General features: G+C 38.1%; 12 protein-coding genes across 21 annotated transcripts; 6 read left to right on the top strand and 6 right to left on the bottom strand.

The window, feature by feature from the left end:
- Positions 1 to 4,894: 4,894 nt before the first annotated feature.
- On the bottom strand, positions 4,895 to 19,140 carry LOC105355155 (T-cell differentiation antigen CD6). Of its 6 annotated transcripts, none has more exons than XM_023960085.1 (12): positions 18,972 to 19,138; positions 16,720 to 17,001; positions 12,017 to 12,331; positions 10,810 to 11,130; positions 9,642 to 9,707; positions 9,385 to 9,522; positions 8,265 to 8,381; positions 7,957 to 8,079; positions 7,721 to 7,780; positions 6,770 to 6,901; positions 6,442 to 6,513; positions 4,895 to 6,361 (listed from the first exon to the last, which is right to left on the bottom strand). In XM_023960085.1, exons 1-12 carry the CDS (start codon positions 19,021 to 19,023, stop codon positions 6,327 to 6,329), a joined length of 1,713 nt encoding a protein of 570 aa, XP_023815853.1. In that variant the 5' UTR covers positions 19,024 to 19,138; the 3' UTR covers positions 4,895 to 6,326. The 6 variants fall into 6 exon arrangements, with proteins under 6 accessions (XP_023815853.1, XP_023815854.1, XP_023815855.1 ...); XM_023960086.1 differs by having other exon boundaries at positions 6,770 to 6,895; XM_023960087.1 differs by lacking the exon at positions 6,442 to 6,513 and having other exon boundaries at positions 18,972 to 19,140.
- A 3,575-nt stretch (positions 19,141 to 22,715) lies between these two features.
- ints8 (integrator complex subunit 8) lies at positions 22,716 to 34,428 on the bottom strand. Of its 2 annotated transcripts, none has more exons than XM_020707191.2 (28): positions 34,342 to 34,428; positions 33,436 to 33,574; positions 32,862 to 33,036; positions 32,585 to 32,725; positions 32,252 to 32,323; positions 32,083 to 32,134; positions 31,794 to 31,973; positions 31,572 to 31,679; positions 31,339 to 31,491; positions 30,799 to 30,899; positions 28,444 to 28,585; positions 28,161 to 28,231; positions 27,903 to 28,078; positions 27,685 to 27,815; positions 27,487 to 27,597; positions 27,171 to 27,375; positions 26,624 to 26,745; positions 26,071 to 26,255; positions 25,931 to 25,964; positions 25,797 to 25,856; positions 24,934 to 24,995; positions 24,648 to 24,766; positions 24,431 to 24,534; positions 24,296 to 24,346; positions 24,132 to 24,205; positions 23,995 to 24,059; positions 23,859 to 23,902; positions 22,716 to 22,939 (listed from the first exon to the last, which is right to left on the bottom strand). In XM_020707191.2, the coding sequence occupies exons 1-28, from the start codon at positions 34,363 to 34,365 to the stop codon at positions 22,823 to 22,825; spliced, it is 3,018 nt and encodes a 1,005-aa protein (XP_020562850.1). In that variant the 5' UTR covers positions 34,366 to 34,428; the 3' UTR covers positions 22,716 to 22,822. The 2 variants fall into 2 exon arrangements, with proteins under 2 accessions (XP_020562850.1, XP_004074133.1); XM_004074085.4 differs by having other exon boundaries at positions 22,718 to 22,939; positions 34,248 to 34,401.
- A 773-nt stretch (positions 34,429 to 35,201) lies between these two features.
- On the bottom strand, positions 35,202 to 44,977 carry dpy19l4 (dpy-19 like 4). Of its 2 annotated transcripts, none has more exons than XM_023959995.1 (19): positions 44,352 to 44,977; positions 44,100 to 44,225; positions 43,167 to 43,288; positions 42,998 to 43,088; positions 42,785 to 42,906; positions 41,851 to 41,996; positions 41,579 to 41,702; positions 41,374 to 41,508; positions 40,489 to 40,620; positions 40,274 to 40,375; positions 39,825 to 39,895; positions 39,587 to 39,745; positions 38,889 to 39,008; positions 38,682 to 38,802; positions 38,544 to 38,600; positions 38,350 to 38,432; positions 38,143 to 38,275; positions 37,224 to 37,382; positions 35,202 to 37,074 (listed from the first exon to the last, which is right to left on the bottom strand). In XM_023959995.1, the coding sequence occupies exons 1-19, from the start codon at positions 44,443 to 44,445 to the stop codon at positions 36,910 to 36,912; spliced, it is 2,262 nt and encodes a 753-aa protein (XP_023815763.1). In that variant the 5' UTR covers positions 44,446 to 44,977; the 3' UTR covers positions 35,202 to 36,909. The 2 variants fall into 2 exon arrangements, with proteins under 2 accessions (XP_023815763.1, XP_023815762.1); XM_023959994.1 differs by having other exon boundaries at positions 39,825 to 39,898; positions 44,352 to 44,976.
- A 1,944-nt stretch (positions 44,978 to 46,921) lies between these two features.
- LOC101172344 (nucleolin 2) lies at positions 46,922 to 52,109 on the bottom strand. The gene is made up of 10 exons (XM_004074083.4): positions 51,831 to 52,109; positions 50,225 to 50,365; positions 49,759 to 49,881; positions 49,540 to 49,665; positions 49,312 to 49,467; positions 49,111 to 49,236; positions 48,876 to 49,013; positions 48,640 to 48,771; positions 47,430 to 47,573; positions 46,922 to 47,352 (listed from the first exon to the last, which is right to left on the bottom strand). The coding sequence occupies exons 1-10, from the start codon at positions 51,880 to 51,882 to the stop codon at positions 47,285 to 47,287; spliced, it is 1,206 nt and encodes a 401-aa protein (XP_004074131.1). The 5' UTR covers positions 51,883 to 52,109; the 3' UTR covers positions 46,922 to 47,284.
- A 1,167-nt stretch (positions 52,110 to 53,276) lies between these two features.
- kdm1b (lysine demethylase 1B) lies at positions 53,277 to 62,343 on the bottom strand. Its single transcript, XM_011481023.2, has 21 exons — positions 62,206 to 62,343; positions 61,822 to 61,949; positions 61,110 to 61,231; positions 60,942 to 61,031; positions 60,718 to 60,829; positions 60,524 to 60,637; positions 60,406 to 60,444; positions 59,745 to 59,937; positions 59,469 to 59,653; positions 59,195 to 59,365; positions 58,998 to 59,072; positions 58,787 to 58,921; positions 58,545 to 58,716; positions 58,214 to 58,341; positions 57,321 to 57,452; positions 57,122 to 57,196; positions 56,920 to 57,036; positions 56,683 to 56,808; positions 55,867 to 55,989; positions 55,378 to 55,530; positions 53,277 to 54,353 (listed from the first exon to the last, which is right to left on the bottom strand). The coding sequence occupies exons 1-21, from the start codon at positions 62,219 to 62,221 to the stop codon at positions 54,270 to 54,272; spliced, it is 2,490 nt and encodes an 829-aa protein (XP_011479325.1). The 5' UTR covers positions 62,222 to 62,343; the 3' UTR covers positions 53,277 to 54,269.
- A 110-nt stretch (positions 62,344 to 62,453) lies between these two features.
- On the top strand, positions 62,454 to 79,075 carry cfap69 (cilia and flagella associated protein 69). Of its 2 annotated transcripts, XM_020707186.2 has the most exons (25): positions 62,454 to 62,775; positions 63,303 to 63,362; positions 63,443 to 63,508; positions 63,827 to 63,936; positions 64,025 to 64,101; positions 64,946 to 65,116; positions 65,597 to 65,749; positions 65,917 to 66,094; positions 66,214 to 66,337; positions 66,714 to 66,762; positions 66,846 to 66,967; positions 67,151 to 67,382; positions 69,228 to 69,392; positions 69,486 to 69,601; positions 70,460 to 70,578; positions 70,874 to 70,955; positions 71,109 to 71,301; positions 71,443 to 71,580; positions 72,232 to 72,308; positions 73,163 to 73,360; positions 73,476 to 73,562; positions 73,660 to 73,743; positions 74,715 to 75,860; positions 76,257 to 76,312; positions 78,484 to 79,075. In XM_020707186.2, exons 1-23 carry the CDS (start codon positions 62,701 to 62,703, stop codon positions 74,820 to 74,822), a joined length of 2,784 nt encoding a protein of 927 aa, XP_020562845.1. In that variant the 5' UTR covers positions 62,454 to 62,700; the 3' UTR covers positions 74,823 to 75,860; positions 76,257 to 76,312; positions 78,484 to 79,075. The 2 variants fall into 2 exon arrangements, with proteins under 2 accessions (XP_020562845.1, XP_004074332.1); XM_004074284.4 differs by lacking the exon at positions 76,257 to 76,312.
- A 1,415-nt stretch (positions 79,076 to 80,490) lies between these two features.
- LOC101159279 (Na(+)/H(+) exchanger beta) lies at positions 80,491 to 94,688 on the top strand. Its single transcript, XM_023959978.1, has 12 exons — positions 80,491 to 81,052; positions 84,365 to 84,825; positions 86,136 to 86,386; positions 86,507 to 86,724; positions 87,113 to 87,309; positions 87,472 to 87,561; positions 88,366 to 88,436; positions 88,871 to 89,044; positions 91,263 to 91,377; positions 91,471 to 91,569; positions 91,751 to 91,823; positions 93,312 to 94,688. Exons 1-12 carry the CDS (start codon positions 80,767 to 80,769, stop codon positions 93,557 to 93,559), a joined length of 2,283 nt encoding a protein of 760 aa, XP_023815746.1. The 5' UTR covers positions 80,491 to 80,766; the 3' UTR covers positions 93,560 to 94,688.
- A 201-nt stretch (positions 94,689 to 94,889) lies between these two features.
- Positions 94,890 to 95,789, top strand: LOC101159029 (fatty acid-binding protein, liver-like). The gene is made up of 4 exons (XM_004074282.3): positions 94,890 to 95,039; positions 95,113 to 95,285; positions 95,451 to 95,540; positions 95,623 to 95,789. The coding sequence occupies exons 1-4, from the start codon at positions 94,973 to 94,975 to the stop codon at positions 95,671 to 95,673; spliced, it is 381 nt and encodes a 126-aa protein (XP_004074330.1). The 5' UTR covers positions 94,890 to 94,972; the 3' UTR covers positions 95,674 to 95,789.
- Positions 95,790 to 95,875: 86 nt separating this feature from the next.
- Positions 95,876 to 100,106, top strand: srsf10 (serine and arginine rich splicing factor 10). The gene is made up of 6 exons (XM_011481022.3): positions 95,876 to 96,028; positions 97,462 to 97,566; positions 98,394 to 98,497; positions 98,752 to 98,950; positions 99,033 to 99,086; positions 99,270 to 100,106. Exons 1-6 carry the CDS (start codon positions 95,964 to 95,966, stop codon positions 99,490 to 99,492), a joined length of 750 nt encoding a protein of 249 aa, XP_011479324.2. The 5' UTR covers positions 95,876 to 95,963; the 3' UTR covers positions 99,493 to 100,106.
- An 88-nt stretch (positions 100,107 to 100,194) lies between these two features.
- Positions 100,195 to 103,956, top strand: LOC105355105 (gap junction alpha-9 protein-like). Its single transcript, XM_011481021.3, has 2 exons — positions 100,195 to 101,219; positions 102,063 to 103,956. The coding sequence occupies exon 2, from the start codon at positions 102,081 to 102,083 to the stop codon at positions 103,587 to 103,589; it is 1,509 nt and encodes a 502-aa protein (XP_011479323.1). The 5' UTR covers positions 100,195 to 101,219; positions 102,063 to 102,080; the 3' UTR covers positions 103,590 to 103,956.
- A 106-nt stretch (positions 103,957 to 104,062) lies between these two features.
- On the bottom strand, positions 104,063 to 106,541 carry LOC101171593 (c-Myc-binding protein). 2 transcript variants are annotated; one of them, XM_004074081.3, is made up of 5 exons: positions 106,396 to 106,541; positions 106,075 to 106,147; positions 105,933 to 105,981; positions 104,356 to 104,485; positions 104,063 to 104,278 (listed from the first exon to the last, which is right to left on the bottom strand). In XM_004074081.3, the coding sequence occupies exons 1-5, from the start codon at positions 106,408 to 106,410 to the stop codon at positions 104,234 to 104,236; spliced, it is 312 nt and encodes a 103-aa protein (XP_004074129.1). In that variant the 5' UTR covers positions 106,411 to 106,541; the 3' UTR covers positions 104,063 to 104,233. The 2 variants fall into 2 exon arrangements, with proteins under 2 accessions (XP_004074129.1, XP_020562848.1); XM_020707189.2 differs by lacking the exon at positions 106,396 to 106,541 and adding an exon at positions 106,245 to 106,364.
- A 2,429-nt stretch (positions 106,542 to 108,970) lies between these two features.
- On the top strand, positions 108,971 to 119,715 carry LOC101158781 (sialin). The gene is made up of 12 exons (XM_011481018.3): positions 108,971 to 109,186; positions 110,968 to 111,012; positions 111,151 to 111,294; positions 111,879 to 112,117; positions 112,191 to 112,424; positions 112,563 to 112,737; positions 112,855 to 112,973; positions 113,346 to 113,507; positions 115,390 to 115,522; positions 117,326 to 117,473; positions 117,919 to 118,009; positions 118,218 to 119,715. The coding sequence occupies exons 3-12, from the start codon at positions 111,210 to 111,212 to the stop codon at positions 118,380 to 118,382; spliced, it is 1,551 nt and encodes a 516-aa protein (XP_011479320.1). The 5' UTR covers positions 108,971 to 109,186; positions 110,968 to 111,012; positions 111,151 to 111,209; the 3' UTR covers positions 118,383 to 119,715.
- The last annotated feature ends 2,507 nt before the right edge of the window (positions 119,716 to 122,222 follow it).

Below are 122,222 nucleotides of genomic sequence, written 5' to 3'. Positions count from 1 at the left end.
CTGCAGCGGGTCATATTTGTCGCAGATGTTCCTTGAACATTTTGCTCAACACACCATCTGCACCAGGCTCTTGCATAACATTTGGAGGATTGTTGTGTTGCATTGTTAGACTGAAAAACTTTGTGGGAGCTGGAAAGAAGTTTGTAGCTTACTTACTATTTAATTGTTATAATTAGCATGTTTTTAGCAGATGTGTACTCGTGAGTGCACACAGTGAGTGCACACACTCTGCCTTGATGCTCACGTGTGTGAACTTTCTGCGTGGAGTTTGCATGTTCTCCCTGTGCATGTGTGGGTTTTCTCCAGGCACTCCGGTTCCAAAAACAGTCTAAAAACATGCTTCATAGGTTGACTGATGACTCTAAATTGTCCCTAGGTGTAAATGTGAGTGTCTGGGCGATTCTGTGGTCCTGTGGCAACCTGTTCAGTGTGCACCCCGAATTCGCCCAACAGTAGCTAGGACAGGCTCCAGCAACCATGTCAAACTGAAAAGGATTCAGTGAGTTCAGAAGTTGTATAACTGTTGGTCATTTTTTGTGTTTTTTAAATATGAAATTTAAACCTTTGAATCATTTAACCCTTGTGCTATCCTAGGCAATTTAACATTGGGAGTTGGGTCATTTAGACCCACTAGACAGTGCGCTGAACCTTTTTTCTTCAATGATTTGTGAACCTCACTGGTTACCATGGATTACATGAAATCTTTCCACCTTTATCCACCTTTGTCATGGTAGGGAGAACACGTCAATGGAAGGGTGGGGTGATCTAAGATAGCACAAGGGTTAAGTACAAAAAACACAAACACGAAAAAAATGTGAAGATGGGAACCAACATCTGCTTATGCTGGGAGTCACACAGTCTTCATTTCTTCTTCCAAATTTTCCAGTTTCCTGAAATCATTACTGGGTTTTACTCTGATGTGGCTGCTTTTGACTTGATGTTCAATAAAACTGTTACCAAAACTCTTTCTCATTTGCATGAACTGTTCTGTCACTGATATTTTTAATTGTTTTTCTATTTGCTAGGTTTCATACCAACTCTGTTTTGTGCTGATTGTCTGTGTCACTGGAAACAGAAAACTGGGTCATAAGATTCTGCAGTGACCCGTGGCAACCCAGACAGGTCCACTGAGCTCAAGAAGTGACTTGAATTAGGGCCATTCAGATGAAGGCTAAGCAGAAACAATGAAAGCAACCTATGAGAGACAAGTAATCAACACAATTATTGGGCCATGACAGCACAGAGGCTTCAGTGATCCCATTTACAGGTGGACTGACGCACAACTCTGCTTTGAAAGTGATTAGTCAGAACAGGAAAATAAAGTAATGGCTTTAGTAGAAATTTTCATGCCGGCCAGTAACCATCTGGGATTCTGGGTAAACATATGACTTCACTTTAGTTCCCTACAACCTTTCACAGGCAATCAGACTGTTGCCAGAACAAAGGCCAGCTTAAGAACACAATTTGCAAGATCACAATGAGGTAAGACACTAATTGGCATGTTAGAGTTTGTGCTTTCATTATTGTTTTAATAGAACATCAAGATTCTACTGTGAAATTGTCTGCCGTTTTTTTAAAGCTGTTGATTTATGCAAAGCTGTTTTCCAGCAAGGGTGTCCTACAAGGTCCCACGAGGTATTCAGTGGGGCAAAAAGTACTTGAAAGTCATTCATTCTGCAAGTTGTCTCCCTTGAAAAGATGAGGTCTGCAATATTCCTGATAGATACACTTCAACTATGTGAGACACAATGTTAGAAATGAATTCAAAAAATCAGATTATTATTTTTGAATAATATTCAAGTATTTTTTTAATTGGTGCAGAAACTCAGTATTTGGTCAATAATTAAAGTCTACCTTAATTCTTTTGTGATGTAACCCAGTAAACAATGACAAAGATCAAATGTTTGCTGTAGATCTTCAACAGGTTTGCACACACTGTAGCTGCTATTTTGGTCCATTATTCCATGTAGATCTTCTCAAGAGCTGTGATGTTTTGGGGCTGTTGCTGGGCAACAGAAACTTTCAACTCCCTCCAAAGATTTTCCATTGGGTTAAAGTTTGTAGACTGGCTAGGGAACTCCAGAATCTTAACATGCTTTTATATAGCTAGTCCTTTGTTGCTGAGGTGATGTGTTTGAGATCATGGTCATGCTGGAAGATCCAGCCATGTCTGATTCTCCGTCCTCTCACTGATGGAAAGAGGGTTATTGCTCAGAATCTCACCATACATCACTTATTACATATCAGTCACCATTGCTGACAGGCAGCACCAAAGAAAGATGTCTCCACCCCCATGCTTCATTGTTGGTACAGAATCTTTGGGATGCAACTCTGCATTCTTCCCCCTCTAACACAGCGAGTGGCGTTGATTCCAAAGAGTTCCATGTTGGTTGCATCTGACCACGACATTCTCCCAGTCCACCTCTGAGCCATCCAGATAGTCTCCGGCAAACTTTACTGTTACTGTGGTACCAGCTCTATGTGGTTCTGGGGTGTTTCATCACTGTTTCAGATCATTTGTACCACAACATGTGAGATCTTGCATGGAGCCACATGTCAGAGATTTTGTGTTTCTTCCATTTTCTATTAACTGCTACAACAGTCGATCTCTTCTCATCAAGCTGCTTGCGTCTTGTAGATTGACTCATTCCAATCTTGTTCACAATCTCTGGTGTCCTTGGACAGCTCCTTGGTCTTGGCCATAGTGGACAGATGTCTTTTATACAGATGACGAGTTTTAAACAGGTCCCAATAATACAGGAAACGAGTGCCAGACAGAAAAACTTTTTAACAACTGAGCAACAGGTCTGTGAGGTGAGAATTCCTGCCAATTTGTTGGTTTGAAATACTTATTTTCTGTCCCAGGGTACAAATAAAAAGTATTGATGTTTTTTTATAGGTTAGATTTCACTTGTGACCAGATTCAACTGGCCCTCTGGAACTGCATCTAGGTGCATCTGGAATCTGAAGCCTGTTCCTGTGAATTGTCCGCAGTAGCAACGGTGGTACTTCAGCACCAAACCAAGTTCAAAAGTTTAAACTTGGCTCGAGTCTGTTGTCGGGCCACTTTAAGCAACTTACAGGCTTAAGGAGCCATAATCCTTTGTGTGTAACTGATTTAATGAACAAAGTAAAAACACAGGGCTGATCTTCTAACCCTGCTAATGCTGTGAGCTTCTTGAAATACCAGTGAGCTGCAGTTCCTTTCCTTGATGTTAATCGGCACTGTAAATCCACATATTTTCAGATTGTGACTTATCAATCTCCCAGCGCAGCATGAAACAAAAGCTAAGAGCTTCAGGAGGATCTGTAATGTCTCAGGCTGCATACTTTAGATGAAACCTCGGCTGACTGAGTTTGTGTGTGCGCCGTGTTTGCTCAATTCCCTGGCATGTGAAAGAGCTTGAGTTTCATAAGGAGATCTGGTTAATTCGCCTGTTTATCTCCATGCATCGTTCTGGACTAAATTAGTGCATAATGTATGATTAGTCTGTACACTTTGTGTCTTTTTAAGCTTTTTTGTCTTCTCTTCTGCCTTTGCTCAGCTTTATCCTGACTTATTTCCCCACAGAGCCAAAACACACATTCATTAACCTCCACTTCTCAGCCAAATACCTTGCAGTTAGAAAACACCCAGCTCACAGGTTATCAACCTAATGATTCCTCACTCCTACCTCTCACTTTAGCAGAGTCTGACCTTAATCATCTGGTTATTCAACATAGCTACACTTTATTAAAAGATTCACCGAGGTTTGAGGGAGTTCATTCTTAAAAAAAACAAGACATCTCTTTGATTCCACACATCATGCTGGATTACCATGGAGAACTGATGTTCTGCAGCTGCTGCACACAGAGTAAGCAGGAGGAGGAGCTCCAGCTCCATCTTCAGATGGGACCACAAACACAATCCAGAGTTCTGCTGTTTAAATATTCTCTTCATGAGCAAAGAGATTTTTTCAATACCTATTTCCAGTCATAAACTGTGAGCTGGTTGAGTTTTGTTTTTACGTGGTTTCAATAATTTAGTCCAACTGTTCTTTAACGTTTTTGTAGAAAATTTTGTTGGGTGAGAAAAAACATTGTCAGAAAACACAGCATGGACAAGGTGGAAGTTTTAATTAACATATATGAAGTTTTTGTTGTCTGTGTTTGGGTCAAAGAAGATGTACCGACTTTAAAGAGAGGTACAGAGCTCCTGTAGAAGCAAAGTGATTGGACCTTAGTGCCATGTTTTAGGATGTAATTGGACCTCTTCTTGCTGGACATAACACCTCATTAGGTAGATGTTCTGAAGGCAACCCGATAAGATGCCTGAAACATACCTTCTTCTAAAGCTAGTGGAACTAGCTAAGCACAGTTTCCACCAAAAGTCTTGTGTTTTGTCTGAAGACCTCTTTTAGCCTCCTCCTCTGATCTTCTGTCACAAGTGGACTAAACTCCAAAATCCCCAAAGATAGATCATTCCAGCCATTTTGAAGTGAGAATCTACATGTTCTGCTAGGAGACTTTATGAGTCACAACTGTTGTTGGGAATAGCAGTGACCTCCAGTTGAACTTTGTCAGTAGTCTGAGGAGGTGGTGGCTGGCTAAACCTGTGGTCACAAGGCTGTCTGCGCCTATCATGACTCTGTGTTCACATCACATCTGGTGCAGTCACACTGGGTTTCAATTGTCAACTGCAATTGTTTCTGTTTGGTCTGTGTACCTTTAGTATCTTTGAGTCTAGATCTTTTTGTGTTTTTTTATTTTTATGCATCACTCTTGGTTGTACGTTTTTTTAATTCATTCATTATTGTTTTTCAGCATTACTAGAATATTTGTCTTCCACCAACCACTAACCCTGACAGCCTTCTCACCTTGAGACGGGAAAAAAAACGACAGTAAACCACAAATATAACAGCAATGTTTAAGAAGTAAACACATTTTTAATTAAATTTAAAATTACAGTTTCTTTTCTCTAAATTCAATAGTTTGACTTTCTGTAAATTCACAGGAAAAGATGTGGTAAATACACATCTACAATACACATTGAAACACATGGTAACACTTAATTCTCAAACAAATTTCTTATAATTTCTAACCATATATGTAAAAACTGTTATAAAAACACTGTCACACATACATTTTAGTTATACATTTACCAAAGTATTAGCTACTTAATTTATTTTAAATATTTTTATAGGAAGCAAATGCAGAAATTTAAAGTGGATGGTTGAACTCTAGAACTCAAAGTAGTTCTAAATCAGGCAATAGAGCTTAAAGTCTTTATAATACATAACACTTTGATTTTTGGCACTAAAACAGTTTCTTCTGAAATTTCAGTGCTGTCGATGTTTACATGAGCCAATATGCATTATAAATAGGCTAATCAGATTTAAAATGCATTGCTGTGAAGTTTTTTTCAGTAGGACAGTTGTACATTTCCCAATAAGAAGCATTTACAAGATGTGGAACGTGCCTACAGGATTTGAAGGACACACATGAGGACAACACGAAAAGGCTAAACATAAACATGGCATAATCTACAATTAATTAGCTTAACTAATTCCGTCTTTTATTGAAGAACTTCATGTCTGGACAGAGAAGAAATGTAAATATCTGAATGTTTCAAGGCTCTCATAGCTCATCAAACAGTGTTTATCACTTCTAATCTGCACAACAATCTGGTTCTGCTCCTGACGAGAAGACGGAAATCCATGCGTGAGGAGAGTTGTACCAAGATATTCCTAAAACAGATAGCTGTCCTGCAGAGCGACTGAAGAAAAGATGAAAAAAAAAGCCAAAAACCAGAGAATCGAAAGCGTGGATGCTTCTATGAAATATAAAAACAAGAACCAGCAAGTGCTTGGGTGAGTCAATGCAGGTTATATTTTTAGAGCAGAAGAATGTGATGGCATGACAAGCCATCTTATTTGTTACACACAAAAGTAATCTGGTTCCTTTTGAACTGAAGCGCAAAAGATGCTCATAATCCCGTCACATTTAAACACTCAAATTCTCAGATTCTCTACAACTGTTTTCGTGAACAGTAATAATATTATAACAAAATATAGTGGAAGAAACATTTTCAGGAGTTTGGACCTCACAGGATCTTTTCTTTTCACTGTTGCAGCTTTCTATTGCTGCAAACCATAAAATGCAGTAGTTCAAATTACATTCAGCACATTAGTTTGTTTTTGCCTGGCTCAAGTTTAATCTTAACACAAAAAAGTTAGGTAAACTGAAGCGTTCCAAGTTTTCAGGAGTTTGATCGCACTGCAGTTTCTGTGAAGAGGAGCTGCCTCCTCGGTTTGCTCTTGAGTGTTGAGGGTCATCATTTTCAGGTTTTAGTCCGGGCTCACAGGGGAATAGTCGTCATCATCTGAAGATTAGAGAAAAAGCACCAACTAGTCATACAAGTCCTTATTTCATGGATATGAACTGTTATCCTGTTTGGTTCACCTAAATTCTGCAGGAATTGGGCTTGCTTGGGTGGAAGGGGGGGAATTGAGTATAACTTTGAGTTACCAGCATCTGTTTAATTGGAGAGAGCACATCTGCATTCAGTCTTGAAGAGCTTTAAAATCATTTCCAGAGAGGTAGACAGACTTTCTCATGCATCAAAACCTCTTTGCAGTGAAACTCCAAGTTTCAAGATTGCATTTTCCCAAGATAAAAACACATTGAAAATGTCTGCTTTCCTAAATGCTTGCTCTTATTTCGAAACAATAAGCTTTCATTAAAAAATGTATCAAACATACAGCAGAAAGAGTGAATAAAATGTACTGACCAGGGTGAATATTGCCTATGTTTTCGTAGCATTCGCCTGAAGAAGTGCTGGAGCAATCAAACGAATCCTCTGACATCTTAGACATTCGGGCGTATTGAGAAGCTGTTGGGTTTCCATTGAGTGGTCCTTTGTCTGAATGAAAAGAAAGTGAAATGAATAAAAAGAGAGAGAAAAAAGGGAATGACAAAAAAAATGCTCAAACATTTGATTTAAAAAAAGCTAAACCAGAATTGTGGGACGAAAACATAAGATCTTATAATATTTACATAAAGTGGCTCCAGTATGTCTGCAAGATAAACGACATTTTCTCCATAATTGGCAGTTTGAAAATTAGTTATCTAGTTAATCATTTCTAAATTAATATAAAATAATTTTTATAGACAAAAAGTTTTATATAAGGTTTAAATAGTTAAATCACCTGTTTTTCCTGTTTTTTTATTTATTTGTTTTGTTTTTTGTTAAAAGCTTATGTGGTTTGGTTGTAATTCCCTTTTCTTCCACATGGTGGTGTAGTGAACAACAAGAATCGAGAAGAAATATCTACTTTTTTTTCTTTCATGAAAAATGTGTGAAATTTGTGAAAATTAAGATGGACAGTTTTATACCTTATACTTTACTTTGTTTATTTAATTATTTAATACTTAATTGCTACTTTTCTGTTTATGTAAGAGGGTTTGCCTCATCAATCATCTTGAAATGTATTACTTTAGTTTAAAATATAAGGCAATTCTGTCTCAGTTGGATTATTCCTTAAAATATAAATATTGTTGGTAAATTTTTGTAGACTTTGTAATGGGTCTCAACATGTTTTTAGAAACAACAAAATGTGGACAAATAAAGTAAACAAGGACCTATTTTGTTTTGCTACTAATGGAAATAATTTATACTTTTGAACGACATTTCAAGATTTATCTTCACATCTTCAACTATCTCTCCATCTGTGCGACTCACCCTCTTCTTGCAGTTTGCAAAAGCCAGAAGGCTTCAATGCTCCTCTGTAGCACTGAGAGTCTGCATGTAGAAAAAACAACACAATGCAACAATTCAGTCACTAAACTTCCTGCAAACATTATTTGCAAACTGCTTTAATGTGCACAAAGCTGCAAGCACAGAAAAGAGAGCAGCTCCAACCACAAAATGCAGTTAACACAGGGAGCAAAGAGGAAATATAATAGAATGTGGCTCACTGCGGAAAGTCGACAAACTGACAGATGGGTCAATGCCTGGGTCATAGTTCTCATAGTCTGTTTCTACTGATGGGCTGTAAACACTACTAAACTGGGTCCCAATGTACCTGGGGCTGGAGGGGTCTTAACAAAACAGAAACACAAAAAAAAGGAAAATAAATGAAATAAAATAACATCATGGCCAGAACCTTTTTGTGGAAATATATCACAAATGTGAGTGTGCAAACAGTGCTTGTTATGCTAAGGGAAAAAGCAGAAATAATTGGCATTTAAAGCAGGAAACCGTCAAAAGACTTTCTGCCACCTACCATCCATTTGCTGAGGGTTGTTTGTGACTTTAACGAGGCTCACGGCCTCTTTGTGCCTGTTTTGAGGATGTTCAGTGGGAGATCGAGGGTTGGAGCGAATCTCCTTCAGGAGGAAAGCTGCACACACATGAAACATACGAAGAGAAGTCTCTCAAGTAGTCCAGTTAAATTCAATTCACATGCAGGTTTTCTTTCTATGAATGCAAATCCATCAGACTATTTAATTCAATGTGAATATTTTAATTTTTTAACATTTTATGCGAGAATCTAACTGATAATTTAAAAAATGTAAGTTTTTAAGACCTGACTTCAATTTATAGCTTTTTGTCTGAACCGTTTTATAAATTATAGCCTTAAAAGGATTTATAACATTTCTACAATGTCTTAGGCTGATTATAAAATAGTGCTTCATAAATAAACTGAATGTCGATTTATCATGTTATCAGTGACTGTGGTGTTGTTATTTACCAACAAATCAAACTAGTAATTTACATATTACAGTTACAAATATAATTAAATAATTCAAAAGTTAAATGTATATTCACACGCCCTTCTCTGCTATTATTTCACAACTGATCCTTCTAAATATTTTGCACATGTTTGCACGATGAATTTCTTAACAATTCAGAGCACAGAAACTTTCTGGAAAAGCAAGATAATAGTAGAAATGGACACTTTGCATTCTCAGCAGACTGTTGGAGCATCTTAGTTATCATAATCACTCACTGAATTGATTGTACAGTGACAATCATTTTAACAATTAAAAGAAACTCATGGTCAAGTTTTAGGCTGGATAGATTTGCTCTATTTTGTTGTATAAACATTGAACTGACCAATGTAATGCATCAACTATCCTTACAGTATAACAGGCTCAGTATTTAACCTTTAAAATCAATTATTGAAACTAAAATTAGAAAAAAATATTTACTGTGTGGGCAAAACGAATAAAAATGTCAACAGAAAAACTGAGATCATTAGCTTTTTAAGAATAAATACGTGAAACAATAATAATAAAGTGGCACATTGTTCCAACGTAAATATTAAAACCATTATAGAACAGAAAGCAGGCACTCGCTTCCTCTCTATGAGGTTTGAGCTCCTCAGAGGAGAGAGAACTCACCATGTCTTCGTTTGTAGAGGCAGCAGAGGACAGTATTTACGATGAGAAACACAAAGAGCAAAACGGACAGAGAGATGGTGCTGAGAAGCTCTATAGACTGTGATTCATAGCTTCCAGCTGTGGTGACGAAAGTAGTTTCTGATAAAGGAAGAAAATATGGAAGAGTTGTCATTCTTTCAAGATTTAGATCATTTCATGTATTTCATGTAAAGAAACTTTTCATAAACTGAAATCTTCTCAATGTTGCACAAAGTTACCTGTTGTTGTTCTGCTGGTCACCTCATTTTCGGAGAAAGTGATGGACACAGGAAGACCGAGGGAACCTGAACAACAAGATGGCATAATCAGATGCTGTAATAATCTGTATAAAGAGCTCTTGAACTTCTCCTGGTACTGTTGATTTCATGTGATTGTTTTTTTCACTGCGATTCGTGTAATTTATGTGCAGCTAAAAGTTCCTCAGAATGCCAATATTTTTTCTTGATTTAATGAGCACAAATTGTATGTCCGTAGGCATTGCTGATGTTAAATACACTCTGTAAATAGATCTCTTGTAAAAATAAAATTAAAAAATGACATAAAACAAAACAAGGACTTGTTGATGTCAATAAATTACAGAAATAAATGGATGCTTACAGGAACAAATAAAATTACTGACAATCTTAAACTGATAGCAGAAAATGTGAATGTTTATCAAAGATTGACAAGAAGAAACATTATTTTTATTATTTATTTGATTCACTGTGAGGAGCCAGTTGACTTATTCATGTCAATGTTGTATGAATTAGTCATTTTAAGCCAACATCAAATTTATAAAAGGTTACGGATTTACGGTAGTGGAAAAGCAACCGTGATGGACTAAAAAGAAGCAGGATTGAAAGGTGACTGTGAAAGGTCACTTGTTTCTGCTTCTGTCTTACTTTCATGGTTTTGTTTGTTCGCTGAATTTCTCCTTTATTCACGCTAGTACCTCACTTAGACTAAATTAGAGGAATCTAAAGAATTCAAGTGAAGTCTTGAAAGCGGTGGTTTTCTATGGAGCTGTAGCAGCTGCCTGCACTGTAGTTAACTGAATCAATAATAAAAGAAGCTTTCTCCAGGTCCCTTAATGTCCGCCTGTTTTGCAGGTTTTTCCATTAAGCCTGGTTTTGGGGTCATACTGTGGATATTTAGTCTTCTTTGCTGTTTAGTTTTGTTTTTGTTGTATTAAAACTGTTGATCTCCCTTCTAGTTTGTCTCCTTGATCTCCTTGCATCTACATTTCCTCAGGTTTCTTGCTGTACCACGTGTATATCTCTATGTTTATCTCCAATATGTCTGACAGTAAAACTAAACATTTATGCAAAGGCAATGTCTTTTTTCTTATTCTTTTCATGCATTTCACTTTTTGGTCATGCTCGTTAAAACCTCTTCAGAGACACTCACCATTACAGATGACACCTGAAGGTTGTGAGCCCATGCACAGAAAAGGATTGGTGTAGATTTCCTGGCACTGCCACAGACTTGTGGCAGTTTGCGGGCAGACATAGAAGTATTTTGGTGTGGCGTTGTTGTGGGTGAAAGAAGCAATTCGTGAAAATTTCTCTGGCTTTGCTCCACCACCGCACTGCAGCATGGAGCACACCATGGTGGCCAGGTGAATATTCCAGGCGTTGTCACACAGACTCCCCCAGCTGCCATTACGGTGGATCTCCACCTTACCGGCGCAGCGGTCCAGACCCCCCGTTAGTCTGATGGCCCTCATCTCTGCACGGACACAGAATAGAAATAAGAGGATGTGAAAGTATTAGAGAAATATAAACATGTTCTATTTTCCATAAAATGTTAAGTGACTTCTTGTGTTTACTTAACCTCTTAAGAAATGGCGTCCACATGCGTGGACATCACGTTTTCAGTTAAATTACCACAGTAGTTAATCCTGCTTAACTGGGACCCTGTGACTAGGAATTTAAAAAAAGCATATCAAGTGGTAGGGTCTTAATAAATTAAGCACATTTTTATAAATCTTAAATCCTCACAGATTGCCTGTGGACAGAAAATAACCTTCACTTTTGTACAAAAACAGTTCTCTTTAAGTTTATGGGTAAATGAACGTGGCGTTGTGTTGGACACACAAGCATATCTGCTTAATTGAAGTTTTTCACAACTGTAGCTGTCACATGGACAAAGTATGCAAGAAACGCTCTAAATCTGGAAAACAATCTCAGATTTTTTGGACCGAATAAGATTATCACAAATGCATGCATTGTTACAGGTTTGTGTTTTCTCAAAATGTAGTCTTCTGTGTTTGATGTTTTCCCTATGAACCAAATTAAAGGAGTCAAATGAGTTGGAATATTAACAAGCATCACAGATTTGATGGACCACATTCTTCAACATGCCATCTTCTCCACCCCAAAGAGGATCTTTTACTAATCTTTGATGTGATCCATGGAAATATAGTACAATCTTTTTGAACAAATTTATCAATTTTTAATCTGCTTTAATGCGGAAAAACTCTTTTACAGAAACACAAAAGCATCCCAAATTTGCATTTTATTCTATAGTAACAATAAACTATTTTTGGACAGTTTTTCCCAATTCATGACTTCAAGACTTAAAGCCCCACAAAGGTTTTGAATGGGAGACTTGCCTGAGCATGTGACTCCAGCATCTTCTTTATGACCGCAGTCATTCTCATTTCCAGCAGATGGACAAGCCCACAGGTTCTCCTCTCTGCCAGTACAGTTCAGCTCGTCCAGGTGGATGGGTCCTCTGCCGGGAGCAAACTGCCCACCCTGACCCGTAACATTGAGCGCGTAGCCGCAGCCATGCTGGGCGCACACTACATCGGCATCCCTCAGGTCCCACTGGTCGTCACACACCGTGCCCCACATATCATTTTGCCACACCTCCACCCGTCCGGCGCAGCGGTCGGAGCCTCCAGCCAGACGCACAGGCTGGTGACCTGAAATCAGAACCTCTGTGTTTTTAATGGCTGGAAACGATCACTGTTAGAAACAAACAATGAACATGACCCCAAATCCAATGTTCCCTAATCTACATAAAGTTTTAAAAAATCTGATGAAAATTGTTTTTCTTTTTATGTTTTTAACATGAACTTGTGCAATTTTTTGATGATTGAGGACATATTTATAGAAAATTCATCTGAAAATTGTATTTTATAGAATTTTTTTTATTCAAATCACTGTGAATCAGGAAAAGATGAAAAATTAAGTGGACCACAAGGTCCCCTCTCCGCTCAATTCTGATGCATCCACTTGAAGACGAATAGATCCATGAAGGTCTTTGTTTGGAGTGGGCTTATTCCGTGCCAAGAGTCCCGCCCAAAACTCAGAGGTGATTATTTAATCAAACCCTGCCGCTCTGCAGAAACCATGTCCTAGAAAAAGACACAGGATTTTGGCTAAAAATAAACGCATTATCATAATTAAAAGACCATTGAGAAGTTTTTGTCTTTGTAATGTCTCTTTTTATTGTTTTCTTCCTGCTTTTCTATGAGGGTTGTAGGGTTTTACTGTCACTTTGCTTAAAGCTGTTCATTCTCAGACCACTGTCACATTTTTATCCACTCTCTTGTAAATTCTGGTTCCACTAAACCTCAGTTTGAATTTTCATCTTTAGTTTCCATGTGATTCTGGTGTCTGTGGTTGTTCTGATTTTAACAACTGTATTTAAAATGCACAAGGGCGGTAAACCTATCTTCTTCTCAAGTTTAACACTGTAGCCCACCATGAGCTCAGTAACGAACAAGTGGTGAGGCTATCAAAAGAAATGATCCTAGGTGTCACTGCAGGCCTCAATGGCTTTTATTCTGTTGCGTTAGCCCTGCCCAGCTGATTACCTGGATCAGGTGTGTTTTGCCAATCGCTGCACAGTACAATGTCAAGTTAGTTGGAAAGCTTGTTGCCTTGGAGTTTGACACATGGGATTTTAATTCATAATCCTGTGTGTCAGTGACGCAAAATGTAATAACACTGAAAGGATGCTTGGTCTTTAGATGTCCCCAGACCTAAGATCACTAGTGCTGGAGATTTTCACATCCAAATTATTATGACACTTGCTTCAAAAATAGAAGCAGTTTGCTTTCATGTATTTTAGTCGGTTTTACTTCCTGCAAAACAAATCAAAAGAGTTTTAGAGCTAAAGCCAGAAAAGGATCTGAGATTTTCTTAGGCTTTGTGTTCTCCAGCATCCATCCCAGTTTTTAGTTTGTAAACTTTCCATCTGCTTTCCGTTTCTGGGCGACTCTCAGTGTTTTGTGGGCAGTTTAAGTTTCAGTTTTCCAGATTAAATGATCTTGCTAATTTGACTATCTATTCTTTTAGTTTATTATAAAAGAATACCTTTACTTTTCTTTTTTTTTTACTTGACAACCTGACAACTCGCACACCTGCAAGTCTTAGAGCACCAACATACCATTATGACATTAAGAAAAATAGGAATTGATAGAAAATTTCACATTTACATGATAACAAATAAAGTTGAAAAAATTGACAGTAAAAAGTGCAAAAGAATTCCACACTTGATGTGTATTTTAGTTTCAACAACCACCAACTTTTCTGCTACGTTTACATTGCAAGAAAAAGTGAAAATATCTGCCAAAACTTGGAACAGAACATTTCTAATTTTTTCTCAAATAACTTTTATGGATGTTCCTTAATAGTTTAAATATCAGATGTTTTCCTTCAGCGGAATGCTCACAATTATCACATTTTTTTCAATTGCATTCCATGCAGCAAGAAGACACAACCTCATACATATCAGGAACACACTAATACAAGTAGCAATCCTGTTTATTTCTGCTATTATCATGTGCTGTAAGTGTAAGTCTGATTTTTATTTTACACTTTGGCACTACAGATTATTCGGTCTCAGGTCAGTCACGTGAACTAAAGAAGCAAATACATGATATAATGAAAGTGATCTCTTCTCATATTTAATGTTCCTTTTTTTACTTTCCCCCTTTTGCAAAATAACAAGTTCTGCTTGTTTGAAGACTCAGAGTTTTTTTGGTCATCTTAACATATTTTGAGTAATAAACTACTAAAGTTAAGAAGATTAGTGTTGTAAGGCATGGATGACAGCAAGTGCAAAGAAATTTGAAAAGCGGAACTATGTATAATGTGAACGGGGCAGAACATCTAATAAAGTAATACAGTATGTACAGATTCTAAAGATGTGAAGAATTTAATAAAATTCATAAATACATGCGTAGTCGCCATTGTTTGGGCAATGTCACAAGATCAGAGGGAGAATTTGATTTAGTTCACCTGCAAGATTTTTTTTTTGTTAAGGCTTCTATGTTGTATGTAGGGGTGGGCAAGTACTAATATTTTTTGTTGATCGCTTTATTCAACAAGTTTACCTGAAAATATGTTGGAAACCCTGAAATATTGGGTTTTTTTTTTGTTACTTTATGCTCACTAATAAACCGAAGATCTTTGTTGGCCAAGGAGCATTTCATGTAATTTTGCATCTCCAGCATCTGGTGAAGCCTTAAAGTTGCTACAAGATGTGACTACATTTAAAATCAAAGATTATCGAAAAGTTCGGAAACAGCTTTAATTAAAGAGACTGTTTTATAATTCTGTGATGTGCATTTAAAGTCACACAACATGAAATCAGATTCTGAAATCTGTCATTTTCTTAATGTCACATTTAGACTTCATATTTTTAAAAACATATAAGTTATTATGACTGCTAGTTGATAAAAGGAATCTGGATCTTTATCTAAATCGGGGATCTGCAACCTTTAACACTTAAAAAGCCTTCAGGTCGAATTCTCACCGACCACACCATAAGAGCCACAAAGTCTTTTATCAGCCTTTAGAAAAATAATACACTGATTTTTATTTATGTCATTGTTACTATTATAATAAATCTAAATGAACTGTTGCTTTTTTTGGCATAAATTAAACATATAGAGAAAAAAACCCTTTTTTCAAAATAGGAAATAGTTTATAACTTTTTACCTTGGTTCATTTTACTTTCTTTCAAATTAAAGAACACTATTTAGCACCTAGGATCATCTTAATGCAGCAAATGTTGAAGTGGGTATTGTAATGTCACAAGAGATTTAAAAAAAAAAAGAAAAAGCTTATTTTACTGTTTTTGAAGCATCTCAACCATAACTTTATTAATCTAACAAACTAAAACTAAAAAAATAAATCTGAACAAATTAATTCACCCCTACTGTAATTTTGGAGTCGCACTTAAAATCCTTACTTTTTTCAAAAATCCAAAATCGTCCTGAAGTATGAATTCTTACTGACCTTTAATTGATTTCTGCGGAACACGGTGCAAAAGAATCTGTCAAAAATTTTTAGTACAACTACGAAGCCAAACTGCTTAAAGGAGCATTACTAATGCCTTGGCCTTGTGGAGGTATCCATACTGTGCTTCAACTGTTTGTTAATGAGTTAAATGAAGTTTGACTTATCTGATCGTTTAGTTTTATTTGATTCATCTTACAATGACTTACTTTTTAAAATTAAAAACATTCATTTTTCTTTAACCAGAAAGCCAGAATGGAGGGGTTAAAAAGCCACATGTGGCTCTGGAGCCTCAGATTGCCGGCCCCTGATCCAAGTAATACTGAAAGAAGAACTCCTGTATGTTCTCATTTTTTTTATTTTTGGTCAACAAAGAGTTTACAGAACGCAGCGGTTTCTCTTATTCTATGGTCATAATAAAATGAAGAGAGCAATAAAACTAACACATGAGTTTGATTTGATCATTTTGATTTACATTTCATCTGAGGCAGATGAATGTGTCTGATCTGATGTGACAGAACTGTTTCAGAAAAGGCTAGAAAAAAATATCTGACTTTACGCTGATAGGAACAAAACTGTAAATCCTAAATATTGAGAACTACAAAGTTTTCCTTTCATCTTGTTAGAAGTCTGCTGCCATTTCAGCTGTGAAACTGTTTGATACGCAAGACAATTGTTCAAACTTTGTTTTCTAACCTAATTATGTAACCACACAGGCATTTATTTTAAAACATAATTTATAGAGCAGCTGTGGTGAAATTTAAAAACAAACATCATTAGCCTGAAAATACTTAATGATGGGGGGGGGGGGGTCTTCAGTTCAGCAATGGGTTCTGATTCTGTCACCTCAAACATTTAAGTGCAAAAACAGGCAAAAAAAATGGCTTTCCTGCTGTAATTTTTTATCATTGAGGCCTGAAAATAGTCTTAACAGAACCATCAATATTGATATAGAAAAGTCACAAAGTACTTCTAAAAATCAACGCAGTCATTCAGTAGCAGATTCAACAGCAGAATGCTTTCTTGTTGTAAAATAAAAGTGTAACTATGAAATTCTTACCACATATCACTTTGTTGATTACAGAGCAATTGCTTCCAGTCGTCTCTGAGCAGTTGTGGAGATGCAGGTTTTTGTAAGTACATTGTTGAAGGCAGGTGATATTGTGAAGTGAGGTGGTTTTGTCCACATGGTAAACACCACCACAGTCCAGATCCTGGCAAATCTCTTTGATCAGTGTTTCTGCAAAGTCTGAGTTGAGCCCCACTGTTTCCAAGCTCCTGTTTTCACCCATCTTCAGAGTCCAGCTGCATTTGGCACCAATTTGATCAACATACGGGTCGCCTTTAGAACAGAAATACACATTTAAAAAACTAGGAATCTCATAAAATTCATAGACTTTTATGTCTAAGGTTGTCAGTTACTATTTTTTACTCAAATCAATTGGTTGAACCCAAAAGAACGTGGGATGGACAAAGGCTGGACAGGTCCACAGTCTGTAGTAGGGCCACAATCACACACCCATGCAGACTCACATTCACACCTAGGGACAGTAACCAAGTTCTAAAACATTTCTTTGGACAGTGGGAGGAAGCTGGAGTCGCTGGAGAAAACCCATGCATGCATGGGTTGCAAAGTCCCTCCATTGGGTCCCCACTGGGGGCCTTCATGCTATGAGGTGAGAGCACTAAACACTGCACCACCAAGCATTTTATAAGTATTTCTTTAATCATTATGAATCAGGAGCAGATGAAAAAAATGGTGCTGGAAAAGCATGTAGAGATATAGGTGCTACGGTCAGCAGGTTACAAGCTCCATGCTCTGCTCCATTGCAATGCATCCACTTTCAGACAAATACATCCATCTTTGCCATTTTTGTTCCACCGCTAATGTTAGGTTGGGGTTGTGAGGAGCTGTAAGCTAGCAGTAGAATGTGTGAAAAAAAAAAAAAAAAATGGGATGATGGGAAATATGGAAAGGCTTGCTCCAAGGCCAATGGTCTAATGAAGTACTGGCACTCTGTATAAAGTATGTCCTAGAAAATGACGGGGGTTTTTTTGGCTTAAAACAGCCTAATCATAATTAAAATAATACATGGAACGCTTTGAAAATACATCAAAAGATGATCAAAGTGGGACTTCAGGTTATTGCATTATCACAAAAAAGTTTGCGCCACAAACAAAAAATTTTCCCATTATCAAATATGTTCCACAACCTTAGCTTAACAATTTTTTATTTATAATAGAAATGTTTTTTTAGATTCAAGTTTCAACCTGTATTTTCATCTCTCACTCTCAAGCAAAATACCCAAATTAGTGTGTTTTTTTGTTTTTGCTCAAACCTTGTGTGCATAAAGGCTGCATGCTGTTGAGACTAAAGTTGAGTTTTGTGTCAGAGATGAGAAGTTTTGCTCTGCAAGCAAGATGTTTTGCTGCATTCTTGCATGCTGGTGGTGGGTGGTGGGGTAGTGTGTTTTTTTTTTTGCTCGCTTTTTTGGTTTTTGAGTTTGATTTGCACCTGCAAAATCTACTGACAAGCATTTCGAAAACAGGGTTACTCCCCCCACATCCTGTGATGAAAAGAGTCAAAATGACTGCTCAGACTCCTTCAAGTTTTGGGAAAAGTGTGTATTTGAGAGGGGGCAATTAAAATTATTATGTGTGATTTACACACTTAATTTAAATACAAACCCAAAAGAAAAAGTAGTGATTTTTTTCTTTAGATGAGGGATTCTGCAGGTAGTCCTTACCAACTGCTAAACCGCTCTACATTTATTTTATTTGTCACCTCATGGCTTTATTTGACTGAATGAACTTTGAATTATTGAAGTAAAATAAAAAGGTTTGAACTTTAACGGTCGGATCATGAGGCCCCAGCACTTACACTGGGGTACATCTGTGTCACAAGTTGAGTAAAATTTAAAATAGACCAGCAGATAAATTTTAATTGGTCAAAGGCTCGTGAGATGTCTGTCATTATGTCCTTCTGTCCCTTAAAGAGCTTAATAAAATGCTTTTGCATGTGAAACTATATATAAAGGTCAAATATGACAAAAATATATTGTACAAAAAAAAAAAGACATTTATTGTTAATTCTAAGTCATTTCATTTAGTTTTTTTCTTCTTCAAGTTTTTTCCAAATAGATTAATCCCCAAATTATGCACAAATAAACAATCACATCACCATTATTTGCATTAGAGCAATTAGAATAATGTTTTAAAGAGGCACAGGTAAAACTGTTTAAATGACAATAGAAATACATGAAGCGTATATTTGATCAGATTTTGTAATTGTGCATTAAATGAGATGTTTACCTTGACAAAGATAGCTCAAGTGGATGATGAAAACAGCTTTCAATAGAGTCATTTTGTTGGCATAATAAAGAAAATGTTATCCGGCGTGTCCGCTCAAAGTTAATACTCCAACCTGCTACGGCATCTAAACTTCCTGAGAAAAAGCCAGGTTCCCTTTTTTCTTTCAACGTAGCATCACGCTTTAAAAAAAAAAAAAGACTTGCACGAGCAGCAGGAAGTTAATGCAGACAGGCTCTATTGTTCCAACGCCTCATTTGACTTTCAAAATTCAGAGACGAGCAAACAGAGCCAAACAGTGATGATAACTTTGCTGCTCTTGGAACTAAAAAGCCTTGAAATTTTTTATTACGAGTTGTTAAATATAAATGTTTTACACTTTTACTTCTAAGCATCTGATTTTCTGATTCCTTAAATTTGCTAAGAAACCATAAAAGGTGACAAAAAGAGCAGATAGCCATTGTTGCTATTTCCAACCTAAAAAATGTCTATGATGCTGAGATGCAATAAACTCCCAAGACTTTAGAGAGGGATAGGATTTTTTTGCTTTCTTTGTTTTATCGACACATAAAAAAATGCTTAGTTTATCATCAGGGTAGCAGACCCTGTTCTGCTTTTAACCAGTATGATGTGTCCACACTTTGTCTAAGTGAGGAGAATAGATTGAATCATGATGCTTTAAACTACACATTTGGTAAATGGTGTATACTTGTATAGTGCTTTTCTACCTACAAGGACAAAGTGCTTTTACAGTCACAGACCCATTCACCCAGACACACTGGTGGCTGCTCCGCTGCCAAACACAGGCGCCCGCCTACCACCAGAGGCAAGGTGGGGTTCGGTGTCTTGCCCAAGGACACTTTGACTCATGGGCGTGCAAGGTGGGAATTGAACCTGCAACCTTATGATCATGGGTCGACCGCCCTACCGCTGCACCACGGCCGCCCAATTTGTAGTATTTCTGTGGGAAATGTGAAGCATCGTCGTCTCTTCCGGCACTTATCATACCTGCTTAGTTTATAGAGATGTATTTTTCTGGCTCCAAATAGTCAGTAGGCATTGAGCTGCAGTCACAGCCACAGCTGGGAGACATTTAGGTGGTTTGAGCTCCTAAATCCAACAATCCAATTCCTCCCAACAAGCAGGGAGGAATTGGGTCCCACTTTTAAAGTCTGGACAGAGCATGTATGAAGCAGAATGAACTCAAAACAGTAATAGACTGTGTCAAAGGATGACAAGCACCTGGGCCTTCCCCTCAAACCAGGGGCCCATTGTTGTGACGTACATCCAACAACATCACCTCATGTTGCAGCATGACAATGCACAGCCCCATGTTGCAAGGATCTGTACACAATTCTTGGAAGCTGAAAACATCCCAGTTCTTGCATGGCCAGCATACTCACCGGACATGTCAACCATTGAGCATGTTTGGGATGCTCTGGATCGGCGTATACGACAGCGTTTTCCAGTTCCTGCCAATATCCAGCAACTTCGCACAGCCATTGAAGAAGAGTGGACCAACATTCCACAGGCCACAATAGACAACCTGAACAACTCTATGCGAAGGAGATGTGTCGCACTTAATGAGGCAAATGGTGGTCACACCAGATACTGACTGTTTGTCTGAGTCCCCTGACCCCCTCAATAAAACAAAACTGAAGATTTCAGAGCGGCCTTTTTTTGTGGCCAGTCTAAGGCACACCTGTGCAATAATCATGCTGTCTAATCAGCATCTTGATATGGCACACCTGTGAGGTGGGATGGATTGTCTTGGCAAAGGAGAAGTGCTCACTTATTCATTATGTGGAGAGAAAGATACAAGACGCGATTACGGAGGTGGAAAAATGGTCTTATGACTGGGGATTCAAATTTTCAGTGACTAAAACAAAATGCATGGTTTTTACTAGAAACGTGGAACTGTTTTGAACTTAAGGTTATATGGAGAAGCAATTGAGCAAGTACATAGTTTTAGGTACCTGGGTGTTATATTGGATACAAAATTGAAATGGAGAGAGAACATTGATAGTATAGTAGGGAGGTGTAAGAAAGTCATAAATATAATGAGATGCTTGAAAGGTACTGGGTGGGGAGCTAGTGCGCAGGCTTTAAAACAAATATATATTACAATGATTAGGTCAGTCACAGATTATGGAATTATTGTTTACCATACAGCGTGCAAAACATTGTTACATAAAATAGAAGTCATCCAAAATCAGGCTTTGAGAATATGCACTGGGGCTATGAGGTCAACTCCTGCTGTGTCATTACAAGTTGAAATGGGGGATCTACCATTGAAACTAAGAATTAAACAGCTGATGCTTAACTATTGGGTGAAAATACAGGGTTGTGTAGGTGTAGAGAACATGGTTAGGAGAGCTATTGATCCTTGTTGGGAAAGTGATAATGGGACAAACGAAAGTGCTGCTTGGAAATTAGCTAGGTTAGCGAGAAAAGCAAATATTCATGGCAAAACCCTAGTTAAGACGTTTTTGTACCCCACCACTCCTTTCTGGGTTTTTCCAACTGCACAAGTGGATTTGTATCTACATGGAACAATGGAGGATAGAAAAGGGAAGGGAAACTGGGATGAGATAACAGCAGACAGATTAGACACAGTCCATGCTTCATTTATACCCATATGTACAGATGGATCTAAAGACCCAAGACAATGAGAACTGGTTTTTCTTTCTGTATCCCTACATTGGACAAATATATGGGAGTTAAGACATCAAAGGATCTTTCAGTCATGTTGGCAATATCATGTAGTTTACACAGAACAGAACAGAATTGGGGATGGTATAATTTGTTCAGATTCATTGTCAGCTTTGATATCTCTGAAGTCATACTATTCTGAGAGCAGATCAGATATATTATATGAAATTTATGAGAGTTTGATCAGGTATGGTATGTGGGTACCAGCACATAGGGGGGCGGAGGGAAATGAAATGGCCGACTTCCTGGCAAAAAGGGCATTGAAACGGGGAATAGAGATAGAAATTCCATTAGGTAGAACAGAATTTAGGGCAATTATTAGGAGGCGTATTATGGAAGAATGGCAGACACAATGGGTAAGGGAGAGGAAAGGTCGACATTTATTTAGTATTCAGGACAAAGTAGGGAGAGGTATGATCGTCAGAGTAAACACCAGAGATCGCTGCATAATATTACGGTTGAGGATGGGACACACTGGTTTAAATAATACATTGCATCTGATAGGGAAACATCCAACTGGTTTGTGTGAGTGTGGGAGAGGGGAAGAGTCAGTGGAGCATGTTCTATGTCAGTGTGAACTGTATAGAGAGGAAAGACGACAACTGGAAAGTAGGGTACGGATGATAGAGGGTGAACAGCTGACTTTAAAGAAGCTTTTGGGAGGGGAGGAGAATTTAAATGGTGCAATTATAGGTTTTTTGAAAAGAACTAGGTTATTGAGGAGAATTTAGGTTTTTTTTTGTTTGTTTGTTTTTCTATTAGTTAAATTTGGTTAGGTAATCCTCACTCTGACCCACACTCCAACACAGTAGGTGGCGGAAATGCACCTTCACGTTAGTGCCTCCCGCCAATAAATTCACAAGAAGAAGAATAAGTGCTCACTATCACAGATTTTGACAGATTTGTGAACAATATTTCAGAGAACTGGTTATTTTGTGTATGTGGAAAATGTTTCACATCTTTAAGTTCATACCATAAAAAATGGGAGCAATAACAAAAGTGTTGCGTTTGAAATAAAACAGGCCTTTTTAACCGTTAGTGTTAACACAAAACATTTATTGATAATACAAACAGCTTTTTTACTTCTAGAAAATAAAGAACATATTCGTCCCTTCCTGCAGTAAAATGGCAGCTCTTCTGCATCAGCAGTAGAGTTTGAGCATTGCCTGCAGGAATCTCTTTTTCCTCTTCTGTGCAGCCAGCTGCAGCACTTCCTCTGGGTTGCTGGTGTTGAGCTCCGTCTGCCCAATCGCTTTGATCTGAGAAGGTGGAAACATCGAGTTTAGAGCGGGGAGGCTGTCTACGATATGAAGATTGTGAGAGCTTGTGTACAGTAACCTTGTCCATCATCTTTTTTAAGCTACAGAGGCAAAATATCAACATATATACACGAGAAACATTCAAAAAGTTGATTTACAGGGTGTCATCATGTGAACTGCGGTTCAAAATTGCAAAAGTCTAAATTGGCCTTTCAGTATTTTACTAGTTTTTGTGAGTTTCTGTCTCTGATCCAAATTTGAAGATGTAAAATTGAGTAACAAGCTTAAAATGTGTTCAGATTTCAGAATTCCCTGATTTACTGTGACATAAACTGACAGAAAGGGAACTTCTTCTTTGCCTTTTAACTGATAATGTTATAAAAAAATGAAGTAAAATATTTCGAAAAATAATCATTTTAGGCATTTGTTATTAACCCTCCAAATGCAAAATAATAAAGAATTGGACTCAAGTATCATTCTGAGGTCAAAGCGAAACTGCCCCAAATGTCATGAATGTGTCACATATGGCTTTAAAAATTCATTAACAGACAAAGAGAAAGAGCACAGAGGAGCTTTAGGATTTCTTCCTCTTAAGTTTACCAGGCATTTATTCTTGCAGTCACAACATTTCAATATCTTTATTTTTCAGCCAATCTGATTTTATTTGCTGTAATGGGCTTCATTACCATCATGGAAATGCAAAAGAAAAAATGTTCTGAACCTCCTATTTTTGACTATATTTAATTTTCTAGAATCTACTCTCAGTTGGGCTCATTTATGTGAGTAACTAGTGTAGAGAAATGTTGTTTTTAATCTTTATGATCCATAATATTAAATGAAATAATAACAGACAAATATAAATATTTAAGTATTTTGATTTGTCATTTCTTGAAACTTTTCTTCTTCTAAACTGACTTACGGCTATTTGTCTCTTCTCCGTTTCGCCCCGTTTGTGGTGAATATCTGAGCACACGGTCAAGAATCACTCCAGATTAAGTCCTTCCAGCAAAAGAGTTAGAATCCAGAGAATAAAATGTGAGATTATGACAGGATACGAGTGAGGTACTCCAGAATTGTCACATCCCAGATGTAGTCGTAGAATGAGTCCATGGCATCGTGGCTGTGCAAATGTAACAAAGCTGAATTAGAGGGTTGGTTCTGGTGGTAACATGTAGTTTCTTCTGGATCTCACCTGTTCTGCTCCTGGAGAGCTTTAAAAGCTGTCATGTAATCAACTTCTCTCAGAAACTGGCACAAAACTGCAACCTGAAGAAAAAAGAACAACAACTCGAGTGACATTGATGTTAGACTCTGGATCTCGGAAGCCTCCACATGTGCAGTTCATTTCAAACTGACCTGTGTGTGGCAGTTCATCATTGAACAGCACTTGATCATCCTCTTCAGAACCTGCAAACAGCAAACATTTTTGACTGAGGCGCTTCGCTTCATTTTCCGTTTGGCCAAAGGGCGAAAGGAACAGGTGGGATTTACCTGGTCTGTGTAGGCATCAGGAGGGACAGGTTTGGTGAAGAAGTCTGAACACACGGCTCCAGCCTGGAGGTAAAAGTTGAGTGCAGCAGAGTACTGACTGGTCACTGCAAAAAAAAAAGAAGTTTGACAACAACTTAAAGCCCCACAAAACGCTGCTACAGAGGGTTGAAAAATAACATTTGTTAAAGCTGTTCTAATAACAAGTTAAGTCATTTACCAAAGTAGATGTCAGCCTGCGTGATGAGCCATGACTGGTTATTGGGATTCAGTATTAAAGCATAGGACACCAGCTCCTTGACGGTTACAGCCACAGCCTCCACATCTACAGCCTGAATGCTGCAAACATGAACATGAACCCAATTCAGTTCACAAACTATAGTAATCTGCTCATTGAGGCAGCTTGAATGGCCACACTAGTGCTGGAGAAGAGTAATGGCGGCATTGATGTCTCTTCTCAAATGGAGGGCGTATTGGTAACATGTAAACTTAAAAAGCTTCCTTACTTAGGCAGAGTGGACGGCCAGATGGAGAGGTGTTCTGCTGTCACTTCATTCACAATGTCATCCTGAGGACATCAGAACATATACTGTCAGGTTTTTTTTTAGCTTAACAAAAACCAAAGAGAAAATACCTGCAATTTACCAGAGTTAATATGAATATGAATTAAATTTGATTTTTAAAAGTGACGAGTCAAATGACTCCATTTCTTTCCAACATAAACATCTGAGCATTTGTGGGGCTAAAATGGTCAGTGGTTGAAAGAGCATCACAGTTTAGGCCCTCACAGTCATAACCTTTGTTGATTTTTGTTTTGATTGAAATAAATCAATTCCAAAAATCCAAGAATCCAAGCTGGATTCAGGATATTTAGCAAAAGACTTTCCGCTTGTTCTTCAAAGCAAAATCCTGCTGAAATATGACTCCACATTGATATAAGGCTTTTGCATCTTTGTTGCCTTTGTTTTTTTTAATGAAATCTGGAATTTAACTTTATTTGCTAAAATACTGAATAATGAATTTGTAATGTTAAATGGTTACCATGGGATCAGTAATGTCTCAGAAAAGATCCTGTGGAAAAAAATCTGTTTGTCTTCCAATAAAATCAATTATATTACAAAATATTATAAATTATATTACAAATAAATTACATTTATTAAAACTGAGGTTAAACCTGTTTAAATGTATCATAAAATATTACTTTTAAAATGATCAATTTTATTATTTAAGGCTAAAATCTACCTATTTGGTGCTTTTGTCTTCTAACCCAACCCATCATATTATTTTCTTTTATTTGAATTTTTTGGCATCTTTTTTAAACTTTTCGCCACTCTTTTTTTCTTGATTCAATGAAAAAAAAAAAACATACCCGCACTATACTGTGGAGTCTGACAAAAAGGGAGATGAGTGTCGTCAGCACCAGTGGCTCCTGGGAAAACAAAAAGATAGTTTGTCACATCAGCAGAATCAGAACTTTCCTCACTGACAGTGGTGGTTACTTACTCGAAGCTTCTTGATAAATGTGATGAATTTGCTCCTAAATAGATCAGAACATGAAACGACAGGTAATGCTTGGTTTAGCAGACAACCTCACGGCAAAACCTGTGAACTTCCCAGGTGTTGGGACACCTTCAGGGACACACCTGTGCATGATGCCCAGAGAGGACTCCCTCTGCTTGATGAGGCCCACTCTGCCGTCGCTGTTCCTCTTGTGCTGAACGGAGACACTGCAGATCTGAACCACCACATCCCACAGCTCCTTGGCTGTACGCCGGCTCTCTTTGGGACCTGGAAGCTCCTTACACGTGGACGCCAGGAGCTGGCCAACCTGTGAGCGGAGGACAGGACAAAGGTACTAACAGGCCAGAGCTCTAGTTTACACCTGCAGAAATGTGAAGCGGAGTGAGTACTAAGTTAGGTTGTAGTGAATAAAAACAAACTTCTCTTATTGACAGCTAAAAGCAATTTTTAAATAGCATCCAGTATTAACAACATTTATTGCTTTCAAAACAAGACCCAGCATTAGATTTCATTTCTTATTTGTTTAGTTTGTTGCTAAGAACTAAGACCGATAAAACGAATAGTTTCTTAATTTTTTAAGCTTTCAATATAACAGGGACAATATAACAGTCCAACAGGGAAAGAAGTGATGCATTCACCACTGATGCAATTAGTGATGAAAGACAGAAAGATTACCTTTATATAGGGGTTGTTCATGACCAAAGATGGAGGAACCTGGAGCGTCAGGTAGTCGGTCTCCCTCCAGTTGAGCATGAAAGCCACACACTCCTCCCCCACCACCTGACGCAGGGGCAGATCTGCAAAAAACATAAACCACGGTTGGTCTTAAGTTAGATGGCAACTCCACATAAGCTTTATTAAAGTATTTAAGATGAGAGGTGAACATATTCTGTGCTCCAAACTGAATATTAAGCCTTCATCCATGATGCAGGCTAAATTATCAATGATGTGATAAATCCAAAAGAAGGTCCTCAACATGTTTGATTTCTTATTCCAACCATAAGGATTCAGATCTTTAGGATTTAAAATGCAAAACAAAACCTCATTAACTGGTTTTGTGTCCGGACTATGTGTCCGACCACTGAACTCACTCAAATCAACAGCCATCAACCAAAAGAGTCAATATTTTGCACAGATTTCTTACAATGGGACTTCAGAGCTAGCCATCTAATATGACGCATAAATTGAATCGTATTTACAGAATTTAATGCCAACAGCATACCATGAATCCTCATCTCCAGGTATCCTCGGACCCTGCTGACCAGGTCAGGGGGAGGGCGATCCTTGCTGCCCTCAGCAGCCAAACTCTCGTGAGCTCGGACTTCCAGCAGCAGGATCTCGTTGAGCATCACCTGCCTGAGCTTTGGAGAAAACTCTGTGACGAGCTCCAGGCAGGCAGAGAACAGCTGCCGGGCGTGGACAAAGTCCTGGGATGATAAAAACAAATAACCCAGTGATTCACAGCAATTTTCTTGAGAAAAGATTCTCACTTTGTATGTTTCTGTATTCCTGATACATTTTCTGAACCATCGACAAACCTTAATTGAACTACAGTGGAGACCTTTAGCCATGAGGATGTACACCAGGTCTCTGGTCAGGTTGTCCTTAATGCCAAGAATCACACTAATGTAGTCTGGAGGAACCTCCCACTGCACACAAAAGCACCAGACAGAGTGAGTAACTGAATGTCTTGTATTGCCGTGTGAGAAGAAGACGAGATGACAGCGCAATTGAACCTTGCTATTGACTCTCCAGAAGGGTCTTTCGGCCATGCCGTGGAGTTCAATGAGGATCTGCCTGATCCTGCGAGGATCCAGTGAAAGGATCAGTTGCTGCTCCAGCTGGCCGATGTTGACACTGGCTGAAGCTTTAAGGGGTGGAATCCAATAATTCTGTTACTCAGAACAAAACCTTTTGTGTGTGGGTTTTTTTCTTAAAACATTAAGCTCTATACCTGGAATGTCATAAAACGAAGGCAAGGGTTTGGCACTGAGGCTGATGGTGGCTGACCTCTTCCTCATCCGCTCCACCAGGACCTTCCTCTCCTCCTCCTTCAGCAGGTCCAGGAACAGCTGATGAGAGGACACCACAAACACCAGAGACAGGTCCTCAAGGCCTTCACACAAAGTCCTGCAGCACAGAACAGACAAGCACAACATGTTAACCCCAAGGGGGAGACGTGTTAGACTTCAGCAAGCCTGGTGTTACTGACTTCAGGAAGCCAGCCATGTTTCTTCTGGACATCTCTGACAGACAGTCTCTTTTCAGAGAGCGAGTGCACACCTGCAAGACAAAAGCAATTAGAATTAAAAAAACAAAAGCCGGGCCTCTTTGACCTGCAGGCCATGCTCTAAATCTCTGCAAAACTGCTTGAACTAAAGTCAAATCTGAATGTAGTGCAGGTTTTAAACACCTGAATCTTTTTCTATGGCACCTTTTAATCTGTAGTCCTTATTGAATGAAAAAAAAAACAATAAAGATTTGAGCTTCAATACCTCCAAAATGAAATCCAACATTTTTCTACTGGGTTTGAGGAGAAGCTGCTGGAAGCGCACACTGAGGACTTCTCCTTCCAGGGCGTCTCGGACGGCATTGCAGATGCAAAGCTTGTGACAGAACTCCCCCAGGCCAGACTCTCTGCACATAAACATTAGAAAGGTGAAGCTTTTGACAGCCTGTAAAATGTGAAAATACTCACAGTGGATCAAAGCAGATTGAAGTATTTGAGGATGTAGTTATGCCGATATACAAATAAATATACCAGGGGTGTCAAACTCATTTCCACCGAGGGCCACATCAGTATAGCAGCTGTCCTCAAAGGGCCGGATATAACTTATACATGTAACTAAATGTAATGAAACACACATGTAACTACTCCTTAATGTTAAACAACTAATTTATTTATTTATTATAACTTTTGAAAGTGACAATTACAGTTGCATAGAAAACATATGTTTGCTTGTTACTCTATCATAAATCCTTTTAAATTTGATTCTGTCAGGTTAGGTTATATGGACAGTGTTTAAGTCCTAATGCAGGGGTCGGGAACCTTTTTGGCCAAGAGAGCCATAAAAACGCCACATATTTTTAATTGTAATTTTGAAAGAGCCATACAATAACGTGGTGTCTCTTTCCCACACTGAGGCACGGAGACTTAACCTCTTTTAAGGTTCTTTATTCTGGTTACTGCAGACCGCAACAAACGCCGTAAAATTAATTCAGCAACTCCTGAATCTCTCCCGCTGACACGAGAGCGCTTCTCCCAACTTTACATTCCCTCACTGCCGCGTCAGCCCTCCCATTTCCCTTATTCGGCCCATAGCTGAACCCCATTGGTCCAAACTACGTAACAACAGGCTGAGCGACAGAACTGAGAGCCAATCAGATCTCTGCTTGATGCGTTTAATGAACTCCAGAACTTATAACGCGCCCCAACAGCCACCCAGTCCAACTCAGACCGCCACAATATGTTTAAAACCAAATATTCAAGTGAATGTGTGCATTTGATGTAATTTCAACATTTTTAAAGTACAATAAGTCTGTGGATTCTTTTTAATAACATTGTTATGCTGTTGCTAATAAATGATGAGTATTTCTCGTGGTGGTTTTGCTGATGGTCTAGTCTGGTTGATACGTGGTGAGTTTCTGCTTCATGCAGGCGTTGAGACTTTAAACGTGATCGTAGGTCTGAATGTTCTGTAGATGTGAGACAGACTGATCACATGCAGACATGGAGCAAAACACACACTCACACGCTGCAGTGTGTGACGGGCAGCGGGTTTTACGTTTTTACAATCCCTGCGCGATTCACCTGCTGCCGGTCCCCGCAACCCCCCACCCCCACCCTCTGCTTTCTTCCTCACACATCCCGTCCCCGCATCTGCGCGCTCTTTCTCAGAGACGGGAGCGCGCAGTTTTAGGCACGGCAATTCACAGGTTTCCAGCTGGTACAAACTCTGAGAAAAATTAGATAATAGTAAACTGAAATGCGGTGCAGATTTTTCTCCTCAAGCACCGATACTACTGCGCGCCTCTGGCATCGCATCGCGCACGAGAAAGAGTGGTCTAATGAAAAAAAAAAAGTATAATAATTAAAGATTTGTCTGCGAGCCACATGTGACCATCAAAAGAGCCATATATGGCTCGCGAGCCATAGGTTCCCGACCCCTGTCCTAATGTATAATTGCCCAATCTGATATTTCAAGGCAGATTCCCCCTATATATATATAAATACACACCAATTTTTATTTTTTATTTTAAGAAATCAAAAACTTTTATGCTCTCGGGGGCCAAATAAAATGACATGGAGGGCCACATTTGGCCCCCGGGCCTTGAGTTTGACATATGTGAAATATACTGTAACCTATAAGCCAAAAGAAAATACTCTGAAAACTATAATTAGCGAAGTCTTCTGGAAGAACTAAACCACAGCTGGCCAAAACCCTGGTCCTCAAGAACCATAACCCTCTGCCTGTTAAGAAAATATATTTTCCCTTTTTTAATATTTTCTATTTATTTGTTCAAAGTCTTTGAATTTGTTTAATGTGGTTGTATTTAGTCTTTTAGTTCATAGAATTGTTAAGACACTATATTCTTTGTTTTTGTTGAAACGCGCATGCACAGACATTTGGCTGCACTCACTCAAAGCAGCTTCAAAACAATCCCAGCTCTGACCTCACCTCCCTGGAAACCGAAGGCAGCAGACAGAGAGGCTGAACTCTTGTATGTGTGAGTGTGTCCAAAACGGATATAACTGATGGTGATTTTTAAATGCACCTTCAGTTCGTTCAGAGTGAAGATGCTTGAGGACCAGGGTTGGCCGACCCTGGAAACTTCGGTTGTGTTCTCACCCTTGCTGGACTTTGTACATAAACTCTCTGAGAACCGAGCGTCTGAAGTGGTTTGGCAGACTGTGGGATGTGTTGTCTTTGATGAAGGCTTCAATGACAGCCTACAAAATAAAATAAAAAATAAAAGGTTGAAACCTGGTAGATTAAAGGCATGCATTAAAAAAAAAACAATTTGTCAGATTTTCATGGAACTCTGTTGACTCAATCACAGGTGTGATGTATGCTACAAGCCAACATTTTTAACTTTTTGCAACAGTACAGATTTTTAGCATATTTGTCAAATCTGATGCATGTCATAAATTCATGTTTTTGATTTCAAACTAGGAAATTCCATATTTCTGTTCCAGTGATTATTATAAGCCCCTCCATAATTTTATTTGAAGTTAATCAGCTAACTGTAAAAACGTTACCCATTTTTGAAGCTGAAGTGCAGATAAAAACAACAACAAAAAATTATTTAGATACTTTGAACTAAATGAGCGAAAACTGACTAGACGTGCCCAGTTGGGAATGACGGGGAACTGCATCGTCTTCTCTGACCTGATGGTTGTGCGCTCGGATCAGACTGTTAATTTGATCGTAGGGCGTTGTGTGGGGATCAGACGGGTCGCAGTCTCCAGTCAAAGCTCTACAAGCATTCCAGTAACCTGCCAGGCGCTTCTCATCCAGGTGGACATGGACAGTCACACTTAACTGGAAAACATTAAAAAAAATGATGGCTGGAGGCACACAAGCGGCCAAGTAAAAAAGGCTGAATGGGGCTATGCTTATACCTTCTTTAAAATCTCCTTTGTTTGTCTGAAATGCTCACGAGCTTTCTCATAGGCTGACTGGTCTGTGCACCCTTGATGGAAGAAAATACCTCCTAAATCATAATGGACCTGAGGCAAAAAGAAAAGATGATGGGGAAAAACATGCCACAAAACAGAATGAAACGCTGTTAAGGACAGTCTAAGATCCTGAAAATCACGGAAGACATTTGCTTGCCCCTTTACCTGGCAGTGCAGCTCATCTGCGCTGATACAAAGCCCTGCAGTGGAGGACTCGGTTTCTCCGTTAGCAGCAGCGTCTGCAGCCAGCAGCTCCAGAGTCCTCAGCGTGTGAACATAAAAGTCTCTTTTGAGACGCAGCGCCCCTTCCAGAACGCTGATGGAGTCAGCTGCCTGCTCCTTGAGCTGAAAGTAAAACATCAGATTCATCACAATCATCCATTATGAAACCTATATAAGACAATTAATAGGCATTTCAATGGGAGTACAAGTTGTAGTATACGTGCCCACCTACCACAGTAAGGATGTTATCAGTCATTTCTTTCTCCTGCTGAACGATGCTTAACCTGGATCAGAGCAAAAGAGCACAAGAATTTACCTTGTGGTCATAGGATTCAAGTAAACCTGCAGGATTGTTTGTCATCCAAACAATTTGACTTAAGTGAAAAAAAACTGAGGATTACATGTTCATCTGGTGAGGTCCTGGTTTTGTCAGCTTCTCTGGAAAGCTGCTCAGCACAATAGTTCTGACGGCCCTGTAATGAACACAGGAAAAAGGTTTTGTTACAATTTGTTTAACAAGGCATGACTGCTGATTTGATATTTAAATATCTTTTGTTGCCTTTCAATGGTCAGCTTCTATGTAAAATGTTTGAAGATTATATCTTATCCTGTTCATTTGTATTCGGAGCTTATCATAGAATTGTATAGTCTTTTGCAACCCCTCTGCACATTTTAGGCCTTGTGAGTTCATCCCTGCTGATGTTATCAATTCTAAGTAGTTTGCTTGCTCTTACCAGCGGTTGTAGATGATAACAGCCATGGCAGTGGTGGGGGGCAGGGTGGAGAGGTCCAGGTCCACATGTTTCACCCCTGGCGGCACTTTGCTCACACACAGCAGCTCGTTCAGCAACATGTTCAACACCGGAATGGTCAACCTGATGGGAAGCAGGTATTGCAAAAACGCGTATCAATGAGTACAAACAGAAAATAAAGCTCCTTTGTCTCATGCAGTTCTTCTAAATTAATATGTAAGATAATTTTGTCCCTGAAAGAGTGATGTAAACAACTCACCCTTTCTCAAGGACATCCAGATCCCATTTCATGTGTGCAGCTACTTTGAGTGCCAGCAGCTTTAGGGTGCGGTTCCTGCGGTTGTCTGCTGGAGCCTGCACCAAATTCTGCTCATTTACCGACTGCTTGGATGCCTGCTCCAAGAATTGAACGATGAGCTGCATTGGCGCTGGGTCTGTTGACGAGGAAACGCAACATCTCAAGAACCAACATCCAAACAGCCATTTGAATTTAGCTGCAAACTTTATTAACAGAATAGTAAATGAAAACGAAAAATTACAAAAAATAATTTCGTTGATCTAACTGTATATCCTTTATCATCCTTTAAATTGGTGTGGGGGAACACTGAGTCTCAAGGTCTGGTGCATCTGCATGCCCTGCTTATGATTGGGTCAGATGTTCAGTCAATTAGAACATGCTAAAGCAGTGAATTTCGGAAAACAAGCAAGACTTGTTTCCTTTCATTAATACTTCTCTAGGGCTTTTTGTTTGTTTGTTTGTTTAGGAAAAGTTAGAAAATTACAAGTGCAGGATTCAAAAGTAATCTTAGAACACATCACTGCAGGATGCTGACCAGCATTGGGTTTCTGTAGATGTTTTTCCAGCAAGCTGTTGTCCAGGAGGAACTCAAACCAGGAGATCTGAAGAGGCGTGCTGGGCCGGCCGATGATCACAGCAGCCACCCGGTCTGCTGCTTCTGCACTCATCCTTCCCTAAAGTAGAAAAAAAGATAGAGGGAAAACCATTCCAGGTATACAAATCCCCATGCATTAACCACAGACCTCCCATGTCTCAACTATAACAAGGGCACTTGCTTTAGTTTTAGTCCTCCCTATAAAACTATAAAACAGAAATTCATGTAAGACCCCTCTTGGGGTTAAATTACACAATTTTATTTCAAATTATATGTGTGCATGTATTATAATCACATGTATAACATATTCGTTTAGGTCTAGTACAAAAAGTGAATATGGATTATTATACACACACAAATGAATGACTAATTTAACCAATTTACATTTTTACGGCGCCACACCCAAGAAAAACGCTGATTGAATTTTAAGTGCAATCGTCTAAAAACATCAAGATATTGAATGATGAATCAACGTTAGTGCTTTTAAGCCAATGAATTGAATTTATTGTTGCAGTGGTCAAAAACCATTTGACTTTTCGGTTGTGGCATTTCAAGCGGGTGGCGACTTCCACGATGTCGCAAACATGCTGCAAAATAGCGAACCCTCAGAGATTTAGTTTGTCTTCGTGAATAATCAAATCACAAATGCATCCTCCTTAGTTTCTCTCTTGACTTGTCTTAATTCTGCCCAGTCTTGTTACATTTTTGCAAAAAATCAAACGGGTGCAAGGCGCATAGGCAGACCATCTTACCTTAAAAGGAAAAACTTAAAAAGCCGATTTAAAAAAATATACCCGAATTCCCTTTAAAATCTTAAATAAAGCAGTAACACTCTTAAATTCTCACATAATTCACTAGGCGCTTCGCCATCGCTCCTGTCTAGTTCCGGTTCCGGTCCGTCGCCTAGGAGACACGTACTGCGTAGCATTTGCGCATACTGTCCTGGCTTTTAACGTTCCGTGTCTCTTCAAAAAGAATTTTTAAAAACAATGTGATAAATTAATGCGTGTTTTTTTCTCATTTATTGTATTCGGGCATTTGCAATATTTTTAATCATATTTTAAATGAATCCGATTTTGATGGTTTTAGTGTAAACGGGCACATGCAGACTATAAGAAGTGTTTACCCATCATTTCAAAGTCATTTTAAATCCAATTTTAATCATGGCTAAACATGTCAGAGCATAGTTATTTATTATTGCACTTTAATGGACAAGCTTTAGGTTTAAATAAGAAATAAAAACTTTAATTTATTCATGTAAATTTCCATTTTTTTAATTGAAGCAGATATTTAACAATCATGGCATGTCTGTAAAATAATAAAACAAATAATTTATAATAATGATTTTATATATATATATATATATATATATATATATATATATATATATATATATATATATATATATATATATATATATTTTTTTTTTTTTTTTTTTTTTAATTCAAATAATTTAATCAAGTAAATGACAAATAGGTTTGCATGTTTTCTTGATAGTATATTTGGCTAACAACCAGCATAGTTTAAAAAAAAAAAAAAAAAAAAAGAGTGCTGTTTCTATATACATTTAGAAGCCTTTCACTATTTAAGCCAAGACATTTGTGAAGAATTTGTGTAATGGAAAATGAGAAACAAAATGATCACAGTACTGGAAAAATGATTTTAACAAAAAAATTAAGATTCTGGCACAAACTTCAAGAACCTCATTGTGTTTTATATTTAAGCTTTTTATGCATTTCTATGTGAGAAAAGAAGAAAAAAAAAAAGGCAACACATTGTCTCAGAGGAAGAGCTGTAAATTCACATGACAACACCAGATGCTGTGCCATCAAATAGTGAAGACAAAAGAAATGCACACAGGAAACCATCTTTACAAGAAAAAGAAATGCATAAAGTCACATGACCAGCAACCATTAAACATAAGGCATCCACAAACAAAGAGCAGCAGCAGCAACAGTAGATGGACAAAGGCTGCAGAAACCATTACTGTTAGAGTTGGGATCCACTTGCTGACAAAAAAATAAAAAATCAACTGTTCTTAACATTGCTTTAGCATTGAAGAACTCTACTTATGAATACCCTTTTTTGGCAACTCATTTAAAAAGGACAGTCCAGACGTTTTTCAGAGGAAGGAAAAACATTTGAAAGAATGCATTACATGCACTGCATGAGCAACACATCTGGTATCAAGACAGAAGACAAAAATGAGTAAAACTTTCATCACCCTTAAAAGTATATTTACGAAAGACAAGTCTTTATTTTTTTTTCTACATGTACGGTACTTGTAAAATTTGGTTCTCTAAAGTGAATACTTTTATTGCACCCAAACTAAACCTGAGAAATTAAAATGTAAATAATCTTAGCGATGGTGTGATAAAATATGCCAAAAGGCAACACATCAAAACCAGCCATTGCGGTAAAACTAACAAAAAGGCACACAAGAAGCTGATGGGGGTGGCTTTAAATTTTATAAACAGCTGATTTGACTAAATAACAGATTAAAATGAAATATTGGAACCAATCTGGGAATACCTTTGAAAATTAGGAGCATGCACAATAGAAGCATGGGAACTAGCAGACCTTTAGGTCCACTTCAGGCCTCCATTGGCTTTTTTTTTTTTAAGGCCTCACAGAAAAAAGTTATAGTTTCAGAGATGTGTTCTCTTTTTGTTGTAGCTTCATATCAACTGAGCATAAAAATCCAAATATATCCCACAAAACAGCTCCTAAGAACTTCTTGGCGTTTGGATGCAGCTTTTTTTCTAAACTAATATATTCAAATCAATTTATTAAAATTAATATTAGCATACATCAAGTCACATTTTCTCCCAGTAGATGTTACACTTATTGTGAGGCTTAGCACTATAAGCAGTAATAACTGGAGAAGAAGCTAAACAGCAGTTTCTTTTGTTTTGGCTAATCATTTGTCTTTATCGCCCAACACCCTTTTAGTTCAGTGTAGGCAGTGGGATGCATCAAAGCTCTAGTCAGAAGGAATAGCAGATTCTGTCCTTCCAGCAAAGGACATGGGTGAGTCAAATGTGCATTTTACCCTAGCCCGGTTGCTATGAGGTGTCAGGAAATTTGCCACCAAATGAAAGCTCAGCGGAGGCCTTTGGATTATTAAAAAAACAAAACAAACATTCTCTTGACCAAAACTGTTGTTTAACAAAGCAGCTACAAATATCTACCGAGTTTTTGACCTTAAAAGGAAGAGTACCCATAAACACAGGTACCCCTCTGCATAAAATGTGTTTATCAAACTACAGTACTACGATTTTGGTTTTCAAACCTTCCGTTTATGAACGTTAATGAAAGATTGCTGCACCCTGCTGGTTGGAAAGAGCAGCTTCAGGACGTGCGTCAGCCATCAGACGGCAGGGCTTGTACACAGAAGAGCTGAAGGAGCTGCTGTTAGTACTGGAACGAGATGACATAGTTCACTTTGTAGACATGGTACGAATGGTTCCAGAAAACCCGAGTGAAGTAGTTTGTGTAGGGCGAGTAGTTCATCTTGATCTCGTGGCAGAATCGTCCGTGCTTAGAAACAGAATACATCTCCTCTTGGTCAAAGATGACCTGAACAGGATCAAAACATTCATACTGTGAGGAAAACTTTGGTAGAAACTGTCTGCAAGTCTGCTTGGCATTTTTTCTTAACAGTTTTTAATATTTGGTCAAACTAAAACTGCACACATACAGCATTTATGTATCATGTTGTAACCTACATGTCCATTAGCGATATCCAGCAGGTCCTTGACTCTGCAGCCCTTGTTGCGCGTGAACTCTGCACAGATGGACTCCTCAATGATCACATAGTTTGTTTTCTGAGCAGTCAGAAGTTTATACACATCCTCGGCAGATCTCATTGCGTACACCTGGAAACTCTGTTAACAATAGAAATCAAAACCATAATACACAACTGATCCATTTGCTGCACCGTTTTTGTATAAATAAAGCCGATTAAGTCAAAATTGTGGCAACACTAATTCAATGGGATAGGCTTTAAATGTTTACATATGTTTAGTCTAAATTGACTAAACACTTAAATTATTTAAGAGTAGAATTTAAAACAGTGTGACTGAAAGCTTTTGAGAGGTTGTGCACAAAAATATTACAAAAATGGGATTGATCTTTATCAACAAACCAACAATCAAAAAATTAATTAAACTTATTTAAATGTTCAAAAGCTCTTTCTAAAGGATTTTGTTAAAAACTGTTCTCTGAAATGTGATTACTTTTCTCTCTTTAAAGGTCAAAGGAAAGAAAATATGATGAGTTTGTTTAGACGTGTGTTTTCGCTCATCATGGTTGATCAAGTGATGATTTTGGGGTGGGTGGGGTGCCTTAAGAATTGCCGAGTGTCCTTTTTTTTCCTTAATCTGTCAAAACCAGATTGAAAACGATAAAATCTGAACGAGGTGACCTAAAATCATCACTACCAAAAGTGAAATAACCAACTTCTAAACTGTATCTTTAGACTGTCTTTTTAGTAATCTGGAAATACAATTTCAGATTTTCAAGTATAAATAAAGCTAAAGTTTTTCAATTAGTTCAAAAATGTGTTTAAGAGTCAAACATACAAGTCAGATGAAATTCTGTGCATTTTTACTATTGTTTTTAGAAAGAACGTTGCCTCCCACTCACATCTTCAGTCCTCTTCAGCAGGTTGAAGTCTGTGTAAAGAGGTAAACTAGTTACAGCTGACCCAGAACACAACTTTATTGTTCCTAAAAGCTGAGGGCTGCCAGCAAACACAGCTGCTGCTGGAGTGTGCAACCTAAAAGACATGAAGAAAATAAGTTTGATAATAAGACTAAGACAAAACAGTCGAGATGCACACTGACAGCTGACCTGATCCAGGTCATCAGCTCCAGCATGTCTGGGTCGTGGATCTCATGCAGCTCCCCCAAATCAGCTAAGACATGAGGGTAATACTGCAATATAGGAAGGATGTTTCTCCCATTTAGATCTGAATACGTCTCCCTGCTGGAAGAGCAACAGCGAATGCATGTGTGTGCACGCTCTGCTGTAACAGAGAGCCTCACCTCTCTCCACAAACTGAAGCCAATGATGGTGGGAACAGCTGTGCTCAGAATCAAAGCCTAGAGAGCAGCAAAGAAATGCAGACATATGAAAAATGCCTATTCTACGCTGAACTAAAGCAGTGGCAGAAACACACGGACCAGAACTACAGGATGCATGGACTTCAGCTTGAGCCATTTAAACACGGTCATGAAGAGGTGCGGAGAGCAGACTCCAAATGCTGTAAACATACAGACATATGGCGTCCATAAATATTTCATCCTGCAATGCAAAAGAAGATGGGAAGTATGAGAACATGCAAGTGAACCCTCAGCAAAGACTTCAGTTGATACTGTTCATGAAATTACCCATCAAACAGCAGAGCCAGACTTCCAAAAAACAGGGAGTGAAAGACGTGATAGATGACTGCGGGCTGCTCTCCAATCCTTCCATCTTCGAGGCTGTGCCTGGTCTTCATCGGCTCACCACTAAGAAGAAGAGCACTTTATTATTCTTTGTGATTTCTTAATTAATTATTATTAGAAAAACTTTCACTTGATGAAAAGGGATTTTATACAAGTCTTCAGGGGTGTGTTTATCTTGCTTTAACTTATTAACAAATATACTTTTCAGTTTTAAAAGTAACGTTTTATTTATTTATTTTTTCAAATGAATACTCTTAAAGACAAGTTTTTGTTGTTTTTTTTAGTCTCTTGTAGGGAAGAGGCCTCAAGTTTCTATAACCATTTTCGGCCTCTACGTACAAAATGTGTGGCCGCTGAACGCACATTGAAAACTATAACCAGGGCAGACTTTGACCAATCAGGGACTCTGATTTGGTAGTGATGCACGGATGGCATTCCTTTGAATTAGAACCATCAAGTGATTAAATTCCAAGCTGGACTTATATGACACCAAGTCTTTCATATATCAGAATAGAGGTGTTAAAGACCCCACCTGGAGCAAAATTCAAGAGATTAGCACCGCTTCCACATTTCACACCCAGCCTCTGGGCCATATGCGCACATCACCTGCCCGGTGTGTCCATAGCTTTAAGCCTTCTCACCTGAGTCTTCTATAAATGGTCTGCAGGGTGGAGAGGAGGCAGACGGCGAGCACCAGGAGATAAAAGGGAAGAACTGAAGCCTGAGTCAGTCGAAGAAACAAATCCTGACTGGGCGCTTGAAGGCTCTTTTGGCACAGAAGGTAGTTGGTGACAAAGTCACTAACACAAAAAATAGAGAACAAGTTTCAGTTAAAACAGAGGATTCAGCATCTATTGTACAGGGAAACATCCCACTCACGTCGTCCTGTTGAGCCCAAACTTGACTTCAAGGAACTTCAGAATGAAATCATTATCACTTACAGGTATGAGCTTCTGAAAAGAAAAGACATTCTTAATCCTTAACTGTATTGGTTAGATTTGTGGTACACAGATTACCGTGTCTTTGTCAAACAAGTGAGCGGTTATTGTTGACATTTCACCATGTCTGAAATTTACTGGCATAAAAAGAAAAAAATGTACACAGTTCCTATTTTATGTTGATTTTTTCCTAATGTAGAGAAAATCAGTCATCCTGCCGAGACCCTACCAATATCAACAGTATCGTCAACGTTTGATGAGTTTGCTCAAATCAGATAAGCAATGCTGATATGTTCTATACTCTGACATTATTACCAAAGTGCCATTTTGAAAGGCAAATATTTCTATGATTATTAACACTTTCTTAACCACCTATTCATGGAAGTCTACCTTGACTAAATAAATATAAGTGATGCTGGTGGAGAAGACCAGGTGGAAATGCAAGAAAAGCTTCATCACTCTTGCCACCAGAGGACCAATCTTCATCTTTTGCTGGAACAGAGAATGCAAATGTCAGTGGTGTTGCAGTGATAAAAGATATAATTGGAATGGCAAAGTTTGATTCTTTTGAAAGAAATCAGACTTAAAGGGCAGAAAATAACTACCTGGAAGTGCCTCGCGAGCAATGAACCAATCTGAAGGCTGAGCAGCGGCGAGCTGATCAAGCTAGTGTTTTCAAACTGGAACAAGTAGGCCAGGAACAGCGAGCTGAGGTACACTTTATGAATGTCGTCCATCTGTCCAAACCAAAAGGTAAAGGTAAGGTTAATGCACTTATATTTTAACAACGATTAGTTTTCCAATGTAATTTCAGACAATTTAGAGAAAAAAAATGCTTACTTATGTAAAACATAAAGCGAGCTAAAAGAAAGCTGCCGAGCCTGCAGATCCTCCTGAAATGTGAAATACCTCACATATATATATATATATTCAGAAACATTGATCTGAACAGGTGTGTACAGAGGACGCCAACGTCCGGAACGCTCCTAAAAGAGCATCACAATGCTTGCAGTGACATTTGTGTTGTTCTCAGAGGGATCCTCCACATCGGTGACTACAATGGGATCTCCCAGGTCTGGCTCTTATGTTTTTAAAAAATGATTATGTTTTTATGTAAAGCCCTTTGGGTAGTTGTAAAAGTGATATATAAATAAATTTTGATTTGATTTGATTTAATTAGCACAAAAACTAGAAGATTTATGGAAAAAAAACCTCACACTACTATTTATTCTCTAGACTTTTGAGGTGCAATAGCATTGGATTGGTCAACATTACAGGACATCACTCAATTTACTACTTCCCATGAATTTCATCTGGATACTGCCAGTGGAGGCTTTGAGATGGATTTATATTATGATGGTTTTACATGGAGATATCTGGCTTAACAGATTTAAAGACATACAGAGTTTTGCTTACGCTGTTTTAATACTATAGTAACATGAAATAATTAAGAAAACAAACTACCATCTTCGTGTGACATCATGGGTTACCTTTCTTGTTGGCATCACATCAAAAGAGTCCAGCAGAAACAGACAGAGCCCCTGAACAAAGAGGATGTAGTGACCAGGCTCCCATATCAACAGGAGGGTGAATGTGGTGGCACTCATGGTAAGATAGCAGAACATCTACAGAAGAACGGTTCAATTAGTTTTCTCAAAGACTTAGCAGAGAAGATCAAGAGAATCAGACACCGACCTCTGTGGCAGAGCGGATGTTGTTGCTCAGAAATCCCGTCAAAGCCACAACCTGAAGGGAGAAGCAAGGCAGGGCCCAGTTCTCGCGCAGAGGAACAGCATGGTCCACCTGGGTGGTGTCTGGTCTGATAAAGATAAAGAACCAACAGGACTCACACAGAAACCGTCACCCAATTAATTCTGTCATTATCTGATTTCAAAAAGGTTTAAAATTTTTAAATAAATGATGAAACAATAGAAAAAGCTGTGTCTAAGTGTGAGATTTCTCCTCACCTATTGATCACGTACCAGGACACAGCCAACATGCCAGCCACCCAGGTGCCACTCAGCACCCAGCTGCACACAAAAAGGGCGGTGACGTACAGAGCCTGGAGGCAAAACACCACTCCTATGTAGAAGTAGATAGGTTCCACAAAATCCTGTTGGACCAGAGTAGCTGAATAAGAATCAGTCGTTCCTTTAAACAGATTTATGTGCTTACCAGATCTGACCTGACGGCCAGCTGGAGCCAAAAACGTAGGGTTTAAAATCATCCTAATACTTCAATAAACAGTTTTCCTACATAAGACAGATTATTTAACACCAGTTCTCTTGCTTAGTACTTAGAAAGGTAAATGGCAGAAGCTAAATTATTTTGTAATTGAATCCTAATTTTAGAGTAAAAAAAACATGGTAAACAATGCAAGCTAAAAACATTTGAATAAGTGCTAAATAGGACTTACAATAAAAGTATGTGATGTTATTCATAATTAAAATTTGATGTCTAAAAAATGCTCAAGACTTTTATAAAACCTAAAATATTTGTAAAAGAGAAGCACAACAGTTTTTAGTGCATAAAAATATATATTAATAAATAAGATGCTGCCAGGAAAACCACTTAAACTAGCATTTTTCCCTTAAGTTTGAATACAATGAAAATAATAATTACCTTAAATAGCAGTTAAGCGTCTGCTGAACTGATGAATTTGAACAAACTTTTTAACTGAAAGTATGCTGATTTTAGTAGCCCTTAAAGGGCTAGTTTTAATTTATTTAAAATAAAGTTTTTTTTCTATTTGTTTTAATGAGCATAATGCAACTTACAATTTCTAAAACAATAAAGGTCAGCAAAACCAAAAGTTCTTTACTTTAGAGCACTCTAAAAGCTTACAAGAAAATAATTTAGGGTATCTGTAGATATGTGCCCTAGGGAAAAGGAGCCCCCTACCTGACTGTTAGTATATCTGTAAATGAAGCTTGTGATGACCTCTGGATAAAGCGAAAGACGCTCCACAGCATTGATTGTCTGCCCCGAAATGGTCCTGTTATCCATCATCAGTTCATAAAAACCTGAAAACAGCAAAAATTCTCCATGACTGAACTGATAAAGAGTCATCTCTTTCAAAAAAAAAAAAAAAGCTTTGAGTGAGTATAGATGGACCTCTTTCAAAGGATGGTGCAGACAGCATGTGCTTGTAGAAGTAATAATAAAGCCCACTGCCTCCCTGGAAAGAAATTTCCCGCTCCAGCTCCTGATGCAAACACAAAGTCATATTTAGGAGAGTAATATGTGGCGTGAGGGTGGATGACCGATGCAAATAGTTACCCACCTGTTTAGCTGAAAACCAGAACTTCCTGTCATGACAGGCAGATAGATATGCAGCGTAAAGTATTCCACAGGCAACAGCTGCCAGGCATCCAAAGACAACCCGAACCAGACACTGCACAAAATCTGCAGAGGGGGAAAACAAACTTTGTTTTTACAACTTGTCGTCAATAGAAGAAAAGTCCATTTGACCCTCTTTTTAAAGTTTTCCTACAAAAAAAAAAAAAAACAAATATACTCAAGTAGAAATAAAAGTGCTGTAAAAACAATGTTCCGTAATGTTAAACTGGAAATACTTTGCAAATGTTATCATTTACAGTGCATAATCCCAACAAAAAACTAGAAGAAATTAAAGGCATATCAGTGTATGAAGGACAACAATTTTGCATGTGGTTTTTAAACTCTTAAACATTGCAATCTTGACATTACTAAATAACTAGGTGCAGGAATGCTTTTAAGAAACAATTGTCAGTACGCTCAACCTATAACTCCATCTGGCAAATATGAAATAAAATTTCACTTACGGGAACTTAAACTGAATGTATGCTGTGGTAAAATAAATCTGAATTATGTTCTGAAGTGTGTATTTCTGATGGTAATCATTTAAGCAAGAGTGGGGAAACCATAGCAAAAATAAATGGGGTTTTTGGCTCATATGATTTAATAATTTTAATATATAGTTTAGCCCTCATTCTACTATATTAAAACATCCCAAATTTCCAGGTTTTCTCTCGTAAATATCAAATTTTATTGTACAAAAAGTAATTAACAGTAAGTTTAAAAAATAAACTACTTTTATAAATGGTATTACAGTCATGTCATTTTATAATGTGCTGTTAAATGTACATCTTCTCTCCAAAATTATTGTTGCTTTTTCTTATTTTGGGGTGTTTTAGTCTTTTATTTTGGTAATCAAATAAAACACTTGAACACTTACATGCCGAGGAGCTTTGTCGGGATCTTCTTCTTGAGTTTTCCTGCTCATGTTGAGCATCTTTCTCTTCACCTTCATTTGCTTCCATGCTGGACTTTTTCACCTCCTTCTCCTTCTTCTCATCCAAATCTGCAAGTGTCACACCGGCAACACAATGATCTTAACTTAACTCAAAGCTGGACCACAGAAGTTAACAGTTCAACACCGGAAGATAACAAACATCTGTTAGCAAACAGCTAAACTAGCACAGCTTACCTTTAGTTGGCATCTCTGGCTCCTTTTCTGGTTCTTTTTCCACTTCATCATCCCCTTTCAAAGTTTCTGATTTCCGGCATATTAACTCGGACATGACGAGGTGACAGTTAATCAATAAGGAACAGTGATACGACGAAGAAGCAGCATGCTAGCTAACACAATCAACTCGCTGCCCTTTCGTTTTTTTTAACCCCAGTTTGTTTTGAACTATGGCGTTAAATGCGCCCCAATAATAAGACTGGTTCCCCCGTCAAGGCTTACAAACAAACTACAACACAGTCTGCGTTTTTTGGTGAAAGCTGACTGAAGTTATGCCTGCTTTTTAGCTCTGTATCCTGTCTCCAGAGTGATGCTGCGTTCCAGTTACCGCGGAATTCTCGGATATCTTCTCGGAGAACTTAGGTACACTGTACTTAACGCAAAGTAACCCTGTATAAGTATTTCAAATAAAACAGATTAGTTAACATATTGAGTTTAGGATGAAATATTGAAAACAATGGTAAAATAATTAGTTCAAACGTACCCGAAGCATTTCCCGCTTTCCACATTGATAGGATTGTCAAAATTCTGAGTGTTTTTAAATGCCTCACAGATTTTAAATATTGCTGCACGGTGTGGTCATAAAGAAGGTTTGAAATATCGGTTTAAAAACTGTAAACCATGTTATCTATCTATCTATCCATGAGGTAATTTACCATAATTGTTGTTTTTTTTCTTTTACCTGCAGTAAATTAACCTCTACTCAATTTATTCTGCAAACACCTGTTAGTCTAAATATGATTCTTAGGTGGTGCAGACATAAAATATCTGAGAAGCCAAATGACAGAGGATCTTTATGGTCTTATATTTGTGGTATTTATGCAGTAACTTACCTGGAGAAAGAATCGCAGCTATCAGGCTGCTTTTCTTCAACTTTTTTTTTAATTCCTTAAAAGAAAAAACCTACAACGTTACAGAGCATTAATAAATATGCCACAGGCACCTTTTATTTGTTTGGTTTGGGCGAATCTTTATTCAAGAAAGCTTTTCGAGTTTAATAACTGAACTCTATTTCCATATTTGACTTTTATATAAAAGCACTTTAATTGTATGTCTAAAACTTTTAGAATAATAACATTTTTGTTTTCTTTTTTAGCCTATGCTGAGTAGTTTTATCTAGTTTTTTTCTTTTTGTAAATCTTCAGCTTTCAGTTTTTCTCACTTTTATTTATTTTGCTATGTTTGATCAACATGTTAGTTTTTATAGAAGTTCTTGCCCATCATTGTTCATCATCTCTTCTGCACTAGACCAAATAAAAATATCATTATGTTTTGGGTTGTGTCTCACATGGTTTAAAAAAGCAGAAATATGACTTTTGGAGGGCGAAAAGCCTATTATTAAATCTGTTGTTTTATCCCATTTTTAAATCCAAAATTATCTACCCCTTAACCATAAAATGTTTAGAAAAAGCTCTTTTGAAAACTACTGGGACACATGAACACTGAACCAGCATAAGTTACAGTTACAAATTAAATGTTTATTGATAATTTAACTTCTCTGTTGGTTTTATTAAATATAAATGGTGGAACTTGACACCATAGACCACAACATCCTCTTTCTCAGACTGGAGAACTCTGATGAGTGCAAAAATGCTGCACTGAGTTGGCAAAAATTGTGTTTCTTTTTAATAAACCAGTTAGCCATGGTGTCCCACTTGGTTATGTACTTGGACCACTTTTATTCTCTTTGAAAATAATATCATTTTGTGATTTTCAAGCTCAAACTACATCCTTTTCTAATTACAGCAGCTAGAGTCTTAACTTGTACTCCCAGTACATATGTCCTCTTTTTCCCTCTGTACACAGGGTACAAGTCCAGTTCAGAATATGTATCTAAGTAATCATCATTTCCTGTTTAGCAAGCCATGGGACTAATGCCCCCCGTTCAAGTCCCGGCTGGGGAACCTGAAACCTCTGCAAAAAGACAGAGCAGCAAGTCTCTAAAATGTCTCATTCGGTTTTAAGTGGCAATGGGGGACTTTTCTTTGCACGTTATCCCCGTGCATGCGTGGGTTTTCTCCGGGGACTCTGGCTTCCCCCCACCATCCAAAAACATGCTTTATAGGTTAATTGGTTACTCTAAATTGCCCCTATAGGTGTGAATGTGAGTGTGCATGGGTGTGTGATTGTGGCCCGCAACAGACTGGCGACCTGTCCAGGATATCTCCTGTCTTCGTCCACAAATGGCCAGGATAGGCTCCGGCAGCCCCGAAAGGGACTAAATGGTTGAGAGGATGAATGGAGAGAAAAAACAACTAGATTTTATGAGAGCAGATGGAGATGTAGCTATCCAGAGCTTATGTGGTAAATTACTGTCTCAATACTTGGTAGGGGTCTTGGTGAGACTCAGAGGTGATAGTACTTATTGTGGGTTTATTGATCATGTGAGGGATGTGAAAAGGACATTAAACTCCTGGGCAGAGATGCCAAAACAGGATTCAAGTGTTGTCACATCATAAACGACCCCCTAAGCAAACAGCTTTTGTGGCAGGTTGGATATCCAGCTGAGACACAAGAAGTCTGGTCAAATCTGAATGTCACAGTAAAACTTTAATGTCAGCACAGAACATGTTCAGACTTGCATGCAAACAATAAAGCAAAACATTTCATTTACAAGTTTTTTTTATGTCATTTTCTTAAAAAACTGAAAACAGTAAACCAGAAGACAAAGCTAAAAAAGGTGTGTGGACATATTTATTGGGGGGGGGGAATCAAAGACTGTTAAAAAGCTTTGAGGAACTCTGCAACATTTGGTCCCATATCTAAGAACAAGAATGTAATGACTTTGTACTGTTTCATGCATATAAAACACACTTTTTTTAAAACTTAAATTAAAAACCAACAGGGTCCAGGTTGTGTTTTATGAAGCTTTTTCAGATGCCAGCTTCATGTGGTTATTCTGCTGATGATTCATCTGAACCTAAGCTTTCCTGCGGCGATTTGTCAGCCTTCTGCCTTTGCGCTGTAAAGGACAACAACATAGTCAGTCCCATTGAAACTGTGCTGCAGAGCCAATAGAGACAAGTATGAAAGAGAAACCTGTTTGAGTTCTTTTCCGACTTGCTGTTGGCCTGGTGTCTTCAGCATCACATCTCTTCAGTAGAACCCGTACGGATTTGGTCACTTGTGGATGCTTAGGAACTTGTGACAAAGATTCATCATCTGAAATCCTGCCTGAAACGTCTAAAAACATGGGGGGGGGGGGGGGTATTTATGCCACATTTTTGGACATAAAGTCTGCATACATGTACAGAAAGAATTGAAAAATACTCTAAAAAGTATTATTCATAATTTCTAAACAAATAAAAACAGAAAAGCGTAGCAATTTTTAAAAGAAAGTGATTAATGTAGCATTCACTACATTCTGTGATGATCTGTAATCAGTTATTGACTTGAAGACATTTCCTAAACTTAGATCGGTTTATTAAAGTTCAGTCAAATCCTATTAAGTTTTACATCATTCTATTGGATTAAACTCAAATTCAGTTTGTACTGATCATCTCGTTTTCACTCAGGTCTCTGTAACTCCATTTAACATGACATTAAATCCAATTTATTTCAACTCTCTAAAAAAATGTAAAATGTGTTTTTTTTATTACTAAATTTAATTTTATTCTTACTATATTTTTCATAAAGTTCCATTCCACAATTTTGATAAAGGTTTGGTCTCTAAGTGCAACAAGAAGAGCCACAGAAAACTAAATATTGATAAAATCAAATGTATTTTAATTTGTGACAAGACCAAACTTTACTACACTACACTGTAGAAAAGTCATTCTAAATGTAGCATATAACTGCACTAAAAGCCCTCTTATTGTAAACACAAAGGTTGCTTTTGTTGTAGGGATGAAAGAAGAGGATGTCCTTAGAAACCCAGGTGAAACATGGTGGTGGCAGTGTAGTGGGCAGTCTTATCCTCCTTAGATTCTGCCCAATAAGGTTGATAATTTAAAAAATGTTAAAACATTTTCCAGCAGTCTTTTTTTTTCTATTGTATTCCTATTTACCACTGCCCCACAGCATGGAGTCAATGAAAACAATACCAGAATAAAAGGAATATTTTCATTTAACTTCAGTAGGAATGTTTTTATTTTGTGCTTAAGTCTGTTATTATTTCATCTAAGCATTTAGATCTGGTCAAAGGAAGTTCTGAACAATACATGAGAGAAATTTAAGGCTTAATTATTTAAAGAAATAAAAGTCTAAAGAGATTATCCACTAAATCAGTGTCACAACAGAAAAACATTACCTGTCGCAGCCACATTTCTCTGCTTTCTAGGAGTTTTGCCTTCTTTCTTTACAGGCTTTTTGCTGTTTCTCCCTGTGCTCTTCTTCACAATGTTAATTAGAGGCTCATCATCCGAGGTTTCATCTCTGACCTCTGCAAACAAAAAGACAGAGCAGCAAGTCTCTAAAATGTCTCATTCGGTTTAAAGTGGCAAACTCGTGAAATGTTTGATCTGGTTCAAATCACAAGGAACCTACCTGGCTTCTTTTTTGCTGGCCTGCCTGGAGATGCAGAACTCTTCTTTGCGTTTCTTTTCACAGTATTTCTCTTTTTGGCAACAAGTTTTGCCAGGGAAACATCATCCTCATCTGAGCTGTTTTCTGCAGATGAAGGATCTTAAAAGAATCGAGAAGTTACTACTTGACCTGTTCTAAAATTGATATTTTATTTCGTAAAGTTGAACAGAAAACAATCCACCTTCCAGTAACTAACCTTTTTGTTTTGTTGTCGTTTTCTTTTTGGGCGACGACTTCTGCTGTTTCGGTGCCGCTTTCTTCTTTACACTTACGACTTGCTCTTCATCTGAGCTATGGTCTGTGGATGTCTCCACATAATTAACTGAAACCAAAAAATTGAAGAAGTTAGCATTTTTAGAGAAAGCTTTTTCTAAGTAAAAAGGGACCGTTGCCTTACTGCTTTTCTTTCCTGTGTTCCTCTTTGATTTAATAAGTGGGGTTGTTTTATCAGATGCCTTTGAAGATTTCTTCCTCTTAGGCTGTGACCTCCGTTTTTTGGCAGTTTCACTCAAAGGCTCATCATCGTCAGAGCACTCATCATTTGACTGTGACACTGCACAAAAATAAAAAATAAATAACAGCTAGCACGCCTTTGGACATATCTATGTAGAAAAAACAAACTCACCTTTCCGCTTTCTGCCAGCAGATTTCCTCGGCGTCACTGAGCTGGTCTTCTTTTTAGGCCTTCTGGTGCGCCCTTTCGCCTTTTTTATCAAAGGCTCACTATCTGAGTCATCCTCTGCGTTGGAATCTGAAGCAGTCACATTAACGAAAAACATTTTTAGTTACTAAAGGCACAAATAAGAAAGCACAGCGGCACTGTGATCGATTTAGGTCCAGCAACCTGCATTCTTGTTGGTTGTGCCATAAGATTTAGGGGGGGTATTTTCCTTTTTGTCTTCCGCTGCTGGTGAAAAATCCTTTTTCTTATTTATCAGCGGCTCATCGTCCGAGGAGTTGTCTGAAGCTATGAAAAAAGATGAAAACATACAAATTTGAACATAATTTGACTGTTTTTTGGTTAAGAACATAATTGTTTGATTTTTTAGATGAATTAACACAACCCTAAGTCTAAAATAACATTGCTTTTCATCATTATGTAATTATGTTTGTATTTATAAAAAAAACAGAGAAGAGCTTTATTCCTTCTAAAATAAACAAATCCAATCTAAAGGTTGGCTATTTTGTGTTACCCAACACTTCTTCTCACTATGATCTGCATATGTTGTGTATTTGTGTTTTAACATACGTAGGAACCAGAAACGGCATAATAACATTACAATAAAGACATGATTTATTTTTGTTTTCACCTTCTTTTCTTTTGGATTTTGTGCTGGATCTGGGGGTCGTCTGGTGGCTATCCTGTGCCTCTTTTTCTTTACCATTTCTTTTCTTCAGAAGCTTCGCCAGGGGGATGAGCTCCTCGTCGTCTGAGCCAGAACTGTCTGGCCCTGATTGGCCACAAACAAAGCAAATTACTGGCAAGTAATTTTTGTCCATTTCACAATATTGTTTTAGTGTGTAGAGACTAAATCCTACTAACACTGTGTTTGTTATTCATTATATAGCTTAAAAGTCATTTATTTCACTTAAGATTAGGTAATGTAGTGACCTGTTTAGCACTTGTGCTCAGGGATGGAAGGTAAGTTTTGCTATCACAGTCCTGGTTCTGTCTTAATTTCTCTCATTCTTTCTTTCTTTCTTTCTTTCTTTCTTTCTTTCTTTCTTTCTTTCTTTCTTTCCACTATCACTATAATGCCTCGGGAGGGGTGTCCTCCACACCACCAACTAAGGACAAAGTGATTAAAGTCCCACTTCAATCATCTTTTTATCTATTGTAAAAGTGTCCTCAGTGGCCTTTTAATGTTGATTATGACGTTTTTAGCCGAAAAAACAAACAAAAAACTGTGTTGTTTTCTAGGATATGGTTTCTGCAGAGTAGCAGTAGTTTTTCAGAAAATCGCCTCTGAAAAAGTAAGCTCAACCCCATTTCCCATTATCCCTTTGTTTGCACCATCTCCCACTAACTTACAGGCTCTCACACCCCCCAACACAACATTAGCAGTGCAACAAAAATGGCAAGCTATCCAGCTGTACAGTTTTGAGCCAGACGACAGCTCAGACGAGGGAAAACAAAATATGTGCATGGAACGATTCGTCTACAAGCGGGTGCATCGGAATGGAGCAGGGAGCCTGTTACTCGCCGTTGTAGGTTCTATGTCATACCTACAAGGTTTTACTGATGAAATTTTTCCGTCTGCTCCTGATTCACAATGATTTGAATAAAGAAATACTCAGAAATGCAATTCTATGTTTGATATTCTTCATATATGTGCTCCATCATGAGAAAATGTCACAAGAACATGTTAAAAACACAAAATACGCAATTTTCATCAGTGGGTCAAAATCATAGTGGGGACCGTGGTGTGAGTAAATAACCTCCACATACACCTTTATTTATCCGTCCATTAGAAGAAAAAACACTGAAAATAGAAACTTTATTTATAAATTGATTCTGGCCTGGTATCAGTCCAAAACACTGACTAATTACTCTTACTAGTTTATCGACAGTATGAGTTAGTGTGGGTTGACTAATATAATAAAATTGGGTTTCTACATTTTTCTATTTTATTCCATTTTAAATTTATTGCAATTAAACTATAAGGGTCGTAAAGTTCCTTCAAACACTTTGAAAGGAACTCATCAAAGTCATCAAAATCCTCAAAGGAATTGATGATTTTGAAGATTTTCTTTATTGAAGCTAGAGCTGCGGCGGTGCATTGTCGTTACCACGTTTAAACTAAAGCTAACGTTGCTGCTGTGTTAGCTTATGGCTTATTCTGTTGCTTGTTCGTTTCCAAGATGTAACCCAGATTTTGTTACGTTTTGCTTTTGGAGTAAATTCCCGGGAGTTACCTGAAGACTGGTGCGCCAAGTTAGCGTGTAGATCGGCGGTACCGCAGTCCATTCTGTCGGGCAGTGTCAGATATCTGTGCTCCAGAACCAGATTGTGATTAGCTTTGTCTGCTTCCGGTTAGCAAGTTAGCTTGCCAGTATGTTTTATCGTGAAACAAAATAGTGCTTTTCGGCTAATTTCAACTTTAGCTAACGATTAAAGCGACCAAGAGCCAATATTATGGTTTCCATAAAAACAGTTAAACTGGCTAGTTTAAGTGAACTGGCTTTTTAAGTCTAGTTTGATTTAATCCGGGGTTTTTTTCTTTGAGACTTTATTGACAAACAACATAATACAACAACATAGTGAATGTCTCGGGGGAACTGAAATGTGTACACATTGCAGAAGAAACGAAAATAAAATAAAATGATATTGATATACACATACATGAACAATATATGAGAAAAAGAAACATAAATTCAAAAACCTTTGAGGTTTAATACATTTGACATATTTCAAAAATCAAATTAGTTCGAACTGCCTTTTGTTTGATAATGTTACAGTACTGATTGATTTAATTTAAAAAATGCTGGAATTTAGGTTTGGAGTTAGACCATTTGGTTTTATAAATATGGAATTTTGCTAATAATACATAAAAAAACAACTGTGTAATAAAGATACAATCATTGATATTATGGTAGATACACTGTCATTAGGGTATCCCAGAATAATTTCTTTGTCCAATAATTTTATATTTATTATATTATTTCCAATATAATTTCCCACTTCCTCCAAAAACATATTTGTATGTATACAGTCCACAAACCGATAATAAATGGTTTCTTCTTGAGTCCCACAGAATGTACAAGATAGCTCCATGTCAACAACAAAAATCTACTCTACTTTCTACTTATACAATGCAGACTTAAGACTTTCTGAACAATATTTCACAGCTTTCACTTTAAATAAAAAATAGTACATTTTAAATAATAATTGGTATTTTACCCAGCACATCCATTCTTAAAAGATAAATTCAAATGACCAAAGGGAAAGGGAAATTTGTCACGTGATCAATGAAAAGGGCAGAATATTTGTTTTTAAACTTTGGAACTGGTTACAATCCAGGTTCTTGAAGGCATATTTTTGGTTATCTAAAGTATTTCAGTGTTGTGTTTTTTTAAAAACCAGACACATTACTGATGAAATTATACCTTTGTAAACGAGGATTCTTGCTATTCATGCTGCCTGCTTGGTTTGATTTTTGGTTAAAAGGTTGTTTGAAAATTGACACTTGAGAATTGCTGAAGTCGATCGCCTCTGTTCCCACAACTCATTCTGAGCAGTGAGGTCTGATGGCTCCAACTTTTGAACTACTGTAAAATTACTCTATTTAACGTATATTATAGTTCATAACTGGTTCAAAATGTCTAGCCCGAACCCAATAGATCAACAAACTCAAATGCAGGTTACCAAATTCTGATTTAATGATGTAAAGAAAACAAATGGATAGTGGCAGTTAACAGCTCAGTTTATTGCACACATACACGCACACTTCTGATAAATACACCGTGTCACACTAACAGAACAGAGCCATGTAAATGCACTGACAAAGACAAAAACACAAACATTAAGCCTCAATCAAAGGTAATCACAGAAAGTGAAAAATTGGTTATGCGTTTGCTCAACTGCATAACTCCTATAAGTTTAATAAATTATAAGCAAACATTTCCCTTCTCTAAATGGCTGTTTGGTTTGTTTGTCTTTCCAGCTGTCACTTCTTCCCAACTATATTTTTTTTCCATACTTTTCTGCTATCAAGTTTTTTTCTGGTACTTAATTATTATTTTTTCTTGTTCTAAATGCAAAGTGCTACTTCAGATGTACCCCATCTACTCCTATTGTATCAGCATTCACTACTAACCCAACACATTTACCCCAAAAGGTACACTTGTAAAATATGTAATCCTTGGTCAATGACTGACAAAAAAAAAAGGCTTTTAATCTTTAGGATCACATGTTCTAATTAAATCTATGCATATGCAGACAATTCACAACTATGATTAGGAGCTTACAAACTATTCATGAATCCTAAAAAGTGGAACAGTTGAAGTTTCATCACACATTTAGGTATTACAAATATAATTTAATTGACAAAAAGAGTCCTGATTTTTGAGTAAAGATGACCAGACTGAGCTGCATGTGTAAAGTTTACCTGATAAACTTTGTTCCAAATAGAATAACACTTCGAGTTCTCATGTTCAGTAAGTAGAGCCAGGTCTGGAAAAAACCCGCTGGACTCAGCCACTGGAAAAAGTCTATCCGCATTTTCCTGATCAGCTGCTGCAGTAACTGCAGGTGGAACGGTTTGGGTAAGGTAGTGCCAGCTGGTTTGCAGTGTGTTGGTCTGTGTGACCCGTAAGTCCGCGCTGGTGTTTGCGAGAGGCGTGGGGGCCGTCAGCTTACACAGCAGTCATCTTGCTGGCCTCTCTGACCCCACTGAGGTAAGCCCCCGTCACAGTCTGAGGGAAGTGTCGGTTGGTCGCCTGGTAAATATATATATATTTTTAAATGTGTAACATTTTTCAGACTGTCCAGTTTTATGTGTATAAAAAAATTTACAATTATAAATGGTAACTTGCAGAACTGGTGACTGACAAACACTTTTTGCAACAACAAAAAAACGACAGCACAATGTAAAAAAGTTGTTGTCACCTTCTCTTCATCAGCATATTTAGTCCTATATTTGGACTAAATAACATGTCCAAAACCTGTTTAAAGACCCACTCTCAGAGGTGAATTTCTGATAAACTACTGCCGCTCTGCAGACACTATGTCCTAGAAAACGGTACAGGTTTTTGGATTTTGGATAAAAACGGCATAATCATAATTAAAAAGACCACTGGAAATGCTTTTAAAATAGAATAAAACACGATTGGAGTAAGACTTTAAACCACGTCATTCCTCACTTTTTCCATTTTATCTATTAAATAAACAAAACCAAGCTGATTTTCAGCTATCTTTTTTATTTATTTTTTAAAGTCTGAGCTTTTCTTTTCACCTGTGCAAAAACAGGCTTTACATTCTTTTTTGTCACAGTTGATTTACATTTGGTTCATTCTGTTATTACGTTTCATGTTTAAAGGAGGAAGGCCATGGTTAACTGACTGAAGGAGCAGTTTATCTGGAAAGTTAAAAGATGATTCCGTTTCTTTAGTTTCGGAGAGATGATGGTTCAACCAAATCATCTGCATTTGGAAGTGTGTTTTTAGTACAAACGTGGGAAAAATAAGCACCATGTTGGTACTTTGAAAAATGTTTTTTTTGTTTGGGCACAAGAGTCAATAACTAAACATGGGAGACAATGAAACAATACTAAATTAAGCTCCACAAAACTGTAGAAACAAAAACTGAATTTCAGACAATAAAATTAAAAGTTTTGATCTCTTGTCCAACAGGGAATTAGGAGATGCGATGTCTGGAAGATCCCTGCTCAAAACCGATAAATACAGAAAGCTTAACTTCTGTAGAACATGAGGTCAAACTAGGTGCAGAGAAAAGCAGCCTCACCTCTCCAGCAAAGAAGACTTTTCCCTGCACATCTTCAGCCAGGATGTCATAGGCCTCTCCGCTGCCCCCTGTCTTCACAAAGCTGTAAGACATCTGGGACCACACGTCTTTGCTCCAATGTGTGACAAAATAATTGACAGGTTCTGGAACCTCCTGGACAAGGTTTCAAAAACACAAGTCAAATGTAAGATAAACAATTCTATATAAAGTAATGTTATTTTTGTTTCTGCAGGATAGTTCTGTGCAGAGGGTGGTAACAAGTAAATGTGATTAATATTACTCTCATTTTTATGCAAGTAATTATCTGAGGTGTTACTATAACACAAGTGTCTGCATCACTGAAACTCATCCTAAACATCCCATATCCTGTGCAATGTGTGCTGTGAAAATATGCTAAATATGACAGTAAACGGATAGAAATTTCCTCTAATTGAATGATGAATAAGAAGTCAATGTAAATCAGAGGGAGAGTTTTGTTCACATGCTTACCTGCTCTTTGAAAAGCTCTCGCAAAACCTTCATGCACTCATTGACCACGTCCTTCTCCTCCATGTCCCGAACGGCGGCGACAGCATCACCAGAAATGACGGACATCAGCACAGCGTTCTTTCCCTGTTTGCAAACAATAGAAACCTCTCTTTAATTACAGCATTTCTCTGGAGGCTTTTTTACCGCCTTATGCGTACGTCTCAGTGGCAATTTATGGAGTTTTTGTATTTTCAGGAAGTTTGCATGAAAAGTTTTTTTTTAAAGAGAATTAAAAGGATTAATTTTATTCTAGAAGTCCTTAGACAAAATCTGTTAATAAAAAATAAGTAGCTTCTTAAACACAAGTATCTTCCAACAAAATTATGAATGGAAAAAATGTCACACGATCCTTTCAAAACTGTGCACCTAATTTAGTTTCAGATCAAGTATATAAAAAAAAAATATGCCAGTAAAACAATATTTCCATCCAAATAAACTTGTTTTTAATATTATTCAACCTTAGGGTGCATTAAGTACCTCTAACTGAAGGAATATCCTTATCTTTATTAAAAAGAAAAGTAAAACTGAGCAAAAATGTATACATTCACAATCAAAAATTACAACATAAGTTCATTAGATCAGACAGCACGGTGAAATAAAATGTTTTCTTCATCATCTAGAAAGAAAAAGTTCAAACATATTCAAAAAAAGAATAGGTTTACTATTTTTATTTGAAATGTGTTTTTTGCATCCTTTTCCAGTCAAAGCTTTATAGTTAGAGAATAATGGCAGCAATAATCATTTTTTCAACGATTCAGGTAAAAAAAATGAACCAACCTGAGGATCCAGATCATAGAAGACACTGAACATGCCTCTCTTTTCAGGAACTGGCGGGATGTTCCCAAAGTAATCTGCCCCTTGAATCTTTTTGTCCCAAAATCGACACGGGAACTGAAGAGCAATCTAAAGGAAAGGTTTTCCAACACTTGAATAATTTCAGGGACAAAATAAGCTTTTGTTTTTCCCTTCCACTCAAACAAAACCATCCCTGAAGCGATAAGACAGCCCAAATACCTTCTCTATAATACCAGCTCCTAAACTGTGGATTGCTTTGAGTTTTCTCTCAGGAAGAGGGGGATTGAAATGAATGAGGTTCTTCTGAAGTAAAATCAACGGGACCGTAACAAGAACCTTTAAAGAAAAGAAACACAGAACCAACTCAGCGGGGGGAAAAAAAAATTGTCAAATCCCGTTTTGTTTGTTTTGTTTTTTTTACCTTCTGCGCTGTCCACTGGGAACCATTAGAGGATATAACCTTAACAGTTTCACCTGAGTAATCAATAGCCTGAACCTGGTTTAACACAGACAAAATACAAATAAGATCAATTCGTTGAAACTATGAGATTTAGGCCTTACAATTTAGCTATCATCAAAACAAAATTTAGATCTAGATTGCGTGATATGGAGCGACAAACCGGACAGTTTGTGCAGATGTCCAGGGCCTCGGCCAGCTTGTGCAGTAAAACATAGTAGCCCTTAGTGAGTAAAGTGTGGTCTCCTGAGAACTGAGCAAAAAATTCATTGTGGTCCCAGGATCGTGCAGACACCTACAAACACAAAAACACGGAAAAATCCTTTCAAACAACCAATTTACCATATCAGACAGAACATTCTGTAACTTACATTTCTATTTTGCAACTGGCAACATTTTATTCAAAAAGTAAAAAATGTCAGATATGAAAATGACAAGATTTAAAGAAAAAAAATCAAACCAGAGCTTGGTGCTTGGAGCCATGCCCCGTTAGATTTTAAAAGAGAGCTGAAGTGTTAAAGTAGATGAGAAGTAATAAATGGTTTTTGGCTAAAAGGTTTTTTAATTGCAAAGAGTTTTAAATGTTTTAACATTTTTTATGTTATTTTTAGTAGTTTTAGTTATATTTAACCTCTTGTCCATTTTGTTATTAATCAGATTTCTATTTATCCTATTATTAGAAAGTTACTTCATTTATTTATACTGCAAATTATTTGATATTTGCATTAAAACTATAAATGCAAAACTATAAAACTATAAAAACTATATTTTTTGTATTTTTGGTTAGATAAAAAAATTAAGTCAAGTTTGCAATACTGTCATATATTCTAAAAAAAAAAAAAAAAAAGTTATTTTAGCTCATTGAAAATAAAAAGGTCCTATGTCAAGTATATTCAGTTTATTTAAATAGAAAATAGACTAACATTTTTCCGTTTTTTGCAGGACACCACCTCTATTTTAACATCTGTGTGGTTTTGACGTCGCACATGATCAGATTTTAGGCTTTAACTGTGACAAACAGAATTTGAGAAAAATAAATGATATCGTTTCTCACACCTTGTCTAACGTGCTTCCACAAGCAAACTCCAGATTACTGAGATGAAACTGTAACACTTTCTCCTCCAGTTCACTGAACTGCATCCCAGACTCCTGGAGAAAGTTTTTCTTTACCTCCTGAACCTTTTCTGTGGGAATAAAACAAATGTATGACAGAACAGCCTGTCTGTGAGGATTCCTATATATCTGGTTTACGATCTTTAGAAAAGCTGAAACTGATTTAGAAGATGTTTCACAACTCGTTTGATTAGCTGCTCCTCTGAGTGTTTCTCATGTGCTTCTTCAATGTAATCATAGCAAATTATTAAATAATAAGTTTGAGTTATAGCACCTCCAAGTGGTGTGTCCTGGCTCTGTGACTTGTCTTTCCTCCATTCTGATACCACATCCAGGATGGCGTTGAAGTGGAAGTCCATGCGCTTGTCGATGGTGGGGTCAGTAGCCTGACCGCCCTTTTGAAACAGTTCACATCGTTCCCCGAGTTTATGCATCTTGATGTCCATCTGCAGATAAGAGCACACTTAATACCTCTGATCGGTTTGGAAAATGACAACTGAGCACATCGGCGTTTACCTGCTCACACATGAGTGCAATGGGGTTGTTGACACATCCATTGACAATCTGAGCGCCTCGACCCACCATGACGCCTAAAGAGGTATCATCCCATACCCGGCCACCAATCCTGTCCCTTGCTTCAAGCACCACCACCTACAAACCAACGCATTTTAGTGGGACTGACAGAAAAAAGAGGTGGCAATGTGCCAAGAACATTGAACAATTTTACTGCAGTGCCGAAGTTTTGAAGCTGCCGCGCAGCAGCCAGTCCTGCGGCCCCAGCACCGATAATAATAACGTTCTTCTGTAAACAGAAAAAAACAAAAAAACAAGAGTAAGTAGAGCTAAAATTATAAATTACCACGTTTAAGTTTTAGGTAGAAACAGGGAGCTGTGTTACTTGCAAATGCCGGAGGACAGACTCACCGAGCGATATCCTTCAGGAAGCAGAGGCCGTTCCACTCTCAGCACACCAGTGTTGATGAGGCCCTTTCTCGTCATGAAATGAAGCACACGGTCCAACTCCTGCACGCAGCGCACGCGCACCAAACCCCGAACGATGATGTGCTGAGAGCATTTCTCAGAAGTTAGGACTTTCTTTAGAGAAACACAACAGAAAAGTTTTAATTTTTCAAGAGGAAAACAGGATTTTTCTCACAGCTGTTATTTAATTAAACAGTCACATGGGTCTGCCGTTTACCTTGCAGTTCCTGTGCCAGGAGGCCAAAATAAGATTACGCAGAGCTAGATACATCGTGGGATCCCTGGAAAATTCTGGAAACTCGTACAGCTCATCCAGCTCCATCATGTCCGGACGCACACACAACGCCTTCCCACACTCATTAGGCTGGTAGAATGGCTGAAAGTACTGAGAGAGGCCTGAAACTGAGAGAGAAAAAACAGAACTACTGTTTCACATTACATTGTGCAAACATCTTGCACAAAGCACCCTGTTCTGCTGCCTTCACAAACTCACTCTGTGGGTGCACAGCTCTGTGGGCGTCCGCCTTCAGCTCGGAGGACGACGCGGAACTGGAAGAGCCCGGCGGACTCATTCCCACACAGTCAGGATAGTAGGCAGCAAGGAAGGGGCTGGCAGGGCTTTCTTTAAGCAACGGCGGCAAAATCAGCATGGAATGCCACCAGCTGTCGCTGACCTCGGCCACTCTCTGTGGGAATGAGATCACTGTTGCCAGATCTTGAAGGAGAAACAAGCAACCAGATTGACAGAAACAAGCGTTTGTGTTTTTAAAAGTAAAAAGAAGCTCGAAACAGGTGAGCTTACAGGCTAAGAGGATATGACTCCGAATGAGGAATTTCTGATCATGTAAGATTTTTGTTTCAAGGCTCAAAGGCAAACAGAGCAGGTGGTGGAAAAACATTTTTGTCACAACTAAAAGTAGATATATACTACATAAAACTAATTTAAATTACATTTTGTGTCATCCACTGCTTTTCCATTAGAATAGCATCTGCTTAAAGTCCACCAGTAGATAAAAAAAAAACAACTGGGGTGCAATTATTAATGATCGGAAAACTGTTGAAATGTTTGTCAAAAATCATTTGTATAAATTTTACTGTTAATTTCGGTTGCAAAACAACCGAAATTAAATAATAAACAGTACACATATTCTCACCAAGTCCTCTGGCTGGGAGCACTGGTCTGGTCCCTCACTCTGTTAGAAGAGATTTGTCAAAAATCAATGTAAAATTGAAAAGTCTGATCAAATGTCTGTCTTTTTTCTTCCGGGTTACTTTAATGTTGTTGTACTTCATTCCACAGCGGTACGTTTCTGCTAGTGCTGGAGTAAGTTGGGCCTCCTTAGTCAGTTGGCGCCATTTCCTGCAGTCTGGCTTAGTGCACTGAACCTGTGTGGACAAAATGTAAATTATTTAGTGGAAGCTAAAGTTTGATCCTCATTAGATCAATGAAAGAGCTCTGCACAAACCCAGAATGGCAGCTGTTGATCTGCCATGAAGGCTTTTAGACTGGGCTCACTCTTCCCGTTACTAGTCCACACCTTCTTCCATTCGGCAAAGGTCTCATAGCCATCTTTATGGCTGCCATAGAGGGGATGGATTATTACATTAATAAAATATGGCAGGAAATTCAGAATCCAGAAAAGCCACATATAACCACAGACTTATCTGCTCAATACTTGTAATAACTTACCTTCTGTAGTAGTGATCAAAACACTCGTTACAGAAATGCTCGCCGCACGACAGATGATACCAGCGCGATGTGTATCCATTTTTTGCACACCTTGCAGAGAAGTGCCGTCACTGTGACTGACAATCATAAGTAAACAAACAAAAGAAAATCCTCAACCTGTTTCCATACCTTTCTGATGCACTTGCAAAACAAACGGGGTACACAGCAGAGCATCCAGCCTTCTCGCATTTTCTGTACTTCTTCTCAGACTGATCATCTTCTTCCTCGGTGTCTGTGGCTTTTCTTTTACTCTAGAAATCAAAGAGAACATTCTCAGCCAATAGATATTAATTGCAAAAAATAAAAATTAATTTCTTATTGGGTATGACAGCTATGATGTGGTTTTGATGTTTCAGTTGTTACACCTTATTTGAACTATTTAGAGTTCTCAATATTCTTTAATTAAATGATAAAGCCCCTAAACCCTTTACGCAAATGTATAATCATTGCAGTTTCAACACGCAAAAGCTGCATGCAACAAAAAGAGAGCATGGCTGCATTTTAAAGTGTTATAGTATGTTAAAGTGTAACATTGTATGTTACACTTTTTTATAGATAGATTTTTTTAAACATTAATACAAATAAGGGGGGGTTCTGTCTAGAATGAGACAAATCAATTTTTATGGCCATAAGAAATTAAGGCAACATATTTAAGACTATTGGCTTGCAAGTAACAGGATCTGGTCCAAAAATAATTTTTAAAAATGTCATTTGGGGGGAGCAAAGGGGTATTTTAATCTATTAGGTTTTGTTGTTGTTGTTGTTTTTGTTTAACGTGTAATCTGAGTTTAGATACAGGGTTTGATAAAGGGTTGGTTTAAAAGGCAGGAAACCAGCTCACCTGACCAGATGGAGGGTTGTTGGTCCGTTTCTGTCTCCTTGAGGAGCGCAGGGTCTGACCCTCCCACGGAGACTCCCCGGAGCTCCTCTTCCTCGCTCTCCTAGCCCCAGAGGCGTTCCCGGGGCAGTCTACAGTTTCAATGACATGCAGCTTGTGTTACAGAAGGCACTTCAACACTGCTTGGTTCGAAATAGGCCGCGGATTTTATGGATAAAACGTCTGCATAATCAATACCATGCAATAGAATCAATCACTAATTTGGTTTGTAAATCAGCACAGGTGGTGGTGATGTACAAATCCAGCTCTTCACCACCACCAAACAAACAACAACAACAAGTTCGTCTGTCAGTTAGCATTTAGCATGTAGCGGTGTGCGAAATTCACCTGCATCCGATAGCATGGCCACCAACAGTATTTCTGTGTAGCTGTTTCAACAGCAGGTATTTTCCCCTTATTTTTTAAAGAAGTGGTTCAATCTCACCCCCTTTATTGTTGCGGGAGAAATCAATGCCCCGCTGTTGTAGGTACACGACTTCCTGTTCAAAACCGGAAGTGGGCGTTTCTGCTTAGTTTTGAGCCCCGCCGCTCCCCGTCCGGTGTGCAAAGTAACCATAACAACGGCGTTAGAAACTAACAGGCTCACGTAGTGGAGCCTGAGCAACGCACGAAGATGCTGTTTTAGTTTTACTGAGGTTTCTTCACCATAACAATCCCAGGTTCCGCCCAGAGTTCCAGTCCTTGTTTTTTTAATTGCGTTAGTAAAGAAAAAGACTTTTGATATATTTTGTAACTACAGGAAGCGTAATTTTCGTTGAAGCAAACCTAAATGAATTTCTTCAAGCAAGGCACCGAAGAATCAACATTTCTGTGCAATTAAAAATGGAATTATTAAAACCTGCTGACGGAAGAAAGAGGGATGTGCCTGTTATCAGTCATGGAGGATCACAAACGGAGGTATACCAACTATTACTTCTGGTTCTTCCTCACAAAAAAGCAATGTCACAGATTTGTTTGTCATCAGTGTGCATTTTTGAATCAGATGTAAACAAATATTTGTACTTCTCTTATTTTGGGAAAACCAGTAGCTGATTACAAATGTTTTTAACAGGATCATAAAAAGCATGCAAACTCAACCCAACATATTAAGACAACTAAAAGGCTCATGGTGACAAGCCATAGTACATTTTAAAAATAAAGTACACAACAAATTAATTTTTGAGTTAAAAATATGAAGCATGTATTTTATTATTTATTTTATTGAGAGTCAATGTAGAGATGATACAGAAAAAAATTACAAAAGTAACAAATGGAACATCTGTTTTCAGCATTTAGAAACCATCAAATGGTCAAAGAAATTGAAGATTTCATTTGTTTTTCATATTAACTGAATCGAAAAGTGTTTTGGGATCTAATACAGGAAAACATTTTCTCAAAACAGAAGAAAAGTAGTGGAATAAAGGTAATTTGTGGTTTCTTAACAGGTTAGTGCAAGAAGCTCTGAACTCCATAAAGTGATTAGTCTACTTGAAGATCCCTTGACTGTAGGTTTAACTCACACATGGTTTATCTTTTTTATTTATGTATTTTTTAATAATGATCTGATCATTCTGTTTATCTGAAGGCCAACTTGAAGGAGAGGCACCTTTTCGTCCTGAAGAAACTGCTGAACAAAAACAACAACGGCTTTGTATCCTTTCTGACATAATGTAGTCCTCCTCTCCAGGAAGTCCCCTCTTCTGTAAATCAGTCTCAGGTGTCTGTAGCTGATTGACTACATTTGACCTCATTAAGGTCTTCTGATGCTGTGATTAAAATAGATCTGGTGTTCAGAACGTTTTCCCTGGAGCTCCAATTAGCCACACCGTCTCTCAGCATTTTCTGTGTTCAGAAATAACCTCAATCATCATAATGAGGTCTTAATTTCCACTCCATCGTGAGGCTTGTTCTACCTATGCATGTGAAAATGCATTCATGAGATGGTTAAAACTTCTTAAAATAACCTTAGCTTCTGAGAGAGCTGACTGGCATAGCCAGAGTCCTTCAAATCTGCACTCAGAAAGTGAATGAGCACCCTGAGTATTTACTCATTCTGTGTGAAGCTCTAAAACTTTGTCGGTAAGGAAACTGCAAAGACAGGCAAGGAAACAAAATGTGTTCTAAGAAGTCAAATTAATTAAAGGAACATCATTCTATCTAATTTTAGGCTTCCCTTCCTAAAGGAGAGAGCATCTGATGAGCTGGACTATGCTCAGGATGTTACAGACTTCCTCTCCCACTTGGGTAAATGCTCACTTTTGGTGTCTTTAAAGTTTTTTTTAGCAAAACAGTAGTTTATGACATTCACATGAAATTTAACTGTCAAGTGCAAAGTTATTAGTATTAGTTGAATTAGTATTATTCAAGCTAACCACCACATTTTTTCTCACATATTTTTTTTTAAGACTCAAATGTTTAAGCAAAAACAAACCGTGAGTTTTTGACTGACTCAATACATGGTTTCATGTAAGTAGCTAGGGATGTGCTGTAAGGTCTACTAGTGAAAATCAAAGAACCCTTTTTTTAACAAATATTACACAATAAAAAAAACAACAATGATTGAAAAGATGTTTTTTAAGAGTTGTCGTGCAGAAATGTCGCTAAAATTCTCATAAAAATCTATGTTAAAATTTTTCTACGCCCGATAAATGTCCACATTTGTGGCTGGAGCTAGACTTGCAACTGGCTCTCACTAATATCTGCAGTACAAACAATACACTATTCTCAGCTGCATTTGATTAGTTTTTATTCAAAAGTTTGCATCTGTTACTATAAACGTAAAGTAAATTCTGTTATTTTTAACTTTTTTCAAATTTTTATTTTACTGATACGCCATTTAATAGTTTTTTTGAATGTTTCTTTTAGTGTTTTATGTAAAGCACTGCATAATCTGTACACCAAATGTGCAAAACAATTCAACTTGCCTTGCGCATGGGGTTTTTATTTTGCAAACATGAATTTGGAGACTTGCAGCTGATTTAGATATGTTGCATAAAGATAAAGATACATAAATGTCTAGTTTCAAACTTGATTTTTAATCCTCTGCTGTAATCAGGAGGGACATTTGTACATGTTTCTCTGTTTTCAGGCTACCTGATGAGGGTCTGTGATGCTGAAGTCAGGCTAAACGTCATTGAATCTGTGAAGTCCTTCTACAGCTGCGTGCCTTTCAATCATCAGCTGGACAGCATGGACAACCCAACTAAGCCAAAGTCGCAGACTCGCCTTTCAAAAAGCTGCTTTTCAAAATATTCCCTCAGTAAGAGCTTTGAAATGTTTGTTTTGTTCCATAATTTTCTAGAATCTGAAGGTGTAGCCTGCGAAACAACTCCATCCAAAACATTAAACTTATTAAAAATATTTTTTAAAGCATGACCATGGGCAAAATAAGTCAAAAATCTGCATGGGTCTTTTCCAAAAACAAAGATCTAAAGAAACATCAAGAGGCCAGAATAATCATTATTTTTCTGTAGAGCAGAATTACAGTCACATATAATTTTTTACAACTGTGGAGAGGATTCCCAATTTGATAAAAAAAAATTCACTGAGCCCAAATGAGAATGTAATTTTTATCTAAGTGGTGTATTTTGTTTAGTTTTTTGTTCCTTTAAAAAAAAATCACATTTCACTTCATGAGCCAAACTTGTTTTTCAGATAGGTTTTTAAAACTTGTTTCCATTTGTTTTAAATGTTTCTCATAATAAACTGTTTGACAACAGCTTTTACCATCTTCCTTCAGGATTCCAACAAACGTCTCCAGGCTACAGGCTGAAGCTACTGGAGCTCAGTGACCTTCCCAGAACATTGCTCCTCTCCATGGCTGCTCTGGAGAACCAGCCAGCCCTCAAGCCACAGCTCCTGAGGACGCTTCAGACCCTCTCCAACTCATCTGGTCAGCTGCCTATTTCAATTAATGACACCTAGAGTGTGGTAATCCTGCCCTTTCAAAGTACATTCTCTGTGTTGCACAGTCAAATTTGCATTGATTTCATTGTCAGGTGTTTGCTGTTTTTTGGGGTTTTTTTTGTATCAATCTTGTCTCCTGGATCACTTTCACAGATGCTAACTGTGCTTCCATACTGCATGCACGAGGAGCAGAGACAATCTGTCTGCACATGAATGAACCTGATCCGTCCGGCCAAGTTCTTCCGCTCTCCTCAGAAATACTCTGTAACCTGCTGGGGAGAGGCAACAAAGAGGAAGTCAGCACACAGCTCAGCAGCTTGGATTGTGTCCTGTAGGTTATCTTATGCTGATCAATGTGTTTTCTCATGTGAAAAATATGAAAACTGTGCTCTCATTCAGCTTTGTTAAAACTTAAGTCTAAAGGCATCTCCATGTTTGTTTAAATCTCAGATCTCTGAAAGAGGCCTTCTCGTACATCCTACAGAGTGCTTCTCAACAGTCTGACCTCCAACTCAGAAATGACCTGCTTATGATCATAACAGTCGTTGCTGAAAACCCAAACTCTGCTCTCATGGTGAGCCTCGGACATTTCTGTAAATTGATTGTTTTCATTGAGTTCAGTGTTTCCCATGACCTGGTCCCCGGGTAAGCGGAGGAAGATGGATGGATGGATTGGTTGTTTTCATTTGATTTAATATTAATGTGAACAGGGTTTCTGCACATTAATGAACGTTTCTGTAAATGTGCCAGTTTTAGCGGCAAAGCACATTTTCAACCGTAGTCCCCAGGCAAGTTTTAGATTTACCAACAACAAACACCAAAAACACATTCAAAAGAATGACTAATATTACAAAGTACACTAAGACTTTTGAGAAACAGTACTCTTTAGTGAGCATGTTTGTTGTGTCAAATGTTCAAACACAACTTTGTCAAATGTCTGTTATTTTCAGGAGAGTCTACTTGCCCAACAACTTGTGCATTTCATCACACTTCCAGAGGGTGAGGCCAGTTTTTACGTTTGAGTTTTTGTTTTCAGAACATTATTCTAATTTGTTTAGAACAAATTTACTCTGACATTTTAGAGAAAAGTCCAAGCTGTGGGGCCCACAATTTGGGCCTGACCTACAAAAACGAAAATTTCAAAATGAAGAAGATGCTATTGAATCTTCTGATTCCCTTGTCCAAAGATCTTACTGCACTGCAGGTCAGTCTGTTGCTCAAATAATAATTTTATTCAAATTTTATTGGTTTGAATGTGTTTATTATTATTCTCCTTTAAAATTAATATTTTAACAATAGGTTTGATTGCATGTAGGAGCAATGCAACCACATTATTTGTGGTTGCATTATTTGGTCAGAACTTTGAGTTTGGCTTTCCTTATCACAGCTTTATGAAGACGAACGAGTCATGCTAAGCCTGCTAATGCTTGTAAGGCCACCCGGTGTTTTGTCAGAGCACCAGCCTGGTTCATGTCACTGGTCCAGCATCCGGCAGGAAGAACTCCAGCTGCAGGCACTGGTCACCCTCACTGCCATCGCTCCACTCATGCTGAACGACTACATGTCATATCAGGGGAACAATTACCTTCTGCTCCTGCTGGACTGGTGTGTCGAATCAGGTCAGTGAGCAAAAACACAAGAAACCAGCAAATAAACACGTAGCTGAAAATGCATGTCTGATTATGTCATTGCCTGCTTTACTGGATACTTTTCTGCTGTTTTTCCTTTTTGCATTTTCTCTTCCTCCAAGACAAAACAGGGCACAATGGCAGAAGTGATTATTGTAGTTACCATGGAGATAAACAATAAACCCACAACCTTCATTTGATGTTTCCAGTCAATAATTTCATTTTCTTTCATTTGGTGAAAGAAAATGTTGGAGGAAGGTTGTCAAAAATGTAGTTTTATTGAAAATAAATACAACAATGACATGGGGTTTAGCTTGTCAACTGCATGCTTTATTTCTGCTCAGTTTTATAATCCCCCCAAATAAATTTGCTTTATTTTTAAATCAGTCCATTATCATCAATTGTTTTTAAGAGCTATCTCATTGCTGCAGCAAACCTGAAGATTTATAAGCACTCATGCAGAACTCATATCCAGATTCAGTCTTGGCCCAGATCAAGTCTCACTCATCAGTGAGTCTGAGGCTGATGATGCTTCTGAGTCAACACATCACTGAATTCTGCTACAGCAATTTAAGAGCCTGCAGTTCTCCAATGTGCATGGTCTGCTTTGTTCTTATCTTTCATATGATCTGATAATGACAGTAACTAAAGGCAAGTGTGTTTAAGCATGGTAGGATTGGAAAAAATGCAGGACAGTGTTCCCCGAGAATCAGGGTTGGGAAACACTTTGCACAGCTGAGTTTCTCATGTTTCATGACCCCAGCGGCAGGAATGTGAAACTCCTGCAGAGCAATATCTTGGAGGAGGATCCCTCCTTCATGTGGGCACCCCTGAGGTTTCTTCGTTTTTTCCGGAATCCGGTTTTTTAGGAGTTTTTCCTTACCGCGAAGGGGGGTCTAAGGGCAGGGATGCCAGTATGAGCTTAGTCAGTTTGTTAGTTCATTTTAGTATTTTCCTATTGAACTCTTTGTATTCATGATCCTGTTGAGTTCATGTTTTACTTCGAAGCCCATCGAGACGACTGTTGTTGTGATTTTGGGCTATACAAATAAAATTGAATTGAATTGAATAGAATTGAATAGAATTGAATTGAATTGAATTGAATTGAATTGAATTGAATTGAATTGAATTGAATTGAATTGAATTGAATGTTGGGAAAGACATCCTTGTCTGCACATCCCTCTAGACAGCCAAACCAACCTCATCATTAATCTTTCCCTGCTCGAAATCTTAGCATCCATCTTAACACCCATCTACACTGAAGAAAACAAGCCCAAACTGTCAATGTGATGTGCGGTCAGACAAGAAGACAGCTGGTGAAAGTCAACCAAAGTAAACCAGAAGCTGGACAAAATACTGATGTTATGGAAACCCTTCTCCTTAGTATCATTGCCCATCAGGGCAGTTTGTGCATGAGGCTGACTTTGAAGGACCAGGAACGCTGTAAACAGAAAACGTAAAGGGGTTCAATGATATCTCAGGTAATTTAGTGTGTGCAGCAGGACGCCGGAGATCTTCTACCAGGCTGCACTTGCAGAGTGCAGTCTTGTAGTCTGAGAGGGGACTGGCTGCAATAAAAGGGACGTTGATCAAATTATGGGGTTTGAAGCAGCATATGGTTTTGGAGCTCCTAGAAGGCAAGTCAGCGAAGAACACAGAACTTGTAGTGCACAGTTCTGTCCCCATTTGTACAATAACTTACTTTATTGTTCTCAGTTTAGCTCAAAATTTATTTAAAAATAATTTTAAGGCAAACCTAAAGCTAAAGTACCTTCTTGAGCAATGCTTAATTGCATGCAGATGAGGATGTTTCTTGTGTTTCATTCTTCATTTCAGGTGCATCCTATTTCCAGAGTCAGAGCTTTCATGCCAGAGAGGGCAAAAGAAACAAGAAAACTCTGATGCTCCATTGCATCCGAGTTCTCCAATCTGTAACATTTCAGGGAGTGGAGTTTGTGAACCAGGACCTTTGTGATCAAGGAGCCATCCACCAGCTGCTGGGTATTTCTAGTTTAAACAAACACGAAAAAAATACTCAGTTATAATGAGGCTGTGTTAAAAACACCTGCTTTTTTGTCTTTTTGTTTTTTTTAGAGATTCTAATGCAGATGGAAGCAAGGACTTATGAGGACGATGAGGTCGCTGTGGAGATTATGTCGGATATTCAGCTTTTGCTTTCAACACTGTGTGAGACGGACTTGCACAGAAAGGTATGTCGGAAGCTACAGAGGGAACATTTTTCAGAGTGAAGCATCAAACGGAAAGACAAAAGCTGAGCGGCAGTCAGTAACTGCATGATATGAATGAATCCATTATTGTAATTTCCTTTGCTACATGTCAAATTTACCACATTACCATTCAACTGAACAGTTTTAATTTTTTTCTATTACTAACAACCCTTGCTAGAAAAATGCAAAAGCGACAAGATTCAAAGAACGTTTAAAGATCCCCTCCAAATAAAATTGTGTTTCTGGTGTATTTATCATGTTGTTGTGGCATTTTCTCACGATGGAGGACATAATATTAAGAGTTTTTTGAGTAGTATCTTTATTAAATTGCTCTGAATTAGGAGCAGACAATAAAATGCCATTGGAAAAAGCATGTAGTTGTTAAATAAAATCTACAATCAGCTCCTTGCTCCATTCTGATGAATCCACTTGCAGACAAACAGATCCATGTACGTCTTCATTTGCCTCGTACGAACTGGCATTTGGCTCTAAACGACTGGATGGTGCTGATATTTTTCACCATTTTTGTTGCACCACTAATGTCAAGTTGGGGGTGTGAGGGGCTGTAAGCTAGCGGGAGAAAGTGTAAACAGAGAATTCGGCAACAGTGAGGGAAACGATCACCCTCAGTGGCAATTTTTTAATGAACTACTGCTGCTCAGCAGAAACTATGTAACTACACAGGTTTCTGGATTTTGGCTAAAAACAGCATAATCCTAATTAAAAGACCACTGGAAACTCTTTAAAAATAGATCAAAAGTTGATCAGAGTGAATCTTTCAAATGAATTTACATGGAGGTCTCTACATATCAACTGTGATTCTGTGATGTTGGGTTCCAGGAGCTGTTTGGGTTACAGGGAGCTGAGATGGCAATTCAGTTCCTGAGGAAAGGCTCCAGCAAGTTTTACAGCGGCTTGGGCCACAACAAGCTCCTCCTCTCTACAGTCGACTGCGTGTGGTCAGTTCAAAGAAATATAAAGATTTATGTTGGTTTTTTTTAAAAATGCATTCTCCACATTCAACACGTCCAACAAAACTTACATCAGACCTCATTTGCAAGAATGATCAAGAAGGGGCTTTTATGTTCAAAGAATTTTGGAAAAAAAGATTTTAACAAAAAAATGCTTATTTTTGGTATTTTCATGCTGTCATTTTACAAGTAAACTACTAGATTGTTCATGTGGATGAGTAACAATAAAATAGAGTCCATAAATCTTAATAAGTTTCTAATTTTTACATTTATATCCAATTAGGTCAGGCATTGTTGGCTGCTACCAGATAGAAGATTACTTTCTGGAAAAAGAAGGCGTTTTTCTTCTGCTTGATTTACTCAGTGTAAGTAGCTGTGCACAGTGGCCATGGATCTTTAACTAAATCTCCATCTTGCAGTTATTTTATCACAAACTCATTGCTTTTTGTCGCTCCTGTGGCGCAGTGTCAGCTTATATGACAGGAAATCTAAATGAAACTCTTTGCTGTCTATGTCAGACGAGCCCCAGGTGTGTGCATGGCGTTGTGCTTTCCACCGTCCTGGATCTGTGTGATAATCCAAACACTCTGCCTCATCTCCTGAGCTGGAGGGACGGGACGGGTCAGACGGCTCCTCGGCTCCTGCTGCAGCTGTGGAGGGAGGAGGAAGAGGACCTGGGTGTCAGCCGAAACCGTCATGGAGGGATAGTTGGTCAGATTCAAGTTTGAACTACAAAAATACCTTTATTTTCTTTCTTTTTTTTTTTACACACTGTTTAAATGTATTTAATTGGCACTCCAGCTGTTAAGCATAATCTAAAGCATGTTTTATTTGCATGGTTTTGTGTTTAAGATCCTCAGAGGCCCCTCCTGAACTGCTTCCAGCTGAATGAGAGCGGTTTGACCTTTTCCTCCAACAAGGCCAGTTTAGCAGTGATGGAAGTCTCAGAGAACCTTCGGGCAAAAATATATTTTATCTTCTATTATCTGGGTAAAGTAATCAATCATGCTCCACCAAATGATACGTGCGTTTTCCTGACAAAGTAGAGAAATTGAAGTATGATTTAACAAAATGCCGTTTACATGCAAATAGCGAAAATTTCAATTTAAACTACTTGTTTGTTAAAAGTTGCATCATTGTATGAAACCCCTTTTGAGATCATGTTCTGGTTTTTCCATGTTTTTTGGCACATAAAAGGTTTCAGCACAAAATATATTCACCTCCTTCCTAATTTCTCAATGATTATTATTTTTGGCTTATTTTTCATGACACAGTTTTTAGGGTTATAAAAATGGATGGTAAAAGTTGTAAAAAAAGGCTTAATAAATCTTTTGCTTCTTGAGTGTTAACACCTTCAGTGAACTTTAACTTCATGTCTGACTTTATATTCAATTAAATTGCTAAATATTCTTCAGTGTTCCTATGTTGTCGTGACGTGTGACATGAAGCGGTTATGAAAAATGAATGTGCTTTTTCTGAGTTTGATAGACTAAACAACACTTTATTTTCAGCAGAGTTCATATGATTCTATATAATTTCTGTTTAAATACACTTGAAAACAAATGTATTCAAACTTCATACAAAAAAAAAATGGAGGAACTGTATGCATTGGATTTTCTTGACGGTTGATGTGTGCTTTAGGTTTTCAGGAGCTCCCTGGTTTGTCGACAGAGGACTACGTGACTCTGAGTATTGTCAAGCGATATCTCGATTTCAAGGTAAAACGGTTTCAAGATTGAGAAAAGAGCCAAACTCTGAAAGGAAAGTTAAATGGAATGCTACATCGACATTTTACTTTCTGTTCTACGCAGTCAAGAACTGAGAGAAAACACAGAAACAAGAGAAGAAATTTAGAAAATTCTTGTGTGTCCTATGTCTCATTGCTCCTAAGCAAGACTTAAGTTTAGTTTCCTATGATGGTGCAGTTAGATAATTGGGCTTGACAAACAGAAGAACCCTTCAACAACAAAATTTATTGTACAGTATTGTACTTCACAGCAACTCTCTCCACCATCCAACATGGGCTTCAGAGTATAAGGGAATTTAAGCAGAAGGGAACTTTTTGCCTTCACCATTACATGAACTTTACAGTTTTCGCACCTGAAGGGCCAAATATATGACAGAATCTTCTTGATCGGGACATACAGTTCCCATGAAGTGATTTAGAGACCAATTCCTGTTTTTAGTTTTGCTAAACCATGCAGAACCCTTTCACTTAACTTATTTAGGTAACACCTATTCCTGTTATGACAAAAATGTCGGCAAATTGTTTTTTGTATTATTTGCTCACAGTTCAGCAGAAGAAAAACCAGCAAATCAGAATTATTTGTTAGTTAAATACTTCAAACTTAAGGACACTTATAATTATGACTTAAAAGGCTTTTAAAATTAAAATGACTCCTTTGTTTTTGGTGTTTTTAGTTAAACTTGTGTTTTTAGTCATTGATTATAAAAGAATCTCTGAAAGAGTTTAGAATATTAGAGGTCGTTAAAGGTCAAACTTTCAAATGTTCCTTTTCTGTATTTGATGATAACAGTCAAAAGTGAGGCCGTGTTTGTCGTGTTGCTGCAGGTTGGCGAGGTCTGGGAGGAAATTAGCAGAGAAGTGAGACGCGAAAATGTTTGGCTGTTCAGCTATGATGAGGAGGCCCTGACTAACATCTGTAAGGCTTCAGAGGACACAGCAAGGAGGGTGGTGGAAGAACAAAACCACATACTAGAACAGCGGCAGAAGGAAGACATCAGAAGGGAGACACATTTTTATACAGAGGTCCTAAGATAACATCTGAAATAATGAGACTTTAAATTACACAATCAAAAATAATCAGTTATCTCTCAGTCTGAATTAGATTAACGCAAATGTCACTTTCTTTTTTCAACTGCAGATTAAGTCTCACCGGAAGCAAGAGGCACTCATGGCAAAATCTTGGGACAGTTACGTTTCAAGGACCTCAAGTTACAAAGTCTTGAAGGTGTCAAAGCTGAGATTCAACGTTAATTCATGGCTAAAGGTTGTCACCTACATGTTAGAACAGCCATAACTTTCATCCCTTTCTTCTTTACAAACAGGAAGTGAAAGCTCACAGGGAGAGTTACAGTGAATCAACCAGACCCAAGGTGAAGGATGAGGAGGCTGTCAATCGTCCTGCAAAGGTCTCCCTCCATCGTATCATGTTGTCGCCTCAGAGATGTTTCTGTAAAAATCAGCTTCACTTGATCTCGATATGAAGAAAATAATAAGTGACAAGTGTCACAAAACGTTCCAGACCCAGTGCTGGAAAAAATTGTAGACACATGGAGTGTAGGAAGAGAACTGTGGCTCCAACTTTGTCCCACATAACTCCTCATAAAATTGTGCCGCCAAACAAAATCGCCACATCTTTGTTTTCCTCCAAGAAAATAAACTGCATCCACTACTACTTCTGCACCTTAAGAAACAAGAAACACCTGTTTTTTGGGGGTGTTTTTTTTACAAAAACAATAGCCCAATCCTTGAGTGTCTTGATATATGCTGAAAAGTCTTTATTTTCATTCCTGAAAGCAGCTTAGTAAAGATTAATTTTATTAAGATGAGTGCTAAAACACTCTTTTGCGCAACTGTGCCACCCCTGTATTCTGCTCTGAAATTTTTACTAGATCAGATGTTGCAGCGGGGGTGTAAATCTCCAGGCCCCGAAGGCTGGCCCCCTGCTGGTTATCCAGGAATCCTGCCTAATCTGCTGCTGATTACCTGGGTCAGGTGTGTTAAGCCAAAAAAAGGAGTTTCAGTGGTGGGTTGGTTGGAAAACATGTTGGACATCGGCCCTCGAGACCTGGATTCTCACACCCCAGTCAGAGGAAACAAGAAAAGTTGAAACTAGGTTATTTCTGGTGGAGTGGCAGAGAGAAACGACAGCAGGGTTACTCTGAAAAATACAGAAAATTCAGACTTTTAAATTTAAACTGTTTGTTCTAAATAAATTATATTTTAGAAATATTTCAGTAGCTATGAGAGCTCTTCTTCAAGCATGTTTGGTCTGTTTCAAAAACATTTTAATTTATTCTTATAATAACGCTTCTTTGCTGAAGTCTTACTAAAACGAGGTTAACTAATCAGCAATCACATGTGTTTCGCTGTATTTCAGCATTTCATTGGGCACATCTTGGCTGTGGAGAGCACTGGAGCTAAGGGGCCTGCAGGAGTTAGGGTGAAACTGGGCAGAACTGCAATCAAGGCAAAAACTGCGACATGAAACCATGACGACTTCAGCAGAGAGTGAAGAGCTGCTGGCTCCACACGTTACATTTGTACATGCACTGTGCATTCAGAACAGACCAAAGGGCATCAGCAGGCCTCCTAATAAAGTGTTGCAGTTTGATGCATTCAGGTGAATTTCTGCGTAAATAATCAACTTTTGTTGCCTTAATTGTGACCCAGGAGCTGTGCACACACATACAAAAACAAATGCCCAGTGACTTACAACTTTACTTATGAGAGACGTGACACATAATTTTTATTTTAGCCACCAGTTAAAGCTGTCTGAGCTTAAACAGTTTTGTATCTTGTGTGAATCCAGTCATATGTGCTCCATTTCTGACGGGGTGAAGCAGTCAGAAAGGGGCAAAGGTGTTTAAATTTAAATCTGAAAAGAGACACTTAAAAGTGATCAGAATATTTAAAGTAAGAATCAATCTAATCCCACAATTTAATCTGAACACATTACAGTTTAAACTAAAATGAAGCATTTGCATCCTTTTTCATGTTTCTGATCGATCTACCAGTTTTAACTTTTATGCCAAAGTGGTGAATTTTTCATTCTGCTGCATGAATGTGTTCAGGGAATCATGAGCTGAAGGACCTTGATAGCAGCAGAGTCATTACGTAACTATATTTCAATAAAATATTGAAGCTTCCTTTGAGGGTTATGTATTTAGTCCCTGTCTGTCTTTACATTAACAATAGAAAAAGCTCTGACATCAGAGTTTTGGGGGTTACATAAGTCACTGCAGTACATTAACCCGCATGTTCCTTCAAGCATGAACCACACTGCAGAGGGCTGCAACTCTGCCTGGCTGGACTGCCAAACCCCTCCTGATGAGTAGGGTCTTTTCATGAAGCTTTTAGAGTGTGGGTGTAGGACGGGGATGTTCCTTCAGCACAAAAGAGCACGGACACACTGGAGCCTCTTCAGTGCAGCAGTCAGCTGTGGGGCTTCACAGGTCCACTCGCGGAGTCTGGAGGCTGGATTTGGAGCTTCTTCTGTATCTTCTGCAAGGACCTGACGGAAACTGTGAGATTGATCTCTCTAAGACTGATAGAGATACAGCAACACATACGGGTTTCCTCCACATTAATACTAGTTAGGAATATTCAAACTTAGCTAAAATGTAGTTCTACCATTCCTTCAAGATGCACTTTGGTCTGTCAAAGCTATTTCTCACTTCTTAAAGATGAAATCTGAAATAAATATTTATACATCACTGCTAAGATTTAGGTAAAGTTTAAATATTCGAGGAGACTTATTTGAAAGAAAGAACATTTGCCAGATTGCCTTAATTTTATGTGTGTTTTCACAAACCAGCATTTAAATCATGCTGATTTAGAATTGTGAAGTTATTTGAAAGTACACTTAACATGCAGATGTTTTTGGACTGATGGCTGTTTTAATTTCTTGCTGGACACTCAGGGAGAATGATTCTGAGATTTGGAAGGCTGACACCAGGATACTTCTGTCTCCTTCAGGTGAGATACTAAAAGTCACCTTAATGACTTTTAATTTCTTAATTACATTAACATTCATTCTACTGGAATTTCACAACTGCTAGAATTACCATGGCTGTCGTTTTGATAGCTCTGACATTTTTTTGTAATTGGGATTACATTGAAAATTTCTAAGAATAAAAACACATCAGGACACGAAATGAAAACTAAAACTGTATTGTCTAATTAGTTCAATGACATAGTCAGGCCTTTTCCAATTCATGTTAACCTCTGTAACTGTCTTTTGTTTTTACTTGTCATTTTTGGTCTTTCTTAGATTTAGAAATAAGATAAAACTTGACTTAAGCTTCAGAAAACGTATACAAAAAGGCAACAGAGCTGGAAAAAGATTAGGAAAATGTAGCAAATAATAAAATATGATTTCCCCCAAATCAAGGAGTCAGTTTGATTGCTGTGGTCATACGAGGTGGGAACGCTCAGATGTCCTTTGTATTTTGAAATTTTTATGATTAAACAATGTTAGAAAAAAATGAACACACATTTAAGAAAACCATTGGTATAGTTGTTTTTTTTATTATGTTATGATTTTGGAGAATATAAAAGCAGTCAAAATGACTGCCTTTAAAGTTTTAAAAACGTAATTACTGTAATTCTTTAATCACAGTTACTCGACCTGAGCTGATGTTATCAAGAACAAAGTAAACAGTTTAGATCAGAACTTTGGACTAAATGATATGTGATAAATATTATTATTAGAGCAACTGTGAGGATTGAGTGTTTTCATTTGGTTTTGGGTCATGTTCTTTTAGCTGGTTTCCCTATGTCAGTCGCACCAGGTTTGGGTTGCCAATTATCTGCTGCTGTCTAGATTTGTGTCAATGATCCACGGTCTATTTAAATCAGTTTTTCCACCTGTTCTTTGTGATTTTGTCACATTATTGTTTCTCCATATTTTTGTCCTCTTCAACTTTATTTATCAAATGTTTAAGTTTTTTACCACTCAGCCCAGGTTCCCTTTGGGTCCTTTTTAACACAAACATGGCCAATGCAGCTCAGTACTTCTGCTGGTTTCCCTTCAGTATATCTGAAGAAAAAGACGGCTGATTTGTCACACTTTTAGTTAAACGTGTCATTTTAGTTGGTTTGTATGATCAGCTTCTGAAAAAATGAATGATAATTTTCACTCACTGTTGGTTTGTTTTCTTCCACTTCATGCGTATTTTCTAACATTTTTTTCCGTCTATCCATTTTGTAAAAATGCATTAATCTTGTAAAAAGCTAAAGCTATTTAAAAAATGAACTAGAAGGAGCTGCATTTCCAGAAGAAAATGCAGGGTTGAATGCAATATTGCTGAATGAAAATGAAACTTGAAGGGTAATAATTGGCAAAAAAAAAAAATGAATAAAGAAATGATCAATTTTGACCAAAAATAAAGTGAACGCAGTACAATAACAAAAAGATACTTTTGTGAAAAATGCGAGCGCCAGGTCTCAAACCAGTGAGCTTCAGTGCCAAGGATTCCCCATGTATTTCATTTGCAGCAAAAGTTCTGGAATACCTTGAAAAGTTCAAGGATTTGAAGAACCAAAAGTCATAGCTGGAAAAAAGATGAAGGAGCTGAACATTTTAATAGTTTAATGGTTAAAATAGCAGAAAAATTATAGAAGGAGTTAAGCGGCAAGAAATGGCGGAAGATACTGTAATAAAGAAAAAAATAAAGAGAAACAGGACAACATGCTTTATAGCATTCAACCAATTAAAGCAATTAGTCAACAGTAGTATTGCAGTTGTTTGACTTACCGGTATACTCTTGTTGGCTTTTAGAGGCAGACACTCAAATTCAAAATACTTTACAATTCACAGAAGGCAACAGAATCAATGTGATCTGTCACATCCCAGGAAGAGTTTATTAAATCCATTAGCATCCCTACATCATCACATCTTCATCACAAGTAGGAGTCTTGTTAAATCTGAGACTCTGTGAAACTGTTTTTTTCCACTTTCCAATGTTTTTCATTATTCAATTCGTAGAGATACATGTCTGTCTGTTTGTTGGTGCACCTATTCATTATCATCTTATTTTTAATTTAGAAGATTATAATCAGATGTTTCAGCTTTATTGCATCTACATGTGAATTTTGAATCATAATGACTTTAACATGCTGCTCTCACCTGCGTGTCTGCTTTGCAGAGGCAGATGTCAGGTGAGGTCCGTCTGCGGCCGCAGAGCAGCTTCGTGGAGCATGTTGCCATGACAATGGCTGCGGTGGGGACTGGCATGTCTCTGTACAGCGCCAGGCAGATGGCGGTCAAACGCCTGGGAGATCACTGAGGGCTCTGTGGATGCCGTTTGAGACTCTGTGAATGTCAGAGAGGGTTTGTGATGGAGCAGGCTGAAAGGAGGGACACGTTTGTGCTGGAAGGAAAATGTAGGTCTATCAAAAGCAACGGATGGGATTTGATCAGAGTCACTCAAATGTGAGTTTGTGCAGGTGCTTTTTAACACAAATGTTAGTAAACACTGTTTGATAAACATTAAAATAAACTTAAAAAATTGTAAATGTAGAGAGGAGAAGGTGGTAGCTAATAGTTGTTATCACTTGCTTTTTTGTTGACCATCTCAGGTCCAGTTTTCCTTCATAAAGTTTTGACTGCTTACCAAACATATAACCAATAATTACCTGAATCACAACCACAATTACCATTTTAATTCTGAACATTTTTATTAAGTGTTAATTCTGAATAGTCGCTGTGATTTTTTTTTAATAAATGGCTTGAGAATTTCTGTGTTGTGGTTTTTTAGCCATTTTCTGTGGATGGGCAACAACTGATTTCCAGTAAATCATAAAATGAATAAGAGAAATGAATAAGTAGAGCAGAGGGGGACAACTGAAGATGGTCTCACTGTTCTGGAGGGTAAAAGGAGCTGGAGGAGATCAGAAATATTGGAAGGGAGTAAGTTGTGTAGTTTCAAAATTGGGGGGAAAATATTTAAGGGAATTCTCAAATTGAATAATTGAATGGGAGCCAGTGATGCTGCTGTCAAACAATGATGACATGAAATTAAATTTTGCTACCTTAAATTAAAAAAAAACATTGTAGGCCTATAGATCCTTCATCTTCCACTTATTTGGAAGACAATAAAACAATTACAATGATTTTCTATGATTTCCTAGACATGTACACTAGAGCAAGTAAACAAAACCCAATTGAGAACTATAGTAAGTAAACAATGGATGGAATTCCTACACCCAAACTCCAGAATTGTATATTCTTGAAGGCCAAATGTAGGATCTTTTGAATAGAAAAGCAAATGTTTTGACATAGTAAATAGGCCTTTTCTCAGTCATATAGAGATCTTCATTTGATGTTTCAATGTCATCCTTTTGCCACAGTAAATCACATAAACATTGCTAATCTCAAAGGAAAATTTCTGATAGACAATTTAAGATAAATTACATGATCAAACAGGTTATCAAATATGTTTTTAATCAAATTAATAATTAAATCAGATTTGTATATTTTACTTTATAATTGGTACTAAAATTTCAGCTTTTATGGTGGTACATTTTGATTGAACAATTGGAACATGACAAAACATGGCTTAATATACATTAATTGAACAAAATCTTTAAGTAACTAGGGAACAAAATGACAAAATAAAGGTGACAACTAATTAATTAAGACCAAATTGAGTTAAGAGAGGGCGAAATTCTTGCATGGGACATATGTGGGAATGTATATTTGTATATTAAAATTTTGTGGTTAGTTTGACCCTTAAACATATACTATTTGTGTTGTTTTCCTTTCTTGAATTTTTGCTTGAGTTTATTTCATTTTCCTTTTCATTCTTAAACAGTTTGAAAAAATTATATTAAAGATAGAATTCTACTAGATATAGCCTTAAAAAAGCATTGGAATAATAAATTTGTATTGTTTGAGTATTTTGTTACCATGACCTGTTGTTCTGCATTTGTTCATTCTGGCTGCAGTTACATTTTCTTTTCTATTAAAATACAGTATGTTCAGCCATGTTGTGTCATATTCTATCATTCAAATAAAATAAAATAAAATAAAACAAAATAGATTCTTTGGTCTTCCTTTTTTTTTTACTTGTCATGTCCATTCTTTGGTCTTCCTACCAGCAGAGGTCGCTGTAACGCACTCTGCGATTGGCAGATGCAGCTGAAGTTGATGAGGTGACGCCACCAGCCGGCTGGGGGCAGGCTTCAAACTGCCTCTGCGCGCGAGCCAAGAGCTCGGAGGTTGTCTCTGTAAAGCAACGTTTCTTTGAGGATGAGCCTGTATGACAACAGAGACCGCCGTTTGTTCTTCTACATCTGTGCGTAAATTTGACATGCTTGAGGAGTTTAGTCATAAAAACCCGCGCGTGCCTGGAGCGCCGTGCGCTCCCTGTCCGCATCCTCCATCAGCTCCTCAGCTGCTGAAGTGAAGCGGTCCAGCCCATCTGAAAATGGCTGGTCTCGGTTCGGAATGTAGTCGGCGCCTGGCCGGCTGTGTGAGCCTGTTGTTGCTGGTTTTCGTGGCGGTGATAGTATCTGCGAGCCCCGATGCTGCGACAGGAGCCAACGAGACGCTGAGGCATCCATCCGGACACAGCCTGGATGATTCCCATGATCACCCGAGGAACTCCTCTGAGCACCGGAAAGCTTTCCCCGTCCTCGCCTTCAACTACGAGCACGTCAGTAAGCCCTTCGTGATCTCTCTGTGGATCCTTCTGGCGCTGCTCATGAAACTGGGTGAGTCAGATTCCCCACGCAGCATCTGGAAGCCCCAAAACATCTGCCAGATGTTGCATTATTTGATCTGTACTGATCACCTAGTCAATGGAATGTAAACAAACACAAATAAATAACAAATAAAATCTCCTGGATCCCTTTCTAAAGATATAAGTTTGGTTTTATCAAACCAAATCGAGTTAAAAAAACGTATTTTAAAGAGAAGAAGAAATAAACTTTATGTAGAGACAAATAAATATTTTTTTAAGAAGTTCCACTCCATTGTGTTGCTCAAAGTTGATTGAAAAGATTTTGCTTACTTTATTTGATATTTAAAGGTGGTTTGAGGATTTTTAAAGGGCAAAAACAGTTATTTAACTCACAGATTTATTTTAATTAAAACGATTTTTTAACTCAAAGTTTTAGAGAGCACAGTTTTTAAGAACACAGAGTTATGTAAATAAACAAAAGAACCTGAAAATCAACAGTTTGGCTTGATTTTGGGCGTAGTATGAAGGTTTGTTTAGTCAACATTGAGTCACGACCTTTGGCGCGAGGGCATAAAGAACTGGAGCCAGGCCAGCTTAAAGTGGCTTTTGACAGAGTTAATGTTCTTTATCGCAGAGCAAAAATGATTTTTCTTTGAAAGTAAAGGTACTAAAAAAAATCAATAAGAATTGCTTTCCAATTGGCATTTGTATTTTTTAAAGTCCCATTTCAATCATCTTTTAATCTAGCTCGCCATTGTAGGTTCTGTGTTCCACTGACAAGCTTTTTCCGACAGCATTTTTTTTCAGCTGCTCCTGATTCACAACCATTTCAATAGATAATTACTTTAAGCTTAATTGTCTTTATACATGTCATTAGAAAAAGGCATCAAGAGCATGCAAAAAACACAAAAAATACAATTTTCATTAGAGGGGGGACAGAAACTGTGTACTCTGTGTTCACAATTCCTCCTCATCTGAACACTTTACACTTAATCTTGGAAAAATCCGTTTTGTTTAACGCCAAAAAAAAACCTTATTCATGATAAAATGCTTCAAGTTCTCCTGAAGATGTTCAGTGTGCATCAACTGAGTTTCCCTGGGGAGGATAAAGTTATGAGCTCAACTAAACATGGATGCTTATTTTAGGAAATAAAGAGTGATGTCATAGATAAAGTGGACATTAAGCGGCTGGATGGCTCAATTGGCTGCGTGTAGGACTGATGCTCGGTTTGTTTCCCAGAGGACATGATGAGCTTCATCCAGTGTGGATCTTTGAGCAAGACCCTTCGTATCCATGTAGCCACAAGAGGGGCTAAGTCTGGCCCCCCCTGTGCCTGTCTCCATCCCAAATAAGAGACCGGGTTGTGTCAGAAAGGGCAGGCAGCACAAAAATCTGCCAAAGCACCTGTGCAAATCGGCTGGTTCGCTGCAGGGATGTGCCAAAAGGTGAACAACAACATAGATAAAGAGGTCACGTCAGAGCTTAAAGGAACTGACCCAAAACAACTATTGAGTCAATAATAATTTGTGACTAGAATGTTTGAATGAGTTGTTTGAATTAGATGAAAATCTAAGTTCAGGAGAACGTCAATCCAAACTCAGCAGACATGTCTTTAGGTCAGCTTTGGTCCTCAAGATCTACCACCTCGAGTTATCTAAGCACTGAATTGTACAAAGGCAACATTTGAAGATGATAATAGCATTGTGTCAACTTTGACTTCTACTTGTAACACTCTACAGTTGTTTCACAGCATGAAACCATTTATTTCATATTTTTATTCTTCAGTTTTTGAAGAATACAACACAGAATAGTCTTCCAGATTACAGCACTTCCAGATTACCACATGGTGCCGGTTTGTTTCCAGTCTCTGTGTTTCTTAGCAGCTCGGTGGTCAAAGCTTCATGCTGACTCTGAAAGTGGGCTCATCTCCAGTCATCCTATTCCCTTCCTGTACCTCCCTGCAGAGACTACGAACACAGTCCTGTTGGCTTACTTGAGCCATCATCCTAAAACACACAAACGTTTCTGACCGAGGCAACACCAAAGCTAAGACGGACAAAGTCAGTTAGCCTATCATGGATGTTCTTTTTCTCTGCTAAAAATGGAAGCTAAGTAAAATCTGAAGTAATTGGAACTCATTGAAGACCTCTGTTAGGATTTAGTTAACCAAATCTTGGCTGTGGTTGTGTTCTTTAAAAGTTCTGCCTCTGCTGGGCTGTGAGGTTTTCAGTGGCTTCAAAACGGACAGAGGAGCTCTGTTGCCTCTTATCTGTCAGGCCAGCTGTCGTCTGCGAGGGCCAGTCCCACTTCCGCCTCCCCTCGATAACAAGGATCTCAGTGTGCAGTCAGTGGGAGAGCTCGCCTCGTCACAGTGAGCCGAACATCAGCCGCGTGATTGACGGACTAAATGTTTGTTCAGCTGAGCTAAGTCACGTGACGGACGATCGCAGATTCATTATTCTAGTCATTACAGTAACAATAATCACAACATTTATTGCTTTTTTAATTTATATTTAACAGTAGTTTTAGTGGTCTTAAAAAGGCGTTTATTTAATAATTATCCAGTCAAGAAATCCACATATGAGATGTTTAAACTGGTAAAATCATCAGTGATGGGACACATTAAATCTGCATTTCCAGCTGATGGTGGATGTTTTGAACTAACAAATATGAGAATTAAAGAAATCAAAAACACGGAACAAACCACTATAAACAAATAGGTAAAGGGTTGGAATTAGAATCAAAGACATCTTTCTAAAAGAAAAAAACAAAATCCAAACACTTATATGCATGTTTTTTTAATGTTTTTTTATTCATTTTAACATTTAAAAAAACAAAAGTTGATTTCTGTGGATTTTTTTTTTCTTGTGCTTAAACTTTGTTTCTTGAAAATGCGTGTGTATGTGTGTATGTGTGTGTGTGTGTGTGTATATATATATATGATATATTTCTTTTCTTTTTTTACTTTAGGAATTTAGTTTAGTACTTCTCGGCTAGCATACTATTTTTACGTCTCTCCTTGACACCCAGGGATTTCTTCTTCATAATCGTATTTGCTGCAATATATTGAATTGATGCATTTTTATGTGTTTTAAAGAAGTAGTATTTCTGAAATTAATTCACTTTTTACATCACTTTTGGGTGTTTTGTGAATATAATGTAGGTTTTTTAAACACATTTTTTTCTGTTTCTTTTTTACAAAAAAAAGGGCTTAATTTAACTTTTGTTAAAGACTAATTTAGAAAAGTTCGAGCAAATATTTAATACTTTGTGACTGAATCCCTTTGTTGTTCAAGAACATGTTTTGATCATTAAAGGTCTTTTTGATTCCTGTCTTTGTAGGATTTCATATCATCCCCAGAGTGTCGCACATCGTCCCGGAGAGCTGTCTGCTGATCTTTGTGGGTCTGCTGGTGGGTGGCGTCATCAAAGCCATGGATCAAACGCCTCCAGTCTTAGACACAAAACTCTTCTTCCTCTACCTGCTGCCTCCCATCATCCTGGACGCCGGCTACTTCCTGCCCATCCGACCCTTCACAGAGAACATGGGCACCATCCTGGTGTTTGCGGTGGTGGGCACGCTGTGGAACGCCTTCTTTATTGGTGGGATGATGTTTGCGGTCTGTCAGATTGAGGCGGCCCGGGTGGGCCACGTGGACCTGCTGTCCTGCCTGCTGTTCGGCTCCATCATCTCAGCGGTGGATCCCGTGGCCGTCCTGGCCGTATTTGAGGAGATCCACATCAACGAGCTGCTGCATATCCTGGTTTTTGGGGAGTCGCTCCTCAATGATGCCGTCACTGTGGTGAGTCCTCCTCTAATTTTATTTGATAATTCAAGATTTATATATCAAGCGGAATCACGCTTTCATTTTTTGAAGTCTCATTTAAAAGTCGCTACTTGTTTCATGCAGAATGAAATTTAAATGCAGATTTTTCAAGTTCGCATGATCTTTGCAAAACATTTTTTTTTTTTTTGCAAAAATCCAGAATACAAAATGTATAATTAAAAAAAAGATTGGTTGGAAAATATTTAAATCAAAATCAAAGCACAAAAGCAGGATGTTTAAAACACTCTCACATGCTTCTCTAAAGATATAACACCCTTTCATACAGTGTAAAAGCTCTGGTTTTTCTGTTTTAGGTAGCAACTTCTCAAAAAATTATTTAGGTAAGCTATACAATAATAATTTAACATGTTCCTCATATTTTAATGCAACAGTTTATTTACAAGGAACCAGAAATTGCATAAATACATAGAGAAGGTCATATAGAAGGACTTGATCAGTAAAAAAAGTCTGACTTTTGAGTAACTACATGTTTCTGCTGCCCTTCATTAACTGTCCTGGCTTCAGTGACTTTTACTTTGAAATGCACTACAGGAAGTGTCATCCGTTCTACATTTACATTTACATTCTTTATTAAAAAAAAGACATTTTTTTTTTAGATCCTTAACAGAGTCTGGGATGCACCAGAACTCTGCAAACCCAAAAAGCTCACCGTTCTTTTTCAGACCCAAACCGTGTGTGCCAGAACTTTGACATTAGGCAGAACTCAGTGGATTAGAAAACAGCTGTTTATTGTCAAGATGCCAGATCAGTTGTTTTATAGTTAGTTTGAATGAATGGGATTAAAGATCTAGAATGGAGAAGCTTAGCTTTAGCTTAAAATTGCTGTTTTCATGAAATCAGAAAAATCTTTTAAATAAGGAAGAGAGAGACCCTTCTTTCAGTTTTCTTATTTCATTTGGAGATCTAAAGTGTGTGATGAACATTTAAAGTCCCACTCCAAAGGAAATTGTTATTTTGTTTTTTCTTTACATGTTCTTGTGGCATTTTTCCGATGATGTTGTACATATGATACGAAAATTAAGCTTAAAAAATGAATCAAAAGATGATTGGAGCTAGATTTTAAAGATTATCTCCTATAGATTTTTTTCTTTAAATCTTGTGTTTTTTTTATTATTATGTATACATATATGTTTTTTATTTTGATGTTTTTATAAATATGCATTGGGTCCTATAAAGTTTCATCTATAAATTATGTTAGGACAGCTTTAAATCAATCTTGTGTGGTCTGAAACAGTAGGATGAAGGTCTTCCCCCTCATTCTGCAGGTTTTGTATCACCTCTTTGAGGAGTTTGCCCACGAAGGAACAGTGACTGTCGGCGATGCGCTGCTTGGCGTGGTTTCCTTCTTTGTGGTCTCCGTGGGAGGAGTCATGGTTGGCGTCATCTACGGCGTTTTGGGAGCCTTCACGTCCCGTTTCACGTCGCACTCACGGGTTATAGAGCCCCTCTTTGTCTTCCTTTATAGCTACATGGCCTATCTCTCTGCAGAGGTCTTCCATCTGTCGGGGATCATGTCGTAAGTGCAAGAACTCTACCGAGATGTTGTGGAATTTTTATTCAGGCTTTAACAAAACCTCTAGACGAGTGTTTGTAAGTGCTTTCTCCGCCTCTTCTCTTTGATTCACTTTGGAAACAGTTTAATTGCATGTGGAGTAATTATGCGGCCTTATGTGGAAGCCAACATCTCCCACAAGTCCTACACCACGATAAAATACTTCCTGAAGATGTGGAGCAGTGTCAGCGAGACGCTCATCTTCATCTTCCTCGGAGTGTCTACAGTGGAGGGTCCTCACAACTGGAACTGGATCTTTGTCATCTTCACACTCATCCTCTGCCTGCTGTCCAGGGTGCTTGGTCAGTGCGCAAAAATAGAATCCACACCCAGATTTCTTTCCATTGTTACCATTCTTCTGAGTGATAATGTTTTCCTGCAGACTGTCGGCAGCACAAACTGCTTTAGAATAATAAAACCATCCAGAAAAAGAAATACATATGTACACATAAGCTAAAGGATCTTACATGTGCAAAAAAGTCTACTGTAAGAGTCATTTGGAGCATAAAATTAATAAAAAAATGTCCAACTTTCACTGAAGTAATTTAACACTGTTAGAATAGACAAACTAGTCTAACATTCGCTGTTACTGACACGCCCCTTTTTCAGAATATTTCCATTTCTTCACGTTTTGGTAAACAGTGTTTTCCCTCCAACCGGATCTGAACCCATTCATTGTTTTGATTTCAGGAGTCGTCGGTCTCACCTTCATCATCAATAAATTCCGTATCATCAAACTAACCAAAAAAGACCAGTTCATTGTGGCCTACGGTGGCCTGCGAGGCGCTATAGCCTTCTCACTGGGGTTCCTGCTCACCGACACAGAGAAGAAGGACATGTTCCTCACTGCCATCATCACTGTCATCTTCTTCACCGTCTTTGTGCAGGTGAGGGCGTTTACACTCTGATTTAAAAGTATAAAAACAATGATTCACAATTCCTTTTTTTTTTTTATAATAAGGTTAATTTTTCTAAGCAGAGACCCAAGGATAAAGAAAAACAAATTACTCAATTAGGTTTTTTTATGTAAGGTATCTTGTCGATTTCAGGGGATGACCATCAGGCCTCTGGTGGAGCTCCTGGCTGTGAAGAAGAAGAAAGAAAGCAAAGCATCAATTAATGAAGAGATTCACACACAGGTTAGCAGGTTTTGTTTGTTATTTAGTCATTCCTTTATCGATGGAAACACTCAAATATTATCCTTGTATCGTATAAACCAGTGGTCCCCAACCTTTTTCAGGCCGTGGACTGGTAAATGTCAGACACCGACCACCCTGTACAAGGCGGAAGTGGACGTCCCATTTTTTTTAAATTAATTTTTTCAGTTTTTTGTTATTTTTTAGCTTCCAGTTTCCTTCAACTTTTAAAAGTAAATTTTATATTAATCCTCTGTAAGACATTAAATTAAACTTTATGTGTACTCTAGAACCAAGTAGGAACAATTAAAATGGGATTTTTAGACACTAAAAGAATCCACGCCAGCTTCAGCCATGCCTGAATTTTAGGGTCTAACGGATAGATACCCAATGAAAAAGAAAGTCACTAAAAAATGTATTTTCTAAAAAGAATAACAAATGTGAATCCACAATTTGAGCAACTTTAATAGCAGCATAACGTTCAACACCTGGTTACTGAATATTATGCATTTTTATGGTGTATGGGAACAAAACTGTCGCATTAGATCAATATTTCGAGTAAAGACTCCTGATGAATGAGTCGGATGTGGTAGGGAGAAGCCACTAGTTTTCCAAAATAAAAGCTCCTTCACAATCGGGTGATGAATGAAACTGGAAAAAATGTAGGTTGGGTTTTTGTCCCTGCGGCCCCGATACCAACTGTCCCACAGATCGGTTTTGGTCTGCAGCCCGGGGGTTGGGGACCACTGATTTACATCGCTGAAATCGGATTTGTGAACATTTTGTGCCCTCAAACGTTTCTGTCAGTTCCTGGACCATCTCCTGACAGGAATTGAAGACATCTGTGGACATTATGGACATCATCACTGGAAAGACAAGTATGATTTTTATCACCCATCCAATAGAATTCATAGTTCTTTAAGCAGGTTATGTAGAAACATTTTCCCTTTCTGGAACACTTATACAAGTATTTTAAATTAATGAATTTACAAACAAAATGATGAATTAAACCATTCAGTTTTATTTTAGATGTAAAGTTTTGACTTTAAGCCTCATAATAATCAATAAAAGAAGATATCAGATGACTAGTTTTGTCAAAATTTTAGATTGTCGGTTGTATTTCATACCATTCTACATCTATCTTTTGGGAAAAATTGACTTTGCACTGAAAAAAAAGAGTCCCTTTCAACTAAATAAACAGCTTTATTCACATTTATAAGGATACACCTGAATTTGACTAACTTTAATTCTCATTTTAGGGGATGATTCTTTCATTTGGAAAAACACAAAACTGATATTCTTTTGCATGTAGGTTGAATCGCTTCAACAGGACGTATGTGAAGAAGTGGCTGATTGCCGGTGATCGCTCCAGTGAGCCTCAGCTCATTTCCTTCTACAACAAGATGGAGATGAAAGAAGCCATGATGCTGGTGGAGAGCGGGAGTGCCGCCAAGCTGCCGTCCTTGGCGTCTGCAGCCTCCCTGCAGTGAGTTTCAGTGCAAAGTGGAGATTAGGTTATCCCAATCTGCAACACCTGGGACCTCTTGTTGTCTGAAGCTTGTCAGTAACAAAACACACACACACCCAGAATAATGCATACAGATTCATATTCATCATTCTCACAAAAATGGTTGGTTCATAAATTAAAATGCCACCAAACAATTAAAAAGCAGATAAACATGATATTTTACAAATAAATGATAGAATCGGATCATACAAAAACACTTGCAGGGCGTTGATTCATTTATTCATTATCTGCTGTTTATTGGAGTCACAACGAGAATTCTCAGGCTTCCTCTTTTCCGGCCATCTTTCCCAGTTTTTCCTCAAAGGCACAAACCCAGATATAATCTCCAGCATGACTGCGGTCTGCCATGGGACCTCCTCCCAGTTAGACCTACATGTTTGTGGCTTTCTGACCAAACTACTTCATATGGCCTCTATTAGAACTCAGAGGAGGCGTAGCAGCTCCAAGCTCCTCCTGGATTAATTTAGCACAGAGTCTGTGTCAACTCAATCTTCCTCAGTGGAATAATAATAATATGAATTGGGATTAAGAGGGTTTTATCGCATCCAGTTATTGAATATTTATGTCATTTCATGGTTTCAACAAGCTCCTGCCATATTTCAGTTTTAGCCTTTTATGCTGTCCCTCTGGAGATCTTGTCCTTCAGCTGTTCAGTCTTGTCTGCCGTGGCCGCCTCTGAGTTTGAAGATTAGCACAAACTTGCAGCAGCTGCCCCGGTCATCTTAAAGCCTGCCCTCTCTCGATGTCTTAAAATAGAAGAGGACATAAAGATATAGGACCGGTTCCTTTGTCACGTGTTCCGAGCAGATCCTCACAACAATTTATGGCGTGCCAGGTTTTCCCAGTATCCTTCCCTGTCATCTGGTCTTTCTTATCTCCAAGTGGTAACCAGTTAACAGCCTCCTCTTTTCTCCTGAAGCTACATTCACACCAGACATGTGACATGTGTTCAAGAACACGCTAAACATGCTTCCTTGAATGTGCCATGCTGTTCACACTGGACAAGTAAGGAGGGGCTTCTTCTTCTTTTTCTTTTTCTACTGTTTAGTAGTGCATGTCTGCCACCTACAGTTGTCAGAGGCTTGGCACCTTACAACTTTAATGCGAAATTATGAAAGATTTGGTTTTATTGAATTACAGCTGGACACAATTCACAATTAATGATATGTTCTCCATGATTAATTTTCAAACGGTTGACGCTTCCATCAATTAAAAGGGACGCCATCCAAATGTCAATACCAAATCCGAGTCCCTGACTGGTCAAAGTTCAACCTGGTTTAACTTTCAACACGCATTCAACGGACGCGCGTTTTGTACGTAGTGGCTGCTTGAGCGCATATTGCAGATGGCGATGTGAACATAGCTTGTCAGATGACAAAAATCAAAGTCAATTATTGGCCTGTAGCCATACAAACTAAGCAAATAGTCCCTCCTTTACTTGTGTCATCTGACTGAAGAAAAAAGTTTCAGAATCCAAGATGTAAATGGAGATGATCCAAACTAAAACTAGTTGAAACCTTCCAACCTTCTTTAAGTCTTCTTCTCCATCAAAGAGTTGAAAGTTTTCTGACTTAAGAACTTTTTTTGGTTCCCAAAGTCCAGGATGACAAAGACCTCAACGTCACCTAATGCCCAAACTTCACTGTCCCTTCTGCAAGAGATGAGCCCACTGGAGAACAAATCCATTTAGCCTGATCCCAGCAAAACTTTATCCAGCTCAAAGCTAAACAAAGCTCCTGGGATCATTGGGGCCCTCAAACCCCTCCGCCAACAAAGAGATGGAGATTCAGGAAAATGAAACGCTAGTTTCTTTCAGTTATCATGAAAACTGTTCAAGTGTTGCTTTTCAGGCCTAGAGAGGTTATAAAATAGGAAACTAATATCTTAAAACTTTTTAATTTTCTGTAAATTTAAAATATGAGACATAAAAATAAGAAAAGGTTTATCAAATACCAAAATATAAAACTACATTCTTTATGCATTTTTTAAAGGTTTTTGCTAATCTTTTCTGTGGCCTTCCTAACATTTCAATACATTTAGTTCAAGATTTTAAGCAATAAAGAAACCCTTTGTTTCCATATTGTTTTAATTTTCTGCTAATTTTAGAATCAAGGTGCTTAAATATATACATTTTCTTGTATTGTTTGACTAATTTGACCCATTAACATTTACCCAGAAATGCTCAGCAGAGAGCTCCACCCAAACAAAGAGCCATCCCCAGCATCTCAAAGACACGTGAGCAGGAGATCAGGAAGATCCTGCGAGCCAACCTGCAGAAGACCCGGCAGAGGGTGAGGGGAGCAGGAAGTCCGGCTGTTTGATGCTGAAGCAGAACTTTTTTTTTTCATTGTGATCCCCTCCTCATTTGCTTTGTTGCTGCATAGCTTCGCTCATACAGCAGACATGACCTGTTCAGCGACCCGTTTGAGGACAGCATGAGTGAGATCCGCTTCAGGAAGCAGAGGGTGCAGATGGAGAGGAGGGTGGGTTCTTACACTGACTTTAATTATCAAGATGGAAAGAGGTTTTTTGTGTCATTTTTGCCTTTATTTTTAATACAAATGCTTTATTTTTCAGATGTGCTAAAAATCATATTGACAGGATCATTCAATGTCCTGTTTTCTCATTTTCTCCAAATTTGTCCTTTTTTTTTTTAAATGACAGATGAGTCACTACCTCACTGTCCCTGCAAACCGCCAGGAGACTCCTTCTGCAAGGAAAGTCTGGTTTGAGCCAGGTCAGTAGCAGACACAAAAATAATTCTGGTTGCATTACAAAAAGGGGGAAAAAAACGCTATTTTCACATCTTTAAAAGATCCCCGCGTTACACATTTTTGTGGGTACAGTTTATAATTTGTCATGTTGCTTTACACAAACCTGGGGCGGCCGTGGTGCAGCGGTAGGGCGGTTGACCCATGATCGTAAGATTGCAGGTTTGATTCCCGCCCTGCATGCCCATGAGTCGAAGTGTCCTTGGGCAAGACACTGAACCCCACCTTGCCTCTGGTGGTAGGCTGGAGCCAGTGTTCAACAGCGGAGCCGCCACCAGTGTGTGAATGTGTGTGTGACTGTAAAGCGCTTTGGGCCTTGTTGGTAGGAAAGCGCTATAGAAGATTAGAAAAAGTCACTTCTTTCCTCAATGATGCCACCTTTGAAGGCACATTTGCATCAGGAGGCCTGTGTTGGGACAACTGCTTGTTTGTCAGAAAGATGGTCTAACAGTCATGTGCTGCTGTCATAATCTGAATGTGACCATCTCTTTTTTCCTCCCTGATGTTTTTCTCACAGTCTGAAATGGTCTGGTCACAGCATATTGAACTGCAGAAATCTGCTATTATCTGTTAAGAGGAATCCTACCGATCAGATTTGTGCAGACTCTCCTTGCGTTCCTGCAGGACTTTAAACAAACATTCCAATAGATTTGACATCTTTGCATGAGATTACAAAGTATTCAGAGAAAGTTTGAAAAGAGACTTTTTAAGTGAAACTTTTGCTTGCATCTATCTTTTAACACTTGTCCAGTGGGACAAAACGCCAATGTGTAAACATGCATTAAAATAACCAGAACTTGAAATCAAGATAGAGGTTTTGCAGTGTTTTTCACGGTAAAATTGAAAATGGAATTTGGTCAAATGTGAGACAATTTTGGAGGTTTTTCTTACCCATAATTCAAACTGGTATTTAAAAATTGCAAAGTAAACATCAGTTTGAATTTTAGGTATAACTTCCCTACTAAGGGGCAAAAAAAGTAATTTCAAAGTTGGATTTCAAATCATATTTATCCTGTATAATTTCTATATTGCTCCTTTTATTGACTGTAGCCTCAAGCATGCACTGATTAAGAAAGGGGGCGCTTTCAGGATGTGTTTTTGTCAAGTGAGCAAATGAGTAAAAATACAGCATGGTTAAAACTCAGGCCCTAACTGTCAAACATGGATTTCTGACCTGTTGGCCTTCCAGCTCAGGTCCCATCACAAGGGCTTTTTGAGTATTTTGTGACAATCTTTAGCTCTGATTAGACCACTGAATCCCAAAATAAACCTATTATTGGCATATAAGAGCATCTTGGTGGAAAAAATGACTAGAATCCTTACAGCAGCGCAGTCAGACCACAAAGTTGGAGCTTCGCTGCTGCACAGAAAGCTTCGGGACAACAGTTCATCCTTAGTTAGTTTGTTTTATGTTTGGTAGCTGAGTTTCTGTTTGTTAATTTCGTAACCCACAGAACATAAAGTTTACACGTACGATGAGAGCGAGAGCCCCAGAGACGGAGCCGCCCTGGAGACGCTGCCCGACACCGTCAGCCTGCTGAGCGAGTCGCCTCAGAGACCCGGTCAGAGCAGCAGGCTGAGAAAACGAGGTGACGCTGAGCAGAGCGCCAATGCGCCTGACAGCCAGGAAGAGCCACAGAAACTGTCAAGATGCTTCAGTGACCCCGGTCCAAAAGAGGAGGAGGAGGAAGGTGAAGGCTGATGAGAAGGCACTTAAGCAGGACCTGGGATCTCTTTATACAAACATGCTTGATATTTATCCTTTGCATTGGTTTTTTCTGGAATTTATTCTTTCAACTCAACTGCTTTTTTATCATTTCTATCATGTAATACGGTGACTGAAAACCAATAACTTATCAGGCTTGGTTTTGCAGGCTGAAATGAGTCGACATCTTAGAATGTAAAGGAAGAAGAGCACATATTTGAACCAGCTTGAAGAATCAGAGGGTTGACGTTTACTTCCTTTCAAAGCACAGATGAGGAGACTAATGCATCACCAACAGATAGATTTGCAAATATTGTAGAAACATTACAGAACATATAGGATTTGTACCCTCATTTTTTTCTGACTGTGTCCTTCAGTGAATGACCTATATGTTGTCCAGAAGATGAATACTGCCACTTTAAATTGTACTTTTACAGTGCCACACAAGGTTTTACATATTTCTGAGTCCGTCCGCAGAGTATGATCCACTTTTTACTGTTGTTTCTCTTTCAAAGATGCAAATAATTAAAAATGTACTCTAAGTATGATCAAAGTGGCTGCTAGAGGACATCTATCAGTGCCGTTGGGGAATTTTTTTCATGAATATCAGCTGAGAGCCTTGAAGTATGACGCACCAACACGTGATTTTACATCCCAGCAAAGGACTCAGGCGTCAGGAAAACACTATGAATGTTAAACTTGCTTAAAAGTATTAAACTTCACTACAAAACCAACCAAAGTCTGAACCAGAATAGCACTGTTTATCTTCACAGGCTGCAGCTCCGTCAGTGTTTTCTCAGGGACTCCTGCATGGCTTTTCAAGCACGCATTTAAATGTGAATACTTTATAAAGTGTTTTGGGCTATGATGCAAACATTATATATAATATTTCTGCATGTTGGAACAAAACAGCATTCTTTCTAGTTGGACTTTTATGAAGGGAAATTGAAGGGACTGGATTGTGGCTGAACCTCACTGCTCTGAGCTTTTGCTACCTGCACGTTTGCCTTAAAGGTTTTTGCATTACGTGTTAAACTTTTTGTGTGTTAAACTTTTTGTACCTTGTAAAGAAAAACTTATTGTAAATGCCAAATATGGGAAATCTGAAATAAATGTATATTGTGAACTGTGTTGGATTATGGAGGCACAAGAAAAGAACTAGTAGTAACATTCTTTTTTAGAATAATAAACTGTTATTTAGAGTAATTTTACGTATTAGAATGGTCCTTTTTCCCTTGCAGATATTTTTATTTTAGTGTGGGGTTTTGCTAATCTGCTTGCTCTGAAGATGGTTCGATGGAAAACGAGGGTCTCATAGGAAACCTAACAAACAACTGGGAGTTTGAAGTCCCCAGCTTATCAACCAGTTAGTGTTTAATGTGATCGTGAGCACTAAGAACAGCAGCCAACATGGACTTTAGCGGAACTTGGAAAGTTTATTCTGAGGAGAACCTAGAAGCGTTCCTCAAAGTCATAGGTGAGAAAAACAATTTCATGTGATTTTCTTGTGTGTGTGCGAGCAATTACATGTGTTTAAATGTACACTCAAGGGGCACCTGAGATGATCGTGAAAATGCGAAAGGACGTCAAACCTGTAGTAGTGATAGAGCAGAATGGTAAAGATTTTGTCTACACCATCAAGACTCCAATGTTTACCAGGGTGTACTCATTCACCCTTGGACAGGAGACAGAAATTCCTTCTGTGGATGGCAGAAAGGTTAAGGTAGGACCCAAGAATTTAATGCACAATTTTTCTAAAACTAATTTTTTGTTGGTATCAATGGAATTGAAGTGGAGAAAGAACACTTTGGTGACGCTTGAGTTTATGCATTAAACTGGGAATTGCATGGAAATGTTTAGAAACTGCTTGTGTTGTGTTTTTGCTCAGTGCATCATCAGGGAGGAAAACGGGAAGCTAATTGGTGAGGCTGACAAGTTCACTTCTGTTCGAGAGATCCGGGGGGATGAAATGACAGAGGTGAGCAAGCAACAAAATTCTTTTTTTTTTAAAAATATATATTTGAAAGTCAAATCTTCTTTTTGTGCTTCTTCATTTTCAGACCATCACTTCTGGTTCAGTAACGTTCATCAGCAAAAGCAAACGGGCCTAAAGTCTTTCTGGAAGAGCTCACCTGAAGTTCCATATGCTGAAATCATAATATTTGTGGACGAAATGTTCAATTAGCTGACAAAGTTATGTGAAATAAAGATTACAAATACAAACGTGTGTACGTATTTCTTTGTTTATTGCTATAAACTAAAAGAACCACATGGTGGCGCCATGGAGCTCCATGCGAAGAAAAGATCAAAAGGCGCCTTCTAAGTGCGCATGCGTGTAGTGTTTTTACCCCCTAGCAGGCATCGTGTCGAAACCGTTTCCTTCTGTTGAGTGTGTCGCTGTATGGCCAGATACATGAGGCCTCCAAACACGTCTTTGTTTGTCCGGAACATCTCCGATGAGTCCAGGTGAGTTCTGCGCAGGTCTCACGGTTTTCCCTCCGATCCGGTTTTGTTAACGTCAGCAGGCCGAGTTAGCCTAGCTTAGCGCGTCGGCCTCGCGCCTGTAGGCCGCGGGGAAACGACTACTAATTTCGAGCCCCGCTTCAATGAAAAACTCTAGCTAATGCTATTTTACGAGGATAGCCAATGTTTGTGTTTAATTGTTCACTGTATGTTATTATCTAACCAAGTACCTTTTTTTTCCTTTCAATAGTTTTTACGTTAATGCTAAACTGACGCAGACTAAACACGGACGGCGACGCTTAGTAATGTTAGTCTTGAATAGACTTCCTACTTGGAGAATACCCTATTTTTATGTTAAAAAACCTTAAGCAAGTATATTAATGAATATTTTTGTTTTAAAGTTCGTTATGTTAATAAATTGCGAACAATGGTTTCATTGTGTTCCCAACTTTGAATAGTCTCCATTAATTTAAATATTTGCATATTATAACTGTTCCTTTTTTGTGTAGTACTTGAAACGTGTAAACTGTCTTTAGTAGTGCATACTGTAATTAATTACATATTTTAAAAGATAAAACCTAATCTAAAAGTACTTTACCTTTTTTTAAATGTATATGTTAATGTACGCATCATAGTCACATTATTGTATTATTTTTACACCTGCAACAGTGTTGAAAAGAAAACTGACCAAATTAAAAGGAAAAATGCCTATTTCAATGGATTGTACGAAAACACATTTTTTTAAAGTCAAAACATGTTTTCTCCTTATCAAATATGTTCTGTTTGGCTGCCTGTGTCAATCTGCATGTTCTGCATTGTTTGATCAATGAATTTTTCAGATGCCTTTTTCTTTTTTTATGGTTCTACCTATGCTCTTGGGTATTACTATTAATGGGTAGATGAAATACTAATGTTTCTTAAAGGGACAGTTGACCCAAACAACAAGCTAGCAGAAAGGGGTGGGGTTCTTTTTTTAAATTGTTGATGATTATATTTTCCTTATTTTTATCCTGTGATCATCTCTGTAGTTTTGTATTTTACATACACTAAAGTATTAAATACACAAAATCCGACTTAATACTGTTCTATATCTATACGATTCTTGAACATCAAATGTTTGCATAGAAATGTGTATACATACTATTTTTTAAGATTAGGTTTGTTTTGTTTGATTGATCAGACTTTTCAGTAATGTCTTGCTCTATATTTAAAAAAACAAAAACATTTTCGCATTAAAGATGGCAGTTTATAGATTGTAAACATTTGCTTCAGAACCACATGTCAAGTTCAGTAAACTTCTTTGTGGCTGAAAACACCTTAGATACGCTGTTTGGGGTTGAACTGTCCCTTTTGGCAGCAGTTCTTTGTTGTAGATGCTCTATCGGCAAATTTGCCATGATGGTCAGTTGAGTCACCCGTGTATTTACGATGTTCAGGCCTGAGGATTTACGGCGTGAGTTTGGCCGCTATGGGCCAATAGTAGATGTCTACATCCCACTTGACTTCTATACACGCCAACCAAGAGGATTTGCATACATTCAATATCCTTTCCCAAAGAGTTTGGACTCTGTGTACTCCTTCTAACACTCACTCTTGTCACATTTTAGCAGAAAAGATGCACCTTTCTGACATTTGTCTTGTTTTTTTTTTTATTTCCTTTTGATTAAATATCTAACACACATATTTTTCTGTTATTGCTTCAGAAAATGTAAAAGCATCCAGTTGTGGAACCAGCCACAAAGAGTTACAAAGACCCATGTAGAGTAGCTGTAAAGACAAGTGACACAGACCCGCAGGAACAGAGGGAGGGAAAAGATTGAAAAGAGAAAGTAAAGCGCCAAGAGGAAAAGGGAACCAAGACAAAGCTTGGAAATGGCGGCAAAGAAATGGGGAAAAGAAAAGAGGTTTAAGAGGAAAAGCAAGCAGAAAACCCAAGTCTCTCTGGGAGTCGATTAAAGCGTGTAAAGATCAAGATGAAGTTCAGAGTCAAGCATGGGTAAAGGTAACATGTCTGAATTATTTTGTATCCTCCCAAGACAAATCTACAAATTTGACGAAAGACCCCAAAAATCAGCTTTACGTGTGACATTGACATTTTAATTCTGGTCAAAGCAATTTAATCAAATACTAATGTTTGTTTTTTGTCCTGATGCCATGGACAAATTGTTCATTTGAAAACCCTGCTTCATCTTTTATCGCTACGAAAATGCACTGAGCGTGTTTGTGTTATGTGCTGTTTTTCCACACTTGCTGCTTTTTAGCTTTAAAAAAAAAAAGTTTAAATGGGTGTATACTTTTTAAAAAGAAAGTTGAATTTGTGTGAGTGATCAACAAAAGAGAACCTACAAAACCCTTAACCGATCAGCATGTTTGAGGATGTGCGAGATGCAGAAGATGCTCTTCACAGCTTGGACAGAAAGTGGGTTTGTGGCCGACAGATTGAGATCCAGTTTGCCCAGGGTGACCGGAAGAGTAAGTGAACCCTGAATTTATTTATTTATTCGTTCCATCAGATGTTTAAAAAATGCTTTGATCTTGATCCAGAATTGCTTTCTCAGACATCATACTCCATCCTGTGGGGTTTTTTTCTCTGCTTTTTCAACAGTTTTAGTAGTTTTTAGTTTTTTTTTTTCTCTTAGGTAGTCTAATCACCGATCCCTGTGGCATGTATGAATAATTTTTTGGGGGGTTATTTGTATTTAAACTAGCGTTTTGTTTTCTTGCAGCACCCAATCAGATGAAAACAAAAGAGAGGCGTTCCCCGGGCCGATCATCTCGATATGACGACTACGACCGAGATAGCCGACGCAGACGGTCACGCAGCCGCAGCTACGACAGATATGAGCGATACGAGCGCTATGAGCGATACCGGTCCCGCAGTCCGTCTTATGATCGCAGGCGCAGACGATCAGAGTCTCCTAAAGAGTAAGTTTTCCTCTTGGTGGCTTTTTTTCCCTTGACTCGGTTGCCATTGAAGTGGTAAGAAAAATAAATTTGATTTCTTAAGGACCCGTGGACGAATGTATCCAAGAGGAAGAAGCAGGAGTCGCGAGGAAGACAGGTACAATACTTCACTCCAACAGTTTCATCAAATACATTATGTAGTTTGTTTCGCTGTGGTTCTGTTTTTTTATGTAATGTTGGGATTCCTCCCAAGACCTTAATTGAAACTTTCATCATAAAAATTGGTGCTTCAGTATAATAATGACTAAAAACTTCTGCTTTGTGTCGTCTGTATTTTCAGATACAAGCACAAACCTCGGAGAGAGTCCAGAGAGAGGTCTAGATCACGCCAAGGATCTGCATCCCCTCACGAAAACATCAATCAAGCTTCTGCCTCCCATTACATCGAAGAAGAAGTGAGACGGGTGCAGACCCCCTCCCACTCCCGGTCTCGGTCCATGTCGAGATCACGCTCACGTTCTCGCTCCCGGTCCTGGGCTGGTCGCAAAACCGGTGGGCGCTAACCCAGATGATGCCCTCTGAAGCAACTGTCGACAGCTTGTTCCTGCAGCTCCATTTTCAAATCAGCGCTGCTTCCTGGCTTGTTTTTTTTGTTTTGTTTCTCTGTACTTTGGTGTCATGCCAAGAGTCCTTTTTTAATGTACTGTTACTCCTATTTCTGTTTTGATACATTTGAGTTTATTTTCCAACTCTTTTCATTTCCAAACTTTTTTTTTTTTTTTAAAGGACTCAGTATTTTAAGAAATTTCTCTTTAACACACCTATCAATTGCTCACCTATCAGACCTTTAAAAATACCTAGATTGATTTGATCTGAACAACAAAAAAGGCCTAAACAGTTGTTGGGTGCTCTAAATGAGATCAGGAGCTAAAATGCAGAGTATGCTGTGACCTTCAAGTGTTAAGAAACTGTTAGAACTGTTTTTGTGGTGATCTTTTCCAACAGCATTTTTTTTCCTTGCAGTTTAGTCACAAATGTTTGTTCTCAGAGAAGCAAAAATGTTTAAGTGCTGATGGTTTTTTTTCCCCGTAATTGCATGTTTTATTCTCGTAAATCTCAAACTTTGGTAGAAACGAGCTGTTATTTTGAGTAATAAACTAGTATGGTTCCATAACAGAAAGTGGGTGTGGCTTCAGTTTGTGCTCACCAACATCAGGTTAAATGCGGACCGATCAAAGATTCTCTTCTTCGGGCGGCTTGTTTTGGGAGCGGAGGTGGATCCACGCTCTGCATCTGAATGGAAACAGGAGTGCGGTCAGTCCAGTCGCTCCATTGATTTCCTGTTAATGGAACTGCAGCCGGGAGGAACAACTGAAATTAAAATCGCAGAAAAGAGGCGGCCATGTGTAAAATCGGACGTGTCCCATTGATCGGCGTATTGGAAAGATGCATCAGAAGAGCAGCCTGGAAGTTCAGAACGCTGGCTGTAATTAGATCAGTCACTGGAGTGCTTACAAAATCAGCACGGAAAAGGAAACGGGAGTTGGTGCTTCCTGGTTCAGTTCATTCCAACTTTCATGGATCTGGTTCACATCTATGAGCCTCTCATAAAGATGCTTGGACAATATTTAAAGGTTCAGATGAGGTCATGTTAAAAATAAAATCGAATCTCACTCATTAGTGTAACATTTCATAAAATCAGTTTAAACAGTTTGAATAAACTTGCAGTTTTGACCATTAAAGGAAGAATCAGGCTTTTGACACGAGTGTTGTAGGAAGTTATGGTACACTTGTCACATATTTAACTAGATTTCAATTTAATATCTGAAGATTAAAGCTACAAAGTAAGTTATGATCTGTGAGATGACTGTTTCACTCTTATTTATGTCCGAGGTAATCTTTGGTACCAAATTCTCTCAGAGAAGTCAACCCAGTGCACCAGTTCATCCATGGTGCATGCCGCACCTCCGATGATCAAACAAGTTTGAGGTCTTTTGGGTTCAACCACTAAAAAGAAGCATCAAACTGAGCAGATGGCTGCACATTTCACCTCTAATGACTGGTTGGAAGGGTCCATCCACAGTGCTGCGAGGGAAATGGCAGCAGAGCGGGGCCACAGCATCGATTGTTCTGGTGTTTCGCTGCCAATAAGTGGAGAGCAACCAGAGCCAACTGGGATCATTTGTTTATGTTGGATTTAGAACCAACAGTGCGGCTGAAACCTTTGTGAGGGTCAGAGAGAGGAGAGAAAAGATGCCATTGTTGTTTGGTTTCATATCCAAGTTAAAAGGTGAGACTTCTTTTTTTTTCCATTTCCACTCAGAAAACTGCAGAGAACTTAACACCCTTGTCCAGTTTCAGCTCCTAAGATTTAAATTTAGCTGTTCTAAAAACTAATCTGTTTGAGTAATCAGATTACAGTTTGGGCTTCTAGATTCTGGTGTTCTTTGGAAAACATGAACCAAAGGAGTAACTCTGCCTTCTTGAACTCAGCATGACCTCACTGAATATTTATGAAGGAATACTTAAAACTATACTTTAAATTGGCAAATATTGAACAGCTTTGACCAAAACAATCAGTTGCATGATTACATAAATACATAAGCAGATTAAATGCAACTTTAGAGATCTTTCCATTTAAAAAAAATAGGTTTCATAATTTCAAAACTAGACTGTAATAATGCAAATATTTTGTTCAGGTGTTTAGTCAAAATAGTCATTGCATAATTTTCCTGGATTCTGGGCAATAAAAAAGCATTTTTGATGTCCAAAAATGCTTTTTAGATACCTAAATCTCATTTTCTTTTAGAACTGTATATATAAGTATATATGTAATATATATGTGTGTGTGCACACAGGTTTAGATAGATAGATAGATAGATAGATAGATAGATAGATAGATAGATAGATAGATAGATAGATAGATAGATAGATAGATAGATCAAAATTTTGATTTCCTTGCTTGCTTTGATGTGCGTTGGTAAATTAAAATTGCATTACATGTGACACTTTTGCCACCTTCACAAATAACCTTGAGGGTGGCGCTTCAAATGCTGGTTTGGGACACCCTGAACGCTTGTCGGAGTTTATTTCATTTTATTGGTGAGGAATCCTGTCTTTGTATTGATTTCAGCCCTGCCTATGTAAAAAAATGGGAGACTGGAACTTCCTTGGTGGGATCTTGGAGGAGGTGCATATCCACTCCACCATGGTTGGCAAGATCTGGCTCACCATCCTGTTTATATTCCGGATGCTGGTGCTGGGCGTGGCGGCGGAGGACGTGTGGAACGACGAGCAGTCAGACTTCATCTGCAACACAGAGCAGCCCGGCTGCCGCAACGTCTGCTACGACCAGGCCTTCCCCATCTCCCTCATCCGCTACTGGGTTCTCCAGGTGATTTTTGTTTCCTCGCCCTCCCTGGTCTACATGGGTCACGCCATTTACCAGCTGCGTGCTCTGGAGAAAGAGCGCCACTGCAAGAAAGTGGCCCTTCGCCGGGAATTGGAGGGCGTGGACACAGAGCTGGTGGAGGTGAAGAGGAGGATTGAGAAGGAGATGAAGCAGCTGGAACAGGGGAAGCTCAACAAAGCTCCTCTGAGGGGCTCCCTGCTCTGCACCTATGTGGCTCACATCGTGACCCGCTCGGTGGTGGAGGTCAGCTTCATGACGGGTCAGTACATCCTGTACGGACACCGCCTAAACACTCTGTACAAGTGCGAACGAGAGCCTTGTCCAAACATGGTGGACTGCTTTGTCTCCAGGCCCACAGAGAAAACCGTCTTCATGATGTTTATGCAAGCCATCGCCTGCATCTCCCTGTTCCTCAGCCTCCTGGAGATCATTCATCTGGCCTTCAAGAAGATCAAAAAAGGCATCCTGAACTACTACCCCCACCTGAAGGACGACCTGGATGATTACTACGTGAGCAAATCCAAGAAAAACTCAGTTGTGCATCAGGTTTGTGTTGGGACTTCAGTGGGACGGAAGACTACGATCCCCACAGCGCCCAGTGGATACACCCTACTGCTGGAGAAGCAGGGCAACGGACCCAACTACCCCCTCCTCAGTGCCTCCTCCGCTTTTGTCCCCATTCAGGGGGACCCTGGTGGGAAGCCAGACTGCCACAAGGATGTCAAGGAGGGAGCACTGAGCCGGATGGAGCAGAACAGCAACTCCAACAACACCAGCAGTGAGACCCGCTCCCCTGCTGCAGACAAGCAGGGCGAAGCGGAGGAGGCCAGGTCCCCCCACCACGATGACATGGAGTGTGGGAGCTCAGAGTACCCCACCCTGCCGGCGGTGGACACCTCCTCCTGCCCCGCCCTGTCGGGCATAGTGAGGAAGTCGAGGAGGGTCAGTCCACCGTGGAACTGCTCCACGGTGGTGGAGGGGAACTGCTCAGACAGCGGGGACTCCTACCAGGGAAACAGCAGCATGAAGCTGCGTGGCAGCTGCAGCGGCCCCCGCTCCAGGGTGCTCTCCAGATCAGATACGAAGAGGCAAAGCCGACCCCAGAGCCCGGACTCCACAGGGGAGCTGAGCTCCGTGTCCCGACACAGCCGAGAGAGCAACAGCCCCACAGCATCCTCCCCAAACCGCCGAGTGTCTGCGGCGAGCAGCGGCAGTAGTAGACGAGCCCCCACTGACTTACAGATATGATGGCTGCTGATGACCTGCAACCAGCAGGTTTACCTACCACCATCTTAAAGACATCAAAACGAACACAAAAAGCCTTTGTCATATACTGCTGTAGAGATTAGCCTCTTGACCCCCCAGTAACTTTTTTTTCCTGCCGCATTGAGGGAACAAGAAGGGCTTCGTTTTGTTTGGATTCTAGGAGTTTCATGCCTTGCTAACCAGTGGGGAGAATTACCAAACTTGGATTGATCTTTTAGGCTAGTTAACAGAAACATTTCCCATCATCAAAACCATCTGAAGAAACCCAACATCATGTAGACAAAAAAAAAATTGAACAATTCCTCTCTTTTCTCAAGTTTTGTTGATATCAAAAATTCTGTTTCAACTAGATATCGAGTCATGAGGTTGAAATATGTCCTTTAAAAAGTTTCAAATGTGTTTTGAATGTCATCAGATTTGTGTTTTATCTGTTAAGAAATCAGATCATCAAGAGATGCTGGGGAAAAAAATTTATTCAGGAGCAAATTTGCTTGTCAAACAACAAAAAATGACAGTGATTCTGCGGTCACTCTTCATCCATTATTACTTAATAAACATTTACATTTTATACAAAAAGGCCAGTGTTGGATAACTTTTTTTCACCCCCAAAAAAAGCAAAGGTGACGCTACTCTCCGTCCCCTTCAGCAGGCGACGTCTCAAACTGCATCAGCTGAAAAATGAAACCAAGGGTTAAAGGTCATGAGTAGGAGCAACTCACAGTCACTGTGTAAGAGAGAGGGGCCTCACCTTGTTCCGTAGCTCTTCGTTTTCCTTCATGAGCAGGTTACACTTCTGCTGGAGATCAGCTAGCTCCATCCGCAGGGCCTCAGCATCTGCTGGCTCTGGACCAGCCGCCCCGAGCTGAAGCTTGATGAAGCTGTGATGCTGGTTAAGGGTCTAACGGGGGATCGAAGGCTAGACCCGCACCTAAACTTTTCCCCCAACAACCAGACTGGTTAACATGCGTCTGCAGAAACATTTTAGCTTTGCTGTGCAACAAGACTTGATGTGTTTTGGATTCCATATGATTAAAAAAAGTATGTAATCCTTAAAAAAATGATTATTAAAAAATAGTTAAAGTAAAGTAAAAGTGAAGAAAACAAAAGCAGCCTGACAGAAGTGTAGGTATTCTTGTACATTTTTAATGCAACACTTAGGTTACCTTTTCATGCATCTACCATTATCCAAGCATAGAAACTATAAACCTTGCTGTCAGGAGTTTTACACATGATGTGCTCCTATAATTTGCCGCTATAAACCCAAAAACATCTTATTCTTCCAGTCAGAGATTGCTGGTAACAGTGGTTGCAATAAAATGACCGTTATCTTACTGTTACCATCACACTTGAATTGGGGTGATCTTTTGAATTCATCCATCTTCTTAACCCACTGAATCCCTTTTGAGGTCACAGGGTCACCAGAGCCTGTCCTGGCAACTGTAGGGCGAAGGTGGGGTACACCCTGAACAGGTTGCCAGTCTGTTGCAGGGTCACACACTCACACTGACACCTAGGGCGCAATTTAGAGATGCCAGGTAACCAACAAAGTATGTTTTTGGACTGCAGAAGGACGCTGGAGTGCCAGGAGAAAACACGAAAACAGGTCACAGGCGGGAATCAAACCAGGACCTTCTTACTGAGAGGTGTGGTCCTAACCACTGTCTGATTCATGTTTAATAGAAACCCAGTTTGTAATTTTCCATATAAAGTTCTATCTTTTCAAGAGTATTTTGTGAGATTTTCAAAATAAACTGAATTACATCAAAGACTTTTTAAAATATTAATTGTAAATGTTGGTAAAAGTTTTTCAAAACAGATGTACTTTTTAAAGATTGGCTTGGTTCATCTTATTGTACAATCAAATTTGAGCCCAAAATGTGTTGTGCTTCTTTAAGCTACAATATAAAGTGGAATATTCCAGTAATATTACAACTAATTTGGAATACGTTAATTAAAATCAATTTTTTAAAATGTAATAGCTTTTAGTTAGTTGCATTATTAGCTTAACTCCAAGTTTTTCACTCGTGCAACAATTTTGTTCTTTTATATGATTATTTAAAAATAACTGCAAACAACAAAAGCTGTTAAATGAATAAAATAAATACTTTCAGAATCTGTTAAATTTAATTTTACGCCAAAAAGACATAATAATTCATACTTCCATGCTGATTTAGGATAAACCTATTATTTGATACATATTTTCCACATACTTTAAATACTTTTTAAATACTATATTTAAAAAGATGTAGGTTGTTATTTCCCAGACTCCAATAAAAAAGGTTGTACAGGATAACTGTGTTAGTAAACATCAACTACATAGGATACTCAAGAGCGTTGTTAGGCTTCTCGGGTTCTTCATAAAGTGCCACTAAAACTGCAAAACAGACACAAAGACAACATTGTTAGTATGCAATAATGTAAGCCAAAAGTGGTAAAAAAAACACACTAGTAAGAGCACACTACTTACTGCTTGTCAGGGTGTCCAGCACTCCTGATTTCTCAAGATATCTTCGAAACTGCTCTCGTTTGGATTCTGGTGCCTGAAACACGAGATAAAACACATTTCACACACCAACAAACGCAAAAAAACATATAAAAGGCCACATTTGAACATTAAAAAAACTAATTTCAACTGACAGTTGTGTGCTCACAGCAGGAAACGGCATAGCAGACCATAGCACACGAAGCTAGTTAGCGTGCTAGCAGCAGGGGGCTACATATTCTCCAATTTTTTAAGCAAATGCTAGTGCTGAAACATAAAACACAATGGTCTACAAAAAAAACTTACTCTGTAGCTTGCCATAATGCTATAACAGCCGTAAAATAAATACTGGCTTAAATGCGTGCACTTGTTAGCAGGGATAACAAAGTTTTAGCAACTGCTTTGTTTGTTAGCTTCCATCTACAAACAGGTGGTATGTTACCATAACGACAGGAAAATGCGGAAATGAAACAAAAAGAATGAATAATAATTAAAAAATAAACTTTATACATAATAAAATAATGATAGTGATTAAAAAATATATTAATAAATTATATTTTTTTATAAAACAAACAAACCGAAAAATATTTTTACCGCTGGCCATTATCTTTTTTTTTCTTTTTTTCAAATAAACTTTATTAACAAATATTCCACATACAAAACATCAAAAATTGACACTCCACACTATGTTCAAATGACAATTTGTTGACATTTGCCAGGAAAATGAACAAAAATGTCAAAAACATAATAGTAATAGCAATATAAAAACGGGTTAAAAGAAAAGAATAAAATAAAACAAAAATATTGATGGTAAATGATTCTGTTAAAGTCTGAAAAGTGGCCATGTTTTAACTGTTCTAACAGGTTTTTTGTTAGTGCAGGATTCAACACCATTTACATACAGAATTCTTTCTTTTTGAAAAACATAAAATTCTAATTTTATGTTGGCCTATTTACACTTGTGAATGAAATATTTAGCCATATTTATTAGTAAGTTATAAATTATCTCTGCATTAAATCTCCCTTGAATAAAATATCCAAAAACAATATGTTCGTAGAATAATTTATAGTATTCTCATAGATGGGTTGTTATAAAATGAGCCAAATCTTTCCAAAATATTTGATTAAAAGTGCAATACCAAAAAAAGATGAGGCGCGGTTTCTGGTGAGGAATGGCATAATGAACTATTTATGTGCAGATCTTTTTAAAAAAGTGTTTCACTGGGTAAAATGAATAATTATGAATCATTTTGAAAGAAATGTCTTTAATTTTATTGGTGAAGAAATATTTTTGGGGCAAAGACCAAACTTTTCCCCACTGAACTCTGCAACCAAACTTATTCCAGTAAGAGATAACATGGGATTTTGTGGCAATCTCATTGTAAAACAGTAAACGAATGTTTTTGTTATTCATGCTAGCTGAAGACATATTTTTTCCACACCACAATTCTGGTTTGTTTTTTTATATATATATATGATTTTCAAGTCCAAACTGGCAACACAAAAGTGAGAGGAGTTCAAACCTTCGTCACGTGTCAGTCAAAAACCAGGTCATAACCATTATCCTTGTTAGATTTATAAACCATCGTTACTGGTCGTTATAAACCATCGCACTCCAATGAGTTATATCGCTAGAGGAGACATCACGTGATTCCTCACAAGAGGAGAGCACCGCCATCTTGGTGAGGTCAAGTCACTGCTGCAGTGCATGCATGTGAACACATTTTTTGCTAAGTGCCAGTTCATTGTGCGGGTTTCAACTGCCAAAATCGAAGAGATTAGTCCACGAAGGAGGAAGGCATAACATTTCACAGGTAAGTATTATCATTTTTTTTCTTTAAATGCTGCAGGGGCTTCATTAATGGTACACATGGTTTTTTTAATAATACATTTTTTATTTTTAATAGTACACATGTTGACATGCATGATCCTGCAGGGCTATTATAAACATGTAGTGACGATGTACGTATAATTTGCTGTCAACATAAATGTACATTTTATTTTGTTAAACCTGTATACACTATACTAGGACTAGGCTATTATAGTAATATAGATTTATACATTTCTGACTGAGTGACTGAACTTTTCTTGCAGGTTTCCAATGGATTCAGACTTAGGATTAAAGAGCTAACCCAGATGGATCACTGTGGTACCAACTAACAATACAGTCTGGATATGTTCAAAACATTTTGAGGAAACAGATTTTGATAAGAGGCCAGACTGTTGGCTTGAAACCCGACACAATACCATCTGTGTTACACAAATTGATCACTCTCATGAATTAGTAAATCTATTGTTTTTCTTCTGTTTTTTAAGGGATAATCTGTTATTGACTTTTTGAATTATTGTTGACTTATATTGATTTATTCTTATCATTTATTATTATTATTATTGAATTACTATTGATTTACTATTATTATTATAATTATTGACTTATTATTTATATATTGTTATTATTTATTATTATTATTATTATATTTATTGTTGGGCTTTTCTAAATAATTTAAATTACATGTCAAAGAGGTCTAAAACCTCTACATGTTTAAAAATTATTTTTAAAAATTCTTTGTAATAATTTTTTTAGTTCTAAGGAGTCCTGCAATTATGCATTTTTCAATTTTAGTTTGAGCATTTAAGGCTGCCTGTTTATATATATATATATATATATATATATATATATATATATATATATATATATATATATATATATATATATATATATATATATATATATATATATATATATATATATATATATATATATATATATATATAAAAGCTACTTAGATGCCACCAAAGGCATGTAAAATCATTGTCATTTGGGCGCCGTCGACCTCACAAAGATGGCGTCGCGCTCCGCCACCGTCGGCCAGGCTTCCCAAGCGGGCGTGTCTCTTCTATTGATATAACTCATTGCTGCACAGTTTTTCCAGCTGTTTTTAAGTCAGTGTTCTCATGCCGGTCATATGACCGCTTTCGAGTAGCAGCGTAAAAAACAACAGCGGCTCAGGTTGTTTTAGTTACACCGGCAGAGAAGGAGAATGTGCCTTCACTTCCAGACAAGTACATGAAGAGTCGTGTTTCAAGCTCTCCAAAGGTATGTCTGACTTAATCTATGGTTACTACACGCTATAAGTAATCAGTCGCGCTTTTTAGTACAACCAGGATGTAGCTTTAGTAATGATTCAAACTGCACTAACCCCCGGTTTTAAGACGGTTTCGGGCTTTCTATTAATGTCCGTGTTATTTCCTACTACTCCGGTGTAAATACTCAACATTTAGTTGACTATGGTCATCCAACAAAACATATATTTTAAAGAAAAAAATGGGAAGGGAAATAAAACATTTCTTAGTGGTGTATATACTGACAGACTTTTTTGTTTTTTAGTTACAAATCTTGGATAAATTTTTTCACCCTACTTTTCTGACACAAGTTTTTTTCCCCCAAAAACATAATTTTTAAATTATATGTTATTTTTATTTAATTAAAATTGAGCCCAGATTTTAATCTGAACAAATGTTTTTCATTTTATTTTGTTGTAAAATTGTCATTAATCTAGAGTTAACCCAATATCTTTGGACAGGAAATGACAGTTCTATATCATAAGGATTGTTGTTGTGAAGGAACATCATATCACCCTCACACTTGCCCCGACCTGCAGAAGGGGCAGAATGTGTTCAGTTTCCTCCTATAGCGATTGATTTAAACTAAAAGCAAAGACACCTGCATGATCATGTGCCTTTAAATGACCTTATCTAGATGCCAAACGGCCAATAATCAATTTAAAACTTCAAGTGTAGCAAAAATAAGGATGCACAATGGGAATCAAAGGTGCTGCCTGGGGAGTTTTGGGTGCTCATGATGAGTAACCCCATATGATAAAGATTTACCTGGGCTTTAGAGCAGGAGGCTTATGTAGACACTGCACTTCTGATATGTGTGTCACAAAAATATTTCTAACTATTCTGGAACTTAAAAATGAGGAACCTGTGCAAGCTGTTGATTCATCTGTTTGGTGGGGAAATTAGGTTGTCAAGAAGGATATAGCAGCTTTAATATGTGTATGAGGGGAAAAAGCTGATTCTGGGCGGAGTTTTGCTAAAAACGTGTTATGCTTGTCCACCTGTACCAGCGGCAGCTACCTTGACCACTAATGCTGTCTTAAGAAGGACTTCTGGGTGTCTAGCTGGCTGTTTTAACTGCGCTGAATGCACAGACATTGTTCTGCTTCCACAACCAGTACGCAGTTTATTCCTGTAGACAAGGTAGTCTCATGACAGGTTGATCTCATTTACTGGTGATGAAGGCTTTTAAATCAAAGGGACTTTACCTCCTGCTACATCTTTTGACAGAGCAGCTCTTACACCATTATTCAACTTTAACTTCTCCAATGGTGTCGTCATTTCCTAAAAAGTTGTTTCTTGTTGCACTGAAGCTTTGATGTTGCTCTGAATGAGATTCTTTTATTAAAGCCATATGATTACTCACAGAAACAGCCAATATGGGCTTTAAAATGTTTTTGAGTAAAAAAGCTTAGTTTCATATATAAACCATGTTGAAGCATGAAACTGACTGACGTTTCACATTTGGACACATCAAATTGTTTTAAGGAACAAGTCATTTTTCTGATTTTTAAAAAAAAAAAGTTTTTCTCTTCATTTCTGAGTTCTGTAAAAAGGTGTTTAAAGTTCAAAGCTGATGATATTCTCTAATTCATTTCCCTCTTGATAAAAGTGTGACTCCACCAAAGAAGAAAAGTTTTTATTTTTTATTCAGATTCACATATGTTGTAATAAAATGTAGTTCAAAGGCAAAATTCATATTTAAAAAAAAGTGTATTCTTTTCTTGTGGTCATGTGATCTTTATGTCTTTTCAGGTTATCGTCCTCATGTTGGAGCAACTTTGAGCATCCGTGACTTTTGTGGGTTCAAATATTATGAGGAATTACCAAAGCACATTTCTGTGAATAGTTCATCTGATCGGGACATATTTATTTATAAGATCTGTCTCCTCTGTATTAAAGGTCACTTTCAAATATCTGTGTTTATACTGTTCTCAGAGCTTTTGAGCGCCATGGTTTACTGACATCCCTTCACACTCTGAATCCTCTCCCTTGCCATGTCGCTGCCAAATGGCTACTCCATCAACTCGCCGCCTTCTGAGAGCGGCGAGGACGAGGAGCCCTTAATCAAGAATAACCCGGGTAAGTTTGCAATTTTTTTATTTATATATCATGTTATTTCTGACAATAACTACCAAAGGAGAAGATCACCTCTTTTATTGGACTTTAATGAGGCTCCGATCGTGAAGCAGCTCCAGGTCAATATGCTAAGTAGTTAATCTACGGTTAAAAGAAGAATTAATTCAAATCAAAACAGATTTTTAATTCTAGTTCTATCATAAAAAACTTTTGCTGTAAATAAATGATATGAATCATTTTCACTGCTGATCTCAGAAGTGAGTTTATTTTTGACTATCTGAAAAGAGGAACCAACATTAACTGTTTTTTACATTTGTACACCATGAAGCACAATTTAACAGAACGTAGTCCTAAAGGTGCATTTGGTTGATGCTTTACTTTTGAATCACCGGCGTCAAACAAGTCTGAAAGTGAACACAAAATCTAACAAAATATGTGTAAAAAATGAAATGAAATTAACCTTAGATGTGAGACAGCTGAGTCTGTCCAGGAAGACTTTCTAGATGTTATTAAAAAAGAGTCGTGACTTGGTCTGTTAATCAAATTGGAATCAGGGTTTGTTGTGTCTTTTTGTCCCGTTCCTCCAGTTGTCCAGTTGTCCAGTCCAGTTCCTCCTCAGTGTTGCTCCGCCCGCCTCAACCTCGCCATCCTCATGTTCCTCGGTTTCTCCGTCGTCTATGGCCTGCGCGTCAATCTCAGCGTAGCCATGGTTGCCATGGTAAACACCACCGATCCCGACGCGACCAAGAACAGCTCCGTCATCCATGCCTGTCCACTGCCATCAGGGGCCGAGAACGGCAGCCAGACGTTCCAGCAGCCAGCAGGGGTAAGTCCTCACAGATCAGGACTGCGGCGTGGATCCATGTGAGGCCTCCTCTGACCTTTTGTCCTCGCTGTAGATCCCTCAGTACCCCTGGGACTCAGAGACTCAGGGCTGGCTGCTAGGGGCTTTCTTCTTCGGCTATCTGTGCACCCAGATTCCTGGGGGCTACCTGGCTGGCCACTATGGGGGGAGTATCTTTCTTGGTTTGGGTGTACTGGGCACAGCTGTCCTCACCCTCTTCACCCCTCTGGCTGCTAAGTGGGGGTCCTACTGGCTGTTTGCGCTTCGAGCGTTGGAGGGCTTCGGCGAGGTAGGAGGATGCAAACAAAAATTGGAGTTTTGGAAATATTTTTAATTTTGATCCTTTTTGTGATGTAAAAAAACATTTCTATTTGGGTTTGAACAAAGAGGTGTGTGGCTGAGCGCTCACTGCTCCATGTTCCCGCAGGGCGTGACATTCCCAGCTATGATGGCAATGTGGGCCCGCTGGGCTCCCCCTCTTGAACGCTCCCGCCTCACGACCCTATCCGGATCCGGATCCAGCTTTGGGGCCTTTTTGGCTCTGCCACTGACAGGTTACATCTGCGAACAGCTGGGCTGGCCTGCTGTTTTCTACATCTGCGGTGAGCTGGAAGAAGAAAAAAAACGCAAAGAAATATGTTTTTTTTTGGTCAGCATTCAGGTTTCACTTCTGCCTATAAGAAAAGTAGCACTTTTGAATGACTTCTGTTCTCCATCAGGGGGGGCGGGTTGCTTCTGGGCCGTCCTGTGGTTTGCGTTCGTGTCAGATGACCCTCGTACTCATCGCCGAATCAGCGATGAAGAAAGAGATTACATTATAAACTCTATCGGGCCTCAGGTGAAGCATTTGTTTTCTGTTGACGTTATGCATTTTTTTTACACTCGTTGCTTATAGAAATAAAGATTTCATTAGGTCAGATTAAAAATTTATAAAAACAATCCTGTTTAGTCCACCTCCATCTGCAGTGAATGGCTATTCTTCTTCCCTCATTAAACTTCCTGTTCTCATTTCTCCTTTCTAACACTTATTAGATTTGTCACAAGTTCCAGTCTAAGCAACAACCAAAGATGACCTATTTTTATTTTAGGATCAAAACAATCTGAAAAACTCTGAATTAGAGGACCTAGATTTGTTGTTTGTGAACTCACTTCCATGCCATCATATTATTTTCTGGTTGCTGGATTGTTCTAACTCGACGTGCGGCTGCAGGGTACAGGTCACGGCTGGACTCTGCCCCTCCTGTCCATGATGCTGTCTGTCCCCCTGTGGGCCATCATCCTCACACAGATGAGCGCCAACTGGGCCTTCTACACCCTGCTGACCTCCTTGCCCACCTACATGAGCGACATCCTGCACTTTGACCTACAGTCGGTAAGGTTGTGGTTTTGTTGCATCGGCATGGATCATGTTTTGATCTATTTTCAAAGTGTTTCCCGTGCTCTTTTAATTAGGATTATGCTGTTTTTAGGGAAAATCCCCCCCCAAAAAGCCAATGTCCAGCGTATTTTCTGTCATTATTACAATCTTTTATAAATGAAATGTTTTTGTCTGCTCACCACGATCTGAATAAAGAAATACTTTTCTTTATATATGCACTCCAAGAGAAAAATGGCACAAAATACATCAAAAACACTATTTTCATTGAAGTGGGTCTTTAAAGCAGAGGTTTTTAATATAAATAAATGTTTTATCATCTGCAGGGTCTTCAATGTAGTCTGCCTTTTTTGAACGAAGTTTTCATGAAAATTTTCATTAATAAGACAACATGTTGCCTTTTAAGACTCTTTTACAGTATGAAGGATGATTACAGTGAAGATAATTCACAATATAAATGGTGTTTTTGATGTTTTTAACATGTTTTGTGGCATTTTCCTGATGGAGGACGTATATAAATATATATGTAAATTATAACTTTTATATGTATATACACTACAGACCAAACGTTTGGACACACCTTCTCATTCAAAGATTTTTTTTTTTCATGACTATGAAAATTGTAGAGTCACACTGAAGGCATCAAAACTATGAATTAACACTTGGAATTATATACATAACAAAAAAGTGTGAAACAACTAAAAATATGTCATATTCTAGGTTCTTTATAGTAGCCACCTTTTGTTTTGATTACTGCTTTGCACACTCTTGGCCTTCGCTTGATGAGCTTCTAGACGTAGTCACCTGAAATGGCCCTTTTGCCTTCACTTTGCAGTCCAGCTTTGATTCCCACTGGTCTAATGTCCATTCCTTGTGTTCTTTAGCCCAAACAAGTCTCTTCTGCTTGTTGCCTTTCTTTAGCAGTGGTTTCCTAGCAGATATTTTACCACGAAAGCCTGATTCACACAGTCTCCTTTTAACAGATGTTGTAGAGATGTGTCTGCTGCTAGAACTCTGTGTGCCATTGACCTGCTCTCTAATCTGAGCTGATGTTAACCTGCCATTTCTGAGGCTGGTGACTGATGAATAGGTGACTCTTGGTCTTCCTTTCCTGGGGCGGTCCGCATGTGAGCCAGTTTCTTTGTAGCGCTTGATGGTTTTTGTGACTGCACTTGGGGACACTCTCAAAGTTTTCCCAATTTTTCTGACTGACTGACCATCACTTCTTAAAGTAATGATGGCCACTCGTTTTTCTGTACTTAGCTGTTTTTTTCGTACCATAATACAAATTCTAACAGTCTATTCAGTGGGACTATCAGCTTTGTATCCACCTGACTTCTGCACAACACAACTGATGGTCCCAACCACATTTATAAGGCAAGAAATCACACTTATTAAAGCTGACAGGGCACACCTGTGAAGTGAAAAAACATTTCAGGTGAACCTGTTGAAGCTCATCAAGAGAAGGCCAAGAGTGTGGAAAGCAGTAATAAAAAGCAAAAGGTAAAGAACCTAGAATATGACACATTTTCAGTTGTTTGACACTTTTTTGTTAAGTATATAATTCTACATGTGTTCATTCATAGTTTTGATGCCTTCAGTGTCAATCTACAATTTTCATAGTCATTAAAATAAAGAAAACTTTTGGTCTGTGATGTGTGTGTGTGTGTGTGTGTGTTCTGCAAGAACTATGTCCTAGAAAACGATGTAATCATAATTAAAAGACCACTGGGAATGCTTTTAGAATAGATCAAAAAATGATTGGAGTGAGCACTATAAGATGAGAAACAAACTTTTTTTCAACCGTTTGCGTCAATGCTACTTACAATGAATTTCTGCCACCCGACATCCAAATGACTGCTGTGAATGTGTTTGACAGAACGGTTTCCTGTCGGCGCTGCCTTACCTCGGCAGCCTGGTGGTCTCCTTGCTGTCGGCGGTTGCAGCGGACATCCTCATCGAGAGGAAGGTCTTTAGTGTCACCATCGTTCGCAAGATCTTCACCGTCACAGGTGAGCCAGCCCACCCATCGTGATGTTGGAGGAAAGAAGAGATGCAAAAACTTTAACAAAAAGCAAACTTTAGGAAAAAGAGGCTAAAAAAAATGTGTGTTGAAATGGAACATTTTAGTGTCTCAAAAAAAACAATTAGACAGAACAAGATAGGATAGAATGTCAAACGGTCTAAAAGAGGAAAGAGGAAATGTGACGATCAGAGATGGATGGAGGGTCGTGTTTGGGGACAACCTTGAAGATTCATCAAATTTTAGATTTGAATGGAAGTCAGTGGAGTGACTGATCCACAAAGCAGATAGAAATAAGGAACTGAAAGCAGAAAAATTATTTTCAAGCACTTTTTTAACTTCTTTAGGCTCAGAGCAAAAATTGTTGCATAGGTGTGAAGAGAAAAAAAAACACTGCAAAAGCACAACTTTTCTAACAATGACCCACAACTATGACACTGGATTGCACTGCAAATGCTCTCAGTTTTATATTAGTTTGATTAACTTTAATGGCACTTGAATGAATAAATAAACTTTAATTCTAAAGCACCATGCGTACTACAGTGCTTTAGAATACTAGTAAAGAAGAGAATTCCATAAGTGTTAAATTAATTTGGAAAACAAAGAGCCTAAATTGAAGCAAAGAGTAAAATACATCAAGAAAATACCACCAATGAGTATAAAAAAAAGTATTTCTGGCTCAGATTTGTAGGAAGATTGCTCCATAGCTGGGGAGCAGGGCTCTGTGGGTCACCCCTGATCTGGGCACATCCAGCAAACGTGATTAGAGGACCTTCAAACCCTTGAATGGCTTCAAATTGTTAACACTTTTTAAAATCATTCTATTTCAGAAAGAGGAAATGATCTAAATGACAGTTTTTTGATTTTTTTTTTTTTTTTATAAAGATACAGAGCATCTATATGTTTTTCGTTTTGACTTTTTCTTTTTTATGTAAGTAAATAGTAACCTGCTCTATTGGACACTTAACTTTACATAACACATTTAAAACACAGTTTTAAATGTGTTATGTAAAGTGTATCCACATCTGCATGCTCTGTTAACTCTGTTAATGATTTACAGAAATCTTTTTCAGTTTTCCCACTTGATCTAGTACTACTTTATCTGTTCATTTGTGACGTTTTGGCAGCACTATTTTATTTATTTTACTTTTGGAGTCTATAAGGAGGCCCTGCTTCACATTTCTCTAAGTTGGGCATATTCAAGGGTAATCATTACAGGCTGAATGGGTTTGTAATGTATAGATAGATAGTTTTGTTGCCTTCTCTGCATCCATGTTGGGAAAATATATCCAAAGAGGAGTCAAGGCATTGAAAATGCTATGAATTAGGTTGTTGTTTAGAAAAATTAAGCATTTGTATTGAGTTATTTATAAATAGGAATGTATGTAATATCTAATGGTTTGACTGTCTCTTTTATCTGTAATGGTCCAGTCTGCTTTATGAGTCCAGTGAGGAGAAAAGCTGAGCTCAAGCAGATTACAGAAAACTTTATCGTCATTTTTGAAAGACAAAGCTGTGGAAACCAAATGTTGAACTCAGGAGAGGCTTGACATGAACTGGAATTTTATTTGAGGAAAATATTAAACAGTGCCTTCAAAAAATAATCCATAAAATAAAAGAAATAAGCCTTACTTTATCACCTAATCTATTTAAATCTGACATGGATAAATGGTCGTACTGTATGAACAGAGTGAGACATAAGAAGAGAGGATTGAGGTGAAAGACATTTTAAAAAAAAAAAAGGCCCCTTGCCTTTGCACCTCCCTAAATTTCCCACCTCCCTTCTGTGCAGGTCTGGTCCTGCCTGCAGTTTTCCTCGTGGCTGTCAACTATGCCGGTTGTGACCACATCCTCACGGTCACCTTCTTCACGCTCTCCTCTTCCCTAGGAGGGACCAGCGCCCCTGGAGTCTACATCAACCAAATAGACATAGCTCCTCGGTGGGTGTCAACCATCCATTAATCTATTATCTGAAAAACACACAACTGAGGGGTAATTTTGTCACTGAGAAAGCTATGAACTGTGATTTTGGTGTTCACAGATGAGTCACACAGAGCAAACCCAGCTACAGTGCTAACCACCACATTGCAATGCAGCCCTGGTGTCAGGTTTCAGTGACTCAAATCTGAAAAGACCAACAACAACAAAAAATAAAACGGCAAAACAATAGATCTGAATTGCTTGTGATTTTCACGTTAAAACAAACTTGTTGTTTTAAACTTGTTGTGTGGTTTTGTTTTAAACCACACAAATAACCAGACCAGAAGGATGAACTTCAAAGTAGCTGCTGTAAATGGACACGTTTTTTTTTTCAGATCATCCATAAGTTAAATAGGAAACGACCCGTGACCACGTGTTTTAAATTTCTCTTCTTCATGCTGACAGGTACGCAGGATTTCTTCTGGGAATTACAAACACGTTCGGGACAATTCCAGGTGTCTTGGCGCCGATTGTGACAGGATACTTTACTGAAGATGTGAGTCTCATGAAAGGATAAGACCAAAATTTCAGGCTTCAACTGCATGGATGCATTTGTGTCATTTACTTGCTTCTGTTAAATAATTGTAGGTTTGTCCTCACTAGTCTCTGTGTTAATCATTACGTTGGTTGCTGCATTAAATGACACCCAAGCTGTTTTGCTCTTCACTTGTAAGCTCCATGCTTCTATACTCTCTGGTTGGCAGCACTCTCTGGCGGGCTGGAGGAAAGTCTTCTGGGTCGCTGCAGGGATCAATCTCGGCGGCGCCATCATTTACTTGCTCCTGGGCACAGCGGATATCCAGCCGTGGGCCAACCCGGACGAGGAGGGTGTGCGACAGCAGAAAAGGAGGGGGGAGTCCATCTCCTGATAAAAGTTCAAACCACAGAGTGTCTTGCTCAAACAGAAAGCTCTACCTCCATGTCTTTATCCATCGAGGACTGTGTTGATCTGGCACTGATCATTAGGATTCAACAGGAACATTTCTATTCTGGTAAACAAAACTTTGACATTTTTGTATTTTTTTCAGTGTTTTTTTTTTCTATAATTTTCCAAATTGATACCATTTTATAATAATCTGAGAAAACATTTGGCAACACCAGTTCATCACCTCTAATACAAGCTGCAACACTAAAAAACAACAGATTAGCATCATCCACATCACCTCTAAATGTATTAAATCTCTTTTCTGTGAACTGAAAGATCCTGTGTTGATGTTGGAGAGACAAATTCAGAGAAATATTGTGGAACAAAATTGAGTATTAGAGCCAATCTAAGGAAAACCAAATACTTTAAGGGTTTTGGGGGGGAAAATGAGTTAAAATTAGCAAATTTTAAGGGGAAAAAAGCTGAAACTTGTTTTTTAGTCTTTGTGTAGTGATGCACATGTCTGCATGGCATGAGCACTAAAATGAGCCAACCCTTTAACTAATGGATTTATGAAATGTATCTTCGTATTTATAGCAAAACACATGCACTGCTGTTTCAGCTCCTGCATGCATACAGGTTGGTTAGGTTGGTTTCTCCCTCCAAACACTTTAACTCTTCATTTTCAAAGCATCTTATTTTGAAAGAACCAAATTATAAAATATCCTCTGGACATAATGTCATGTCATAATATGTGTCTTAGATTTTTTTCTTTTCCATAACAGCTCTAAGGGAACTTTTCCGTTTTTTATGACAACCTGTGAGATTTGTACTGTTTATTATGCAGTTTCTCAGGTGAAACCAAAGCAACCAAAGTGCAATTTTACTTCTTTGTTTTGTGTTTTTTTTAGAACACAAATGCTAAAACTTAGTATTTTTACAGGTAAATTATTTAATTCAGATAGACTGTATTAAACCCGTGATGGAAACTTTAGACTGTAAGTATCTACTTTGTTTACAAATAGTTGTTTCAGACCTTCTTGATAATGTTGTTTAAGACCAAAAGATGCACTTATGGCTTCTGCAAATGAACCAAATGCCTTATACTTGATGAGAATGGTGTTACTTAATGCACTTTCCCCCTCTGGTAATTTTGACTTTTTAATTCAAAGTGACTTTTTTCAAAACAAATTTGTGATGTTTCTAATGTATGATTGCACTGGAAAGTCATTACGTGGCCTTTACTGAACTTTTGTTTTTGTAAAATGTAGGAGATCTAATCTCTGAACACTTGTTCGATCACATTGTGATTTTATTAAAACAAAATATCCAATCAATTACCTTGTCTTTGAAAATCATTAAGGTTTATTATTTGATTGTGGCATAATATTATTGACAAACCATTGCGTGGGGTTAGATATTTCTAAATAAAGATAGCCTCTTCATAGGATGCATTGAAAATGGCAACCAGAAAAATATTTTTTTAAACCAAACCCAAATAATAAACATATGTAAAATATAAAAAACCACAATTAGCTAAAAGTCTGTTTAAATAGCAGTTTCTTCACCTGCTTTTGTCCTGTTTATATTCTTGCTCAGAAAATAGATATAATCTTTTTATTTTTTTAATAGAGCAGTTTCTGAAGATTCTGCAGTATGACTATCCAGCGATAATTTAGAGAAAGTAAACTTTTAGCAGACAGTTTGGAGGTGGTAATAGATTTTATTTTTTACAAATTAAAATAATGCTTTATGTTTTTAAGTTCCCAATTGTTTGCATTTCCCATCAAGGCCCACTAGAGGGCAAAACATAACCGTTGAATGAGAGACGGCGACTCTAGTCGTTCAATTCAACTAAAGATTAAAAATGTCTTTACTGTTACAATTGTTTTTATTCATATTAAGAGGAAACTTATGTCCACAAGCCTTGTAAATTTACTTTTTGTTTAAACGAGTAAGATTTGGGTGTGTCGCCGGTTACAGCCACCCTCCTGCAACTTGCGTCAGATGTTTGCCGAATAACCCGGATGTACATGAAATCTTCGGGTCACGGGTGAAAACACAAACTCTTCCCGGGTGTTATTCACTCAAACTCCACTAATATTTATTTTGTCCAACACAATGCGAAATGTACGAAATAAACGTCACTTTTATTAGCATTCAAATTAAATTGTGTTTAACAGAACGGTTATATGCGTTTTTCCAAAGCAGGATTAATAGATTTCTTGGATCACATTGTTCTATATTATAATTATTTTCAATTCGGTCAGTGAATCGTATTTTCATTTGTTTTTTATTTTATTTTTAAAATAAAAAATTTTGTTCCTTATTTACTTTCGGCCACAAAGATATGGAGGAAAAAAATCATTTTTTTAACACTTTTTTATTTCAGACTCAGATGCGGTCCATAGAAAAAGATACAAATCGCTGTATCCAGTGTTTCCTCAGGGCAGAAGTGATTCTTATGACGTGTAACTAAAAGGCTTTTATGTTTGTCATATTTCTATGACAAAGCAAATTTGATCCAAACGTGACTTAGTCAACAATTTAGTTCCTGTTACGTTGAAAATATAAAGATTGTAAAGAGAACATAGCATGAAAATGAAGGAAATAAGGAACCGCTGATCTGATCTTGCATTTGCAATTAGATTTATTTGCAAAGTAATGATAAAACCTAAAAGGTTCATCCTCTTGAAAGTCTTTGTCTTCATGTAACAAAGAAATGCAGAGCATGGAACTGAACCGGAGAGGCTCTAGACAACAGGAAGGGGGTCCATTGTTAGGGTGATTGGTGACATTTACAGGGCAAGAGTGTGGGGGCGGCGGTCGATAGGAGATCTTCAATTAAAGTGTTTTAAATGTTTTTAATTTGCTTTAACTCCCACCCACACTGCCCAGCTGAGGATGCATGTGCATACGGTGTGCTGACTTTCTTTAGACTGATATACCTTTGACTTCCCAGCTGCTCCGGCAGCAGTGAGTGCAGTAATTGCTTGAAGGTGCAGACATTTAGATTTTCCATTTCTGAACACATTAACAGCTATGTTTTCATATTTGTGTGTATAAAATAAGATTTTTTAATGTACTTGGGTGATTCATTCTACAGAATTGGAATTAAGTCTGTTAGAAATATTTAATCTTGATTCCAACATTTGTAAAATAAATAAATAAATACTATTAAAATTTTTGGCAAATTACAAAAGCATTGTGTAGTCAGCTTTATGCTTAAATTGTCTTCTATTCTGAGGCAGATCATGTGGTCCAGAAAAATGGAAAATATCTGCAAAAGCAACTTCATCACAGTTTCCATTCAGTGATTTATGAACAAAAATGTTTCTCTTTCTTTTTATATTTTTTTTCTGTAAAATATATGTTCAAAATTTTAAAAAATAAATGTTTCTAAAACTATTACTGATTTGCCAATTAATTCAATTACTTGGCAAATTTAACTAAAAGGATGGAAAAAAAGATGTATTGTACAAAGTCAATTTTAGTTAAATAAATACATTTTTTATGATTTACCACATTTATTTTGTTTAATGGATTTATACACAGGTATGAACACAAATCAAACCATCAACCACAAACACTGATAATAATGATATGAACATGATATGGACCACTCCATATTAGAGTTCAATATTGGAAAGTATCCACTTCTATTTTTATTAAGACTTTTTTATGGTCTGACACCTTTCTGGATATTTACTTTCAACTAACGCGGGATTAGTGCGAAAACGAAGAAATACACAAATTACAGTGAGAACTGGAAAACAAAGGGCCAGTCTAAATGTACGTGTCTGAGTTTTTAGATGTTCAGGCCTCCCGTTGCCATGGTGACTGC

The sequence above is a fragment of the Oryzias latipes genome, chromosome 11 (assembly GCF_002234675.1).
Source record: "Oryzias latipes chromosome 11, ASM223467v1".
Lineage (NCBI taxonomy): Eukaryota > Metazoa > Chordata > Actinopteri > Beloniformes > Adrianichthyidae > Oryzias > Oryzias latipes.
This window is presented reverse-complemented; position numbering and strand designations above follow the sequence as displayed.

Bases quoted from the DNA above. Each gene is read 5' to 3' on its own strand.
- LOC101159279 (XM_023959978.1), top strand. From the start codon at position 80,767: ATGGCTGGTCTCGGTTCGGAATGTAGTCGGCGCCTGGCCGGCTGTGTG. The intron at 86,725-87,112 runs GTCAGTGCGCAA...TTTTGATTTCAG, and splicing joins CCTGCTGTCCAGGGTGCTTG to GAGTCGTCGGTCTCACCTTC. The intron at 91,570-91,750 runs GTGGGTTCTTAC...TTTAAATGACAG, and splicing joins GGGTGCAGATGGAGAGGAGG to ATGAGTCACTACCTCACTGT.
- cfap69 (XM_004074284.4), top strand. From the start codon at position 62,701: ATGGAATTATTAAAACCTGCTGACGGAAGAAAGAGGGATGTGCCTGTT. The intron at 66,763-66,845 runs GTGAGGCCAGTT...CTGACATTTTAG, and splicing joins TTTCATCACACTTCCAGAGG to AGAAAAGTCCAAGCTGTGGG. The intron at 69,602-70,459 runs GTATGTCGGAAG...GTTGGGTTCCAG, and splicing joins AGACGGACTTGCACAGAAAG to GAGCTGTTTGGGTTACAGGG.
- LOC105355105 (XM_011481021.3), top strand. From the start codon at position 102,081: ATGGGAGACTGGAACTTCCTTGGTGGGATCTTGGAGGAGGTGCATATC.
- dpy19l4 (XM_023959994.1), bottom strand. From the start codon at position 44,445: ATGTCCGAGTTAATATGCCGGAAATCAGAAACTTTGAAAGGGGATGAT. The intron at 41,509-41,578 runs GTCGGTGTCTGA...GTTCTTCTGTAG, and splicing joins ACATCCGCTCTGCCACAGAG to ATGTTCTGCTATCTTACCAT. The intron at 38,433-38,543 runs GTGAGGCTCTCT...CCTATATTGCAG, and splicing joins GCTTCAGTTTGTGGAGAGAG to TATTACCCTCATGTCTTAGC.
- LOC101171593 (XM_020707189.2), bottom strand. From the start codon at position 106,283: ATGGTCTGCTATGCCGTTTCCTGCTGTGAGCACACAACT. The intron at 105,982-106,074 runs GTAAGTAGTGTG...TCTGTTTTGCAG, and splicing joins GCTGGACACCCTGACAAGCA to TTTTAGTGGCACTTTATGAA. The intron at 104,486-105,932 runs GTATCCTATGTA...CCAGCATCACAG, and splicing joins AAGCCTAACAACGCTCTTGA to CTTCATCAAGCTTCAGCTCG.
- LOC105355155 (XM_023960085.1), bottom strand. From the start codon at position 19,023: ATGACTCTATTGAAAGCTGTTTTCATCATCCACTTGAGCTATCTTTGT. The intron at 17,002-18,971 runs GTAAACATCTCA...TCTGTTCTAAAG, and splicing joins CTTGAGCTATCTTTGTCAAG to GCGACCCGTATGTTGATCAA. The intron at 12,332-16,719 runs GTAAGAATTTCA...TTCTGATTTCAG, and splicing joins AATCAACAAAGTGATATGTG to GTCACCAGCCTGTGCGTCTG.
- LOC101172344 (XM_004074083.4), bottom strand. From the start codon at position 51,882: ATGGACTGCGGTACCGCCGATCTACACGCTAACTTGGCGCACCAGTCT. The intron at 50,366-51,830 runs GTAACTCCCGGG...GTGGCCAATCAG, and splicing joins CTTGGCGCACCAGTCTTCAG to GGCCAGACAGTTCTGGCTCA. The intron at 47,353-47,429 runs GTTTCTCTTTCA...TGTCCTTTACAG, and splicing joins TCGGAAAAGAACTCAAACAG to CGCAAAGGCAGAAGGCTGAC.
- kdm1b (XM_011481023.2), bottom strand. The intron at 61,232-61,821 runs GTGAGCTGGTTT...TTTGATTTCTAG, and splicing joins ACAACCCTCCATCTGGTCAG to AGTAAAAGAAAAGCCACAGA. The intron at 59,654-59,744 runs GTGAGTTTGTGA...TTTCTCTCTCAG, and splicing joins CAGAGCTGTGCACCCACAGA to TTTCAGGCCTCTCTCAGTAC.
- ints8 (XM_020707191.2), bottom strand. From the start codon at position 34,365: ATGGCGAAGCGCCTAGTGAATTAT. The intron at 30,900-31,338 runs GTCAGAGAAGAC...TTTATTTTGTAG, and splicing joins TCCGAGCGCACAACCATCAG to GCTGTCATTGAAGCCTTCAT. The intron at 25,857-25,930 runs GTAAGTAACCAC...TTGTTTTCCCAG, and splicing joins CATTTATCAAGAAGCTTCGA to GAGCCACTGGTGCTGACGAC.
- LOC101159029 (XM_004074282.3), top strand. From the start codon at position 94,973: ATGGACTTTAGCGGAACTTGGAAAGTTTATTCTGAGGAGAACCTAGAA. The intron at 95,040-95,112 runs GTGAGAAAAACA...TGTACACTCAAG, and splicing joins AGCGTTCCTCAAAGTCATAG to GGGCACCTGAGATGATCGTG. The intron at 95,286-95,450 runs GTAGGACCCAAG...GTTTTTGCTCAG, and splicing joins TGGATGGCAGAAAGGTTAAG to TGCATCATCAGGGAGGAAAA.
- srsf10 (XM_011481022.3), top strand. From the start codon at position 95,964: ATGGCCAGATACATGAGGCCTCCAAACACGTCTTTGTTTGTCCGGAAC. The intron at 96,029-97,461 runs GTGAGTTCTGCG...TACGATGTTCAG, and splicing joins AACATCTCCGATGAGTCCAG to GCCTGAGGATTTACGGCGTG. The intron at 97,567-98,393 runs ATATCCTTTCCC...ACCGATCAGCAT, and splicing joins AGAGGATTTGCATACATTCA to GTTTGAGGATGTGCGAGATG.
- LOC101158781 (XM_011481018.3), top strand. From the start codon at position 111,210: ATGTCGCTGCCAAATGGCTACTCCATCAACTCGCCGCCTTCTGAGAGC. The intron at 112,738-112,854 runs GTGAGCTGGAAG...GTTCTCCATCAG, and splicing joins TGCTGTTTTCTACATCTGCG to GGGGGGCGGGTTGCTTCTGG. The intron at 118,010-118,217 runs GTGAGTCTCATG...TCTGGTTGGCAG, and splicing joins CAGGATACTTTACTGAAGAT to CACTCTCTGGCGGGCTGGAG.